Source organism: Lathyrus oleraceus, chromosome 3 (genome assembly GCF_024323335.1).
Source record: "Lathyrus oleraceus cultivar Zhongwan6 chromosome 3, CAAS_Psat_ZW6_1.0, whole genome shotgun sequence".
Lineage (NCBI taxonomy): Eukaryota > Viridiplantae > Streptophyta > Magnoliopsida > Fabales > Fabaceae > Lathyrus > Lathyrus oleraceus.
The window spans coordinates 438,026,550-438,170,728 of NC_066581.1; the positions used below are offsets into that span (position 1 = coordinate 438,026,550).

At 39.1% G+C, this 144,179-nt stretch overlaps 1 protein-coding gene and 3 long non-coding RNA genes across 11 annotated transcripts; 2 read left to right on the top strand and 2 right to left on the bottom strand.

Moving 5' to 3' along the window:
- Positions 1–29,786: 29,786 nt before the first annotated feature.
- LOC127128084 (uncharacterized) lies at positions 29,787–33,393 on the bottom strand. 5 transcript variants are annotated; one of them, XR_007805667.1, is made up of 7 exons: positions 33,181–33,393; positions 32,927–33,024; positions 32,329–32,821; positions 32,053–32,142; positions 31,771–31,939; positions 30,785–31,605; positions 29,787–30,681 (listed from the first exon to the last, which is right to left on the bottom strand). It is a non-coding gene; the product is annotated as an uncharacterized LOC127128084 (long non-coding RNA). The 5 variants fall into 5 exon arrangements; XR_007805664.1 differs by having other exon boundaries at positions 29,787–30,215; positions 30,320–30,681; positions 31,771–32,142; XR_007805666.1 differs by having other exon boundaries at positions 31,793–32,142.
- A 39,888-nt stretch (positions 33,394–73,281) lies between these two features.
- On the bottom strand, positions 73,282–75,387 carry LOC127128086 (uncharacterized). Its single transcript, XR_007805670.1, has 2 exons — positions 75,054–75,387; positions 73,282–74,951 (listed from the first exon to the last, which is right to left on the bottom strand). It is a non-coding gene; the product is annotated as an uncharacterized LOC127128086 (long non-coding RNA).
- Positions 74,899–76,800, top strand: LOC127128085 (uncharacterized). Its single transcript, XR_007805669.1, has 3 exons — positions 74,899–75,107; positions 75,779–76,143; positions 76,249–76,800. It is a non-coding gene; the product is annotated as an uncharacterized LOC127128085 (long non-coding RNA).
- A 38,129-nt stretch (positions 76,801–114,929) lies between these two features.
- On the top strand, positions 114,930–120,374 carry LOC127128087 (ABC transporter C family member 10). Of its 4 annotated transcripts, XM_051057337.1 has the most exons (13): positions 114,930–115,239; positions 115,673–115,726; positions 115,958–116,280; positions 116,360–116,409; positions 116,522–116,597; positions 116,671–116,859; positions 117,265–117,335; positions 117,513–117,852; positions 118,425–118,745; positions 118,879–118,965; positions 119,137–119,730; positions 119,834–119,998; positions 120,100–120,374. In XM_051057337.1, exons 3-13 carry the CDS (start codon positions 116,086–116,088, stop codon positions 120,259–120,261), a joined length of 2,250 nt encoding a protein of 749 aa, XP_050913294.1. In that variant the 5' UTR covers positions 114,930–115,239; positions 115,673–115,726; positions 115,958–116,085; the 3' UTR covers positions 120,262–120,374. The 4 variants fall into 4 exon arrangements, with proteins under 4 accessions (XP_050913294.1, XP_050913292.1, XP_050913293.1 ...); XM_051057335.1 differs by having other exon boundaries at positions 117,265–117,852; XM_051057336.1 differs by having other exon boundaries at positions 116,218–116,280; positions 117,265–117,852.
- Positions 120,375–144,179: the final 23,805 nt, after the last annotated feature.

Genomic DNA, 144,179 nt, shown 5'->3' on the forward strand with positions numbered 1-144,179 from the left:
GACGAAAGGGCTCTAGCTTATAAAGTTGTATATCAACAAGTGGACACCGTGGCCCCCGTTCAACCTATTCAACAATAACCATTTACTATTATTGTTCAACCTCAACATCAACAACAACAATGCTACCAACAATAACAATGTTATCGAAAACAACAATAACAACGTCAGCAACCCCAGTATCAGCAACAACAGAGAGCAAGAAGACCTGAAAGAAGGTTTGACACGGTTCATATGTCGTAAAACCATATTTTACCATACTTACTAAGAGGATCACTTGTACAACTAAGGGAGTTAGGACCCCCACCAATGGTTCTTCCTCCCGGTTATGATGCAAATGCCCATTGCAAATTCCATTCTGATTCTCCCGGACATTCTATTGAAAATTACAAAGCTTTGAAGTACAAAGTCCAAGATCTAATTGATTCAAAGGCAATTACATTCGCACCCAATGAGCCGAATGTAAACAATAATCATATGCCTCCGCACAATAAAGCAAATGTGAATATGGTAAAATTGGATGATGGAAGGAAGGTGATAAGCTCTGTTAGTGAATTGAAGACTCCGCTCATTGAAATCAAGCACATACTCATGAAAAGTGATGTATTCTCAGTTTGCACCGATACTTGTGAACATTGTTTAAAGGATCCACAACAGTGTGTGGTATTGAAGGCCTCTATTCAAACTCTGGTGAATCAAGGAATTATTTTAATTGATCGACCCTGTACACTCAAAGACATGTCCACTCTCGAAATACCATAAGATGAAGTCCCCCCTCTTCAAATTCCGTATAACTTGTCTCAGTTAACTCTCTCAGCAAATCTTGTTTCTCCAATGATAATAATTACAATGACACCAAGGCAGTCCCATGGGTGTATGACACCTCAGTATACATTCATGGTCAATAAATTCAAGAAGAACCATTGAAGTCTAAAGATCCAATAATCAACTTCACCGACACTAGCGGAGTCACAAGAAGTGGAAGGATCTTTGCACCCGCATCTCCTTCGGTTGGTCCTAGCAATCTTTCAACCTTGGAAAAGGGCAAGCAAATTGATGATACTCAGCAAAGGAAATACCCTACACATTCCAATGAAGTATAAGAGTTCTTACGCATTATCAAGAAGAGCGATTATCGAGTGGTTGAGCAACTCAACCAAACACCATCAAAAATCTCGATGTTGTCTCTGTTGATGTGCTCTAAAGCGCATAGGGATGCCTTGGTGAAGTTCTTGAGGATAACTCATGTACCACAAGAAATTTCAGTGTTCTAGTTTGAAGGAGTAGTTAACAACATCACTACTAGTTTAAGTGACGAGGAGCTTCCCGCCGAGGGAAGAAATCACAACAAGGTTCTCCATATTTCTATTGAGTGCATAAACACAGTTCTATCAAGAGTTTTGGTAGACACTGGATCTTCCCTCAATGTGATGCCAAAGGGCTCCCTTGCTAAGTTAACCATTGAAGGACTCATAATGAAACCGAGTGAGCTTGTGGTAAGAGCATTTGATGGGTCAAGGAGGACCGTGATTGGTGAAGTAGATCTGCCTATGAAGATTGGTCCCCACATCTTCTCTATCACTTTCTTTGTCATGGACATCCATCCAGCTTACAACTGTGTACTTGGAAGGCCTTGGATTCACACAAATGGAGTTGTTACTTCGACACTCCACCAAAGGTTGAAATTTTTGGTAGAAAATAAATTGGTTGTCGTAGAAGGGGAAGAGGATATTATGGTGAGTCATCTCGCAACTTTCTGTTACGATGAAGGAGAATGAGAAATGAAGGAAATCATGTTTCAGTCATTTGAAGTTATCAACGTCGAAATGGTTTGCCCAACGAGGGATGGATCAAAGAATGCTGAATTTCCAATGGCCTATCTCCAAGACGCTTTGACCAATATAAAGAACAGACACCCCCAAGGATGGGGAAGAATGCTTGAGATACCCAACAATAAGGATCGCTTGGGATTAGGATACAACTCCAAGAATTTGAAGAAGTTACCGCCAATAGCTAAGGAATGACAAATGCTCCCATTATCGGAATATTTCTCGAGCGCCAATCACCTTGTTGACGACCATGTCTATGCTTTGGAAGAAGATGAGGAAGAAGATCCCAAATTGATCTTCTTGCAGACTAAAGAAAGCGGTGCCACCAAGTGGACCATGATGGAAGTTCATGAAGTGACCATGATTAAGATGTAACTTTCCCTGTTGTTTTCCCTTTTAATCAAAAGAGCCCATGTCAAGCCCAAGGCATGAGGGAATCATTTGTAAGGCCTCAATTAATTTCCTTTTAATCATTAATGAAAAATCCACATTTCACATTCAATTTTGTGATCCTTGTCTTTCATTTTTTTGTTTCACTTTTCAAAAATGACAATTCTCTTTTTCTTTAAAATTCCTTTAAAATCATTTTCTTTCTTTCATATCAATAAAAGCATGAACCCTAAAAATTGTGCAAATCACCCTCGTCATCTACCAATGAAAATTCTTCTATAGTCTTATATGACTTTGATAACCCGATTAATCAAGCCAACAAGGATTATAATGAGGATGTCGAGCTCCCCGAAGAATCGGCAAGACTGCTCAAGCAAGAGCAAAAAGTCATTCAACCGCATGAAGAATCAATGAAGGTGGTTAACCTTGGAACAAGAGAGGAAGCAAAAGAGGTCTGAGTAGGCTTAACTCTACAAGACGAGGTGAAGACAAACTTGATCAAGCTCTTAAAGAAGTACATGGATGTGTTCGCATGGTCATACCAAGACATGCCCGACCTCGATACTGACATCGTGGTCCACCGTCTTCCTCTTAGAGAAGAATGTCAACATTGTTCCCCGTGAAGCAAAAGCTACCAAGGACTCGTCCTGCCATGGCCATGAAGATCAAGGAGGAGGTACAAAAATAGCTCAACGCCGGTTTCCTAACGGTCTCCAATTATCCCCAATGGATTGCCAACATTGTTCCCGTGCCCAAGAAGAATGGAAAAGTAAGAATGTGTGTAGATTATAGAGATCTGAATAGAGCGAGTCCCAAAGAAGACTTCCCACTATCTCACATTGACGTGCTAGTGGACAATACCGCTCAATTCTCTATTTTCTGCTTTATGAATGGTTTCTCCAACTACAACTAGATTTTAATGACTCAAGAAGATATGGAGAAAACCACTTTCATAACCCCATGGGGCGCCTTCTGCTACAAGGTCATGCCTTTTGGATTAAAGAATGTTGGTGCTACATACTAACGAGCCATGGTCACTCTCTTTCACGACATGATTCATAGAGAGATCGAGCTCTATGTTGACGATATGATAGCCAAATCTCAAACCAAAGAGGAACACCTTGTCAATCTAGAAAATATGTTTGTGAGGCTAAGGAAGTTCAAATTGAGGCTCAATCCCCCAATAAGTGCACATTTGGGGTAAGATCCGACAAATTGCTAGGTTTTATGGTCAACCAACGTGGCATTGAGGTAGATCCCGAGAAAGTAAAGGCCATACAAGCTATGCCTCCACCCAATACTGAAAAGGAAGTTCGAGGATTCCTAGGTCGATTAAACTACATTTCTAGGTTCATATCTCACCTTACGACTACTTGTGAGCCAAATTTCAAACTTCTCCAAAAGGATCAAGCCGCCATTTGGAACGACGATTGCCAAGAAGCTTTTGAGAAGATCAAGGAATACTTTCAAGAACCTCTTGTTTTGATACCTCCTGTACCGGGAAGACCATTGATCATATACCCCGCCATCCTCGAAGGATCCATGGGATGCGTCCTTGGCCAACATGAAGAGATTGGTAGAAAAGAACACATGATATAATACTTAAGCAAGAAGTTCACTGATTGCGAGAGTAGATATTCGATGCTTGAAAAGACTTGTTGTGCACTAGCATGGGTTAAACGCTTAAGACAGTACATGCTCACTCATACAACGCTATTAATCTCTAAGATGGACCATGTCAAATACATCTTTGAGAAGCCTTCTCTAAACGATAGAGTAGCCAGGTGGAAAATGACTTTAACCGGGTATGACGTCCAATATGTCACTCAAAAGGCCATCAAAGGGAGTGTACTTCCTGACTATCTTGCACATCATCCATTGGAAGACTACCAATCTATGCGTTTTGAATTCCCCGATGAGGATATTATGTTGATTAGGGATTGCAACATCCCTAGCTTCGAGAAAGAGCCAGATCCTGGATACCGATGGAGCTTCTAACGCTCATGTCAATGGCATTGGGGGCAGTTATCACCTCCCCTTCACCGCGAGGTTGTGTTTTGAATGTACAAATAATATGGCAGAGTACGAGGTCTGTATCTTTGGTATTGAAGCCACAATTGATATTAGGATCAAGATCCTTGAATTCTACAGAGATTCAGCCTTGGTTGTTAGCCAAGTCAAAGGAGATTGGGAAACAAGAGATCACAAGCTCATCCCTTACAAGGAGCATGTCCTGAAACTGATCCCTTACTTTGACGAAGTCATATTCCATCACATCCCTCGAGAGGATAATTAGCTAGTCGACGCCTTGGCAACTTTGCATCCATGTTTAAGGTCAAGTGTAAGAATGAAGCACCACCCTTTCACCTCAACTACTTGGACGAGCCTGCTTACTGTTTGGTGGTCGAAGACGAAGCCGACGGTTATCCTTGGTTCTATGAAATCATGAGATTCCTAGAGTGCCAAGAATATCCAAAGGACGCATCCATTATTGATAAGAAGTACCTTCGGAAACTGTCTTCCAAGTTCTTACTAAGTGGATGGGTATTGTACATGAGAAATCATGATTCAGTTTTGCTAAGATGTGTGAACAAGCAAGAAGCAAACCAAATCATAATGAAAATCCATGAGGGATCTTTTGGAACGTACGCCAGTGGACACACCATGGTGAAAAATATCTTGAGGGTCAGCTATTATTGGATGACTATGGAGGTTGATTGTCACCACCATATTCAAACATGCAACAAGTGCCAGATATATGCCGAAAAAATCCATGTATCGCCAATGCCATTCAATGTCTTGACATCTCCTTGGCCTTTTTCCATGTGGGGCATTGATGTAATCAAACACATAGAGCCAACTGCCTCGAATGGACATCACTTTATCCTTGTAGCCATTGACTATTTCATAAAATGGGTAGAAGCAGTTTCATACGCCAACTTTTCCAGACAAGTGGTGCCTCAGTTCATAAGAAAAGAAATCATTTGTCATTATGGGGTCCCCAACAATACCATTACTAATAATGGATCTAACCTCAATAACAAGATGATGAAAGAGCTCTACCAAAGCTTCAAAATTGACCACCATAACTCATCGCCTTATAAGCCTAAGATGAATGGTGTTGTCGAGGCAAATAACAAAAACATTAAGAAGATCGTGCAAAATATGGTGGAAACCTACAAAGATTGACATGAAATGTTCCTGTTTGCATTACATGGCTATCGCACCTCAATAAGTACTTCCACTGGGGAAACTCCCTTCTCTCTTGTGTACGACATGGATATAATCCTAGCTATTAAAGTAGAGATTCCTTCCTTGAGGATTTTGACCGACGTCAAGCTTGATGAAGCCGAGTGGGTTCAAGCCCGATTTGACCAGCTGAACCTCATTGATGAGAAGCGCTTGGCAACCATCTGCCACGACCAGCTTTACCAAAAGCGCATCAAGAGGGCACATGACAAGAAGGTCTTCCCCCCGCAGCCTCGAGGTTTGAGACCTTGTATTGAAGAAGAATCTGCCCACTCACACCGATCCAAGGGGCAAATGGATGCTAAATTATGAAGGCTCATACGTTGTAAGCAAGGTCTTCTCTGAAGGAGCCTTGATCCTTGCAACTATGGATGGTGAAGATCTTCCATCCCCTATGAATTCGGATGCGGTCAAAAAATATTACGCTTGAAAAAAATAAAGAAAAAGAAAGAGAGCCAGATAAGTTGAAAACCCGAAAGGGCAACTTATGCAAAAATGGGTATCCTGGTAGATTGAAAACCCGAAAGGGCGGTCTTGGCAAGAATTAGAGATTTAATAAAATCGAGAGGTTGCATCCCACAAAGAATCGTTCTTCAATGCTCAGCGAGTCAATCCAATGGCTTCCCCAGCAAGTCAATCCAGTCACTCTCCTTCTGAAAGCGAGATCAAAGGATGCCCAAAGGCATAAAAACTATAACAGAATTGGAGTTTGGTGGAAATCCGAGATATTTTTATTGCCATTACAATTTTCAATTTCTTTTCGTAATCACCTCTTTTAGGAATTCCTTCTTTGTACAAAATCACCCATTTTTCGGGTAGTTTATTAATAAAAATCAGTTCCCTCATTTGTGCTCAATATTTTTACTTTTCCAGCTTTGTCTGCGAAATATGATTTTTTCTCAAAAAAAGATATCACATTGAAAATTTCTTGATAAAAAAAACCTTTTTTCAAAACAAACATTTAAAGGGAAACAACTTCAAATTACTTATATTTCATAAATATCTAAAGGTAACTGAAAACATGTTTGGTATCCCCGCCTGAAAGCGCCACACAGTCCCATGGACTTGGCCAGTCAGTTTCTTCCCCGACAGAAATCCTTAGCTATTACGCCCAACGCTTTCTTGGATGTCAGAAATTCTAATTATCCGATATCAGAAAGTCAACATACTTTCCCAAAACTTTCAAGCCCAATCTCACTTGGCACAACTTGCAAACCTAGCATTTGCATAATCCCCCTGCAATAGCCTAAACATACATCGACATTTTGCATACATAACATTGCACCACAAGTATCTTCTGAACTTACACTTAATTGATTCTTCAAAATTCAGAATTTCACAACCGTTGTTAGGAATTTTCCCTAATATAGTCAATTTTCAATGTTTCCCCAAACAAAATCACGTATTTCTAGCCGTTACTAGGAATCGTCACTGAACTGTCATTTTCTCTCTCTACTAATTTTCCCCATAAGATTCAGGTATTCTTAGCCCTTGCTAAAAAAATTGTCATTGTACTTCTTCTATCCCCAAAGAGTCGTCACAATGTTTTCATCCCTGCAAAGTTAGATTTTCTTAACCGTTGTTAATATTCATCACTAAACTCTCCCCTTTTTATTAAACACGAGGTGTTTTGGGCTCATTCCCCAAGCCAAGTCAAATATTTGTAGCCATGGCTAACAATCACCCTTGAACTTTCTTCCCCGGTATGAGTCATGTATTCCAATTTTCATAAGGAATCATCACTGATATGCTCTTTTCCCCCAACATATGTCAGGTATTCTAACCGTTGCTAGGAATCATCACTGGATTTCTGTATTTTCCTTAACAAAGTCAGGTATTCTAGCCGTTGCTAAGAATCTTCATTGTACCTTCTTGAAAAGTTTATCCCCAGTCGAGACAGGTATTCCAGACGTCGCTGAGAATCGTCGTTGAACGACTTCTTTCCCATAATATCGGGTATTCTAGTTGTCGCTATGAATCATCACCATACCTTGTTTATCTCCAGCTAAATCAAGTATTTCAGCCGATGCTAGGAATTGCCATTGAACCTTGTTATTTATTCCCCATTGAGTCAGGTATTCTAGTCGTCGCTAAGAATCATCACTTGATTCATTTGGTTGATCCCCAGTAGACATCAAGTGTTCCAGCCGTTGCTAGTAATCGTCACTAAATATATATTTCCCTACCAGAGTTAGGTATTCCAGTCGTAGCTGGGAATTACCTTCGTTTTCTCCCCAGCCGTTGCTAGAAATTCTAGTAACCGTGCATGATCCCCAACAAATCAATTCATATCACCATTACCACCAGCAAAGCAAATTTTTGGTAACTCCTAATAGTATTTAATCCCCTCCTACCATAAATGTATTGGAAGTCATTGTTATCCATACCTTCAGGTCCGAGAAGATTAAATAGGGGCAACTGTCATATCCTCAAATTTGCCCTACCCATATCATTATCCTTAAGCCTTAAAACCTAAACATATATCCCATACATATCATCTCATATACATATGTACTTAATGACCACAATAATCCACAAGCCCAAGGCATGGGATTCATCTACGAAGCCCGAAGATCCTCCGATGATATTGAGGTGTGCCCATGTTGGTGTAAGCCCTAGAGGCCAATACTTTTGGTACTTGTATCAAATTATTTATTAATAATAAAAGGCTTTTTCTTTATTATGTTTGTTTAATAAAGTCCCTGGAATAGATAGTCCGTTTAATGTATCAAGTGTGACTTAATCATGAGAGCACATTAAACATAAGGACACTATTCTTAAAGTATCCGTAGTCAAGCTTTATTGTGAAGTGGGATAATATTAGAGCATGAAGACTATTATGTTTATAGACTGATGATCACATCTCATGGATCATGGATAAGGAGTTATCACGTCTTAAACATAGGTATGAATATTAAGAGTAATATTTATACTGGATTGGCCCGCTATGAGAATACTATATAGAATGTTATGCAAAGTGTCATAAGTTATTCTCATGGTGATAATGGTGTATACCACTCTTCGACCTGAAACCACTATGGACCCTAGATGTAGAGTCGAGTGCTTTATTGTTGATCCAACGTTGTCCGTAACTGGATAACCATAAAGACAATTGATGGGTACTCCACGAAACATGCTAAGGGACATGAGTGACCTAGATGGAATTTGCCCATCCTGCATAATAGGATAAATGTCTATGGGCCCAATATTGAACTAGACAAGGATGACAAGGTCTATACCTTATGTTCAATATAGACATAAGGGCAAAAGGGTAATTATACACATAATTATTATCACAAAAGGACTTGTCAGATCACATGACATTTTCGTGTCTTGGGTAGCAGTGATGTGTTGCTAGATACCGCTCACTGTTTATTATGTTAAATACATGATTTAATATAATTGCCAACGCCGCGAAAACCTATAGGGTCACACACAAAGGACAGATTGATGAGAGATAGAGTAATTAAGGAATACTGTAATGTACGGTTTCCTTAAGTGAATTATAGAACATCGTAAGGTACGGTGTACTTAAGTAGAATACGAAATATGGTAAGGTACCACACACTTAAGTGATTTTGGCATATTATAAGATATGGGCCATATACACTTGAGTGGGCTTTTTAGCTTGCAGCCCATACAAGTGGTTCTATAAATAGAACCCTTGTGTAGAAGCATTGTAACAGACTTGCAATTTCGTTTCTCTCTCTCTCTCTCTCTCTCTCACTCAAAGCCTTCATTCGTAGCTGCTAGCACTGAGATTGAAGGAATCCGTTCGTGTGGACTGAGTAGAGGCGTTGTCATCGTTCAACGTTCGTGATTGCCACAAGAGGTAACGACTCTGTCACTGATCATGCCCATTCGTAAGGATCACTAAATGGAGAAATTTTTAAATTCCGCTGCGCCTTGGACCGCAATTCTCCTTCAGTGGTATCAGAGTGACTTACGAAACCATGAATCTGATAACTGTTTATTTTCTGTATTAATACGATTAAATACATAATGAATCAAAGAATAAACGAGTAATTAAATCGAGATCGATCAAGTTATATATATGATATAAGTAATCCTGATGCAAAATACATTATATATGATATAGTGTTCTTGTTTCGTTCATTCAAACACTCAATGGTTGTTTTCCTTTGAGCGATCAATGGTCGTTTGCTTCTTGATCCGACATTATTATGGTGAAGCAATGACATATTGATCAATCATACTGAATCAACAATTGAGATGTGTTTGACGGTCTGAAATTGGTGCATCAGGGTTAGTGACGGCACAAGGGTTGTGTTGTCAAAGAGTTACGTGATTGGGTTTATGACTGCACAAGAGTTATGCTTTCTAACTGTTTTTCAAACAGTGTTAACCGGTTAACGCATTTAGTTAACCGGTTAACGCAAAACGAAATACTGCTTTCTAATTGTTTTTCAAACAGTGTTAACCGGTTAACGCATTTGGTTAACCGGTTAACGCAAGACGGGAAACAACTTTCTAACAAATTTTCAACAGTGTTAACCGGTTAACGTATTTGGTTAACCGGTTAACGCAAGGCAGAAAACAATTTTTGAACAGATTTTCAAACAGTGTTAACCGGTTAACGCATTTGGTTAACCGGTTAACGCAAGTCAGAATACACCCGTTCCCGCTGATCGGGCAGCGGACCCCGGCTAACTCTGCGTAATGTGATCGGTCGTCGAAATTTAATTTGGTTTTAATTAAAAGAATTGATAATAATAATAATTTTTTTATTATTGTCTTGTGGTGATCGGTTATGGCCTTAGTTTTCCTTTATTTTGTTTTGGGTTTTAAAATACGACCTGCGTGTCGTGCCTCTCTTTTAATCTCTCAATGTAACTTCTTTTCTCATCTCACTCCCTCGTATGTAAAACGAGTTTCTTTTATGTAATGTAATGTTATGAAGAAAGCAAAGAAGTCAATGCCAAAGAAGGACAACCTTGAAGATCTGGCTTGGGGAAGCTTAGATCGTTATTAGGTTAGCTTAGGTTCTCTCATTGGCTTAGGAGAACAACTGCGCTAGGGGCCATAACTGTTTCATTATGTATGTATGTATGTTGATGCATGTGAATGTATGTTGATGCATGTGAGAGACGATTTATATGATAAATAAGCCGGTGAGATCAGAAAATTGCAATTCCCTCAAATTAAATATTAAGTTTATGCTTTCCAAGTTTTAACACTCATCAAGACTAGTATCGGATAATGTAGGTTTCGCCTACACGAGGTGCATGTTCTATATTAGTAAGGTGCGATGGGATAATTGTAATATCCAACTGTTAAAACAATGGGTCAAACTTAAATATACAAATTATAATAATATTATATATGTTTGCTTTCCAAGTTTTAGCACTCATCAAGACTAGTATCGGATAATGTAGGTTTCGCCTACGCGAGGTGCATGTTCTGTATTAGTAAGGTGCGATGGGATAATTGTAATATCCAATTGCTAAAACGATGGGTCAAACTTAATTATAATAATATTATATATGTCTAGAAGCAAGAGTTGGGAATGATCCATATGATGGATTGGAATAAGGAGTTATTCACCCAACTGAAATTTTCGAGAGTTGTATGAGATACAATTGGAAGGAGTTCCTACCTAAATAACCTAGTTTTGTGTAATCCGCCTACGCGGACTTAGAATGAAGTGAAATATGGATCTCGACCCACTAGAAAATCTTCCAACGGGATTTTCCGAATCAAATGATAAGGGTCATTTGTTTTGAGTAAAATAGTGGGAGCATATTTAATTAAAGGCCTAATTAAATATGTCAATGATACTTATATTTTCATTAATCCTTATGTAGATTATCATGACAACAAATACCTCTAACAACATCTTGTGATCAATCCTTGACAAAGAAAAATTGTCTGGGACAAATTTTCTGGATTGGCACCAAAACCTGAGGATTATCCTCAAACAGGATAAAAAGTTGTATGTCTTGGAGAAACTTGTTCCTGAAGAGGAACCTCCTAGTTCTGCACCTAAGGAAGAAAGAGATGCTTATAAGAAGCATGTTGATGATGCCAATGAAACTGCTTGTCTCATGCTAGCTACCATGAACTCAGAATTGCAAAAGCAACATGAGAACATGGCAGCGTTCGATATGATCGAACACCTTAAAATGCTCTATCAAGAGCAAGCAAGGCATGAAAGGTTTGAAGTTTCAAAAGCCCTTTTTCAAGGAAAGTTAGCTGAGGGAGCCCCTGTAGGTCCCCATGTGCTCAAGATGATTGGGTATGTGGAAAACCTTGAGAGATTAGGTTTTCCCCTCGGAAAGGAACTTGCGACTGATTTAATCTTGCAATCGTTGCCAGATGGATTCAGTCAATTTGTCCTAAATTTCAATATGAATGATATGGACAAATCTCTTCCTGAACTGCTAGCCATGTTAAGAACTGCTAAGCAGAATCTGAAGTCGAAAGGGAAGTCCATTCTTATGATCGGAAATGGAAAGAGACAGAACAAAAGGCCCACTAAGCAGGGTGATAAAGGGAAAGGCAAGGAAGTTGCCAAACCCAAACCCACTGTTGCTGCTTTGAAGCCTAGTGGAGGCATAGCAAAAGAAGGCACCTGCTTCCATTGCGGTAAGATCGGACACTGGAAGAGAAACTGCCCAAAGTACCTGGAAGATAAGACGAATGGAGTAGAGACTTCAACTTCAGGTATTTTTGTTATTGAAATTAATTTATCTACTTCTGCATCATGGGTATTAGATACTGGATGCGGTTCTCACATTTGTATAAATGTGCAGGGACTAAAAGGGAGTAGAAATTTGGCAAAAGGTGAAGTCGACCTACGAGTTGGCAATGGAGCAAAGGTTGCTGCTTTAGTCGTAGGAACTTATGTATTGACTTTACCTAGTGGTTTAATAATTCAGTTAGAGAACTGTTATTATGTACCTGCAATTAGCAGGAATATTATTTTCGTTTCTTGTTTGGACAAGTTTGGTTTTTCATTTATAATAAAGAACAATTGTTGCTCAATTTATTTGAATGATATATTCTATGCTACTGCACAAATGAACAATGAACTATATGTCCTTGATCTTGAAATGCCTATTTACAACATTAATACTAAAAGGATGAAACCTAATGAGTTAAATCCAACTTACCTTTGGTATTGTCGATTAGGCCACATAAATGAGGAACGCATTCCCAAACTCCATAAAGATGGACTATTGGACTCTTTTGATTATGAATCATATGAGACATGAAGATCTTGTTTAATTTGAAAGATGACAAAGTCTCCACTCACAGGAAAAGATGAAAGAGATAATGATCTTTTGGCCCTCATACATACTGATGTATGTGGACCACTAAACATACCAGCCAGAGGAGGTTTTCAATACTTCATCACATTTACTGATGATTTCAGTAGATATGGTTATGTGTATTTAATGAAACACAAATCAGAGTCCTTTGAAAAGTTCAAGGAATCCAAGAATGAAGTACAAAACCAACTAGGTAAGAATATTAAAACTTTTTGATCAGATCGAGGTGGTGAATATTTAAAGCCTAGAGTTTGATGACCATCTGAAAGAGTGTGGGATCCTATCCTAACTTACTCCTCCTGAAAGACCCGAATGGAATGGTGTATCTGAGAGAAGAAATCGAACCCTGTTAGACATGGTCCGATCCATGATGAGTCACGCCGATCTTCCAAACTCCTTTTAGGGACATGCACTATCGACAGCAGCTTACACACTTAACCGTGTTCCATCCAAAAAGGTTGAGAAGACACCATATGAGATATGGAGTGGTAAGATACCACATATGTCTTACATGAAGATTTGGGGTTGCGAAGTTTATGTGAAACGATAAATTTCAACTAAGCTTGAGCCCAAATCTGACAAATGCTTATTTGTGGGGTATCCTAAAGAAACAAGAGGGTATTACTTCTACAATCCTTCTGAGGGCAAAGTGTTTGTCGCTCGAACTGGAGTTTTCCTGGAAAAGGATTTTATTTGCAAAGGAATCAATGGGAGGAAAGTAGAGCTTGAAGAAATTCAAGAATCATAAAGCATTGATACACCTATGGAGGAATTAGAGCAGGAAACACAAATAGTTATGTAAGAGCAACCTGCTAAAGTAGAACAAGACCAGCGTAGGTCAGGCAGGATACGTCACCTACCTGAGAGATATTGATATCTCATAACTGATCAAGGTGATGTATTACTCATGAATCAAGTACGAACATGAGCCCTGTGTCTACAAGAAGGTTAGTGGGAGCATGATCGTTTTCCTGGTATTATATGTAGATGACATATTACTCATTGGAAACGATATCTCTACCCTGTAACAAGTAAAGTCTTGGTTGGGGAAATGCTTTTCTATGAAGGACCTAGGTGAAGCAGCCTATATATTAGGAATCATAATCTATAGAGATAGATCACAAAATTGCTTGGCCTAAGTCAAAGTACATAGACAAAGTGCTGAGACGCTTTAATATGAGTGATTCCAATGGTTATGTGTTTTGCTTAAATGGTGGCGCTGTGAGCTAGAAAAGTTCAAAGGAAGATACAGTTGCTGATTCTACAACCGAGGCCGAGTATATTGCTACCTCAAGTGCAGCAAAGGAAGTTGTTTGGATCAAAAGTTCCTTAGTGAACTTGGCATAGTTCCTGGCATTGTGGATCCCATTGGTCTCTATTATGATAACAATGGTGCTATCGCACAAGCTAAGGAGCCTAGATCTCACCAACGATCCAAACAGATACTTGGGCATTATCACCTCATACGAGAGATAAAAGATAGAGGAGATGTGAAAATATATAGAGTACCAACACTTGACAATATTGTTGACCCACTGACAAAGCCTCTTGCGCACCAGAAGCATGATGGCCATACTAGATCAATGGGCATTAGAGGTATGCCTGATTGGCTCTAGTGCTAGTGGGAGATTGTTGGTGTAAGCCCTAGAGGTCAATACTTTTGGTACTTGTATCGAATTATTTATTAATAATAAAAGGCTTTTTCTTTATTATGTTTGTTTAATAAAGTCCCTGGAATAGATAGTCCGTTTAATATATCAAGTGTGACTTAATCATGAGAGCACAGTAAACATAAGGACACTATTCTTAAAGTATCCGTAGTCAAGCTTTATTGTGAAGTGGGATAACATTAGAGCATGAAGACTATTATGTTTATAGACTGATGATCACATCTCATGGATCATGGATAAGGAGTTATCAAGTCTTAAACATAGGTATGAATATTAAGAGTAATATTTATACTGGATTGACCCGCTATGAGAATACTATATAGAATGTTATGCAAAGTGTCATAAGTTATTCTCATGGTGATAATGGTGTATACCACTCTTCGACCTGAAACCACTATGGACCCTAGATGTAGAGTCGAGTGCTTTATTGCTGATCCAACGTTGTCCGTAACTGGATAACCATAAAGACAGTTGATGGGTACTCCACGAAACATGCTGAGGGACATGAGTGACCTAGATGGAATTTGCCCATCCTGCATAATAGGATAAATGTCTATGGGCCCAATATTGAACTAGACAAGGATGACACGGTTTATACCTTATGTTCAATATAGACATAAGGGCAAAAGGGTAATTATACACATAATTATTATCACAAAAGGACTTGTCAGATCACATGACATTTTCGTGTCTTGGGTAGCAGTGATGTGTTGCTAGATACCGCTCACTGTTTATTATGTTAAATACGTGATTTAATATAATTGCCAATGCCGCGAAAACCTATAGGGTCACACACAAAGGACAGATTGATGAGAGATAGAGTAATTAAGGAATACTGTAATGTACGGTTTCCTTAAGTGAATTATAGAACATCGTAAGGTACGATTTACTTAAGTAGAATGCGAAATATGGTAAGGTACCACACACTTAAGTGATTTTGGCATATTATAAGATATGGGCCATATACACTTGAGTGGGCTTTTTAGCTTGCAGCCCATACAAGTGGTTCTATAAATAGAACCCTTGTGTAGAAGCATTGTAACAGACTTGCAATTTCGTTTCTCTCTCTCTCTCTCTCTCTCTCTCACTCAAAGCCTTCATTTGTAGCAGCTAGCACTGAGATTGAAGGAATCTGTTCATGTGGATTGAGTAGAGGCGTTGTCATCGTTCAACGTTCGTGATCGCCACAAGAGGTAATGATTCTATCACTGATCATGCCCATTCGTAAGGATCACTAAATGGAGAAATTTTTAAATTCCGCTGCAACTTGGATCGCAATTCTCCTTCAGCCCAAGCTACCTTAACCCTAATCTCATCCTCAAGCATCCCAAAAATCTTGGAGGATCACCCAAGACATCTCACTCACTCCCAAAGTCCAATTTGGATGGTGAGTTCCCTTTGAAGAAGTTTCAAGATTCATCTGGTCACCCAAGGACCAAACCCTAACTCTTGACCCTTCTTTTGGCTTGTGCAAGTCATGATTCACCATGGATATTGACCATGACATTAAGGACCCTTCAAATCCAACGTTTGTTCATACCCTGTTTCCTTTAAACATCTCAATTTGATCCCTGCATCTCAAACCCTAATTCATCTGACTATGGTTCTTGATGAAACTTATGGCTCAAGAAACCATAACTTAGGGATCCCTTAATAATTTACCTATACTATTCATTTCCACTTCAATCAGAATCAACCATTTAAACATCCATTCAATCCATGCTACAAGTGTTTGGTTCATACATGATTTTTCAACTTTCTATGACTTGATCCACCCACCAATTTGACAAAAACCATTCCACAAAGTTCCAAAATTCATTTCCCATTATGATATGATTATATGAGTTCAAAAAATCCATCATTGTTCCTTGGAAGGCAAGGAATCACACAATCACCAAATTATGCCATGTTGGTTGGTCACATTTTGGCAACAATGGCCTATGAGAAGTCCCAAAGACCATAAGTTTCTCATTTTCAAGATTGTTAAATTACACTTCAATCCAAATGTCCTAAATAACTTAATCTCCAACTTTGTTTTAAGGTCTAATACCTAATTCATTGAGTAACGGGTTCAATTTTGCTATTGGCCAAGCTGGTCCACCATGCTCACCATGCCCTAAAATCATGTCATTACCACTACTTTGACACATTACCATTTACAAACCACAAACCCTTTTGACCTGGTCCTTTTTGAATTCAAATAAATTCATAGCAAGGAACAAATGGCCCAAGTTGAAACAAAATGCACGAGCCAATTTTATTTGGCCTTGGTTCAAAGTTGTTGACTTGCCATGATGCACAAGCCAGATGCACATTAGTTAAATTTTGCAATTCAACACACCAAGTCCTCTAACTCATTGCTTCTGATCCCAATGTTCCATAAACACTTTTCAAATGGTATTTTGCTAGGTTTTGAAGTCAACTTGCACTTGGAAACCTCCTCAAGCAGAAAACTCGATGCCATGTGCAAAAATCAACTTTTGCCCAAAATGGCAAAAAGGAGATTTTGCAGCGGACCTTCTCATTGCTCTTGGTTGCTCCAGATCCATGCTAGGGATCAAAACAAACTTTCCTTCAGTGCAAACAACCATATAAGGTATCCATTTCAGTGTTCCCCAAGTCAACAACACCAAACATGTTTCAACTCACATGCCAATCTGAAGTAAAACACTTCAAACTCCCTCCAAAACCATCCACACACCTACCCTATAAATAGGTGAAGGTGTTCCACTGCACTACCATGCTGAAAAGGGCCATAGACATATTTTGAACATTTGAGATTAACCTCCATTAACAGAGAATCAAGTTTTCAGTTCTAGAGCTAACCCCAAACAACCACCTAGAAACATTCACCACACATCACTCAAGCTTCCCAAACACTTAACCACCCTTCCCCAAGCCTCATCTGACCGGAGCCATACCGCTGGAAAAATCCCTTGAGCAACTTCTGATCAAGTAGTTTCACTCACCCCCATCACTAAAACAAGTTACCACTTGACTCGAAATTCATTTTTAATCATTAACCCTAACCTTATAGCTTAGATTACTCCATTTCCATCATTTAAAATTTAAATTAGGGTAAGGTTGTTCATCTGGTTCGTGCATAAGAACTCCACATTCAGAGCCAATCAATGTCTCATGAGTGTGGAGGTTAGCTTGTTTTTGATTGGGGAAGATGATTCCATGGAAAAATCTGCGTTTTTAAGGTTTGATTTTTGGATGGTTCGAGGTTGAAGACGACACTGAGGTTGTTAGCTAATGCGTTTTTTTGAATTCAAATCAAGTCCGTGTCTGGATGTGATTGGTTGTTGGGCGTGTGAACTATTTTTAAGTTTTATTTGTTTATTTTATTGTTTCGGTGTTATTTCATATCACAACCGAGCTTGTGGCCCGGGGGTGAGGGGGTCGATCCCCCCATGACCCCAAGGTCAGGATTTCAACCCATAGCGTGTGCACCCTGACCATTTTATTTTCTTTTACTTATGTTATTTTATTTATTTATTTTCCATTTTATTATCTTTTTAATTTTTTTAACCCTTTCATTTTTATTATTTTATAAATATGTTTAACACAAACCCCTTTTATTTTTGCCTCTAGAATTTAATGGTGACTTGTTTTGTTTCATTTGAATTGTTTTTTATGGACTTCTGAGGTCTTGAACTAAAGGACTAATGAAATCTACTTAAGTCATGATATGTTTGGATTAGGGTTGATTAAAACCTTCCATACTTCAAACCTACCATTGGATGATCATGTGTTCATCCATGGTACTTTGAAGCATGGATAGGTTGCCCCTATTTCAAATAACTTGGTCATTTGAATTGTGGATGAAGTCTTACCTTGTTAACTTATGATTTAGTTTGATACATTGTTGTTCCATTTGGTTTACACTAACCTACTAACCCCTCTATATTCATTTGCTTAAAATATAGACTTATTGACCTAACCCTACTAACCTTATGTTATTGTTTCTATCTTTGTTATTATTCATTGTTGTTTACTTTATGTCATTTACATTTAAGTACTCATCATCATCATTATCATTGTAGAAAACTCTGTCATGTATGTTCATTATATTGTCCTTACTTCATTGTTATCATACAGATAAAATCAACAAAAACATGATAAAATTATAAGACCAAAAACAAGTCAAGACACTTAGTCAACTTGGACTTAGAGGATCCCATTTAGGACATTTTCCTGGAACCTTTTCCATTACTTTCTTGTGGCACTTTGTTTCAAACAATTGGGTTTCATCTGTACTTACATTCCGGTTGTAAGAATAACATCATGACACCACCCTAGGGGGACATGTTTGTAAGATCACTATTCTTTGTTTAGCATAGGTGACTTTTGCACACACAAGGCTTTCTCTTGGGGTACCTTACAATTAAACCTTTTATTTTCTTGTTGGTTATCTTGCATTCATGTTGCATAAGCCAAATTTCTTAATCAAATAAACAAACCCTTGATTCAACGTCAAGTGGTTTTTTTTCTTAATCAAATTCAAAACACTTAATAACTATGATTAGTATTGTGTGCCACGAGCCTTGATTGGTGAAGAATGAGTGAGAATGGAGCATTGATACGCTCACTCTGATTATTTTGGACGCAAGACGCTTGGCTTGTTATGAAGAATATTCACCCACACCCATAGAATTTAGTGCAATCTAATCACAAACTGTTTTTGTAAACCCTTGTTTAAGGTAAAATCATCACAACCCATCAAAACTAATTTTTGTGCCTTATGGCACTCATCTCGAAAACCCTTTTCTCAAAGGCAAAATCAATCAAACACACAAACATTTTCTACTCTGAACAATGGAGCTTTGATTCCTCATCCCCTAATGAGTGATATGTAGGCACAATGGCCACAATCTTAGCGAGAACTATAATAAAAAACCAAAAACTCCTCTCTTTCACACACATTCTTTTGAAAATAAAACAATAACAGATAAATCCCCATGTACGTAAACAACCCAAATGGTTCCCATGGAATACCATGGACGTGAGGGGTATTAATACCTTCCCCTTGCATAACCGACTCCCAAACCCTAGTCTCGGTTGAGAGACTGATTCTTTATCCTTTTCCTAGCGCTTCCCGTGCGCTTATCTCTTGAGGGCTTTATCGACTATTTCCCATCGCCTCTCCGATAGAGGCACCTAAATAAAATTCGGTGGCGACTCTTCTGATCTTTTTGGTTAGTCCGTCCAGTCTCCTCATTATCAGAAACCCCGGTGGAAACACCAAGCATCAAGATACATCTCCAAGTTAGGGTTTTATTGATTGAGCCACCTCAAGTTGCTGAGAAACCCTAGTTTCCACTAGGTGTAAGCACAAAGCCATGAATCCCAGTCACCTGTCTTCTTGTGTTGAACCATGCTTATGCAGATGAAATGAATTCTTATGGAGGTATGCAAATGATTAGGGTTTATGGACCTATATGACCATTGTGAAGGGTAGTGTGAATTTTGGGGTAGGACAATTTCCCCTATTTAATCTTCTTGGACCTGAATGTATGGATAGCCATGGTTTTCAAACATTCAAGGTAGGAGGGGATTAAATACCAAAATATCGAAAAAAATCCCACTAGGAACAAATGTAATGTAATGTGAAGATGGGATCACAAATAATTTCTTCACTGGGATACCAGATGATCACACTGGATTTTATGCAGGGCAGCTGCTGGGCGTTGAGATGTTATATGTGGGGAAATGGGTAATCATGAAAGGAAGGTTATATATGCATGACGTATGCAATATGCTAATGTAGTATGACTGATCTTTCGTCTTCATCTTTATCTTTTTCTTTTCTTGTTTTTCTTTCTTGCCTCCATTTACAAAATTTGGCATGTAACCAGTGTATTCTCGCAGGATTCCGAAAAGTAAACATATGTACTTGCAAAAGACAAGTAACAAAGGATATAGAACTGGCACTGAAATATTCTGTAAAAGACAAAGACATTTTTGCAATAGGTGAGTAACTCGACTGAAACATGGTTAAACTTCCTGTTATAAAAGGTAGAGGATACTTGCAATAGGCAAGCAACTTGTCTGAGAAATGGGTAAACTTCCTGCTACAAAAGGTAGAGGACACTGGCAAAAGGTAAGCAAAGGGTATAACATTTTCTCACGCACGAGTCATATGAAAACCTCAGAAAAAGCCTAAGACAACATAGGAAAGTGACTGTAACCTCTCATGCGAAAGGAAATGAGAAACTTCTCAATGAAAGGTTAAAAAGAAAATGAGGGTGGAGGATGACCTCGCTGGGGATATCGTTCTTTCTCATATAAAAGGTAGCAACTACTCCTTAGTAATAGAGAAATGGGGATTTCCTAACAAAAGGTTAGGAGAGAGATGGATGGATCTCTCACACCAAAGGTGATGAGAAAACTCCTTAACAAAAAGTTAAGAAACAGAGAATGAAGTTCTCGTACAAAAGGTAACGAGATTTTAGACACAAGGTCTGCTGGGGATTCTCATACAAAAGGTAGTGAGAAACTTCTAAACAAAAGGTTAAGAATAAAACTAGAAGGTATTTATCATACGAAAGGTAATGAGAAACTTCTCAACAAAAGGTTAAGAAGGCGCATGTAGGTGGAAATGATTCCTCGTGCAAAAGGCAGCGAGAAACTTCTCAACAAAAGGTTAAGAAGGAAGAGATATTTCTCATACAAAATGTAATGAGAAACTTCTCAACAAAAGGTTAAGAAGGACGTATGAAGGTAGAAATGTTTCCTCGTGCAAAAGGCAATGAGAAACTCGTCAACAAAAGGTTAAGAAGAATGGTGGTTAGGAAAGTTATCTCATGCCAGAGGTAGCAATGACTCTTCAACAAGAGAACATTTTCCCTTGCAAAAGGTAGGGAACTTACAAAAGGTAAGTAAGAAATAAGAGGTGTTTCTTTTGCAAAATGCATAAGATAATTACAAAAGGTAAGTTGAAAGACAAAATTTTCCGTGCAAAAGATAGGGTACCTACCCAAGGTAAGCAGGGTTCCTACAAAAGGTAAGCTGGTTGAAGAAAATTCTCGTGCAAAAGGCAAGGTGTATACTTCAGTCAACTTGTCGGGAATACCACTCAAGAGTTTCAGAATAATGTTCTTTACTGGGGAGATGGAATTTCCTCAACAGAGGATTATTTTGTGCTTTTGAGAAACACTTCCATGCAGTCGTGCATGTTTATGTTGTATGGCGTATTGTTCCACCTTGATGGAATATGCTGCGCGTTTCATGATGCAATGATATGCAATGAATGATTGTTTGTGCAAGATGTTGATGCAATGGTTTGGACCCTTTTTTATAATTACCAAGTATAATTGGGCTTTTGGTTAGGTTTTTGGGGTAGGGATCTGACTTCCCGAAATCATGGTCTCCTTGGACATCATGAGAATTTCCTAACAAGACATAAATCCTCTATAGCGGTCAAGCTAGTTTGGAGCCAATGAGCTCACTGCCACCCTTCCTGAAGAACCTCCAAGTTAAGGTGAGTCCAAGGATTAATAGAATTTCCTCGTGTACTAAAACACATTGTTTGGACACCATGGTTATCCTTCAGACACTTTTGAGAAAAAGGAACTTCATGTTCACTTTGAATACTTTATTGTTATTCCCCACAGATTTTGAAATATTGTTTATTAACAAATAGACTCATCTTTGCAAACAAGCATAAAAGCTAAAAATGTTGAGCATATCTGAATGTCAACATTTTTTATTGATGAAGAACCCGTAAATGGGTAATTTACAACTAGAGGCAATTCCATAAAGAGGTAATTGCGAAAGAAAAAATGGAAAATACAACGGCAATGACTTGAGTATCCATTGAGTTCCCACCCTGCTATAATCCATATATCCTTGGAGATTCTCTTTCTTTTCCTCAGAAAAAGGTGATTGGATCGATTCCTCCCCTTCAAGGTTTCCATGTTTGTAGTGTCGAATGGGCGAATCCTTCGTAGACCGCAGCTTCTTGCCTTTAAAATCTCTAAATTTTGCCTAGACTGCCCTTTCAGGTTTTCAATCTATCGGGATACCCTTTTATTTTTTTTTGCCTAAGTTGCCCCTTAGAGTGATCAACTTAGCGGGTACTTTTATTTCTTTGGGTTTTACCCCTAATTTTTGTCTGGACCTTTCTTTTTGTGGTCAACCGAGATACCCATTTTTGCCAAAGTAGCCCCTTGAGGTGATCAACTTAGCGGGCTTATTAGGCGAAGTACTTTTTTGCTGTGTATGCATTTACCAGGAATGGGAGATCATCACCATCCATAATTGATAAGATTAAGGATCCTTCGGAGAAGACCTTTCTCACAACATATGATCCTTCGTAACTAGGTGTCCATTTTCCTCGTGGATCCGAATGAATCGGTAGAATCTTTCTTATTACCAAGTCTCCAACCTCGAGATTTCGAGGATGAACCTTCCTGTCGAAAGCCCTTTTCAACCGCCTCTGATATAGCTGACCATGGCATACGACTGCCAAGCGTTTCTCATCGATGAGATTAAGTTGATCCAATCTTTCTTGTATCCATTCGGCTTCATCCAATTTGACATCTGTTAATATCCTTAAAGAAGGAATCTCTACTTCGATGGGAAGTACTGCATCCATGCCATACACTAGAGAGAATGGAGTTGCCCCAATAGAGGTGTGCACTGAAGTATGATATCCATGAAAAGAAAATAGGAGCATTTCATGTCAGTCCTTGTACATTTATACCATCTTCTAAAAGATTTTTTTGATGTTCTTATTGGCTGCCTCAACATCACTATTCATCTTTGGAAGGTATGATGATGAATTGTGGTGTTCGACCTTGAAGTCTCTACACAATTCCTTTCATCATTTTGTTATTGAGGTTAGACCCATTATCAATAATAATTTTATTTGGGACCCCATTACGACATATAATTTCCTTCTTCAAGAAGTGAGCCACCATTTGCTTTATAACATTTGCATACGAGACTGCATCCACCCATTTAGTGAAGTAGTCAATGGCGACAAGGATAAAATGATGTCCATTCGAGGAATTCGGCTCAATGCGCCTGATTAGATCGATACCCCACATGGAAAAAGGCCAAGGTGATGTTAAGACATTGAGCGGAACCAGTGGCATACGAATCTTGTCTGCATAAATCTGGCATTTATGGCATGTTTGGACGTGGCGGTAGTAGTCAACCTCCATAGTCATCCAATAGTAACCAACCCTCAAGATCTTTTTAACCACGGTGTTCCTACTAACATGCGTCCCAAAAGATCCTTCATGAATCTCCATTATGATTCGGTCTGCTTCGTGTCTATCCACGCATATGAGCAAGACCGAGTCATAATTTCTTTTATACAATACATCTCCACCTAAGAAGAACTTAGTTGAGACCTTCAGATGTATTTCTTATCCATAATGGATGCATTCTCTGGATATTCTTGCTTTTCTAGATACCTTTTGATGTCATGAAACCATGGATGTCCATCAAATTCTTTCTCAGTCATCAGATAGTACGTTGGTTCATCTAAGTAATCAATACGGATAGATGGCGCTTCATTCTTCCACTTGACCTTAAACATGGATGCCATGGTAGCTAAGGTGTATGCCAGTTGAGTTTCCCCTCGAGGGATATGGTGAAATGTAGTCTCATGAAAAAATGGGATTAACTTCAAGACATGCTCTTTATACGGGATCGACTTGTGATCATAAACTTCCCAATCTCCCTTAAACTGGCTTATTACTAAGGTAAAATCTCCATAAACTTCTAGGATCTTGATCCTTAGGTCAATAGATGCTTCTAATCCAAAGATGCATGCTTCATATTCCTCCATATTGTTGGTGTAATCCAAGCATAACCTTACAGTGAAAGGTAAATGGAAATCAATTGGAGAGGTAATGATTTCCCCAATTCCATTTCCTTGGGCACTAGAAGCACTATCCAACACAATCGTCCATCGCGATCCTAGTTCTAGTCCTTCCTCTAGGTCTAGAATATTCCAATCTCTAATGAACATAATATCTTCATCAGGGAAGTCAAAATGCGTAGGTTGATAGTCTTCCACAGGCTGATGAGCCAAATAATCAGACAATACACTACCTTTGATGGCTTTCTATATGATGTGCTGGATGTCATATTCTGTTAATGCCATTGCCACCGATCAAATCTTCCTGTGAGAGCACGCTTCTAAAAAATGTACTTAATCGAATCCATTTTGGAGATCAAGAGAGTTGTATGTGTCAACACATACTGTCTTAAGCTTTTAGCAGCCCAAGCCAGTGCACAACAAGTTTTCTCGAGCAATGAATATCTACTTTTATAGTCGGTGAACTTTTTACTCAGGTAGTAGATTATGTGTTCTTTTCTACCTGTTTCATCATGTTGTCTGAGAACATATCCCATGGATTCCTCAAGAACTATGAGGTACATGATAAGAGGTTTGTTTGGTACGGAAGGCATCAAGATCGATGGCTCTTGCAAATATTCTTTCATCGTTTCAAACGCATTCTAGCAGTTATCATGCCACTTGATCGACTGATCCTTGCAGAGTAATTTGAATATAGACTCGCATGTGGCTATAAGGTGAGATATAAATATAACAATGTAGTTTAATCTCCTTAAGAATCCATGCACATCCTTCTCAGTTTTTGGCACTGACATATCTTGGATAACTTTGACTTTATCATGGTCGACTTCAATCCCATGTTGGCTGATGATAAAACCTAGCAACTTGCCAGATCTTACCCCAAAAGTACATTTGTTGGGATTTAGTCTCAATCTGAACTTCCTCAGTCGTGCAAAAAACTTCTGTGGATGAACTAGGTGTTCTTTCTCAGTTTGGGATTTTGCAATCATATCATCAACATATACCTCAATCTCTCTATGAATCATGTCATAGAAGAGAGTGACCATCACACGTTGATATGTCGCACCAACGTTCTTTAGTCCAAAAGGCATAAACTTATAGAAAAATGTCCTCTAAGGGGTAATAAACGTGGTTTTCTCCATGTCTTCCGCGCCATCTTGATTTGATTATACACGGAGAAGCCGTCCATAAAGAAGAATACCGAGAATTAGGTTGTATTGTCTACCAACACATCAATGTGAGGCAGAGGAAAATCATCCCTCGGGATTACCCTATTCAGGTCTCGGTAGTCAATACACATGCATACCTTACCATCCTTCTTGGGAACAGGTACTATGTTCGCCACCCACTGAGGGTAATTTGCCACTACAAGAAAGTCGGCATCCTATTGCTTTTAGACATCTTCTTTAATCTTGATGGCCATATCAGGACGAGTCCTTCTCAACTTTTGCTTTATAGGAGGACACTCTTCTTTGAGGGGTAGTCTATGCACTACAATGTCTGTGTCCAGCCCATGCATGTCTTGATAGGACCAGACAAACACATCCATATACTCATGCAGGAGTTCAACCAACTTCTTATTTACCTCGCCATCTAAGGTTGCGCCTATCTTGACCTCTTTCTTTTCCTCATCCGACCCGAGGTTGATAATCTCTATTGCTTCTTGATGCGATTGAATGACCTTTGATTCTTGCCGTAACAACCCGACCAACTCTTCAGGGAGTTCATAATCTTCTTCGCCATCTTCGTTGGCTTGGTAAATCGGATTGTCAAAGTCATATTGGACTATAGCAGTTTGGTTATCAATGGAACTTGAAGTGAATCTGCATGATTTGTTCTTGATTTTAGAATGGTATGAGGACAAGGTGAAGCAAAAAAAATTGCCATTTTTTTATTAAAAAAAAGGAAAATAATGAATGACAAGGAGCACAATTGAATGTTGATATTTGTTTTATTCATTAATAAACTTTGTTCAAAAATATGGGGCCCTACAAGTTTTCCCTATGCCTTGGGCAGAGCATAGAGTTTTCAAAGCAAAATGAAGAAAATTACTCTTCGACAAAAGTGACATTGGGTATATCCACATCGATCTAATTATTGAGTGTTTGTTCTTCAGTTTTCTGGTACACGAAGCACACTTCATTAGTCACTGTCATACCCCGATTTTGGTCCTGAAAATTTTTCATTTTTTTGGCACTTGGCCTAAAGTTCATTTGCATACATTCATGACCAAAAGCAACCATCCATTCCCAAATCCATTTTTTTTTATATAAACATTGGTTAACATTGCCAAAGTCCCAACAAACTGGGGCAAGATGAGCCACAGAGGGGCAAAACCTCTTTCTTCATGCCTTCAAATTGTTCAAACAAATTCTGCCATACGTCAACAACTATTGAGTTTAAGGCGAGTGCCCGAAAATTATGCTAGCACGATTCATTAATCCTCCAAAAGGATCCGTTGGCTAAGTTGTGGCCATCAAACTGGATAGAATCCTCCTTCGACAACATCTATCATAAAATATTTGGTTGAGTTCTCGGTGTTGAGGAATCATGAGCTTCCATAAAAAGCCTTTACAAACTCCCAGTCCACTCAAGTGTCAGCATTCTCATAGCATGATCATTCATATATCATGCATAAAAGGAAATTCAAATCATGCATAGCCGAAATGTACTTCGTGCTCCTTTTGCATTGACCCAGGTCTTGTTGTCGATCCTAGATCTTTTGACCTTTGATTCCAGTTTGTATTTGGTGCCCTTAAACCAACGTCCGGTTTTCGCAGTCATTTTCAAGTCCAATTGTTGTTGGCAAAATCCGTTAAAGGGTGGTTGTAGTCCATTGCTTACGGTCGGAGTCCAATTGTTGTTATTCCAGTATCAGGTCATACATGAACCTGCTCTGAAGATTTGTTTTCCCTGTTGTTCAATACTATTCAGGTCATATATGAACCTGTTGTTGAGCTTTTATTCCGGGGTCAGGTCATACTTGAACCTGCTCTGAAGATTTTTTACTTTTGTTCAATACTATCCAGGTCATATATGAACCTGTTGTTGAGCTTTTATTCCGGGGTCAGGTCATACTTGAACCTGCTCTGAAGAGTTTTTCCTTTTGTTCAATACCATTCAGGTCATATATGAACCTGTTGTTGAGCTTTTATTCCGGGGTCAGGTCATACTTGAACCTGCTCTGAAGAGTTTTTACTTTTGTTCAATACTATTCAGGTCATATATGAACCTGTTGTTGAGCTTTTATTCCGGGGTCAGGTCATACTTGAACCTGCTCTGAAGAGTTTTTCCTTTTGTTGAATACCATTCAGGTCATGTACGAACCTGTTGTTAAGCTTTTATTCCGGGGTCAGGTCATACTTGAACTTGCTCTGAAGAGTTTTTCCTTTTGTTCAATACCATTCAGGTCATATATGAACCTGTTGTTGAGCTTTTATTCCGGGGTCAGGTCATATTTGAACCTGCTCTGAAGAGTTTTTTTTCCAATTTTTGTTCAATACTATTCAGGTCATGCATGAACCTGTTGTTGAGCTTTTATTCCGGGGTCAGGTCATACTTGAACCTGCTCTGAAGAGTTTTTCCAATTTTTGTTCAATACTATTCAGGTCATGTATGAACCTGTTGTTGAGCTTTTATTCCGGGGTCAGGTCATACTTGAACTTGCTCTGAAGAGTTTTTTTCCTTTTGTTCAATACTATTCAGGTCATGTATGAACCTGTTGTTGAGCTTCATTCCGGTGTCAGGTCATACTTGAACCTGCTCTGAGATTCTTTCTCTGTTTGTTCAATACTATTCAGGTCATGTATGAACCTGTTGTTGAGCTTTTATTCCGGTGTCAGGTCATACTTGAACCTGTTCTGAAGAGTTTTTCTCCATGATTATTCCCCAGCATTGTCAGGTCATACATGAACCTGTTGTGGAAATTATCGTATTCGGGCTTAGTAAGTCAAATTGTGAACTTACTCTCTTGTACTCTAAATACTGCTTATCACACTCCACTCAGATTACTCCCCAGAGTGTGTTTGACTCTCCAGCAGGACTGTTTTCCCCAGCAAGTTGTTTTACCCCATTTGTCTGTCTCCCTGTGGGTCATCAGTATTCCCCACAGTTTGGTCTGTCTAGTGACATCTCCTGTTAAGGGTCCACCATATCCCTAGCAGATAAAAATTAAAAAAAAGAATCACGCATCCATGCATATCATATCATATCATATCATATCATATCATATCATATCATATCATATCATATCATATCATATCATATCATATCATATCATATCATATCATATCACATCATGTCATAGGGATTCAGGATCAAAATCCGGGTCTTCTTAGTATTTAACCATCTCCCACTATGATCATATGAAGAGTGTCCTACTTCATATTCTCTAGTTGAAGATACTTAAATAGGGGCAACTGTCATACCCCGATTTTGGTCCTGAAAATTTTTTCATTTTTTTGGCACTTGGCCTAAAGTTCATTTGCATACATTCATGACCAAAAGCAACCATCCATTCGCAAATCCATTTTTTTTTTATATAAACATTGGTTATTCCTATACATTTTATGTTACATACATCAAACTTCATGGCATACATCATGAGCAATTCAAATGAAAAAGTTTATCTCAGTCCCGCAACAAAACAGCAACACTCAATTCATGAATTTAGTATTCACTCAGGACCTCCAACTGTCCGTCGTCTTTTTCCGACTCCGGCGCCGGTGTTAATCTCCAATACAATCTGTCTCAAACCAGGAGGAAGAAGCAAAATGGGTTTAGAAGGCCTGTTATCATAAAAAAAACAAGAAGGGTTTGACTTTAAAAGAACTTCTTCAGCACACATCTCATCATAATGCAAAAGTTCGAAGAGATGCATTGATGGGTATTAAGGACTTATTCAGTAAACATCCAGAAGAACTGACGTCGCACAAGTACCGTGTTGTAGAAAAACTCCGAGAGCGTATTAGTGATGATGATAAAGTGGTTCGGAAATTATTATATTTTTTAAACTAGTGATTTTTACCTAGTTGTAAAGAGGATAATCAAGAGCCTATCACTTCTCTAATGATGGCTTACATATTTAATGCAATGACTCATTTGGCAGTTGACATTCGGTTCATGGCATTTGATTTCTTAGACCTTACTCTTGAGTATTATCCTCCTTCCTTTTCTTCTTATACAGAAAAGATTTTTCAGAATTATGAGGATATCCTAAGGAAGAACCAATATCATTTACAAGACAAAGAAAAACTAAAGGATACTTTTGCCGGGTTGGTTCGCTGCCTTTCACTTTTGCCATGGAATAAAGAAGAAACTGATTTGCAAAATAAGGATGAGATTGCACAAAGGGTTAATCAAGATGTGAAAATTGCGGATGTGCCAGATGTAGTTAACACTAGTCAATCAACTCCAGAGCATCTTTTGGAAGCAATGGTGGCCAACATTTGTCATAGTAGTAATAATGATATTAATAGTGAATCATCATTTTATAGATCAAAACAATCTACAATAAGTTCTGGAAAAAAACCTGAAGTTTCTATTCAAAATGTGTACACTGTTAATCCAAAAAGCTAACACAAATAATCCTAAATCTAGCAACTTTGCCGCCTACCAAATTCAGAGTTTCTAAACCAAGCACTGAAGCCAGCACTAGTAGATGCCCCTAAGCTCATGGTAGCCAGTAGCTGGCACCTTTGTCAAACTAGCTGATGCGAAGGATTGCATGCTAATTGTGATGCCATTGGTTAAAAGGATGGTACCAGATCATCATTCTCATGTCGTTGGAACTTATTTGGATGCTGTGAGGATTGCATTCTATGCCGAGATTGTTGAATCTGCCGATGCGTACTTGTTGGCTGGTCCCATTTTAATGACTATGATTCTGTTCCTCTCAAGAAAGAAAATGCGATTATTGCACGGCCGGATCAAGTTATGATGACTAATGGACCTGCGTTGCATGAACATCCATAACATGACAACAGACCGATAATATCACCTCACAATTCACTAGTGAACCATGTCAAACCAATAGTTAGCATAACAGTAGCGTACTTGTAAGAAGAGAACTGTATCGGGAAGAAGATAACCAAGTGCATCGTTGCCGATGATTCAAAAGTCATCGACGGTGTTTCTCACTCCGAATTTGAAGTTTCCGTCATCGGCAAAACCATTGTCGCAGCTCGCCGGAAGGGCAAGAACATGTGGCTTCAGCTCGATTCTCCGCCGTTTCCTTCCTTCCAATTCGGTATGGCTGGTGCGATATACATCAAGGGAGTTGCAATAATAAAGTACAAAAGGTCTGCTGTAAATGATGAGGATGAATGGCCTTCCAAATATTCAAAGTTTTTTATTCAACAAGATGATGGTTTGGAGATATCTTTCACTGACAAAAGAAGCAAGCACCATTTGTTCACCTGCAACAAACAATAATTAACATAACAGCAGTACAACAGCCAGCATAAAGTAATAAACCGGCAATGCAAAAAAAAAACAACAATGGAAATGAAACACCTGCACCTCATATGCCCAGACCTGTCGACAATAATTTTCACATGTCAAATGGAATGCCAACTGCTTTAAATTCCCAGCCTCAGCCAGATTCATTTCGGGCATCTGGGGTGAAGCGACCCGCCTCTTTTGCTTTTGCTTCCATATCTTCTAGTGAACCAAGCACATCTCCATTGCCTCCTCCTACCGGGAACCTGCATACTGTTTTCAACCATGGACAAACCAGTGCTAGAACAAAGTCGTATCAAACCAGTACAGGTTCAGCATCCGCTGTAAAGGATGCCAACTATTATAAAAACCTCATTTGGCAACATGGTGCAGATGGACAAGATAAGCCGATCTCAATAACTCTGTGTTGAAGCTTCTGGATTTGACTGTGGAAATTTTTGACAATGTTGATGAATTTGTCAAACCAACTGTTATCTTGTGCCAGCCTTGTGAAAAAACTAAATCACCTATCAAGCTGTACAGTGATGCGAAAGCACCGGAAGAGTTGGCTCTTCCGAATAATCGCTCGCCTGTCACGTTATTTGGAAGGGCAAGGCTTGGTCTCCAAGATGTCGGCCTTTCACGGGTACCATGCAATATTTTACCAGTTAATGTCCCTTTGCAAACAGATTCAAGTGATGCAAGACAAGAATGTTTAGATGCTGCTGCTGAAGTGAAACGGGAGTGATCACAGAAACAAATGCCGAAAGAGCTCTTGAGGAACTACGTGTTTATCAAGCTGGTGTGGCAACTGTCTTGCGAAGTGGTGAGAGCAACTCGGTCGAAAAAGAGCGTAAAACTACAACAGCGGCAAAGAGAAGAAACCGGGTGAGAGCAATATCCTGCCAAAACAACAACAAACAATGTCAAATTGTTACAAAATTAAGGACACCTCAGTGGAAGAAAGCAATTTCAATATTTTCAAAGAGAGCAATTTTGAGGCAAAAATGTGATCCTTGGAGACAGAGTCCCATTTATTTATGTTTACTGCTATAATAATCATAAACCTCAGAAGTTGCTGTGTCGTACACCGAATGGCACCAGTTTGGTCCTCATGCTCAAACCGTTTTGTTGTCGCAGCAACCAAACTACAATCTCACATTTGTTTCACTACCGCCATTGCCATTCATCTTTATCACTGTAGCACATCTCCTCACCAAATTACCTAACCATGACCTGCAAGAAACACACCAAACCATAACAGTCAATTTAGAACCTTCTGGTTACAACTTGACGGCATTGATATTTTCAATAAAAGAAAAGCTTGAAGATTGTTTCCTTCATCTCACAGTTGTGATGTTTCCCATGTGATCCGTACCAGCTATCAGTTGATCGATACATCTGAAGTTGATTTTGAAGACAAAATCCAACTTATGCTGCTGACAAGATGGAGACCAAGAAAATATTAGCCTATTCTGTGGAGGCAGAGATAAACAAATTTCAGAAAGAACAAAGGGAAGAAAAGAAAAATAACTGAATGCAACAGCATAATGCACGACACACATCATTGGTGAATTCCCCAAACCAAAGTCTAGAATCCATAAACTGTTAGCCTCTCCTATTACCTGCCCTCAAGATTGGACAACCAGCCTTTGCAGATGCTCAAAGAAAACTTGAACGCTGACATCATCAGTAAAGATTACATCTGAACCAGCAGCCATCTCGTGAGCATTATTATATGTTGCTGACGGATTCAGCTTCGCCAATAAAAACCTAGCCTGGGAACCATATTGGTCGCACACTACCAATCTAGGAACAAAGAACCGATCTCTAATTACTGCATTGGCATCATCTTGTGGAGCTTGTAATAGTGGTGCAAGGGCCTGGTGTTCTGGTTGGTTCAGGTATCCCAAGTTGCGCCATTGAGCTATCGTCATCCCATGAAAATAACCACACTAAAGTATGAATCTAGCAACAGGATCCGGTCTTGGTCCAGCAGCTTCTGTCGAAAGTGAGGTTCTTAGTCCAACCATGCTGGATGCACAAGCAACCCATAACCGAGTAAAACCTGAGCTGTGATCAAAATCGAAACTGCTTTTGGAATCTTCAATGTTTTTACTGCAGTAACAAAACCCAAAGCAATTGGCAAGCGTTAGAATTCCAGAAAATATCCCAATTTGGAGTTAAGACAAAATTCAAGAAGAAAGCTTGCGTTAAGAGTACCTTTTCGAATCTAGCATCAACAGGGTAATCCGAGTCTGAACATCAAAAAAGGTATTTTGCAGGATGCTCCTTTGAACATCAAATGCACCTTTGAAACCCTAAATCAGGAGATATAAATAGAGAGAGTGAATCAGTAAAAAGGAGAAAAAAAATCGGAGGCGGAAAGGAAAAACTTGAAAGCAAATCAAAACCCTAATCCTAAAGTAAAAGAAATCCAGCACTTGAAGAGGCGAAGAGAAAGGTTCGATTATTACCTGAGCTATCATCATCATCGAAGGTCCGAAGGTGAGCTCCCTCTTTTGTCTCAACCATGGGTTTGCTCTCTCTGGTTAACGAGGGTAAGCGATGAGGGCGAGAGAGAGACATTGTGAGCGATGGAGAGACGAGAGAGAGACGTTGAGAGACGTGGAGAGCGAGTCTGAAGCGAGGAAGAGCGATTTTTTTGTGTGAATGTAGAGTGAGAGACAACGAAGATGATGAATGTCTGTTACTTTTCTTTTTTCTTTTTTTTCTCTAATTTATTTTAGATAGAATAAGTCATTTTTTAAAAACAATTAAAATTCATTTAATTTTCCTAGGTATTAGTTAATAAATGTTTTTTTATATTTTCAATTTATACCCCATTGAAAAACCCAACAGCCAGGCGGCTGGGTTTAATTAGGTTAGTCCAACAGTTTTCTCTTTTATTAGTTTTTTTATTTTAATTCTGATTTTTAATCCATTTTAGTTTATTTATCCAATCTAGCATCAAAATAACAACTAGTTATAAATGGCCTAGTGGAGAGAGGGTAGTTTCATGATCTTAAGTGGAGAGGGTTCAATACTCATATGTAGCATTTTTTTTTCCTTTGGCATTTTATTTTCTTTTAGCATTTTATTTCTTTTAGCATTTTTTATGTTTATGTTTTATTATACTCATGGTTGATCTGCTTTCTTTTAATTTCATCATTCATTCAAAACCATTTTAAAACTATAAAAATCATATTTTTCTCGATTCAATGTCGAGCCCATTTTCATACCCTTGTAAGTCGATTGCTTTTAAGCATCGCCATCAACCTCACATAGCTTACTCTTGGGCTTTCTTACAATGAGCGGGTTCTCTTGCACTGACACTCATGCTTTATTTGTTGTTTGGGCCCGATTTAATTATTTCATGATTTTTTGAATCCCCATTCGACAAAATGTACCCCACTCCCCCAATGTGTATATAATTTTGTATTGTTTTATTTCTCTATTTGTTTTAGATACTAACACAAGAATAAAATCAACAATTTCAAAAAAATACAAAAATATGACTCGATCCAACGTCGAGTATTTTCTCAATAAACAAATCAACTCATTTCTCCCTCCTATTCCATTCCATTTCTTCCAAACTTTCATCAAACGCTTGATTCAACGTCAAGCCATTTTTTCTGATAAAAACTCAAAAAATATTAATCTACAGTTAAGACCCTTTCAATAAAGGTGGAAATGGAACATGGTGTATACCATGCACTCCTGAGACTAGGATTCGAGATGTATATCTCGCCAATCCTAGCTCTCGCCATCATCTAAATTTATCCACTTTGTTTTCTCAAACACTCAGTTAAATCTTTCTCAAACGTCCATCAATACTTGATCTAGGTCAAGTCATTTTCACAAAAAAACTCAAAAATACCTAATTCTTATTTAACACTTTTTCAATAAAGGTGGAAATGGAACATGGTGTATACCATGCACTCCTGAGGTTAAGATTCGAGACGTATGCCTCGCCAATCTTAACTCTCGCCATCGTCTAAAATTGTCAATGCGGTTTCTTCAAACCCTTTCTCAATCAAATTCCAAAATACTTAATTCATATCTTAAACTCTTTCAATAAAGTTGGAAATGGAACATGGTGTATACCGTGCACTCCTGAGGCTAGGATTCGAGATGTATATCTCTCTCATCCAAGTTCTCGCCATCACTCAAAATACATCCAACCAATCAAACTCTTTCTCGCCGCCGTGCGATTAATCAAAAACCTTTTTCATAAACGAAAGGTATCTTGTCTTAAGTGATACAAAACAATGTTTCGGCCACGATTGTTGAGTAGAGATAAATGACGCTTTTTCGAATGTAGATTTATAAATCCGTTCGATGTGTGGTATGCGTCCACTCCTCAGCTGTTTTGGGTAAAACGATGTTTTCGTCGATTAATACAATATAGCTTTCGCTAAAAATCGACCAACAAACAAACATTTTCTACCCAGAACTACGTAAGCCTTGATTTCTCTTTTGAGATACGTAGGAGCGGGATTTTTAAATCTTGGCAGGCCCACTAATAAAAAACTTAGGTTTAGTCTTTCGTTAAAAATCCAAAAACATTTCTTCTATCTTCTATTCTTTCTTTCCCACTTAATAATTTGAAAAGCCTAACATTTCAACTAACACTAACGCACACAACTGACCTAATGGTTCCCGTTGAGTACAACGGACGTGAGGGGTGCTAATACCTTCCCCTTGCGTAAACGACTCCCGAACCCTGATATTGGTTGCGATGACCATATCTTATCCTTTCATTTGTCTTGGGTTTTATCGATATTTCCCCTTTCCTTTTTAGGAATAAATAAAGTTCGGTGGCGACTCTGTTCAGTCCATCATTGCGAGCGTGCGATCGCGCTTTGCTTTGAAGTCGTATCCCCATTTTTAATCGAGGTGCGACAGATGGCGACTCTGCTGGGGAAAGTTTATCCCTAAGTGAGTCAAGCCTAGTTAGGACGTCTGTGTGCCTTTGTTTGTTTTATTGTGTGGCTTTTCTTTATTGTTTTTACTATCTTTATTGTTATATCTGTTGAATATTGGTTCTATTGTGATTGTTGGTACTTGGATCTTGATTGCAAACCATGTGGGAAAGACTCTACACCCGAGTCTAGAGTGAAAAAAAACATAAGATAGGACGATGGTTGAGTAGTACGGACTCCCGAGGTGAATACTTCGTAAGAGTCGGTACGAGAACCTCACTTAGAGTAGATTCTTTTGCAAATATTGTCGCCCGAGGTGTATACCTCGTAAGCGTCGATGTTTCAAAGGGGTCCATGACTCTAAGGACTTTTTTAGAACATTAAACCTTTGGCCAACTAGAAATGATGGTTGCGTAGTATGGATTCCCGAGGTGGATACTTCGTAAGGATCGATACGAGAACCTCGCTCAGAATAGATTCCCTAGATGGAGTTGATGACCGGAAAGTATTTTCCGTAAGCGTCAAACAATCTTTTGAATCCATGACTCTGAGTACCCTGTCTAGAACCGAGTCGATGGTTGCGTAGTACGGACTCCCGAGGTGAATACTTCGTAAGGGTCGGTACGAGAACCTCACTCAGAATAGATTCCCTTGATGGAGTTGACGACCGGAAAGTATTTCCCGTAAGCGTCAAACATTCTTGTGAATCAATGACTCTGGGGATCCTTTGTAACAAAGCCTTAGATCTTACCCGGTGAGAACCTATTCTTGGAAAACAATCAGATTCATCAGTACCTCAGACTTTTGAACCCGTGTATTGAAGAAAAAACACAAATATGCATGGCTTGCATTGCATTCATTCATTGCATCTGCATCTCATCATAACGCATGTCATTTTCCAGACAAAATAAAAAAACTCATCCATCCTTTGTCCGTGAAGCAAAGTGATTCTCAACACGCGTTTAGAACAAAGAACCATGTCTCAGGAGATGATGGACGAGCTAAGGAAAAGCCAAGAAGCACTGAAGGGGGAACTTAATCTTTTGAAGAGCCAAATGAGATGAGTCTTGGAAACCCTGCAAGTCTTGTTGAGAAAAGAGGGTCACCCAATATACACTGCTGCAACAAAGAGAGCTACTACCCCGCATCCATCCGGTGTTACCTCAAGTCAAGAGAAGTTCTATGTGGCAACTCCTCATTTACCAGTATATGGACCTCCCTCAAGACGTCATCATCAATATCCTCTGGCTATTGCTCCTCAAAGTCACCAAAGCCAGGTTCAGAACAAAAATCAGAATCAGAACAAGGGGAACAAGGATCACAATGACTCGATTCCGGTGCCATATAGCAAGCTCTACCCGCATTTGATCCAAAATGCTTTGGTGACCCTTCGAGCTCTCGCACCTGTGTCACCATACCTGCCATGGTACAATCCAAATGCAACATGTGAATTCCATAAAGGAGCATTGGGACATGACCTGGATTCTTGCTTAGCGTTGAAAGCCTTGGTGCGAGGGTTGATTAACAAAAAGAGCTTAATCATTAAAGAAGATCATCCGAAGGTCAGGTGCGAATACCATACTGGGACAATGGGGCACTCCATCGAGGAATGCAAGAGTTTTAAGCTCAAACTGCGAGGATTGATTGACATAGGGTCACTAACATTCAAGGAGGAAGGCTCAGGTACATATACCTTGATTTCTGAGCCAGGTAATGAGAAAGGGAAAGGACCCTTGAGACCTCTCAAGGTTTTGTACCACAAGGAAGATGTCAGGGATGTGGCTAATGAGCTATCATTGTTTCCTGGTAAGAGCATTGAGATACCGTCTTGGATTTCCAATGTCACGACCCATACCAATGAAAGAAAAGGAGAAGTGAGTAGTGGATCCAAGAGGGTTGCGTTCAACGATGAGAATGAAGGAAAGGAATTTGGAAATCATCATGCCAATGTCAAAAAGCTTGTTGATCCCAATCTTCAAGTTTGAAGAAGTCAATTCCCCAAAGCTGGCAATCATTTGGCTGTTTCAACACTTCTTTTGTAGTTTCTTTGCATGTTGACTGTTAATTGCTTTTAAGCATTGTTGTTTTCTTTGAATTGGTAAGATTAATGAAATGTTTATGCATCTTTTGAATTGATCCATTCGTATTCACTCGTTTCTCATTTATGTTAAAAACAAAAAATACTCCTCTCATTCACTTTTGTTTATCAAACCGTTGTGTTAACAAAGATTGGAGGGAGGATGATGAAAACAAAACACCTGAAATTGTTGTGGTATGCTTTTGAGTAAAACCTTGTCGATGATGTAAGGCATTGTTTCAAATCCCCAAACACTGAAGTTATAAGGAGTTAATCCCTAGACAACCACTTTGAGCCTAGAAGTTGGTGTTTATTTCGGATCTAAAACCCTTAATCTTAACCTGGGGCAGGGTAGTTGTGTTCAGATAGTTTGGTCATGCAGTCGATCTTTCAAAAATCGTCCATATATACTTCCTCCAATTAGGTTCAACCACATGTTATCCTTCGCGCACATGTTGAAGTGTCGAAGAAGTTGAGAAAAGCTAAAATTAGTGTTGGTTGATCCTCATCCACCAATAATGTGGCAGTCAACACCTTTAAAAAAATAGAAAAAAGCCCACTAGGTCAAATACCACAAGATGACTTAGGCAAAAGTTAGGGCATCCCGATGGACCAAAAGCTTCAAAGAAGCGGTCCAGGCAAAATTAGGGATAAAATAAATCAATCAAAAGAGGTCATTAAATCCTCGAAAAAAACAAAATAAGGTGACTGCCATTTCAAGAAAACTCGTCTTGAACCCTCATCACACCTTCGAACCATCTTGGAAGTCGGATGCGTGTATTGAATTAACTGAACGTAGGAACTGGAGATCATCAAGAAGAAGGGGTGGGTAAAAACAAATTTTGAGCCTTATATCCTTTTGTTTCAAGAAACCGTGAACCAGACCACGTTACAACCCTTAAAGGACCTAATTGAGACAGGGTTTATTTTGAAAGCATACTATAACAAGGTTGTCTTAACTTGACTCCAAACGATTTTTGTTAATCATTTGATAGCACCAACTTGCATACTGTGAATGACTTGATCACCATTGTGTTCTTATCAATGACTCGTTCACTGTTTCACCCGTTCATATCAATAAATTTTGATTTCAAATTTTTGCATAAGCATTGAATTAAAATTACCATTTTTGAATGAACAATCTTATTTGCGAGTCAACACTTAGCATCAAAGAAATTCGATACACAGTTGAGGAACTTGATGGAGTGAAAGAAGTCTAGTTAGGGGCAAATCAATTTGAGCATCCGTTAATTCGAGCTAATCACCCTAAGGGTCATCTAGCCAAGAGTAATCTGCTTCAAGAATCAGACCGGGGCAAGCCACCTCAGAGCTCAGTAAGTCCAATCACTCCAAGGTTCAGTTAGCCAAGAGAAATTTGCTTCAAGACTTAGACTGGGGGCAAGCCACCTCAGAGCTCAATGAGTCCAACTATCCAAAGGACAGTTAACCAAGAGTCTGCCATTCCAACATTTGGTTAGTCAAGTTCAGACCACTGCAAGTTTCAAACACTTGGGGCAAGCCATCTCGAGGTAGTCTCATGGCAAGTTGTTTCCAAACCCACTTTCAAGGTTAACATTGCCAAAGTCCCAACAAACTGGGGCAAGATGAGCCACAGAGGGGCAAAACCTCTTTCTTCATGCCTTCAAATTGTTCAAACAAATTCTGCCATACGTCAACAACTATTGAGTTTAAGGCGAGTGCCCGAAAATTATGCTAGCACGATTCATTAATCCTCCAAAAGGATCCATTGGCTAAGTTGTGGCCATCAAACTGGATAGAATCCTCCTTCGACAACATCTATCATAAAATATTTGGTTGAGTTCTCGGTGTTGAGGAATCATGAGCTTCCATAAAAAGCCTTTACAAACTCCCAGTCCACTCAAGTGTCAGCATGATCATTCATATATCATGCATAAAAGGAAATTCAAATCATGCATAGCCGAAATGTACTTCGTGCTCATTTTGCATTGACCCAGGTCTTGTTGTCGATCCTAGATCTTTTGACCTTTGATTCCAGTTTGTATTTGGTGCCCTTAAACCAACGTCCGGTTTTCGCAGTCATTTTCAAGTCCAATTGTTGTTGGCAAAATCCGTTAAAGGGTGGTTGTAGTCCATTGCTTACGGTCAGAGTCCAATTGTTGTTATTCCGGTATCAGGTCATACATGAACCTGCTCTGAAGATTTGTTTTCCCTGTTGTTCAATACTATTCAGGTCATATATGAACCTGTTGTTGAGCTTTTATTCCGGGGTCAGGTCATACTTGAACCTGCTCTGAAGATTTTTTACTTTTGTTCAATACTATTCAGGTCATATATGAACCTGTTGTTGAGCTTTTATTCCGGGGTCAGGTCATACTTGAACCTGCTCTGAAGAGTTTTTCCTTTTGTTCAATACCATTCAGGTCATATATGAACCTGTTGTTGAGCTTTTATTCCGGGGTCAGGTCATACTTGAACCTGCTCTGAAGAGTTTTTACTTTTGTTCAATACTATTCAAATCATATATGAACCTGTTGTTGAGCTTTTATTCCGGGGTCAGGTCATACTTGAACCTGCTCTGAAGAGTTTTTCCTTTTGTTCAATACCATTCAGGTCATGTATGAACCTGTTGTTAAGCTTTTATTCCGGGGTCAGGTCATACTTGAACCTGCTCTGAAGAGTTTTTCCTTTTGTTCAATACCATTCAGGTCATATATGAACCTGTTGTTGAGCTTTTATTCCGGGGTCAGGTCATACTTAAACCTGCTCTGAAGAGTTTTTTTTCCAATTTTTGTTCAATACTATTCAGGTCATGCATGAACCTGTTGTTGAGCTTTTATTCCGGGGTCAGGTCATACTTGAACCTACTCTGAAGAGTTTTTCCAATTTTTGTTCAATACTATTCAGGTCATGTATGAACCTGTTGTTGAGCTTTTATTCCGGGGTCAGGTCATACTTGAACTTGCTCTGAAGAGTTTTTTTCCCTTTTGTTCAATACTATTCAGGTCATGTATGAACCTGTTGTTGAGCTTCATTCCGGTGTCAGGTCATACTTGAACCTGCTCTGAGATTCTTTCTCTGTTTGTTCAATACTATTCAGGTCATGTATGAACCTGTTGTTGAGCTTTTATTCCGGTGTCAGGTCATACTTGAACCTGTTCTGAAGAGTTTTTCTCCATGATTATTCCCCAGCATTGTCAGGTCATACATGAACCTGTTGTGGAAATTCTCGTATTCGGGCTTAGTAAGTCAAATTGTGAACTTACTCTCTTGTACTCTAAATACTGCTTATCACACTCCACTTAGATTACTCCCCAGAGTGTGTTTGACTCTCCAGCAGGACTGTTTTCCCCAGCAAGTTGTTTTACCCCATTTGTTTGTCTCCCTGTGGGTCATCAGTATTCCCCACAGTTTGGTCTGTCTAGTGACATCTCCTGTTAAGGGTCCACCATATCCCTAGCAGATAAAAATTAAAAAAAAGAATCACGCATCCATGCATATCATATCATATCATATCATATCATATCATATCATATCATATCATATCATATCACATCATGTCATAGGGATTCAGGATCAAAATCCGGGTCTTCTTAGTATTTAACCATCTCCCACTATGATCATATGAAGAGTGTCCTACTTCATATTCTCTAGTTGAAGATACTTAAATAGGGGCAACTGTCATACCCCGATTTTGGTCCTGAAAATTTTTCATTTTTTTGGCACTTGGCCTAAAGTTCATTTGCATACATTCATGACCAAAAGCAACCATCCATTCCCAAATCAATTTTTTTTTATATAAACATTGGTTATTCCTATACATTTTATGTTACATACATCAAACTTCATGGCATACATCATGAGCAATTCAAATGAAAAAGTTTATCTCAGTCCCACAACAAAACAACAACACTCAATTCATGAATTTAGTATTCACTCAGGACCTCCAACTGTCCGTCGTCTTTTTCCGACTCCGGCGCCGGTGTTAATCTCCAATACAATCTGTCTCAAACCAGGAGGAAGAAGCAAAATGGGTTTAGAAGGCCTGTTATCATAAAAAAAACAAGAAGGGTTTGACTTTAAAAGAACTTCTTCAGCACACATCTCATCATAATGCAAAAGTTCGAAGAGATGCATTGATGGGTATTAAGGACTTATTCAGTAAACATCCAGAAGAACTGACGTCGCACAAGTACCGTGTTGTAGAAAAACTCCGAGAGCGTATTAGTGATGATGATAAAGTGGTTCGGAAATTATTATATTTTTTAAACTAGTGATTTTTACCTAGTTGTAAAGAGGATAATCAAGAGCCTATCACTTCTCTAATGATGGCTTACATATTTAATGCAATGACTCATTTGGCAGTTGACATTCGGTTCATGGCATTTGATTTCTTAGACCTTACTCTTGAGTATTATCCTCCTTCCTTTTCTTCTTATACAGAAAATATTTTTCAGAATTATGAGGATATCCTAAGGAAGAACCAATACCATTTACAAGACAAAGAAAAACTAAAGGATACTTTTGCCGGGTTGGTTCGCTGCCTTTCACTTTTGCCATGGAATAAAGAAGAAACTGATTTGCAAAATAAGGATGAGATTGCACAAAGGGTTAATCAAGATGTGAAAATTGCGGATGTGCCAGATGTAGTTAACACTAGTCAATCAACTCCAAAGCATCTTTTGGAAGCAATGGTGGCCAACATTTGTCATAGTAGTAATAATGATATTAATAGTGAATCATCATTTTATAGATCAAAACAATCTGCAATAAGTTCTGGCAAAAAACCTGAAGTTTCTATTCAAAATGTGTACACTGTTAATCCAAAAAGCTAACACAAATAATCCTAAATCTAGCAACTTTGCCGCCTACCAAATTCAGAGTTTCTAAACCAAGCACTGAAGCCAGCACTAGTAGATGCCCCTAAGCTCATGGTAGCCAGTAGCTGGCACCTTTGTCAAACTAGCTGATGCGAAGGATTGCATGCTAACTGTGATGGCATTGGTTAAAAGGATGGTACCAGATCATCATTCTCATGTTGTTGGAACTTATTTGGATGCTGTGAGGATTGCATTCTATGCCGAGATTGTTGAATCTGCCGATGCGTACTTGTTGGCTGGTCCCATTTTAATGACTATGATTCTGTTCCTCTCAAGAAAGAAAATGCGATTATTGCACGGCCGGATCAAGTTATGATGACTAATGGACCTGCGTTGCATGAACATCCATAACATGACAACAGACCGACAATATCACCTCACAATTCACTAGTGAACCATGTCAAACCAATAGTTAGCATAACAGTAGCGTACTTGTAAGAAGAGAACTGTATCGGGAAGAAGATAACCAAGTGCATCGTTGCCGATGATTCAAAAGTCATCGACGGTGTTTCTCACTCTGAATTTGAAGCTTCCGTCATCGGCAAAACCATTGTCGCAGCTCGCCGGAAGGGCAAGAACATGTGGCTTCAGCTCGATTCTCCGCCGTTTCCTTCCTTCCAATTCGGTATGGCTGGTGCGATATACATCAAGGGAGTTGCAGTAATAAAGTACAAAAGGTCTGCTATAAATGATGAGGGTGAATGGCCTTCCAAATATTCAAAGTTTTTTATTCAGCAAGATGATGGTTTGGAGATATCTTTCACTGACAAAAGAAGCAAGCACCATTTGTTCACCTACAACAAACAATAATTAACATAACATCAGTACAACAGCCAGCATAAAGTAATAAATCAGAAGTGCAAAAAAAAAAAACAATGGAAATGAAACACCTGCACCTCATATGCCCAGACCTGTCAACAATAATTTTCACATGTCAAATGGAATGCCAACTGCTTTAAATTCCCAGCCTCAGCCAGATTCATTTCGGGCATCTGGGGTGAAGCGACCCGCCTCTTTTGCTTTTGCTTCCATATCTTCTAGTGAACCAAGCACATCTCCATTGCCTCCTCCTACCGGGAACCTGCATACTGTTTTCAACCATGGACAAACCAGTGCTAGAACAAAGCCGTATCAAACCAGTACAGGTTCAGCATCCGCTGTAAAGGATGCCAACTATTATAAAAACCTCATTTGGCAACATGGTGCAGATGGACAAGATAAGCCGATCTCAATAACTCTGTGTTGAAGCTTCTGGATTTGACTGTGGAAATTTTTGACAATGTTGATGAATTTGTCAAACCAACTGTTATCTTGTGCCAGCCTTGTGAAAAAACTAAATCACCTATCAAGCTGTACAGTGATGCGAAAGCACCGGAAGAGTTGGCTCTTCCGAATAATCGCTCGCCTGTCACGTTATTTGGAAGGGCAAGGCTTGGTCTCCAAGATGTCGGCCTTTCACGAGTACCATGCAATATTTTACCAGTTAATGTCCCTTTGCAAACAGATTCAAGTGATGCAAGACAAGAATGTTTAGATGCTACTGCTGAAGTGAAACGGGAGTGATCACAGAAACAAATGCCGAAAGAGCTCTTGAGGAACTACGTGTTTATCAAGCTGGTGTGGCAACTGTCTTGCGAAGTGGTGAGAGCAACTCGGTCGAAAAAGAGCGTAAAACTACAACAGCGGTAAAGAGAAGAAACCGGGTGAGAGCAATATCCTGCCAAAACAACAACAAACAATGTCAAATTGTTACAAAATTAAGGACACCTCAGTGGAAGAAAGCAATTTCAATATTTTCAAAGAGAGCAATTTTGAGGCAAAAATGTGATCCTTGGAGACAGAGTCCCATTTATTTATGTTTACTGCTATAATAATCATAAACCTCAGAAGTTGCTGTGTCGTACACCGAATGGCACCAGTTTGGTCCTCATGCTCAAACCGTTTTGTTGTCGCAGCAACCAAACTACAATCTCACATTTGTTTCACTGCCGCCATTGCCATTCATCTTTATCACTGTAGCACATCTCCTCACCAAATTACCTAACCATGACCTGCAAGAAACACACCAAACCATAACAGTCAATTTAGAACCTTCTGGTTACAACTTGACGGCATTGATATTTTCAATAAAAGAAAAGCTTGAAGATTGTTTCCTTCATCTCACAGTTGTGATGTTTCCCATGTGATCCGTACCAGCTATCAGTTGATCGATACATCTGAAGTTGATTTTGAAGACAAAATCCAACTTATGCTGCTGACAAGATGGAGACCAAGAAAATATTAGCCTATTCTGTGGAGGCAGAGATAAACAAATTTCAGAAAGAACAAAGGGAAGAAAAGAAAAATAACTGAATGCAACAGCATAATGCACGACACACATCATTGGTGAATTCCCCAAACCAAAGTCTAGAATCCATAAACTGTTAGCCTCTCCTATTACCTGCCCTCAAGATTGGACAACCAGCCTTTGCAGATGCTCAAAGAAAACTTGAACGCTGACATCATTAGTAAAGATTACATCTGAACCAGCAGCCATCTCGTGAGCATTATTATATGTTGCTGACGGATTCAGCTTCGCCAATAAAAACCTAGCCTGGGAACCATATTGGTCGCACACTACCAATCTAGGAACAGAGAACCGATCTCTAATTACTGCATTGGCATCATCTTGTGGAGCTTGTAATAGTTGTGCAAGGGCCTGGTGTTCTGGTTGGTTCAGGTATCCCAAGTTGCGCCATTGAGCTATCGTCATCCCATGAAAATAACCACACTAAAGTATGAATCTAGCAACAGGATCCGGTCTTGGTCCAGCAGCTTCTGTCGAAAGTGAGGTTCTTAGTCCAACCATGCTGGATGCACAAGCAACCCATAACCGAGTAAAACCTGAGCTGTGATCAAAATCGAAACTGCTTTTGGAATCTTCAATGTTTTTACTGCAGTAACAAAACCCAAAGCAATTGGCAAGCGTTAGAATTCCAGAAAATATCCCAATTTGGAGTTAAGACAAAATTCAAGAAGAAAGCTTGCGTTAAGAGTACCTTTTCGAATCTAGCATCAACAGGGTAATCCGAGTCTGAACATCAAAAAAGGTATTTTGCAGGATGCTCCTTTGAACATCAAATGCACCTTTGAAACCCTAAATCAGGAGATATAAATAGAGAGAGTGAATCAGTAAAAAGGAGAAAAAAAATCGGAGGCGAAAAGGAAAAACTTGAAAGCAAATCAAAACCCTAATCCTAAAGTAAAAGAAATCCAGTACTTGAAGAGGCGAAGAAAAAGGTTCGATTGTTACCTGAGCTATCATCGTCATCGAAGGTCCGAAGGTGAGCTCCCTCTTTTGTCTCAACCATGGGTTTGCTCTCTCTGGTTAACGAGGGTAAGCGATGAGGGCGAGAGAGAGACATTGAGAGCGATGGAGAGACGATAGAGAGACGTTGAGAGACGTGAAGAGCGAGTCTGAAGCGAGGAAGAGCGATTTTTTTTTGTGAATGTAGAGTGAGAGACAACGAAGATGATGAATGTCTGTTACTTTTCTTTTTTCTTTTTTTTCTCTAATTTATTTTAGATAGAATAAGTCATTTTTTAAAAACTATTAAAATTCATTTAATTTTCCTAGGTATTAGTTAATAAATGTTTTTTTATATTTTCAATTTATACCCCATTGAAAAACCCAACAGCCAGGCGGCTGGGGTTAATTAGGTTAGTCCAACAGTTTTCTCTTTTATTAGTTTTTTTATTTTAATTCTTATTTTTAATCCATTTTAGTTTATTTATCCAATCTAGCATCAAAATAACAACTAGTCATAAATGGCCTAGTGGAGAGAGGGTAGTTTCATGATCTTAAGTGGAGAGGGTTCAATACTCATATGTAGCATTTTATTTTTCTTTGGCATTTTATTTTCTTTTAGCATTTTATTTCTTTTAGCATTTTTTATGTTTATGTTTTATTATACTCATGGTTGATCTGCTTTCTTTTAATTTCATCATTCATTCAAAACCATTTTAAAACTATAAAAATCATATTTTTCTCGATTCAATGTCGAGTCCATTTTCATACCCTTGTAAGTCGATTGCTTTTAAGCATCGCCATCAACCTCACATAGCTTACTCTTGGGCTTTCTTACAATGAGCCGGTTCTCTTGCACTGACACTCATGCTTTATTTGTTGTTTGGGCCCGATTTAATTATTTCATGATTTTTTGAATCCCCATTCGACAAAATGTACCCCCACTCCCCCAATGTGTATATAATTTTGTATTGTTTTATTTCTCTATTTGTTTTAGATACTAACACAAGAATAAAATCAACAATTTCAAAAAAATAAACAAAAATATGACTCGATCCAACGTCGAGTATTTTCTCAATAAACAAATCAACTCATTTCTCCCTCCTATTCCATTCCATTTCTTCCAAACTTTCATCAAACGCTTGATTCAACGTCAAGCCATTTTTTCTGATAAAAACTCAAAAAATATTAATCTACAGTTAAGACCCTTTCAATAAAGGTGGAAATGGAACATGGTGTAAACCATGCACTCCTGAGACTAGGATTCGAGATGTATATCTCGCCAATCCTAGCTCTCGCCATCATCTAAATTTATCCACTTTGTTTTCTCAAACACTCAGTTAAATCTTTCTCAAACGTCCATCAATACTTGATCTAGGTCAAGTCATTTTCACAAAAAAACTCAAAAATACCTAATTCTTATTTAACACTTTTTCAATAAAGGTGGAAATGGAACATGGTGTATACCATGCACTCCTGAGGTTAAGATTCGAGACGTATGCCTCGCCAATCTTAACTCTCGCCATCGTCTAAAATTGTCAATGCGGTTTCTTCAAACCCTTTCTCAATCAAATTCCAAAATACTTAATTCATATCTTAAACTCTTTCAATAAAGATGGAAATGGAACATGGTGTATACCGTGCACTCCTGAGGCTAGGATTCGAGATGTATATCTCGCTCATCCAAGTTCTCGCCATCACTCAAAATACATCCAACCAATCAAACTCTTTCTCGCCGCAGTGCGATTAATCAAAAACCTTTTTCATAAACGAAAGGTATCTTGTCTTAAGTGATACAAAACAATGTTTCGGCCACGATTGTTGAGTAGAGATAAATGACGCTTTTCCGAATGTAGATTTATAAATCCGTTCGATGTGTGGTATGCGTCCACTCCTCAGCTGTTTTGGGTAAAACGATGTTTTCGTCGATTAATACAATATAGCTTTCGCTAAAAATCGACCAACAAACAAACATTTTCTACCCAGAACTACGTAAGCCTTGATTTCTCTTTTGAGATACGTAGGAGCGGGATTTTTAAATCTTGTCAGGCCCACTAATAAAAAACTTAGGTTTAGTCTTTCGCTAAAAATCCAAAAACATTTCTTCTATCTTCTATTCTTTCTTTCCCACTTAATAATTTGAAAAGCCTAACATTTCAACTAACACTAACGCACACAACTGACCTAATGGTTCCCGTTGAGTACAACGGACGTGAGGGGTGCTAATACCTTCCCCTTGCGTAAACGACTCCCGAACCCTGATATTGGTTGCGATGACCATATCTTATCCTTTCATTTGTCTTGGGTTTTATCGATATTTCCCCTTTCCTTTTTAGGAATAAATAAAGTTCGGTGGAGACTCTGTTCAGTCCATCATTGCGAGCGTGCGATCGCGCTTCGCTTTGAAGTCGTATCCCCATTTTTAATCGAGGTGCGACAGTCACATTTCCTTATTCTTCCACGACATAGACCGAATTATCTTTGAGATGCCCTGCACTAGTAAAAGTATCAGGTATCATGAGAATTTTCCCCTTGATCGCACCTGTGGCTACCTTCTTTTGAGTCAGCTGATGGGAACAAAATCCTAGCCCAAATATATCTTTGTTCACCGGTAATTCGATTACTTTTCCCCAGCCTTCGGGGTGTCCAACCTGTATTATTGTCTCCGTATCTTTCCATGAAGCCATAGAAAGTTATGTTCTTTGAGATTCCTTTGCCCATGGATCCATTTCGATATTCACTACTTTGAATGCTTGAAAAGGAGTTTCGTGGATCTCTCCCCCAACCTAGACATATCTAAATGATGCCAAATGACTCACTATAATGTCCTTTTCTCCTTCCGCCATTACCAGTTTACTGCCAATCATGAGCTTCAGTCTTTGGTGAAGAGTTGAAGTTACCGCACCATCGAGTGTATCCATGGACGTCCTAGGAGACATCTGTAGGCGAGGTATATGTCCATCACATAAAATGTTATGAAGAAAATGTGAGGCCCAATCTTCATAGAGAGGTCAACCTATCTTACCACTGATCGTCTTGAGCCATCAAAGGCTCTCACTATGAGCAAACTCATTTTCATCCCCAATATTTCGATCGTCAACTTAGACAACAAGTTCTTAGGTAGAGCGTTGATCGATGAGCCAGTATCTACCAACGCTCTGGATAAAATTGTATCCACACACTCAATTGAAATTTGCAACACTTTGTTGTGGTTTCTACTCTCATGTGTTAATTCATCATCATTGAAACCCAAACAGCTGCTTGCAGAAATGTTGGCCACGACGACTTCAAACTGGTTCACCGATATTTCTTGAGGGACGTGCGTTTCCCTTGAGAACTTCATCAATGCTTCCATGTGCACCTCAAAACTCATTAACGATGCCAATATAGATATCTTTGAGGGTTTTTAGTTGAGTTCATCAACCACTTTGTAATCACTCTTTTTGATGAGGCAGAGAAATTCTTCAACTTCATCATTAAAAGTTGCTTTCTGAGCTACGTTCTACCTCTGATTATCATTCACCACTTGTCTACCCTGGTTCTTGCTTGAAGATCTCTGGTTGTTATTGTCTGAGGGAGGTGTTGGTACAAATACTCTACCACTTCGGGTTTTGCCCCCGACTCTAGTAATATTCACATTATCTTTCTTAGGCTCCATCTATTCTTCCTCTACTTTCTGCCCGTAGATATAAACCTTTGAGTCGTAATTCCATGGCACAACCTTCGTACTGTCAAAAGCGAATGGTGAAGGTACAATATTCACAAGTGGTGTCACAGGATATGCTTTTGCAGGGATCGAGATCGGATCATAGAGAATCTCAATAGGCACACGTGTCAGATCATAAGGGATCTCAAGAGTAGCCACTTCCTATATGGTATATATTTGTCCTACTAACATAACCTTTTGATCTATCAATTCCTGAATACTAATTTTCAACTTTCCACAGGCTTGAGGATTCATCAAGCAATCTTCACAGTCCACATCACATCCAAGGTACATCTTGTTCATCAATAATTGCTCCTTGACAGCAACCAACTGAGTTTTTATCTCATTCATACTGAACATCGTCTTTTTATCTTCCCATTCCTCTATCGCACATACGGAGGCGCCGACATGATGTGGCATAAGATTATTGTTTGTGTTGGGACCATTTGGCATGAATGTAATGGCCTTAGCATCAATCAAGTCATATACATTGTATTTGAGAGCCTTGCAATTCTCAATCGTATGGTCGGGTGCTCCCAAGTGGAATTCACAATGGGCATTGGCATCATATCTAGGAGGAATAATAGTTGGAGGCTTCAACTTCCTTAACTTTACCAAAGACCCCTTGAGCAGATATGGCGATAAACGAGCATAAGTTGTCAGGATGGGATCAAACTTCCTCTCTAGCTTCCTTTGCCTCTGTTGACCGGGTTGATAGTATTTTTGTTGTTGACAAGCATATGGTTGTTGGTACGGAGCTGGATGTTGACCAACATTCTGCTCTGTCGGGATGGTATAAGGTTGTTGTTGATACAGACCAAGTGCCACAACAACTACTTATTGATAAGGCGCCTGATATGCTCTACCATTTCCCCTAGCCACTGACGCATTATTGGTTTCTTCTTTCTTCTTGGCGAAACCGGCGTAAGGTTTCTTTGTCCCATTCGAAGGACCAACAACACTTTGAACCTTTCCACTTTTTAGACAATTCTCGATCCTTCCCCCGATGACCACCAGATCCGAGACTCCCGTAGAAGTACTTCCTATCAACTTTTCCAGATATGGCCCTTGAGGGGTTCCCATGAACATGTCAACCAAGTCTTTCTCAAGGAGCGGAGGTTGAACCCTAGCTGCCAACTCTCTCCAACGCTGGGCGTACTCCTTGAATGATTCATCAGTTTTCTGTCTCAAACTTTGGATTTGATCCGATTTGGAGCCATATTTGTATTATACTGATAATGTTTAAGAAATTCCTCGTCCAATTCCTTCCATGTTCGGATAGACGTACTCTCCAATTGCATATACCACTCCAATGAGGCCCCACTAAAGCTATCTTGGAAGAAGTGCATGAGTAACTTCTCATCACTAGAGTATGCAACCATCTTCATGCAGTATGCTCGTACATGGGTTCTGGGATAGCTAACCCCCTTATATTTCTCAAAGATAGGAACTTTGAATTTGGCAGGTATTTGGACGTCTGGCACCAGGCACATCTCAGCAGCATCTAACCCAAAAGCGTTGTACCCTTCTATAGCTTTCATCTTCTCTTATATGGCACGAAACTTCCTTTCTATCTCAGCATTGGTCGGTCCAAAAGCATCATAGACTGATTCATCTCTTGGATTAAGGAAAGCATCATTTTGATCGTCCACCTCAAAGACAGGGGGATTGACAGTGTGAACAACATTTTGGTTTACTAGACCTTCTCCCACAGATGAAGGTATGCCCGCAGGTGGGCCCACAAGAATTTACACAGCAGGATTGACAGGTGTAGGTGTATGAGGGTTGGTAGCAGCAACAACCCTCTAATTGGCTTGATGGAGTTCCTCCTGCAATAGCTTCTTAGACTTTGGCCACAACTTGGATTGTGTCCATCAGTTGCCCCATCTGGGTACGCATTGTGAACATGTCCTCTCTCAAAGTATCATGGTTCTGTTTGAGCTAATCCATGAGTGATTTTTGCTTACTTCGAGTGTTATATTGATGTTGAGAGGTCATTTTTCTGTTTCTAGATGGAAAAAAGGTCAAGTGGTAAGTCTCTTGTTTTGCTTTATGTCATGCAGAATGATGTATGCTTTGGTTTTATTATTATTTTTTATTGGTGAAGGTCTTAGTTGTCGTGTTATTCATTTCAAGAAATAGTTAGACATTTGGCATTGTAATCAAAAAATAAAACCATACACAAGGTGGAATCATAAAACCTCATCCATTCATCTTTTTTTTGGAACATAACAAGTACAAGTAAGCTAAAGAGACAACCCTCTTTGCACTGAAAACAAATACAAGTTATAAGTTGACTTGGAGAATGATCCCTTGAGATTTGCGAAGAGCTTCAACATCGGTAATTAGCTCAGCTAGATTCTTCTTATAGAACTTCACAAAGTTGTAGACTTGGTGAGGAGTATTTTCTAGGCACATGATTAGATCAACCTCTTTCATCTTGTTGGGGATATCTTGAAGAGCATAGTTGGTCATAATAGCCATATTTGTGTACTTGTTCTTCCATTCTATATAAAGACCTTGCACATTCCTAATGATGGCTTCTCTTTCAGCTATGGCACCTTCAGTTCTTTGATAGGTATCTTCCCAATATTGGCAAATATTCCTCAACTCTTGGTAGACTTCATCAATAATTCATGCCTTCATGTTCTGGATTTGCTCACAGGCTCTTCCCAATTGGAACTTCTCATGAAGGTAGGCTCGGTGTATCTTCTCTTTATCCAAATTTTCACGGGATGTGTGATCCTGATACTCCTTGATGGTTTTCATTAACTTGCTAGTTTGACCTTCATAGTCCTCTCTTGCACTCTTTTGGGGCAAGTTGAACAACTCTAGAGTCTTCTCCAAGCCTCGGACGATGCGCCAGGATCGATCCAATTCATTATTGTGACCACTGAGTTCTAAATTTTCTCCTAGGAGAGCACCACTGACCCACTCTTTCTTCCCTTTTTATTCCCTGGATCTCTTCTTGCTGCTTTCATACAGGGTTTTCACTTCCTTGCTCTTATCTTCCAAAACCTCGTTCTTTTACTTTTCTTTAATGACCTGGAATCATAGCAGAGTGTTTTCTAATTCGAGCTCACTAATATTATTAGTAAGTTTCTCAACATCCTCTTGTAAGATTGGCTCAAGCTTTCGTACTCGAGGGAAAGATGAAGACTTAAAGTAGAAAGGGATTTTACCAATTTGGGCTCTTTCCTTTACCCACTAAACATATGGCTCCTTGGCAATGACATTATTCTTCCCTAGTCCTGGACCACTTCTGATAATATTTGTCCAATCTTTTCTCACTTTCCTTACAACATGGTTAAGTTGATCAATACTATTGATGACAAACTGTACCAGGTCTTTATCCTCGGGAGGGCCATTCATTGCTGTAGCACCTCAAATTTGCACCCATCATTGTACATACATTTTCATATTAGGTCATAGCATATCATGGTCCACTGCATGGCATTGCATTGTCCCATTTGCCTCAAGTACAAGCCAATCAAGAAATTAGGTCAAACTGATCAGGAGATCAGTCAGTCAAGCAAGCAAGGGTGTTTCTCAAGGAGCCAAGGCCCTAGGGTTGGTCCATCAAGTTCACATGACTTGGGGGTCCATTTGAAGTGTTTTGGTCAAGGATTGGATGTTCAGAAGTCATCAGTTCATGCACAGTCAGGCAAAGAACCCTAGACAGTCAACAGTCAGTCAAAGCAGTGGATGGTGGCCATTCTTGTGGAATTTGGACACCATGCTCATTAATCAAGAGTTCATATGTCTTGGGACATCATTTGAAGTCAAGTTCTCAAGGAATTAGGGTTTGGAATTCATCAGAAGAGTTTCAGTCATCCAAAACCCTAGAAAAGTCAACTGTTGGTCAACTGTCCATTTAATCAGTGATTTGTTGATGGAAAATGGTTTGAGAGATCTTATTCATGTCCAAATAGTCCTCATATATCATGTCAAACACCATCATGGAAGAATTTGAAGCCAAATCAGAAATTTCCCAAAATGGAAACTGGACCTGTAACTGAAACTTACCAAAAATGGAAAGTCTTGATCCTCAAACTTACATCATGATACAAGCTTCAAATGAATTTTTGCCCAACATGAAAGTTGAATATCTTGTTCTCCCATTTCCAAAAAGTCCAAGAACTCTCAATTCCCATGTGTGGTTGGCAAGTTATGATCGAATCGATTTCAGAAATTCTTGAACTTCAAAAGGCCATATCTCTCAAACCATTTGGCCAATTTTGGTGGGGTTTTTTCCTACAAGTCACATTTGATCCCCTCTTTCCAAAAATATAAATTTCATGAGCCAAAACCTTGCCAATCAAAATGGCATTTTTGAACCTAGCATATGTGAAATTCAAGTTTGACCAATGGTTGACTTTTTGAATTATGCATTTTTAACACTTGGGGCCAATTGGAACTTGCTTGGAATGTTATTTGCAGCATGTACAAAGGCAAATTCGTGCAAGTACCTACACCCATCACATAGCCATACTTAGTTGCTTGAAAATGGGAAGAAAAGTACAATTTGCAACCACCATATCCCACATATCCATGAGCCATGCCTTGTACTATGAAAACAGAAAATCTTAACATATTTTTTCTGTCAAGAACAAACCACTACTAGCAGCCTCAAAACACAGAACTTCACTCATTCTCAAGAACTCTTTTTTGGCATTTTTCCAAAATCTGTCAAAAACTCTCAAAGAACTGAACATTACCTTGCCTAAAACAACATCCATACAACATTGTGGACATGTTTCAACCATCATTTTGCAGCTGTAAAGCCATGTTCATGGACTGTTTTGGAAGAGCTTCATTAATGGCAGAAGCTATTTAGAGCCATTTCAAGCTATCTCAAGCCAAGCTTCCTTCACCATTCACCTTGTGGAAGTTTGTTGAGCATCTGTTTTGAGCAAATATAGCCAAACAACAACTGCATCACAACTTTGCTTCAGATTTGGTAAGAAATCAAACTTAACCATTTGCTAAATCATGCTATGCTTTGTATAGGTCTTGCCATGCTGATTCTATTAAGCTTTAAATCACTGAAAATGGTTGAGTAATTAGGAAAAAATGTTGATTTGAAATTTGATGTTCATTTATGTTTTTATGTGATTTGTCCATGATAGCATGATTCCATGAAAATGGTTGTTAGATTGTGAATGTGTGATGAAAGATACACGTATTGATATATTTGTTTTTGAATTTGGAGAAAAAAAAAATTTTGAGTTAGGTTTGAATTGATGAACACATTAATACTGGAACTGTTTTTTTTCTTTCTGCTATTCAAACAATGAGTTTTGTTTTTTTTCAGCAAAGCAGTACTGTTATTCTTTTAAAATTCCAAAATCATTTATTTCCAGAAATTGCTACAGTATACGTACCGCATGTGATGGCCTAGGATTGAGTTTGATTTGCCTGTTTTTACTGCCATAAATTGCCTTGCCTTGTTTCCAAATAAAATGCCAAAAGGCCTGGGGCGAGGGGGATTCGAACCCCAGACCTTTGCCTCAAAGCTTCAAATACCAAGTGTTTTACCACTGGGGCGCAATGCCAATTCATTTATTTAACGCCTTCTATGAAATATATATTAAAAGGAGCGCTGACCTCCCCATTTAAATGAAACGCTGAGTTTCAACACTCAGCAAGGGGCGTTTTGGTCTTTTGGCATTTCATTACATATTTATTCCAATTAAAATCAATTCATCTCAATGTTTATTTCACTTTGTGACACCAACTTACAAAAATCATTGCGCCTCCAATTTTAGTCCAAAAATCATGGGAATTTTTGCATTGTCTTCCTCATGACCTCTAGTATTTTATCATATTTTTTCCAGATTTTTTTGATCAATGGTTTTTAAATGGTGCTAGGGTTTGTGACATGTGACCAAATATTATACACTTTGCCAAAACATTTGTGAAATGATGAGAATGTATCCAATGGCTCCCAAATTTTTTGTGCTTAAACTAGACACACTCATGGTGATTTTGGTGTAGAGTTTGTGAATTTATCATTGCTGGTTTGTGAGTTATGAATTTTTGAATTAGGGTGTGACAATTTGTGTCACACCATTGATGCCCAACTTCATGATTTTCATTACCATGTTTCTTGACCTCCAATTGATCTGATTTTTTGCATGAACCTACTCTTGTATGTATAGTTTACATGTGATTTTTTGTGGATTTATTTGTGGCATTTCCTAATTGTTTGAGATTTTCTCCCCTGGTTAGTCATATGTTGACCTTGTGTGACACTTGTTCCCATTTCATTTGTGAAATTCTCATACTTTATTGGATGGACATGAAATTTTACATGAGATAACTAGACGTCCTCATTTTTGCCATGGTTTTGATCCCATTCATTTATCATATGCCATCTCTGATTTATGAATTTTCTAAGTTGATACATGTTTGTTTGACTTCTTTGAGCATGTTCAAAATTGCTTTGACTTTCTGATTTTCATTGACTGCCTTCCACTTGTCCAAATGAGATGAAATTTGACATGCTTACCATGCTGTGGATTGTGATTGACCATGATTTATTTGGTGATTTTTGGAAATGTTTGAGTTGACTTTTGAGTTAAATCTTGCTGTTGACTCCTATGAGCTTCTGTTTGCTATACTTTGACCTAAATTGTTCATGAAATGATGATAGTGATTGATATGCATGTGAACCCAATTGGTTGTGTTTCTTGAATGTTTAAACTTGACTTTGATTGGATATCCCTTGCTGTTTTGTCTTTCTCATTCATTTTTGACCCTAGGCTTGCCCTAGTGGTCCTGTTACTCACTTTTGAGCTTGTGTTTTCAGGTTGGCCAACAAATGACCAATGAGACCAATTCTTTTTGTTTGAGCTTGCCTAAATACCATGACTAACTTGTGTGTTTTGTAGGTGGCTTGGCTCACATGCCTTAAGCCTTGTGCCTTGCACATCCATGTGCCTCTAATTGACTGTTGGTGTCTGTTTCTGTTTGTTTTGTTTGAAGTTGCATACTAACATCTGCTTGACTGTTTCAGGTGCTTTAGTTGCTTAGTTCCTTGTGAACTTTTTGCTTTGCTTTGCTTGTATAAGCAATTTGCATTGAGGTACGTCTCTTTTACTTCATGTAGTCTGGAAGACCTGGCCTGTTACTTGGCCAGGCAACTGTCTGAAGTCCTCCTTAAGAGGCAATGTTTGTGGATGTTTAATTTTGTCCTTGCATAGAGTCAAAGACCTCCTAAGTGAAGAGGCAATTGGTGGAAGGTAGGGATATGCAATCTATCCCCCACTATTCAGTGTGTCATCTGCTTTGCTCACACCACTGTGTTGATGCATTGCAGATACAAACCCAAGATCTTGTGCAATTGCACAGTTGAGTCAGTTTTAAATGTGTAGAAGGGTTCCCACTTTCTGAACCCACACATTCTTGTCTTGAGCTCTCCCAGGCCAGGGATAGGAGCTGTGAAGTCTTATCTTCACTCACCTTTCATCTGCTTCACCTTAGCCCCTCAATGGCAAGGTTAAGAGCACATTCACCCAGTTCCAGAGGTTTGTTTGTCGAGGTTGATATGACCCCTTGACTAAAACCTAACCCTTGTTTGAGCCACTTGCTTGTGTATAGTGTGTGCTATCTGTGCTTGTAGGATTGTTTGACTTGCTTCCTGTGCAAGTTAGGTTTGTTTGACTTGCTTCCTGTGCAAGTTAGGATTGTTTGACTTGCTTCCTGTGCAAGTTAGGATTGTTTAGACTTGCTTCCTGTGCAAGTAGGTTTTGCTTGGCTTGCTTCCTGTGCAAGTTAAGTGTGTGTGTGGCTTGCTCCCTGTGCAAGTCATGATTAGGATAGGCTTGCTTCCTGTGCAAGTTAGCTAGAAACCTTAACTTAGGGATGAATTTGTATGATAACATCTAGGCTCGAGTCGTAGTCTCCCTAGTTGTGTCTCCCTCTGTTATCTGGTTAGGCTAGTCCTTTATCCCTCCGTAGGGGAACTACATCGCCCTGATCTTCATACCAGATGAAGTATGTAGGCAGGAGATTGAGCTGATCTCTCCGGGCGCCTTTTCTTTTCTTTTGTGTGTGTGCTTGACAGTTATAGGCTCGAGTCCCCGACTCCCTATTAACTTGTTGTGTTGTTGTGTGCTTGGAAGCTGATGTAAGACCATCGAGTGGCATTCGGGTTCCAGTGTGTGTTTGTTGGTTCGGATGCTGATGTAAGTCCAGTGATTGGCATTCGGGCTCCATGTTTGCCTGTGTTCGCTTTGCTTGTGTGTGTGTCAGCCGAGCTACGAATGCTCTGATTCTTCTCTCGTCCGAGGAGATACGTATGCATAGGATGTGATATCCTAACGAGCATGTGTCGTTTCCCCAGTCCGAACTACTTCGACTCTGATGTCTATGCCTGATAGACTAAGTAGGCCCAGGATGCGATATCCTGCCGAGTTAGTGTCAGTTTCAGTCAGTTTCTTTTGTCTCTCTCAGCCAGTGTGTGTGAGTTTGAGCAGTGTTTAGCAACCAATATTCCTTCCTTTTGTGCGTGGATCCCGTAGAGTACTACGGATGCGTAGGGGTGCTAATACCTTCCCTTCGCATAACCGACTCCCGAACCCATCCTCTTTGGTCGCGAGACCATGTTCTTTCCAGGTTTACTCTGAGCGTTTCCTTTCCCTCTTTTGGGATAAATAACGCACGGTGGCGGCTCTGTTGTTCTTGTTTTCCCGCCGGTTTTTCGCGCGATGCGACAGCTGGCGACTCTGCTGGGGATATAGAGAAGTTGACCTGTGCTGGTCCATCTTCCCTAAGTGAGTCTCTCCTAGCGCTCTCTAGGTTAGGGCTTTGGTTGCTTTGTGCTGTTCTGTTTTATTGCATTCTTTGTATATATTTGCATTTACTGTTTGCATTTATTATTTGCATTAATGTTTGCATTTATTCATATTCATCTGTTGTGCTGTCTGTGTTTCTCTGTTTGGGGGTGGGAGTTACTCGAGGTAAAAGGCCCAATACCCAGGCTATGAGTGAAATCTAGGAAACCTAGGAATAGAGTGATTCATGGGAAGCGGGTGGTATGGCGCCACTTAGCGGAACATTGATATCACGAGCAGTTCAGACCCTGGTGGGATATTATCGGTGCATACATCGGGTGTGCACAGGATGATATTCTGCGAAAGGTTATTTATGCTGCGTTTCTCTCGACCTTACCCTGGCCTAGATGACACCCGTGAGCGGGGCGGGATTGATCATTTTAACAGGTACAGTTGGTGACTCCTGGTACTAATGGTGACTACGAGTTATATTTCTGGACGCCGGAGGTTCGACCCTGGTATTGATCAGAGGGTTCCGTTTATTTCGGATCCCTGGGCTGAATTTGAGGGTACTCGCTCAGATGGTGACTCAGTTCTCCAGACTTGGATTCAGATGCCAGCTCCTCAGATGACTTTGGGGTTTCAGATGGTTCCTCAGATGCCAGTTCCTGCCAGTCTTGGCTCCATCATTTGCATCATAGCATATTTATTTTCAAAAAAATAGTAATGCATGAAAAAAGTTAACTCGCATACGCATATCCTTTTCAGGATCATTCATGATAAGATAGCATCCGCATCCGCATCATGCATATCAGACACATCCTTGCATTGCAGACATGTTTGGAAAGACTCCTCGCTTTGGTTCCCGACTGAGACAGGATTGTTGATCACCGTCCGCACCGCGACCAGACTCAACCATCAGAGAAGTATGGATCAGGTTCAGACTGAGTTGGCTGAGATGAGGGCAAACATGGCCCAGTTCATGACAAAGATGCAAGGAGTTGTTCAGGGGCAAGAGGAGCTGCGTGCCTTAGCCCAGAGACTGGAAGCCGTGATTCCACCGGTCCACCGTGCTCCACCAGTGGATGTACCCGTTCATGAGAATGTTGCTGTCACTATTCTCGTCGATGATTATGCCGTGGGTGATGAATTGAAGGGGATCAGAATCAGTGAACAGCCTCTTGCTGCAGAGACTGTTAATGTCAGAGCAACCCTCGCTCCGGTTCGCCATCCTGGCTCTTCAAGTTCTTCCGGTTCTAAGAAGCCATCCTCTGGGGCACCCAAAAGGGGAGAAAGTGAAACAAATGTTGTGCACCGTCGGAGGAAGTGCAAACAAAGGACAGAACCGTCATGCTGCTGCTGTGGCTATTCCAGCAACTCAACCTCAACAGCAACAAAGAAGACCAACTCAGCAATATCAGCATCAGCAACATCGTCCTCAGCAGCAGGCTTCCCAACAAGCCAGTACGAGTAATGAGAGGAAGAAGGTCATTTTTGATCCAATCCCCATGTCCTACGCCGAATTGTATCCCTCTCTGTTAGAGCGGAACTCGATTACTCCCAGAGACCCGCCGGCTAAACCCGTCAACCCTCGGTGGTGGTATAGGCCTGAACAGCATTGTGTGTATCATTCGGGTGCTCCTGGTCATGATGTGGATAGTTGCTTTCAGTTGAAGATAAAGGTTCAAGACCTTGTCAGATCAGGAATTCTGAGCTTTGAGGACTTGGGTCCCCGTGATAATCAAGCTTGAAGATAGCGAGTCCTGGGCTGGCGCCGACTTTTTCTTCAGAAGGGTTGTTCAGAAAACAGAAGCTGCTGATGCAAAGGATACTGACAGTTGTCATCCTCGGTGGGATCTATCACAATTGGGTCACTGTGGGCTTTCCTACAGTTGTTCATAAGTCAGAGTAACAATCACTTTGTTTAAAAACCCTTCTCCCATGCCAAAAGGAGAAGTGATGACATTGTTGGCAACATTTTGTGCAATGATATTTTCATTCAAATAATTCATGTTAAACATTTATTTTTCCATTTGTTTTCCCTTTTCGCTTTTTGCATGAAATTGGTGATCACAAAAAACCCTAAAAAACAAGAATAAAAGCAATCTTTTCATCTGCATAACGATTGTATTGATTTTCAAAGTGCTTTTTATACTCAAAATCATTATGCAGGTTGTTTCTCAAACCCATTGAACGTAATGATCAGACGTCATCTCCCAATTTTGAATTCCCTGTATTCGAAGCGGAAGAAGATGATGTTGAAGGAATTCCTGACAGTATTTCCCGACTTCTTGAGCAAAAAAAAGATCACTCAGCTGCATCTCGAGAATCAGCAGAACAGCCAACTGGGGCATCAAAAAAAAAAAAAGAAGAAAAAATCAATCAAAAAAAAAAACAAAGAAAGAGAGGGTGCAAAATCAAAAGAAATCAAAAGCAAAATCAAAAGAAAACAAAAGAAAATAGCACCCTCAAAGTCCCAAGTTGGCTGATGCTGAATTAGATCAACCGCCATGTGTCATGGTCAAGTTATATCAGCAGAGAGTGAAGAAGGCATTCGACAAGAAGATCAAGCCTCGTGTGTTCCGAGGAACCTTGTGCTCAAGAAAGTCTTGTCTTTTGTACCCGATTCCAGGGGCAAGTGAACCCCCAAGCTATGAATGTCCATATGTTGTCAAAAGAGCCTCTTCAGGCAGTGTTCTGACACTTACTACAATGGATGAAGAAGTTCACTCGTCCTGTGAATCCTGGTGCAGTCAAGAAATACTTCGCCAAAACAAAAAAAAAAGTAAAAGCTCGCTAAGTCGAACACCCCAAAGGGCGACTTAGGCAAAAAGGAGCGTCTCGGTGGATTGAAAACCCGAAAGGGCGATCCAGGCAAAAGTTAGAGACATTGAAAAAAAAAGGAATTTGCATCCCGCTAGATTGATCACCTCACACTGGGGCAATCTAGGCAAAAATTAGGGATTTGGCAAGTACTTGCATCTTGACAAGACTGTGCTCTGTATCTGTCATCCGTCAGGGATTCTCGATTCGTCGTCGACTGAAGCTTTGAATACATCGAAAATTCAGAATGGTAGAGGAAAGGTCATTATGTTCAATGTAGCCCTCTCCAATATACATCACCGATTTCAAACTTGTACAGATCTATGGAGTCTTGCCCTTTGCAGACTACCATCCCATCACATTAATTTGAGCTTTTATCCAATTATTTGCACTCTTATTTGTTTCGACTCAACAAATGTTTTGCATATTTTAATTGATAAAGTATCATTGTTTTCAAAATAAACAAATTTTTCAAAAAAATTGTTCTTAAACAAAGTGAACGTTCACAATGATGGAAGGATACTTAGGAGATCCACAGTGCTCTCCCGGGGGTGGTATGATTACCAACAGGTAAGACAATTGTTCGTATCTCGAGCATGACTGTATCTTTGTCCTGCAGAACCTCGTATGGTCTCTCCTCAGTGAATTTGCACGACGCAGTGTCGTTTGAAGTTGTAATTCTTCATGTTCCCGGCAGTACATATTCTTCCTCCAAATCCCTGTTAGCCCTATCGTGGGGCATCCCCAGCAAGTTTGCTGTTTCGGACATTATTGTGGGGCAGCCCCCCTAGCAGAGTGTTTACTGAAGACTTCAACTTTCGCCTCTCCAGCAGAGCAGTCTTCCTCTCTCCCCCAACATGGGTGTTTTTCTTTGAAGATTCAGTATCTGGTGGATCGACATCCCCGTAATCCGACATTCCCTCAGATAGATCCCCGAGTGGAGCGGGTCTCATGAAATACATCTCCAGCAGTGATTCTCCTACATATGGATTGGTTGGGTCGTCCCTAGTGGAGTAGAATTTATCTCTCCAGCAGAGTTCATCCTACCAGTGGATTGGACGGGTTTTTGTAGTAGACTGAAATCTGCATCCTCAGTTGAGTTGAGTCTACCTACGGATCGCGTGGGTTATCCCCAACGGAGTAACAGACATTCTCCAAAGCAGGGTTTATCCTATCTGAAGATTGGTTGAGTCTTCCTCCCAGTGAAGTCGCTTTACTATTCCCCAAGCAGAGTTCCCCGCAGAATATTTCCCCAAGAGGAGTCTCCCCACAGAGTCAGAGTATCTGATCATTTCGGCTCCCTAGCCAGGGTTCATTTGCATTTTGCATGTAGTAATCATTGCATCCTCAAAAAATCGCGTAGCATTCCTATTCATAAATGGAGCATTACGCCATAGAAAAATCAAACATATGCATTCATATGTTCGAAACCTCACCAGACCGTATCCCCGGCAGAGGCAGACCATTTCATTCAACATAGCAAGCATATCCATTAGCCCTAGGCCGTGGTGACCAGCCGAGTTTGGGTTGTTGGAAAGAATTTTGCATCGTGCCATTGGATCGACTTCAGGATTGGGTTCATCAGCATGGTTGAGAGGTTGGTGTTTTCCCAACAAGTGATTCCTCAGTCGAGTGGGTATCCCCAGCAGTGTTACTCCCCAATTGTTAGCGTCTTGCCAGCTTGGGTCTTTTTCCTTAAGCAGATATGGGTGTGTCTGATCTCTCCATGTAGAGTCTACCCCTTAAGCAGAAAGTGTCAATCTTTTCCTGCCATTTCCCCACTGAGATACATCCTCGTGGATGACGGTTGCTTCCGTTCCCTCCCTAATGGGATGGGTTTTCCCTATTGAGTTCTTTCCTCATTAGGATGAGTCTTGATTCAGTCTGCCTTTTTGGATCGATCCTAAATTGGCTTCTTGTTGACTATCTCTTGTGCTGCCCTGGGGCATAAATGAATAGTCGCTCACTAACCGGCACTCATTCATTTCATCCTCAGCGGAATTTGTTGGCCTCTACCTACGAACCGGTAGCTGTAAGTCCTATCTTTGTGGTTTTCTACCCACTAGCTGGTAGTTGTAAAATCCCACGTTCTCCCCTTGTTGGAGTTAACCCTTTGTGCTCATCCTATCGATGACTGGTTACTTTTCCGTGGTTTTCTGCCTACTAACCGGTAGATGTAACCCCCTCTTTGCTGTTGTCAGTATCCGGTTTGTGATATTGACATTCTTTCCCCTCTGGATACTTGCCTTGATCAAGCAGTATTGTCCCCAGTGGGTCTTCCCCTTCTTTTTGGATACTTGCTCCGAATAAGCAGCTTTATCCCCTTTTGATTGGTCATCTTTTGCATACCTAGTCTGGTACCCAGATGCCTGTCTTTTCGGTCGATTATTCATTTAACAACCTACAACCCGGCTATGGATAATCTTCCATGCGAGTGTATTATCTACGTTTTGACGGCTATAGATAATATGTCTTATGTTTTTCCGGTATTCAGACCGAAGGAGTTTCCGACGATCAGGTCGATATACTCATGGCACTCAGGCCAATTTTCCGGTATTCAGACCGAAGGAGTTTCCGACGATCAGGTCGATATACTCATGGCACTCAGGCCAATTTTCCGGTATTCAGACCGAAGGAGTTTCCGACGATCAGGTCGATGTACTCATGGCACAAGGCCAATTTTCCGGTATTCAGACCGAAGGAGTTTCCGACAATCAGGTCGATGTACTCATGGCACAAGGCCAATTTTCCGGTATTCAGACCGAAGGAGTTTCCGACGATCAGGTCGATGTACTCATGGCACAAGGCCAATTTTCCGGTATTCAGACCGAAGGAGTTTCCGACGATCAGGTCGATGTACTCATGGCACAAGGCCAATTTTCCGGTATTCAGACCGAAGGAGTTTCCGACGATCAGGTCGATGTACTCATGGCACAAGGCCAATTTTCCGGTATTCAGACCGAAGGAGTTTCCGACGATCAGGTCGATGTACTCATGGCACAAGGCCAATTTTCCGGTATTCAGACCGAAGTAGAGTTTCCTCCTCTCCGTTGGTGTCGATAAACATCGAGTTTTTCCCGATCATCCGTTGATGATTTGGTTGTGTTCACTCTCCCCAGTAGAGTTTCCTCCTCTCCGTTGGTGTCGATAAACGTCGAGTTTTTCCCGATCATCCGTTGATGATTTGGTTGTGTTCACTCTCCCCAGTAGAGTTTCCTCCTCTCCGTTGGTGTCGATAAACGTCGAGTTTTTCCCGATCATCCGTTGATGATTTGGTTGTGTTCACTCTCCCCAGTAGAGTTTTCTCCTCTCCGTTGGTGTCGATAAACGTCGAGTTTTTCCCGATCATCCGTTGATGATTTGGTGGTGTCCTCCTTCCCAAGTGAAGTATCCTCCTCTCCGTTGGTGTCGATAAACGTCGAGTTTTTCCCGATCATCCGTTGATGATTTGGTTGTGTTCACTCTCCCCAGTAGAGTTTCCTCCTCTCCGTTGGTGTCGATAAACGTCGAGTTTTTCCTATTCGTCCTATGACGCCTAGTTGTACCTGTCCCCACGTGGATTTACCTCTCCGTTGGTCTTGGTAAACGTCGAGTTTTTCCTATTCGTCCTATGACGTCTAGTTGTATCTGTCCCCACGTGGATTTACCTCTCTGTTGGTCTTGGTAAACGTTGAGTTTTTCCCATTTCGTCCGTTGACGTATGGTTGTATCCCTTCCATTCATTCATTAATGTTTGGTTACCTCTCCGTTGGTCTTGGTAAACGTTGAGTTTTTTCCCATTTCGTCCGTTGACGTATGGTTGTATCCCTCCCAGTCATTCATTAATGTCTGGTTACCTCTCCGTTGGTCTTGGTAAACGTCGAGTTTTTCCTAGTTGTCCGTTGGCATCTAGTTGTGATTTCTATTCCCATTCGTCATCGTTGTGATGTCTGGATGTGGCCATACCCTTTGAAAACAAAAAAACCAAAAAATACCCAGTAATAAATATCAAACCCCAGTGGACGTTCCCATTGGTGGATCCTTGTATTGTGCAAATTCTACGGTTCTTGGTATTCAATCCCTGTTTACCCTGAAAGTCTGACAGCCGTTGCTCTCATCCATTCGGGTTCCCAGCTGATTGAATAGGGGCAGCTGTAGCACCTCAAATTTGCACCCATCATTGTACATACATTTTCATATTAGGTCATAGCATATCATGGTCCACTGCATGGCATTGCATTGTCCCATTTGCCTCAAGTACAAGCCAATCAAGAAATTAGGTCAAACTGATCAGGAGATCAGTCAGTCAAGCAAGCAAGGGTGTTTCTCAAGGAGCCAAGGCCCTAGGGTTGGTCCATCAAGTTCACATGACTTGGGGGTCCATTTGAAGTGTTTTGGTCAAGGATTGGATGTTCAGAAGTCATCAGTTCATGCACAGTCAGGCAAAGAACCCTAGACAGTCAACAGTCAGTCAAAGCAGTGGATGGTGGCCATTCTTGTGGAATTTGGACACCATGCTCATTAATCAAGAGTTCATATGTCTTGGGACATCATTTGAAGTCAAGTTCTCAAGGAATTAGGGTTTGGAATTCATCAGAAGAGTTTCAGTCATCCAAAACCCTAGAAAAGTCAACTGTTGGTCAACTGTCCATTTAATCAGTGATTTGTTGATGGAAAATGGTTTGAGAGATCTTATTCATGTCCAAATAGTCCTCATATATCATGTCAAACACCATCATGGAAGAATTTGAAGCCAAATCAGAAATTTCCCAAAATGGAAACTGGACCTGTAACTGAAACTTACCAAAAATGGAAAGTCTTGATCCTCAAACTTACATCATGATACAAGCTTCAAATGAATTTTTGCCCAACATGAAAGTTGAATATCTTGTTCTCCCATTTCCAAAAAGTCCAAGAACTCTCAATTCCCATGTGTGGTTGGCAAGTTATGATCGAATCGATTTCAGAAATTCTTGAACTTCAAAAGGCCATATCTCTCAAACCATTTGGCCAATTTTGGTGGGGTTTTTTCCTACAAGTCACATTTGATCCCCTCTTTCCAAAAATATAAATTTCATGAGCCAAAACCTTGCCAATCAAAATGGCATTTTTGAACCTAGCATATGTGAAATTCAAGTTTGACCAATGGTTGACTTTTTGAATTATGCATTTTTAACACTTGGGGCCAATTGGAACTTGCTTGGAATGTTATTTGCAGCATGTACAAAGGCAAATTCGTGCAAGTACCTACACCCATCACATAGCCATACTTAGTTGCTTGAAAATGGGAAGAAAAGTACAATTTGCAACCACCATATCCCACATATCCATGAGCCATGCCTTGTACTATGAAAACAGAAAATCTTAACATATTTTTTCTGTCAAGAACAAACCACTACTAGCAGCCTCAAAACACAGAACTTCACTCATTCTCAAGAACTCTTTTTTGGCATTTTTCCAAAATCTGTCAAAAACTCTCAAAGAACTGAACATTACCTTGCCTAAAACAACATCCATACAACATTGTGGACATGTTTCAACCATCATTTTGCAGCTGTAAAGCCATGTTCATGGACTGTTTTGGAAGAGCTTCATTAATGGCAGAAGCTATTTAGAGCCATTTCAAGCTATCTCAAGCCAAGCTTCCTTCACCATTCACCTTGTGGAAGTTTGTTGAGCATCTGTTTTGAGCAAATATAGCCAAACAACAACTGCATCACAACTTTGCTTCAGATTTGGTAAGAAATCAAACTTAACCATTTGCTAAATCATGCTATGCTTTGTATAGGTCTTGCCATGCTGATTCTATTAAGCTTTAAATCACTGAAAATGGTTGAGTAATTAGGAAAAAATGTTGATTTGAAATTTGATGTTCATTTATGTTTTTATGTGATTTGTCCATGATAGCATGATTCCATGAAAATGGTTGTTAGATTGTGAATGTGTGATGAAAGATACACGTATTGATATATTTGTTTTTGAATTTGGAGAAAAAAAAAATTTTGAGTTAGGTTTGAATTGATGAACACATTAATACTGGAACTGTTTTTTTTCTTTCTGCTATTCAAACAATGAGTTTTGTTTTTTTTCAGCAAAGCAGTACTGTTATTCTTTTAAAATTCCAAAATCATTTATTTCCAGAAATTGCTACAGTATACGTACCGCATGTGATGGCCTAGGATTGAGTTTGATTTGCCTGTTTTTACTGCCATAAATTGCCTTGCCTTGTTTCCAAATAAAATGCCAAAAGGCCTGGGGCGAGGGGGATTCGAACCCCAGACCTTTGCCTCAAAGCTTCAAATACCAAGTGTTTTACCACTGGGGCGCAATGCCAATTCATTTATTTAACGCCTTCTATGAAATATATATTAAAAAGGAGCGCTGACCTCCCCATTTAAATGAAACGCTGAGTTTCAACACTCAGCAAGGGGCGTTTTGGTCTTTTGGCATTTCATTACATATTTATTCCAATTAAAATCAATTCATCTCAATGTTTATTTCACTTTGTGACACCAACTTACAAAAATCATTGCGCCTCCAATTTTAGTCCAAAAATCATGGGAATTTTTGCATTGTCTTCCTCATGACCTCTAGTATTTTATCATATTTTTTCCAGATTTTTTTGATCAATGGTTTTTAAATGGTGCTAGGGTTTGTGACATGTGACCAAATATTATACACTTTGCCAAAACATTTGTGAAATGATGAGAATGTATCCAATGGCTCCCAAATTTTTTGTGCTTAAACTAGACACACTCATGGTGATTTTGGTGTAGAGTTTGTGAATTTATCATTGCTGGTTTGTGAGTTATGAATTTTTGAATTAGGGTGTGACAATTTGTGTCACACCATTGATGCCCAACTTCATGATTTTCATTACCATGTTTCTTGACCTCCAATTGATCTGATTTTTTGCATGAACCTACTCTTGTATGTATAGTTTACATGTGATTTTTTGTGGATTTATTTGTGGCATTTCCTAATTGTTTGAGATTTTCTCCCCTGGTTAGTCATATGTTGACCTTGTGTGACACTTGTTCCCATTTCATTTGTGAAATTCTCATACTTTATTGGATGGACATGAAATTTTACATGAGATAACTAGACGTCCTCATTTTTGCCATGGTTTTGATCCCATTCATTTATCATATGCCATCTCTGATTTATGAATTTTCTAAGTTGATACATGTTTGTTTGACTTCTTTGAGCATGTTCAAAATTGCTTTGACTTTCTGATTTTCATTGACTGCCTTCCACTTGTCCAAATGAGATGAAATTTGACATGCTTACCATGCTGTGGATTGTGATTGACCATGATTTATTTGGTGATTTTTGGAAATGTTTGAGTTGACTTTTGAGTTAAATCTTGCTGTTGACTCCTATGAGCTTCTGTTTGCTATACTTTGACCTAAATTGTTCATGAAATGATGATAGTGATTGATATGCATGTGAACCCAATTGGTTGTGTTTCTTGAATGTTTAAACTTGACTTTGATTGGATATCCCTTGCTGTTTTGTCTTTCTCATTCATTTTTGACCCTAGGCTTGCCCTAGTGGTCCTGTTACTCACTTTTGAGCTTGTGTTTTCAGGTTGGCCAACAAATGACCAATGAGACCAATTCTTTTTGTTTGAGCTTGCCTAAATACCATGACTAACTTGTGTGTTTTGTAGGTGGCTTGGCTCACATGCCTTAAGCCTTGTGCCTTGCACATCCATGTGCCTCTAATTGACTGTTGGTGTCTGTTTCTGTTTGTTTTGTTTGAAGTTGCATACTAACATCTGCTTGACTGTTTCAGGTGCTTTAGTTGCTTAGTTCCTTGTGAACTTTTTGCTTTGCTTTGCTTGTATAAGCAATTTGCATTGAGGTACGTCTCTTTTACTTCATGTAGTCTGGAAGACCTGGCCTGTTACTTGGCCAGGCAACTGTCTGAAGTCCTCCTTAAGAGGCAATGTTTGTGGATGTTTAATTTTGTCCTTGCATAGAGTCAAAGACCTCCTAAGTGAAGAGGCAATTGGTGGAAGGTAGGGATATGCAATCTATCCCCCACTATTCAGTGTGTCATCTGCTTTGCTCACACCACTGTGTTGATGCATTGCAGATACAAACCCAAGATCTTGTGCAATTGCACAGTTGAGTCAGTTTTAAATGTGTAGAAGGGTTCCCACTTTCTGAACCCACACATTCTTGTCTTGAGCTCTCCCAGGCCAGGGATAGGAGCTGTGAAGTCTTATCTTCACTCACCTTTCATCTGCTTCACCTTAGCCCCTCAATGGCAAGGTTAAGAGCACATTCACCCAGTTCCAGAGGTTTGTTTGTCGAGGTTGATATGACCCCTTGACTAAAACCTAACCCTTGTTTGAGCCACTTGCTTGTGTATAGTGTGTGCTATCTGTGCTTGTAGGATTGTTTGACTTGCTTCCTGTGCAAGTTAGGTTTGTTTGACTTGCTTCCTGTGCAAGTTAGGATTGTTTGACTTGCTTCCTGTGCAAGTTAGGATTGTTTAGACTTGCTTCCTGTGCAAGTAGGTTTTGCTTGGCTTGCTTCCTGTGCAAGTTAAGTGTGTGTGTGGCTTGCTCCCTGTGCAAGTCATGATTAGGATAGGCTTGCTTCCTGTGCAAGTTAGCTAGAAACCTTAACTTAGGGATGAATTTGTATGATAACATCTAGGCTCGAGTCGTAGTCTCCCTAGTTGTGTCTCCCTCTGTTATCTGGTTAGGCTAGTCCTTTATCCCTCCGTAGGGGAACTACATCGCCCTGATCTTCATACCAGATGAAGTATGTAGGCAGGAGATTGAGCTGATCTCTCCGGGCGCCTTTTCTTTTCTTTTGTGTGTGTGCTTGACAGTTATAGGCTCGAGTCCCCGACTCCCTATTAACTTGTTGTGTTGTTGTGTGCTTGGAAGCTGATGTAAGACCATCGAGTGGCATTCGGGTTCCAGTGTGTGTTTGTTGGTTCGGATGCTGATGTAAGTCCAGTGATTGGCATTCGGGCTCCATGTTTGCCTGTGTTCGCTTTGCTTGTGTGTGTGTCAGCCGAGCTACGAATGCTCTGATTCTTCTCTCGTCCGAGGAGATACGTATGCATAGGATGTGATATCCTAACGAGCATGTGTCGTTTCCCCAGTCCGAACTACTTCGACTCTGATGTCTATGCCTGATAGACTAAGTAGGCCCAGGATGCGATATCCTGCCGAGTTAGTGTCAGTTTCAGTCAGTTTCTTTTGTCTCTCTCAGCCAGTGTGTGTGAGTTTGAGCAGTGTTTAGCAACCAATATTCCTTCCTTTTGTGCGTGGATCCCGTAGAGTACTACGGATGCGTAGGGGTGCTAATACCTTCCCTTCGCATAACCGACTCCCGAACCCATCCTCTTTGGTCGCGAGACCATGTTCTTTCCAGGTTTACTCTGAGCGTTTCCTTTCCCTCTTTTGGGATAAATAACGCACGGTGGCGGCTCTGTTGTTCTTGTTTTCCCGCCGGTTTTTCGCGCGATGCGACAATTGCATGCCCAAATTACCTCATGCACAACACAAGGTTGTAATTGATGCAACCATGTGTCCCTATCAAGGGTACATTAGGAAATACTCCACATTTGAGAATGATGTTTTGGGTTTCCCATTCCCTTTTGTACCATTGAATAGCACTGGCAGAGAGTGAAGCAAACTTTTGAGGCCATGGGAGATCTTTGGAGATAAAAGGACCCTTTTACGGCATGTGGGTTTTCATCCACATATGCAACAACGGAGCACAACATAGGAAAGTACCACCTTTCTTCTCATGGTGAGTGTGGAAGGTATGGTAGAAGTCTTCCAAGAGGAACGACATTGGATTTCCAGATAAGAAGACCTCTACTGCTGAGCGATCTATGAAATTGTCAATGTTTGGAAATAGAGTGATCCCATAAATCAACAATGCCAAGACTACAACACAAGATTCCAATTTTCCTCTTTAGCAAATTTCCAATCGTGACCTTCCAAAAACTTCCTTATAAGCCCTTTAACAACCCCTTTAGTTGCCAATTGGCTACCAATTCATTCACGTCAATATCCAACACTGATGCTAATTTGTGCATCGTGAAGTCTCCTTCCATCCTAGGGAAAGGATAATGATCTCTAATGGGTCGATTCAGAATCTTCTCATACTCTTCCAAGAAGGGAGCTATCCGGAAGTCTGGGAAAGTGAAACAACACAAAGGGATATCATAATATTGAGCTAAAGTAATGTGAGTTCCATAGTCCATCTTCTCAGTCAACAAGTCCATAATGTTTCCATAAGTTGTGTAGCACTTGTACTTGACAGGTGCCAATCTGGAACTCAAGGCTTTCAAACTGTCCATCCGAGGTTCCTTGTACTGGAAGGTAAATGTGTTTTTCCTGGGAAGAGGATTCATGATTACTTTGGAACATTTGCTTGTAATTTCGTGAATAAATATAAAATACTAAGAGCTTTGTTTTGTATAGTTTATGCTTATGATGTATGAATGTATGGATGCATGGACGGACGGTACACAAGCATGGCTTCACAAGTTTAACACATAAGCAGACATGGTATCACAGGTTAGAGGTACATATGAAGGATAACATTGATTGCTTTCCACATAGGTATCTCATCAGGTATGATCTAGGGTTTTATATAGGAACCTCAGAGTCATGGATTCATCTGACTATCTGTCACTTATGGCAAAAACGAGATGGTCGACAACTCTATCAAATGAATATATTATGGGTGAGGTCTTTGTGCCGACGCATGCGAGAAAAGCTTCTCGGGGACCCATACTACATGACCATCGACACTAGGTTCTAGACAAGGGTCTCAGAGTCATGGATTTCCTTGACTATTTGTCACTTATGTCACTTTACTTGCCAGACGACAAATCCATCAATAAAATCTACTATGAGTGAGATCATCATACTGACCCCTGTGAGAAAAGCTTCTCAGAGACCCGTACTATGCGACCATCGATCTTAGTTGGCCAAATGTTCAAGGTTCTACAAAGGTCCTTAGAGTCATGGATCCTAACGAAAACATTGATCGCTTACGCCAAAAGCTTGACGGTCATCAGTGTTCTCAAATGAATCTACTCCAAGCGAGGTTCTCGTATCGACCCTTATGAGAAAAGCTTCTCGGTGGCCCATACTACTCAACCTCTCCTATTGCAAGTTTTCACTCTAGACTCGAATAAAGAGTCTTTCCCACAAGGTTTCTTGCAATCAAGGTAGTATCCATTCAATACCACATCATAAGAGCCATGTAACAGATATCACCTGAAAATTTAGAGCAAAGGGAAATAGATGAGGCAAGTAATGCAAAAAGATAAACACCCAAACACGTGAGGAAGCAACCCTAGACTACGCTTGACTTGCTTAGGGAAAAAGTCCCCAGGAGAGTCTCCAGCTGTCGCTACGTGAAAAATACAGAGTCGCCATCGTATTTTTATTTATTCCAAAGAAAGGGAAAATATCAAGAAAACCCCAAAAGAATGGTCATCACAAACACGAACAGGTTTGGAAGCCGATTATGCAAAGGGAAGGTATTAACACCCCTCACATCTATCGTACTCGATGGGAACCATCTAGGATGTATACGCTTGAATGGGTGTCGTTATCTTAATGTTTATTTTCTAAAGGTTTACCGAGTGAAAATGGATTTTGTATTAGTGTGCTCGCCAAGGATTTGAACCCTCGTGCCTATGTATCCCCATTTGTGGAATAAGGAATTCATAACCTCGTAGTTCGTGGTATAAAATATTTGTTTGTTTTGTTGATTTTATACCTTGAAAAAGGGTTTTCGGAGCGATGCCCTAAGGCTCAAACAAAAGGTTTGATAGTTGACATTGATTTTAGGTTAAGAAAAGATAGTGTTCTTGACTTCGGATTGCACTAAAGACTATGGATAAAGGTGAATATTTCAAACTACCAAGCCAAGCATCTTGTGTTCAAAATACTCAGGATGAGGGTAGGAAATCTCCATTCTCATCCCTTCTGTACCACTTAAGGCTCGTGGCATACAATCCTAATTGTATTTTATTGTGTTTTAAATTTTATTTGAGAAAATTCCACTTGACGTTGGATCAAGAGTTTGTTTATTGTTTATAAACGGTGATAATCCTAAATCCTAAGGTTGGCTAACAAGCAACAACGAGAGAAATGAAAGTGAGTAAAAAGTAAACCATGAGGAGACAAATACATGAAAAATACAAGGGATTTGTGCGATAAATAAATGGTCTCGTTGTAAGGTAGCCCAAGAGAAAGCTTTGTGTGTGCATTGTGTCATAATCTAACAATTGAACAATGGAATTACAAAGCATGTCTCCCTAAGGTAGTCCATGAATGCTCTCTTGCAATGAAACATTGCAAGTCCATAATGCTCCAAGTTGCATAGGTCAATCAAATTGGTCCAAGGTCCAAGCAAGGGTACAAACAAGTCCTCTAAGTTTTCAAGCTTTGGTCATACACAAGGTCCATGTGATCCATAATACTCCATGTCTAATGCTAAGGTCAAACATCAAGTCCATGGTCCAATAGTCCTAAAATTAAGTCTTTTTAGTCTTTTTCATTTTATTATGTTTTTGTTCATTTTAGATTAGATAACAAAATAAAGCAATAATGGTGAAGATTGGTAATGATGAATGAGAATTATAATACACAAAGTAAAGAAATAAATTGCAAGAATTTAAATGTTAGAAGTTAGCATTGCGTAATGTAAATGTTAGACGTTAGATGTTAGAAGTCAATTTGCAAAAAAAGACCGATTACTTGAGATAATCTATCCACAAATCAAAAAACTCAAAATATGGCGCATTAAGGGACAATCTATCAATGATTCAAAGTATCGAAAATGATCCAATGATCATTTATCAACATGTTTGAATCAAAGAAGATTAAATCAATATAAACTTCTATCTATCAATGATTTGAAGTGTGGAAGATCTATCAATCAAGCCATCAAAATAAAAAGAGATGAAGAGTTAGTGGTTAGATTGTGGGGTTAATATTGCAGCCAACAAAGAAGATTAAAATCAAATTACAATGCAATTAAATCAATTATTAAAATGAAATAAAAATTAAATTACAAAATGAAAAGTGAGTTAAAATGCAATTAACATAATTATTCTATTAATAAAAATGAAAAAAAAAATATTAAAAAAAAACAGAAAATTAAAATTGGATTAAAATGCCATTATCCTAATTATTCTTTTAATAAAAATGAAAAATAATATTTCAAAATGAAAATAGAAAATTAGGAAATAAAAAAATTGATGAAAATGATAAAATCAAGAGTTGAAAATAAAATCAGAAATGTGAAGTAAAGAAAATTGAATCCAAAAAGGAAAATAGAATAAAACAATTAAAACTAAAAAAAAAATGAGAGGAGGGGGTGTATTTGGATTTGGAGGTCCAAATAGCACCAGTCCCAGCCCACTAGGGCACCTAGCCCACACCATGCCAATCTGAGTGGAAAAACAAAGAAAGAACCTCATATGATCAGATCCATTAGATTTTATCCAATGGCCTAAACACGCTGTAGTTGAGACTCATTTCATCCATTAGATTGGGTGACTTGACTAGGTATGCGCTCTGAAGATCTACATGCACCATAGTCAATTGTACCACACCCTGCCCAATCTTCCAAGTCACTTCAAGCATCCAACCAGGGCAAGATAAGTGGATAAGCTAATTTAAATTTAAATGAAAAAATGGAGGGATATCGGGTTCTCTCAGTCCTGATGGAGTCATCTTTCTCCTTGAACCTCAATCCAAATCTGAGCATCTCATGGTTACACGACGACTCATTTTAAACCAAAACAGAAGTTATCCCTAAAAGAGAAATTAAATAACGATTACGCATCCACAGGGAACCAAAGCATATGGGTATTAATCAATGTACAAATCTGTATCATATAGTAACCAGATTCTTACAAATGGAAGGAGTTAGATCCAAACGCAGATTCCGACGAAGCTTCAAATTCTCCGGTAAGCTCACTTTAACTTTAGCTCTTTCACCTCTTAGTCTTAAGGAAATGTATGGATGTTATCTGGATCATAAATAGTAGAGGATAACACATGAGTGAGTGAATTCAGATGCTCTATTTTGAGTTACTTTGAGGGGCAATTTTTGTAGAAATTCGATGGCTTAAGAGCTTCCTCCTAAAGTGTGAGAATGAGGCTCTCTTTATAGAGCGAATGAGGGTGAATGAGAGTGAATTGGTACGTGTCAATTTTGGATCCAAATCCGTGTGAAGCACATGAAGCATGTGACTCATTTTTGAGTGAATTGATGAGCTGGATAATGAACTTTTGCGTGCAAAATTCTTCTTGGATTTTATGGGGACCACTGCATATGATTAGGAAATCATTAGCTCTTCTAGAAACTAATTTGTACACTTGTATTCACACATGTATATTTGTTGTATTTGCCGGTATTTTGTACACTTGCTCAAGCCACGTATTATACTTTTGGCATTTGATTCCTTGGGCCTGCATTGCTAATTGATTTGCTATCATACCCATATTGATTGCTTGTGTAATTTGATGCGTTTTATTTTGATGCCTTGCAAATTGGATTTCTAGTTGCTCATGATTGTGATGATTGCTGAACTGATGTTGTACATGTCCTTTACTTTGAACTGCATTATGCATTGCAGGGCTTATTTGGTTGAATGGTGCAACAGGTGGATCAATGGACTGCATTATGGTTTATGTGTTCCACTGTAGGTTGCATTGTGTTGATGTGGTTTTGGTGCAAGAAGCAGTCACACGGTTATGCAGTAGGCCTTTTAGATTATGCATTGATGCTTCCTTGATGTTTCTGCATGGTCACTTTGCAGCAGGTTTACATGGTTCGTATTGCTCATGTTGCTGACTACTTGCTTCAGGTTGTGATGCTACTTATACAACTTGGATTTAATGGTCTATTTGCAGCATGGATGTATATCCTGTAGGTGTGTATGCTTTGGGTCTGCAGCAGGGTTTATGCCATGAGTTCAGTCTGTGTCTATAGCCATTGCAGGTACTAGACTTGTCCATGTTTGTGTTAAAATTGTATGAATTATTGCACTATAATGTCTACATTGAATTGCTTTTACCTTGTTCATGACATTGGCCCTTGTTGCAGGTTGTCTATCCATGTGATGCAGGACTGATTTGGTTTAAGCAACATGGAATCATTGCCTTGGTTTTTCCTAGCTTCCATTCTGATTTATGATTGCATTGTAGCTAAGTTTGTAAGGTCCAAAGCCTACTTCAATTGGCCTATGTGTGTTATGAATTCTGACCTCACTCATGCTAGGTTTCTTGGCATGGTTATTCACATATGAAGTGGATTATTGCACAAGGCTTGCCAAAATGAAAGACATCCCTTTTGAAATTTGAAGTATCAATGATAAATGGTCAATCATCAAGTAGTAACTTTGGAGATTAGGAATAGAATTTAGGACCTTGGGTTGTAAAATGGTTAAGTTGACTTTGGTCAAAGTTGACCAAAAAGTTAATAGTTGGCCAAAGTTAACATTTGGTCAACATGACCTTTTTTGTTGTTGCAATTTTCCATGTTTTGGACATTTGTAATGATTTGTAATGGAATTTGATATTTTCTATGGTATTGGATTGGTATTTGAATGAATGACTTTGATGTTCATATTATCTTGTATGAACATGGTATTTGAAATGACATGAACATTAAATGTCTTGACTTGAAATGGATGATGATGAACTATGGACATGACTTGAACTGAGCACATGAACATGGCTAATGAACAAAGTTATAACTTGAATGAACCCCCAATCAGGAATAAATGGGCATGATCAACACTTGAAATGAATCACACTAGGCTTTAACAAACTTGGATGGACAAATGATAAGCATGAACCAAAGATACATGCACCAAACACCAAACATTAAAAATGCTATGTTATGGACTTGAGTGAAATTGACCAGATGAAACCAAGCAAAGTATGAGCCATGTACTATGAAATGGCACTATAAAAGAGGATTGACCAGATGAAATAACACAACATGTACTTAGGCATGAGGATTGACCAGATGAAATAACACAACATGTACTTAGGCATAAACCCATGGACACAAGCACCTGATGCACATGTGGGAGCATGAATCCTATGGGATCAAGAGCAAGAGGATCCACATGCATGAACTATGCCAAAGAGGTTGGGTGAAACTTGGCCAAGCAAGAGAACCAAATCATAATGGAATGAAAGATGAAATCAGGGTTATGGGCCCACACAAGAGCATGAGACATGATTAAGGTTTAAGGACACCATGATCAAGTGGGGATCCCCAAACCAGGGTTTTGCTTCCTAAAGAAGCCACAATTGACACACCAAGTATATGCACAATACCCAAGCATCAAGAGCCATTTCCAAGTTAGGGTTTGATTGATTGAGCCATCTCAAATTGCTGAGAAACCCTAGTTTCCACTAGGCGTAAGCACAAAGCCATGAATCCCAATCACATTTCTTCTTGTGTTGAACCATGCTTATCGTAATACCCCAAAATTTACCCTTCATTTTTCCTGGAAGCATGGGATTATGTTTTACACTTCATTAGCATCATATTAGGTCATACTCAATGCATACTGCATTAGTGACATGGAGATCAGGTTTTGATCGATCACTCCTTAACAGAAGGAGCCCATACAAAGCAAGATTGAGAATTGGACTTCATTTTCTAAGTATACAAGTCTCAAGGGTCTCAGGGGGGTCCAAGTATCTTATTATGGTCCTCAGTTCATCAGTGAAGGATTCAAAGCTATCAGAGTGTTCATCTGGATTTAATCAGAAATTAGGGTTTCATGGCTACCTACAACAGGAAATGTTTGGTTGGAAGTAGAGGATCTCATCCATGTCATGATTAGAGAGGCATCTTGGCCTAGGAAGATTCACAATTATCTCAGAAAGATCCATTGGCAATCAGTGTAATCAATTCCTGATCATTTTGCCCTAAAACTAGGGTTTGGTATAAAATCAGTTTATTTCTGATTCTTTGGGTGAAACTCTTTTCCATGGCCCTCCATATGTCCACAAGGGTCTACATACAATAAATCAGCTCTTTATTTGAGCTAGAAGTGCTTCAATCGATCAATGGAATCGGGAATCAGACAGTTTGGGAAAAGTCAACCGTGAGGCCAGAAAAGTCAACTCCTGACATTTTGAGAGTGGAATCTCAAAATCCATGCCTATAGGATCCTACATGTTAAATTTGATCAAGGTTGGATCATGGATTCATCATTTAATCAGGAATTGGAAAAGTTACTTAATTTGGAAATGGTTGACTTTCCATTTAGGGCAAGTTTTCATGATCGTTGCACTCACTTTAATCCCATTTTGCATCAAGATAAAAGCTCAATTTGAAAATTTCTCGAACTTGAAAGTTGTTCCTCTTGTTCCAAGATTTCTAGAGATATAAAGTTTACTCCATTTGGATTAGAATTGAGAAAGTTATGCTTAGTCAAAGTGAGACATTTTTTTAGGACACTTAAAAAAATTTCTAAGTCCAAAATCTTCAAAATTTGTCAAGATTTCTTGGCTAGTTTTCTTTCACTTCAAGACATTATTTGAAAATACTTTCTTCACAAAAATTGTACCTTGCCATGTCCTCTTTCACATCCTTTTGGAATCATCTCATTTGGATCCATGGTTTGAGAGATACATTCATTTAAAGTGGGCACCATGACTTGATTTTCTAGGCAGATTTTGGGCCTGGCTGGCCCAATCAGATTTTCTAAGCATGCTGCACAAATCAGTCACGTTTTTTACCTCTTTTGGCCATGCATTGGACATCCATTCACTTAAGTTTGGCCCAAAATAACAACATTTTACACCTCACTTCACACTTTTATTCTTATGGATAAATCACTTATTAAAAAGCCATGAGAACACCTAATCCACCCTATTTTAGAAGCTGAAACCCTAACCCTAAAGGAGCATTGGAATTTCGTGGCAAGGAGGAAAAGCTTCATTACATATCAGATTCCATTCCACTTCTATTTTCCATTAGGTAATCATCTCTTCCATGGTCATGTTTTGATATATCTACGCTTGCTTACCAAGTTCATCACCATTAATCCTTCCATTTTCATATTTCTTTTTCTTATTTAAAATATTTTCTTCGTCCATAAAATTACTCAAAAATCTTTTTCACTTTTCTTAACATTTTATTTAATTTTATATAATTTTTATTTTCGACTTTTTTTAATATTAATATTTTATTTTAATTATTTATTCTAAATGGTCCATTTTAACACACTTTATTTTATTGATTTTATTTTTATGACTTAAAATTATTGTTAGCATTTGATTTTTGAGATGAAGGTTGACTACTGTCTCATGGTCAACATGACCTTTTCTTGGAATTTTATTTCATATTTTCAATTTATTTTGGATTTAGTTTTGACCTAGTTTGGTAGGTTGACTTTTAATTTGACTTCTGTTTCATTTTAATTAATTCATGTACCAATTTTCATTATTTTAAAAATCTTTTTGGGGGATGATGATGTCCTGACCCCACCTTATTTAGTTTAATTTTTCATAATTTTATTGATTAATTTATTATTTATCTTTGATTTATTTATAACCTAGTCTTATTAATTGACATTTGGTTTAACCTAAGTTTTGTTTTAATTAATTCACGTACCAATTTTCATTATTTTTAAAATATTTTTGGGGGATGATGATGTCCTAACCCCACCTTATTTAGTTCAATTTTTCATTATTTTCTTGACTAATTTGCTATTTATTTGTTATTTTTTAAGTTGACTTGAATTTTCAGTTGACTTCTTTATGATCGATGTTTGACTTAGGGATTGCTTATGGCAATTGAAGAGATATTTTGATCCTCTCTTGTTCATCTCATATGCCATGTATTAGAGGCCTTTTACCTTGATTTTATTTGGTCATTACCTCATTTCCTGATTAAATTATTCAGTGGACCCTTCGTGTGTATATTTTCATCTGTTTGATTCATCTGTTATCTTTTATACTTGTTTCTCTCCTTCATGCTTTCTATTGCTTAATTATTTAACATGTTCACACTCCCATGCATTGTCTAAATGCTCCATTATTTGATTCTTTGGGTTGATTATATATTGTTTATTTATCCGATCTGATTGATAACTGTTGCCTACTTGTATGATGTATGAGACATATATTCTTATTGTTTGTTTGCCATGAACAATCCCCATTCATAACAAATGTACCCCTCTCCCATAACGTGTATAATATTTATTTCTTCATTTCGTTAGTCACCTGTTAATACAAGAATTAAAACGAACATCTGATAACCATTTCAAAATAAGATCAAAAGCTCGATCCAACGTCGAGTAATCATTTTCAAACCTTAACAGAACCAGCACGCATTCATCCATCCTCTTGTAAGTCGATTGCCTCAGGCATCGCCATCTACCTGTAAGTCGATTGCCTCTGGCATCACCATCTACCCTTATCCGTAACTCCTATCCGCGCTCCATCCGTCGACTCTTGTTCCGTTTAGGTAGCACCCATTAGGTAGAACCCTTTGTATGATAACATAGGTAGAATTCCCTTATTCTTTGCATGCTAACATTAGGTAGATGTTCCCCTTTGTAAATCCTAAGACATAGGTCCATATTGCATGACAACTCTAGAGCAGAGCTTCCCCACTTTTAGATCTTCCGTGCGTCTCCGATCTTGTGGCATGTCAGTCCGTTCTATTGCAAAGAGGTAACTGCCTAAGACTCGATTCAGCAAGGTGCGACACCTACTGCTAGGACGTTAAACACACTGCCCACCCTCCTTTGACACAGCTGATGTCCTCTTTTGTAAGTCCATGTTCAGATGGAAATCCTTAACCCCTAGTTAGCCGAACTACGTTTTGCTCTGATTCTCATTCCAGATGAGATACGTAGGCATAAGACGCGACGTCTTACCGAGCACACTTATTTTTAACCCATAGGTAGCCAAACTACGAAGACTCTGATTCTCATACTTAGATGAGATACGTAGGCAGTGGATGCGACATCCTTGCAAGTTATTTTCTTTTAACCTTCCTTTTAATAAATAGTACTTTAGATATACCTACACCCTTTAGACTAGAACAACACTTATGAAAAGGGCTCCCTAGGAGTACCTAGGATGTTTTGGGTGCTTAAAACCTTCCCATTGCATAACCAACCCCCTTACCCAGATCTCTGACATTTTTACTAGGTTTTGATTCGATAAAACTTTTAGGTTTTTGTTCGCTTTCTAACCATTCCTTTGGATAAATAGAAGTGCGTTGGCGACTCGAATTGTATGGTTTACCTTGGATTTAGTCAATATCTCTAATGGTAACGAATACCCCGCTACAGAAAAGTGGCGACTCATCTGGGGACTATCATTTGCCTAGTGGGTTTTGCCTAATTTTCATATTTGTTGTATTGTATGGTATATTGCTTTGTGACATATTTTTGTGCAATTTGGGATTACTGTATTGTATGTAATGATTGAATTGTTTGAATATTAATTCCTTGTATGCTTGGTGATCTTCGTGAGATGAGTTCTATACCCGAACTCGAGTGCACTTAGGATAGGAGAATGGCATAGTCTTGTTGACTTGTGTGGAGTTATTCCTTAGCAAGTTGACTTGCAAGCCCATTCACTTGGTGGAAGTTATGTTGGGATCAATAATGTCACACGAGTAGTCGTGGTTAGGCATTACTCTTTCCAATATATGCCTTAGAAGCCAAGGACCTTAGTTTATCACACCCATCTTGGCCTATTTTTAGGACGTAGTGCGAAGATCGTTCAAGTGTAAGATTTGATACGATTGTTACGCGATACTACACTCATAAGAGTCTCTCTTGAGAATATTTTTGGAATACGAATAGTCGTTTATTCGATAATATCCGAAAGATGGGATGATGACTATGGGAACCTCTTATAGAACATGATTGTCAGGTTTAACCATTGTACACTCCCTTTGGGTGGTTCTTAACCAAGACACTTGTCTTGCGATTCGCAACAAACCCTTGATTCGTGGTTGATCTGTTCTTGTGTATCCTTAATATCAATGGAACTTGGGTGTTGATAAGTTGTAAACCATAATCCACCAAAATGGATGATTGATATTAAGGATGACTTGATCCATCCCATGACCTTTGTGTGGTGTGATTTGCTTGATCCTTGAGTGTGATTGTTGTATCCATGCATTCATGCATTCATACACATCCATATCATCAACAATGAGAAAACTTTCAAGGAACTTAAGAGGTCTATTTGCAAATTTTCAGACATGGATAAGCAAAGAAGGAATACGAAGAAGTACAGTTTCAGACAACCCGACTTGAAAGAGTTAAGGAGTTTGACATCCTATGTACTAGACCCCTTGGAATTCAAGGCTCGTCATGGGAAGCTTCTGTCTATTCTGGCTACTCAAGTGGATGAAGGTCTAATGAGTGTGTTGGTGCAGTTCTATGATCCCTTGTACCGTTGCTTCACTTTTCCGGATTTCTAGCTTTTTCCCACGCTTGAGGAGTATGCCTATCTTGTGGGCATACCTATCCTAGACCAGTTGTCGTTCAGTGGCTTGGAGAGAGTTCCTTCTCCTCAAGAGATTACTGTTCTGTTGCGTATAGATGAATCTATTATTGGTGCTCATATGACTACCAAAGGTGGAATTCAAGGTCTCCCGTCTGATTTCCTCATTGATCAAGCTACTATGTTAGGGAAGGCCATGAGTGAGGACGCCTTTGAGGCCATATTTGTACTTCTCATCTATGGGCTAGTGTTATTCCCCAACATCGACAAGTTTGTGGATGTGAACGCCATTAGGATTTTCTCTACTCTTAATCCCGTTCCTACTCTGTTGGGTGACACTTATTTCTCTTTGTATATGAGGAATGCAAAGGGCGATGGTACCATTGTGTGTTGTTTGCCTCTATTGTACAAGTGGTTTATTTCGCACTTGCCTCAGACGCTCGCCTTCAAGGAGAACAAAGGATGTCTACAGTGGTCCACGAGACTTAAGTCTCTCACTAATGATGATATCTTTTGGTACAACCGTGTATATGATGGTGTGCGGATTATCGACTCTTATGGTGAATTCTCCAATGTACCTCTTCTTGGTACATGCGGTGGAATTAACTATAACCCTATTTTGGCACGTCGTCAGCTTGGGTTCCCCCTAAAGGATAAACCCAATAACATTCTGTTAGAGGGTGTGTTCTTTCAGGAGGGTAAAGATCCCCAAGGCTTGAAGGGCAGGATGGTCCGCGCTTGGCGCAAGATCCATAAGAAAGGGAGGAAGGAGCTAGGACCGAAGAACTGTATCGCTTTGGAACCCTATACCTCTTGGATTAGGAGGAGAGCTTCCGAGTACCTCATGCCTTATGAGTATCCAAGACCCACACCTTTGGTTGTGGCTGGGCCTTCAACCCTCCCTAGCCAACGAGTAGATGAGTTGAGAGACGAAGACCGTTCGCGTGCTTGGATCTGTGAACGAGAGGAGTTGCTTCAGTAGATCAGAGAGAATGATGCTTTGATAGAGTTCCTTGAGCACCAGGTTATTGATGATCCTGATGACGCATTGACTTCTCTACTTCCTCAGTCTTCCAAGTTTGGGAAGAGGAAGTATGATCGACTCGCCAAAGAGAAGGCAGATATGGAGACAGCCTATGAGAGGGAGGTGAAGAGGCTTCGTGCAACTTATCTTCCGGTCTCGAGGGCTTTGGACGATTTCTTATAGGGATCCATAGGATGTTCATTTTCCTTCTCTCTTGTATTGTATTTGGTTACCAAGACTGTACTTCTTTGGCATAAAAACATTTCCAAATATTAATTGACGTGATATTTCCGTATGTGATAAACGTTTAATATTTCCAAGGAGTGGCTCAGGGACAGTAGGAGATTAGATTGTTGGTACAGGGGAATCCCCCTACTACTCAACCGGAGGTTGTGGCTGATCCTCCCGCTGGAGATGCTAATGGACCCAATGGACCGGGGCCTATCCCAATCCCACATGGCAACCTTGGTCAACAACCTATCCATGATGATCAAGAGGATCAATTCCCCCTACTTTAGGAGGACTTTGGCATGGGCCATGGTATGGACCCTATGTTTCGGAGACTGGAAGAGAGGTTGAAAGCTGTGGAAGGGCAGAATGCTCTTGGTGTGGATGTTGCTGACTTGGGGCTGGTCCCAGGCGTAAGAGTTTCGCCAAAATTCAAAGTCCCAGTGTTTTATAAGTACAATGGCAACTCTTTCCCGAAGACTCATGTACAACCTTACTTCCGCAAGATGATCGTGTATTTTGATGATGAGAAGCTGTTCATGTACTTCTTCCAGGACAGCTTAGCTGGGGCATCCTTGGAGTGTTATATGAGGCTGGACAGAGCCCATATTCGCTGCTGGAGAGACTTGGCTGAGGCCTTTGTGAAGCAATATCAGTATAATGCGGATATGGCACCTGACAAGACTCAGCTTCAGAATCCGTCTCTCAAGAGCAACGAGTGCTTCAAAGAGTATGCTCAACGCTGGAGAGAAATGGCTTCCCGTGTTCAGCCTCCGATGTTGGAAAAAGAGATGGCCAACATGTTTATGAACACACTGCCTGGATCTTATTTGGAGCATCTGGTGGGTTGCAACGCCTTGAATTTTGCTGATGTGGTCTCTACCGGTGAGAGGGTGGAGAACTACTTGAAGACATGTAAGATCCAAAACGGGGTTGAATCATCTTCGGGGTCAAAGAAGCCGTTCTTAGGAGGACAGAAGAGGAGAGAAGGGGATCAAATGCCATATCTTCTTATCAGAACAGGGGTAACTGGAGGAATAACTTTCAGAATTACCATCAACAACCTTATGTTGCAGTAGTGACCATTTCCTGTTGCAGCACCAGTGCAACAACAACAACCTCAACGTCAACAAAATCAATACCAACAACAACAGAATAATAGACCTGCTTATCAACAGAGACAAAGGATGATGGATAGGCGTTTCGACACTCTTCCGATTTCGTATGCCCAGTTGCTTCCCAACCTTCAACATTTGCAACTTGTGCAGTTACGCACTTTGGCTCCTCCCGTTGGCAGGATTCCAGTGGGTTATGACGCCAATGCTAGGTGTAATTTCCACTCTGGGGCACTTGGCCACATTATTGAGAACTGTAAAGCTTTTAAGCACGTAGTTCAGAACCTTATTGATTCAAAGGCCATTAACTTTGCGCCGGCTCCTAATGTTGTCAACAATTCTATGCCGCAGCATGGTAGAGCAAATGTTAACATGGTTGAAGGAGAAGTCAAATTAGTCAAGGAGGTGTTGAAGCTGAAGACTCCGCTGTTAGAAATCAAAGAATACTTGCTAAAGGCAAATGTTTATCCCGGCTGTGGGAGCGGTTGTTTGGGTTGTGTTGCACAGAGTGGGGGTTGTGTGAAGCTGCAGCAGGGTATCCATGCCTTGCTTGACGATGGTATCCTCCAAGCTGAAGATTTATCTGCCCAAATGTCTGTTGAAGGGGTTGTTGAAGGGGTTGTTGAGGATGCAGATGTTGATCCTCTCTTTCCTGAAGATGCTGAAGAATTTACAAATGTTGTTCCTGCTGATTTTGTAATTCCCAATGATGTAATTAATTTTTCTGATGTTGTTGCTGGTATTCCAAACATGGTGTTTGATTTTGATGTACTTGCTGAACTTGATTCCGATGTTTCGGATGTTTGTACTTCAATAAATAAGATTTATGAGTATGACTGTGACGTTGCCACTATCACAATTTTCTACCCGACCGCTCAGATCAGTGCGGCAGTAGCGCAACCGGTACCACCAGTGCGATCGCATCAATCCACTATGACCATCACGACCCCTGGTCCTTTACCTTTCACCAGCGAAAGGGCCATTCCTTGGCATTACCGGGGGACTGTGTACACGCATGATCATGGAGTGGAGCAGCCACTGAAAGTAGAAGAGCTGTTCGATCAGAAGTCTGAACCTGGAATTGAGATAAAAGATCCCGCAGTGGACAATGTTGGTGGAATCGGGCGATTCACCAGAAGTGGTAGACTGTTCTCACCACCGGTTACCCAACCTGATAATGCTGACGCCGCGGCGAAGGCCAAAGGCAACCAAGTTGTGAATGAGGGTACCTCTGCACCACAGGCTGGCTCTGAGCATGCTTTTGTGAAGGATGTGGATGAACTTTTGAGAATTATAAAGAAAAGCAATTACAATGTAGTCGATCAGTTGATTCAGACGCCATCCAAGATATCTATTCTCTCACTCCTGCTGTGTTCGGAGGCACACAGGGAGGCACTCCTGAAGGTCCTTAATGTTGCATATGTGCCTTAGGAGATCTCAGTGAACCAACTAGAAGGGATCGTTGCAAATGTTCATACAAGCAACGGGTTGGGTTTTACTGATTTTGACTTGACGCCAGCTGGACGCGATCATAACAAGGCTTTGCACATCTCGATGGAGTGTAAAGACACGGTGTTATCCCATGTTCTGGTGGATACAGGTTCCTCTCTCAATGTGCTACCCAAGAGAGCCCTGTCAAGGTTAGATGTAGAAGGTTTGATCTTGAAGCCTTCCGATCTTGTGGTAAGAGCCTTCGATGGATCTAAGAGGTTGGTGTTCTAAGAGGTAAAATTGCCAATTCAGATTGGATCACAAACCTTTAACATCGTATTCTATGTGATGGATATCGGTCATTCGAATAGCTGCTTGTTGGGTCGTCCTTGGATCCACAATGTTGGGGCAGTCTCCTCGACCTTGCATCAGAAGATCAAGTTCCCGGTCAACGGAAGAATTATCACTGTCTGTGGTGAGGAGGATATTTTGGTCAGTAACCTGTCTACATTCAAATATGTAGAGGTAGAAGGTGAGATTCATGAGACCCTGTGTCAGGCCTTTGATGCAGTTCAAGTCAAGGATGCAACTCTAGTGGAAGAGGTTGAAGCAGGTGCATCTTTGTCGTCCTTCAAGCAGGCACAGGCCTTGGTAAATTCAGGTGTTGCTCCCGGTTGGGGACGTCTGGTGGATTTACCTGTAAAGGAAGACAAGTTTGGGATTGGGTATCAACCGACATTGACTTCTACAACTTCAACGCCTCAGACTCCTCAGGGGCCGATTACTTTCTCCAGTGCTGGCATCATTCAGTACGGCCAGGTCTCTACAATCAACAAAGAAGATGGGGATAGTGATTGCGACATTGACAACTGGGTGCGCCCAAGGGTCCCGGGTGAAGTTCTCCGCAACTGGTCTTCTGAAGAGATTATCCAAGTCACTCTTCTTAAAGAGTAATTTTATTTATTTATTCATGCATATCCAAGTCTTACGTTCCGCCCAGGGTGTGATGACTCATTGTAGGGCTCATCTATGTGGATACCTGCATTTTTTATCATAAATAAAGGACGTCTTTTTTGCATTCAAATATTTTGTTCACTGTCTTTCTATTTTTGCAGTTTTCAAAAATCAAAAATATAAAAAAATATATATACATTTGGAAATGTTTTGTTTAGTTTCCACTTCTTGTTCACACTCATAAGCACATACCATCACTCTTGCAGATGCACGTTGTAACACCCTTCTAAAATACCCCAAATATTTAATTAAAACAACATATATAAATCAGAGTAATTATGCAGTTAAGGGTGTCACACAATCACTTCACACCACTCACCAATATAACTGTCATGCTCTTTTATTAATTCAAAACATAATCATTTGCATAATACGCAGCGGATAGAAATCTCATCAATCATGTAACACATTACATGTAAAATGGTTCACAACCAACAATAAAACATTTAAAACATCCCATCCCGATGTTACATCTATCAGAGCACGACCCACTAAGGAGACTACACTAGACTCCAAGCACTAGCTTCTACTCAATCACTGCTCGTTACCTGAAAAATAGTTGTAAGGGTGAGTTCCTCAATCGATATAATGAGCATTATAAAATATCATGTCATGTTAAGTAATTTAACTCATTAATCACCCTAATCACATCACACATTCGATAACGGCTAGGGATGGCAAAACGGGCCTGGCCCGCGGGCCATGCCCGTTTTACCCGTCATTTTTGGCGGGGCGGGCCAAGGATTTAGGCCCTCACCCTCAAATGTGTCCGCCCCGCCCCGCCCCGTTTTTTTTGCGGGCTTTTACGGGCACGTGTATTTACATAATTTTTTTTATTTTTAGGCTTAAAGAGTGCAGTGCCCACGAGCTTTACCCGCCCCGCCCTCACTTTTTTGCGGGGCGGGTCTAAGTTTTAGGCCCACATCCTCAACTATGACCGCCCCGCCCCGCCCCGTTTTTTTGCGGGCTTTTGCGGGGCGGGCCTAAACGGGGCGGGCATGCCCGTTTGCCACCCCTAATAACGGCACATCAATTCAAATATCATACTCAATACAACACAAACACACGTATAATATTGGAATACATCCATTCATATTATACGCCATACACATACTATGCAATGAGACTCCATGCATGCGGTACCGACTATTCGTGAACATATAGTTCAACTTCATCGACCAAATCCAGGTACGGCTACCAAGCTCACTAGTCTCACTCATTTGAGACCTAGTGACTCACATCACTAATTCCTCACCATGGGAATTAGCTACCACCCCAAGGGCCATGCTATGCACGCTAATTCACCTAGCATGCAAACATCAACAACAGTCCAAAAATGACTAACATCACTAATTCCTCACCATGGGAATTAGCTACCACCATAAAGGCCACAATATGCATGCTAATTCACCTAGCAATGCAACATCATCAACAATAATCCACAATGGACATATGCTCACACTCTAAGCCATAAAATAGTCCATTCACAAACACATGCATAATATATACACTCATAGCATTATGCATACCATCATACATCATCAACACATTCATCAAAGCATCATATCGTGTCAAATAATTAATCACAGTATTAGCACACTCTACTAATACCTATACTGCTCAAAACAGCGGGAATAATCCCTACTATATCACACACCGATATAGGCCAACCATCACATATACACATAACATTTAAAATATCCATTTTTCCACTTTTTGACAGTGTTAACCGGTTAACGCCCTGGGTTAACCGGTTAACGCAACACAGAACACACTTTCTGGCAAAACGCAACAGTGTTAACCGGTTAACGCCCTGGGTTAACCGGTTAACGCAGCACAAACAGCAATATCTCAGCAATCACAACAGTGTTAACCGGTTAACACCCTGGGTTAACCGGTTAACGTAGACAAAACAGAAACTTTTACACAATACAACACAGTGTTAACCGGTTAACACCCTGGGTTAACCGGTTAACGCAAGACAGAAAGCTGTTCCTGCGCTAACACAGGGCAGAATGCAGAATTCTCCGCATTTTCCGCCGTTGGAGGACTTCCGGACCTCCGATTCCAATTCCGTAAAAAGCTATACGTTCGGGAAAACACTACCCATCCAATTACCGATTAAATTTCAGATTTAACACAACTTATTCATCACAATTTCTCAGCATTCCAAATCCCAATTAGGGTCAATTCAACGGTTTATCACTACCCATTACATGCTAACCCATAATACCCATTAAACGACGATAAACCCCCCTTACCTGATTAATCCGGCAATTCTTTGAGCTTCAAGCTTTCTCTTCTCCAACCTTTGCCCTTGCTCTTCCCCTTTGCCCTTTTCCTCTTTTCAGCCGCTTCTCTGTTTTCACGTGAAAACTCTGTTTACCAAATGGGATTCTTTTTCCCTTATTTCACACTTATATATTTTCCAATAATTATTATTCCAAAATAAAATAATCCAATTATTTGATTAAATTAATAATATACTATTAACTTAATTTAAATAATTATTTTATTTTATTGGGGTGTTACAACTCTCCCCCACTAAAAGAGTTTTCGTCCTCGAAAACATACCTCAAGCGAATAATTCAGGATAAGATTCCTTCATCTGACTCTCAAGTTCCCAAGTCACATTGCCACCTGTTGGTCCTCCCCAAGCTACCTTCACCAAGGCAATCTCTTTACCCCGCAACTGCTTCACTCTCGATCCTCGATCCTCATAGGTGATGTTTCAACAGTCAGGTTATCTCTCACCTGTACATCATCTACTTGGACTACATGCGACGGATCATGAATGTACCTCCTCAACTGAGACACATGAAAAACCTCATGCAAATTCGCAAGCGACGGCGGTAAAGCGATACGATAGGCTACCTCCCCTATCCTCTCCAAAATCTGATAAGGACCAATAAATCGAGGTGTCAACTTCTTCGACTTTAAAGCTCGACCAACCCCAGTTATCGGAGTAACACGAAGAAACATATGATCTCCCTCTTGAAACTCAAGTGACTTCCTCCTCTTGTCATGATAACTCTTCTGACGACTCTGAGCAATTCTCATCTTCTCCTGAATCATCTTAATCTTTTTCGTAGTTTGTTGAACAATCTCCGGTCCAACCACAACACTCTCACCGGACTCATACCAACATAAAGGTGTCCGACATCTCCTACCATACAAAGCTTCAAACGGTGCCATACCAATGCTCGAATGAAAACTATTGTTGTAGGTAAACTCAATCAAAGGCAAATAACAATCCCAAGCACCTCCCTTTTCCAAAACACAAGCCCTCAAAAGATCCTCTAGTGACTGAATCGTCCTCTCAGTCTGACCATCAGTCTGCGGATGATATGCAGAACTCAATCTCAGCTTAGTTCCCAAAGCCTTCTGCAAACCTTCCCAAAACTTTCATGTAAATCTAGGATCTCTGTCCGAAACAATACTCGATGGAATACCATGCAAACTTACAATCTTCTCAATATACAACTCAGCTAATCTCTCTAACGGATAATCCATTCTGATCGGAATGAAATGAGCCGATTTCGTCAATCTGTCGACAATTACCCAAATAGCTTCAAAATTCTTAATCGTCCTCGGTAAACCAGAAACAAAATCCATACTGATACTATCCCACTTCCACTCTGGAATAGCCAACGGTTGCATTAGCCCAGACGGCTTCTGATGCTCAATCTTTGACTTCTGACAAGTCAAGCAGGAATAAACAAAACTCGCAATTTCTCTTTTCATTCCCGGCCACCAAAATAACTTTTTCAAATCATGATACATCTTCGTAGCCCCAGGATGAATACTCAGGCCACTACGATGTCCTTCTTCCAGAATACTCTTCTTAAGCTCGGTAACATCCGGAATACACACCCGATTACCAAATTTCAAAACGCCATTCTCATCAACTCTGAATTCACCACCTTGACCTTGATTCACTAGAGTCAACTTATCAACCAAAAGCACATCGGATTTCTGACCCTCTCTAATCTCATCCAGAATACCACTCGTTAATTTCAACATTCCCAATTTAACACTATTGTGAGTACTCTCACACACCAAACTCAAGTCTCTAAACTGCTCAATTAAATCCAATTCTCTAACCATTAACATAGACATATGCAATGATTTCCGACTCAATGCATCAGCCACTACGTTTGCTTTACCCGGATGGTAATTCAAACCAAAGTCATAATCCTTCAGAAATTCTAACCATCTCCTCTGTCTCATATTCAGCTCTTTCTGATCAAACAAATACTTTAAACTTTTATGGTCACTGAAAACCTCAAATCTTGATCCATACAAGTAATGCCTCCATAACTTCAGAACAAATACCACAGCTGCCAACTCTAAATCGTGTGTCGGATAGTTCCTCTCATGAACCCTCAGTTGTCTCGAAGCATAAGCTATAACCTGCTTATTCTGCATCAACACACCACCCAAACCCAACAATGAAGCATCACAGTAAACCTCAAATGGTTCCGACGGACTCGGTAATATCAGAATAGGAGCAATAGTTAACCTTCTCTTTAACTCTTGGAAACCTTCTTCACATTTTGAGTCCCAAACAAACGCTTGCCCCTTTCTAGTCAACATCGTCAACGGTAACGCCAACTTAGAAAATCCCTCAATAAACTTCCTATAATAACCAGCCAAACCAAGGAAACTTCGAATCTCAGCAACAGACTTAGGAGTTTCCCACTTAGACACCGCTTCTATCTTAGAAGGATCAACAGCAACACCACCTCTCGAAATCACATGACCAAGAAAACTAACCTCTTCTAACCAAAATTCACACTTTGATAGTTTAGCAAATAGCTTCTTTTCTCGTAGAACTCCTAAAACCACTCTCAAATGCTCAGCATGCTCTTCTTCAGATTTCGAATACACCAAAATATCATCAATAAACACTACAACAAACTGATCTAGGTACGGATGGAAAATCCTATTCATATACTCCATAAATACTCCAGGCGCATTAGTCACACCAAAAGGCATTACAGAATACTCATAATGTCCATACCTTGTTCTGAAAGCAGTCTTCTGAATATCCTCAGTTTTCACACGTATCTGATGATAACCCGATCTCAAATCTATTTTGCTGAACACACTCGCACCAACCAACTGGTCCATCAAATCATCAATCCTCGGTAACGGATACCGATTCTTGATCGTCACTTTATTCAGTTGCCTGTAGTCCACACACAACCTCATAGTACCTTCTTTCTTCTTAACCAATAACACTGGTGCACCCCATGGTGACACACTCGGACGAATAAATCTCTTATCCAACAGATCTTCCAACTGACTCTTCAATTCAGTTAACTCAACAGCAGACATACGGTACGGAGCCATCGATATCGGTCTAGTACCAGGTACCAAATCAATCGAGAACTCAACTTCACGCTCCGGCGGTAATTCATTCACTTCTTCAGGAAACACATCAGGAAAATCACACACCACTGCTAGATCACAAATCACCAGTTTATCTTTAGCCTCCAAAGTCGCTAACAGCATAAACAACTCTGCCCCATCTGCTACTGCCTCATTCACCTGCCTCGCTGATAGAAACAAATCCTTTCCTTCCTCAATCTCAGGAAAGATCACAGTCTTATCAAAACAGTTGATATAAACTCGGTTACACACCAACCAGTTCATACCCAGAATAACGTCAATCTGCACTAGTGGAAGACACACTAGGTCCATCCTAAAATCTCTACCAAAAATACTCAAAGGACAATTTAAACAAACTGAAGTAGTAGTCACTGAACCCTTCGCAGGAGTATCAATCACCATACTACCATGCATCTCAGATATCTCTAACTTAAGTTTCACAGCACAATCCAAAGATATAAAGGAATGAGTAGCACCGGTGTCAATAATAGCTACAAGAGGAAAGCCATTAATATAACACGTACCTCGGATCAAACGATCATCTGCAGAAGTCTCAGAACCCGATAAAGCAAAGACCTTTCCTCCCGACTGATTCTCTTTCTTCGGCTTAGGACACTGTGGACTGATATGACCCACCTCTCCACAGTTGAAACAAGTCACAGTCTTCAACCGGCACTCTGCAGCCAAATGACCACCTTTGCCACACTTGAAACACTTCTTCTCAACACTAGCACACTCATGGAAACGATGTCCAGCCTGACCACATCTGTAACACTTAGCAGGGGCACTGGAGTCTCCCCCACTAGGCCTCTTCATCCCACTCTGCCTCTGGAAACCCTTGCCAGCTGCATACGGTTTCCCACGATCATTCTGATTCTTGCCTTTCCTATCAACCCTTTGCTGATAGCTCTCCGCTCTGGCTTTGGTATCCTGTTCAAAAATCCTGCAACAGTCAACCAGATCAGAAAACACTCTAATCCGCTGATACCCAATAGCCTGCTTGATCTCAGGACGTAACCCGTTCTCAAACTTCACACATTTCGAAAATTCCCCAGTAGCCTCATCATAGGGAGTGTAATACTTTGACAGCTCTGTGAACTTAGCAGCATACTCAGTAACAGACTTGTTACCCTGCTTCAATTCTAAGAACTCTATCTCTTTCTTTCCTCTGACATCTTCTGGAAAGTACTTCCTCAGGAATCTCTCTCTGAACCCAGCCCAAGTGATCTCAGTATTCCCAGCAGATTCCAACTCAGTGCGGGTAGCAACCCACCAATCATCAGCTTCCTCTGACAGCATATGCGTACCGAACCTGACCTTCTGGTTATCGGCACACTCAGTCACTCGGAAGATCCTCTCGATCTCCTTCAACCACTTCTGAGCACCATCTGGATCGTATGCTCCCTTGAACATTGGAGGATTGTTTTTCTGGAACTCACTCAGTTGACGAGCATCTCCCATTCCCACAACATTCGGATTCCCTCCAAGTACTCCAGCTAGCATACCCAGAGCCTCAGCAATCGCAGCATCGTCTCTACCTCTTCCAGCCATCTCTATTCTGAAAACCCAACAAGCTAAAACAATAAGTACTGATAGGGTTACACAACACCTATCCCGTACAGGGGAAACAGAATAATTACGACTCGACTCGACCGACTATGCTCTGATACCACTAATGTAACACCCTTCTAAAATACCCCAAATATTTAATTAAAACAACATATATAAATCAGAGTAATTATGCAGTTAAGGGTGTCACACAATCACTTCACACCATTCACCAATATAACTGTCATGCTCTTTTATTAATTCAAAACATAATCATTTGCATAATACGCAGCGGATAGAAATCTCATCAATCATGTAACACATTACATGTAAAATGGTTCACAACCAACAATAAAACATTTAAAACATCCCATCCCGATGTTACATCTATCAGAGCACGACCCACTAAGGAGACTACACTAGACTCCAAGCACTAGCTTCTACTCAATCACTGCTCGTTACCTGAAAAATAGTTGTAAGGGTGAGTTCCTCAATCGATATAATGAGCATTATAAAATATCATGTCATGTTAAGTAATTTAACTCATTAATCACCCTAATCACATCACACATTCGATAACGGCACATCAATTCAAATATCATACTCAATACAACACAAACACACGTATAATATTGGAATACATCCATTCATATTATACGCCATACACATACTATGCAATGAGACTCCATGCATGCGGTACCGACTATTCGTGAACATATAGTTCAACTTCACCGACCAAATCCAGGTACGGCTACCAAGCTCACTAGTCTCACTCATTTGAGACCTAGTGACTCACATCACTAATTCCTCACCATGGGAATTAGCTACCACCCCAAGGGCCATGCTATGCACGCTAATTCACCTAGCATGCAAACATCAACAACAGTCCAAAAATGACTAACATCACTAATTCCTCACCATGGGAATTAGCTACCACCATAAAGGCCACAATATGCATGCTAATTCACCTAGCAATGCAACATCATCAACAATAATCCACAATGGACATATGCTCACACTCTAAGCCATAAAATAGTCCATTCACAAACACATGCATAATATATACACTCATAGCATTATGCATACCATCATACATCATCAACACATTCATCAAAGCATCATATCGTGTCAAATAATTAATCACAGTATTAGCACACTCTACTAATACCTATACTGCTCAAAACAGCGGGAATAATCCCTACTATATCACACACCGATATAGGCCAACCATCACATATACACATAACATTTAAAATATCCATTTTTCCACTTTTTGACAGTGTTAACCGGTTAACGCCCTGGGTTAACCGGTTAACGCAACACAGAACACACTTTCTGGCAAAACGCAACAGTGTTAACCGGTTAACGCCCTGGGTTAACCGGTTAACGCAGCACAAACAGCAATATCTCAGCAATCACAACAGTGTTAACCGGTTAACACCCTGGGTTAACCGGTTAACGCAGACAAAACAGAAACTTTTACACAATACAACACAGTGTTAACCGGTTAACACCCTGGGTTAACCGGTTAACGCAAGACAGAAAGTTGTTCCTGCGCTAACACAGGGCAGAATGCAGAATTCTCCGCATTTTCCGCCGTTGGAGGACTTCCGGACCTCCGATTCCAATTCCGTAAAAAGCTATACGTTCGGGAAAACACTACCCATCCAATTACCGATTAAATTTCAAATTTAACACAACTTATTCATCACAATTTCTCAGCATTCCCAAATCCCAATTAGGGTCAATTCAACGGTTTATCACTACCCATTACATGCTAACCCATAATACCCATTAAACGACGATAAACCCCCCTTACCTGATTAATCCGGCAATTCTTTGAGCTTCAAGCTTTCTCTTCTCCAACCTTTGCCCTTGCTCTTCCCCTTTGCCCTTTTCCTCTTTTCAGCCGCTTCTCTGTTTTCACGTGAAAACTCTGTTTACCAAATGGGATTCTTTTTCCCTTATTTCACACTTATATATTTTCCAATAATTATTATTCCAAAATAAAATAATCCAATTATTTGATTAAATTAATAATATACTATTAACTTAATTTAAATAATTATTTTATTTTATTGGGGTGTTACACACGTCACCGGATCCTATTGATAACAGTTCTTCTATGGCTCGCCTCGACTTTGAAAATTCAATCTTTTAAGTTGAAGAAGAGGGTGATGAAGACTCTGAACTCCCTTAAGAACTTGCCAGGTTGTTAAAACAGGAAGAAAGGGTCATTCAACCGCATCAAGAGTCTACTGAAGTGATTAATCTCGGCACCGAGGACGTCAAGAGAGACATCAAGATAGGGGTTGCTTTGGAAGATAATGTGAAGAAGGGGCTGATTGAATTGCTGCAAGAGTATGTTGACATCTTCGCTTGGTCTTATCAGGACATGCCAGGGCTTGACACAGATATTGTGGTACATTGTTTGCCTCTCAAAGAGGATTGTCCTCCGGTCAAGCAGAAGCACAGAAGAACAAGACCAGAGATGGCTGTCAAGATAAAGAAAGAAGTGCAAAAATAGTTGGATGCAGGGTTTCTAGCGGTTACAAATTATCCGCCATGGGTTGCAAATATCGTTCCAGTACCTAAAAAGGATGGAAAGGTACGGATGTGTGTTGACTACCGGGATCTGAACAGAGCTAGTCATAAAGATGATTTCCCATTAACTCACATCGATGTTTTGGTGGATTCCACGGCTCAGTTCTCGGTATTCTCCTTCATGGATGGCTTTTCTGGCTATAATCAAATTAAGATGGCACCAGAAGACATGGAGAAGACAACTTTCATAACCCCATGGGGCACCTTCTGCTGCAAGGTGATGCCGTTTGGTCTGAAAAATGCTGGGGCAACATATCAGCGAGCTATGGTAACTCTTTTCCATGATATGATTCATCATGAAATTGAGGTTTATGTGGATGATATGATTGCCAAATCTCAGACAGAAGAAGAACATTTGGTGAATTTGCAGAAACTGTTTGAGCGTTTGAGGAAATTCAAGCTGAGGCTTAATCCGAACAAGTGTACTTTCGGGGTCTGGAAAACTGCTGGGTTTTATTGTTAGTGAAAAAGGGATTGAGGTGGATCCGGCCAAAGTGAAAGCGATACAAGAAATGCCTGAGCCAAGAACAGAAAAACAAGTCCGTGGTTTCTTAGGAAGGTTGAACTACATTGCAAGGTTCATCTCTCACCTAACAGCCACGTGTGAGCCAATATTCAAATTGTTGAGAAAAGATCAGGCTATCAGGTGGAATGATGATTGCCAAAGGGCTTTCGAAAAAATAAAAGAGTATTTGCAGAATCCTCCTATCCTTATGCCTCCAGTCCTAGGGAGACCGCTGATTATGTATTTGACAGTACTTGATAATTCCATGGGTTGTGTTCTCGGTCAACACGACGAGACAGGTAGGAAAGAGCATGCCATCTACTACCTGAGTAAAAAATTCACAGATTGCGAGTCGAGATACTCAATGCTTGAAAAGACATGTTGTGCACTTGCATGGGCTGCTAAGCGATTGAGACAATACATGCTGACTCACACGACCTTACTGATCTCCAAAATGGATCTAGTCAAGTATATATTTGAGAAGCCAACTCTCACTGGAAGGGTAGCTCGTTGGAAAATGCTACTGACAGAGTATGACATCCAGTATACATCGCAGAAAGCCATCAAAGGGAGTATTCTGTCAGACTATCTTGCTCAACAGCCGATTGATGATTATGAGCCGATGAAGTTTGATTTTTCGGATGAAGACATCATGTTCCTCAAGATGAAAAACTGTGAAGAGCCAGTTGTTGAGGAGGGACCTGATCCAGATAAAAAGTGGACTTTAATGTTTGATGGGGCCGTCAATGCCAAAGGAAGTGGAATTGGTGCTATCATTACCACTCTGAAAGGTGCCCACATGCCTTTCACTGCTCGTCTGACTTTTGAATGCACCAATAATGAAGCTGAGTATGAGGCCTGTATCTTAGGTATTGAGCAAGCCATTGATTTGAGAATCAAGACTCTGGACATCTTCAGAGATTCAGCTCTAGTGATCAATCAAGTGAATGGTGCTTGGAATACTCTCCAGCCTAATCTGGTCCCCTACAGAGATTACACGAGAAGACTGTTGACTTTCTTCACAACAGTAAAGTTGTATCATATACCTCGTGATGAGAACTAGATGGTAGATGCTCTTGCTACTTTATCCTCCATGATCAAGGTGATTCGGTGGAACTGTGTTCCCAGGATCGATGTTATGCGCCTTGATAGGGACGCGTATGTGTTTGTTGCTGAACTGGTAGTTGATGACAAGCCCTGGTACCACGACATCAAGTGCTTTCTGAAGAATCAAGAGTACCCTTCAGGGGCATCCAACAATGATAGAAAGACTTTGAGAAGATTGGCAAGCAGTTTCTTCTTGAACAAAGACGATGTGCTGTATAAGAGGAACTTCGACATGGTTTTGCTCAGATGCATGGATAGACACGAAGCAGACATGTTAATGCAGGAAGTTCATGAAGGCTCCTTCGGTACTCATGTCGGCGGACATGCAATGGCTAAGAAATTGTTGAGAGCGGGTTATTACTGGATGACCATGGAATCTGATTGTTTTAAATATGCTCGGAAGTGTCATAAATGCCAAATTTATGCTGATAAGGTGCATGTGCCGCCAAATCCTCGGAATGTGATATCTTCGCCGTGGCCGTTTGCTATGTGGGGCATTGATATGATTGGAAAGATTGAGCTGACTGCTTCCAATGGGCATTGCTTCATCCTTGTTGCCATTGACTATTTCACCAAGTGGGTCGAAGCAGTGTCATTTGCGAAGGTCACCAGACATGTGGTTGCCCGATTCATCAAGAAAGAAATCATTTGTCGTTATGGGATTCCCGAAAGAATCATTACTGATAATGGTTCTAATCTCAATAACAAAATAATGAAAGAGTTGTGCAAGAACTTCAACATTCAACATCACAACTCTTCCCCTTATCGTCCTAAGATGAACGGTGTTGTCGAGGCAGCAAATAAGAACATAAAGAAGATTGTGCAGAAGATGGTCGTTACGTACAGAGATTGGCATGAGATGCTACCCTTCACCTTGCATGGGTACCGTACTTCAGTATGTACATCGACCGGGGAAACCCCTTATTCCCTTGTGTATGGTATGGAAGCAGTCCTACCTGTTGAAGTGGAGATTCCTTCTCTAAGAGTCCTGCTGGACGTCAAGTTAGATGAAGCTGAATGGGTTCGGACAAGGTTCGATGAGTTGAGTCTTATCAAAGAGAAGCGAATGCCAGCCATTTGTCATGGGCAGTTGTATCAAAGTCGGATGAAGAGAGCCTTTGATCAGAAAGTGCGTCCTCGATGCTTCCAAGTCGAAGATTTGGTGTTGAAAAGGATCCTTCCTCCTCAGACAGATCACAGGGGCAAGTGGACTCCTAACTATGATGGACCGTATATTGTCACCAAGGTTTTTGATGGTGGAGCCTTAATGCTTGCAACTATGGATGGTGAAAACTTCACTTCCCCTGTGAACTCAGACACAGTTAAAAAATACTTCGCATAAAATAGACCCGCTGGACGATAAAAAGAATAGTCCAGGAAAATAAATGGGCATCCCGGCGAACCAAGAAAATGAAAAAGGTTTGAGAAAAAGTTAGGGATTAAAAAATGAAAAGATTGTACACCCGGTAAGTTGAAAACCTGAAAGGGAAACTTAGGCAAAAATGGGTATCCCGGTGGATTGAAAACCTGAAAGGGCGATCCAGGCAAAATTTAGGGATTAAGCGAATGGCTGCGTTCTGAGTAGTTCTGAATATCATCTCGGGTCGATAACCGGAAACTTCCGAAGGATAGGAAACAATCCAATCACCTTTTTCGGAAAGCTGATCATCTGGAGGATCTTGAAGACGAGCGAATCATAGCAGAATTGGAACCCGATAGAGATCCATTTCACATTGCCATTAGATTAATTTCTGTTTTTATCTGTTGTGCAATTACCTCTTTCCAGGGATTGCTTCCTGATGTAAATGCCTATTCAGAGGCCACTCAATCAATAAAATCATGTTATTCAGTACATCTCTGTGTTCATTTTCATTTTACTGTTTTGTATGCAAAAATGACGTCCGAGTTTTTGATAAACATTGCATCATGAAACATAAGATCTTTACAGGTACGTGCTTAATAAACATTGAAAATTGCTGTAAATTTTAAGTGCTTTGGATCGTCTATTCAGAACAGGTACACTCGGGGCATTTCCTTAAGGTCCCCATCAAATGATCGCGGATGTTTTTCCTCAACAGTTGGAATTTGGTATCTTATCCCTGCAGAGCTGGTCCGAGCGTTGGATTCTTCAATCCCCAACAGGCTCTCACTGCTGTACTTCCCCAAGCATTTGTTTCAGATTATACATTCATCAGTGGAGTTGACAGTGTCAGACTGTATATCCCCATCAGAGTTGACAGTGCCAGACTGTATCTTCCCAGCAGAAGCGGCTGCTCCTCAGAGTTCGATGCCAGATCGATGATCTCGACGCTAGACCCATGGTCTCCTTCCTTGAAGTAGAATCTCGGTATTGTATCGGTGTTTGCTTCCCCTGCTGAGTCGTCTCTCTCGCAGATTATGGTTGCCAGAACCACTGTCGCTTTCCTCAGCAGCAAGTTTTCAGTGCCATTCTCTCCCCAGCCAGAGCCTCGGTATTTTGTTATTTGCCAGAACACCGTGTGGCGGGTCATTTCCCCACAGAGTTCTTTGTGATGTGCATCTCCAACAGCCTTGCCAGGGTCCAGAAGATTGTGATCATTTCCCCAGCAGAATTCCTTGCCTTAGCTTGGCATTCTCTCTAATAGCATTTCGCATCCCTGCATGTAGAATCATATCGCATTGCATCCTCCCAAATTGCGTAGCATTTCCATTTTCATGGAGCATTACGCCATTGAAAAATTCAAACATACGCATGTAAAGCATAAGGCATTCTCGGTATCCCATGTGATAAGCCGGAAGTTGTTTCTAGTACTCAGACTGAAGATTGTTCATGACTTATCTTTATTATTCCCAGCAGGGGTCGTTGGCCCACGCGCCGCCTCAATTATCATTTTCCCTATTTCTGCCGATGCTGACAGGCATGAAAGTTTCCGGTATTCAGACTGAAGTGGCATTCAGGCCAGTTTTCCGATGTTCAGATCGAAGAAGTTTCCGACATTCAGGTCGATGCAACTTGTGGCATTCAGGCCAAGTTTCCGGTATTCAGACCGAAGTGGCATTCAGGCCAGTTTTCCGATGTTCGGATCGAAGAAGTTTCCGACATTCAGGTCGATGCAAGTTGTGGCATTTTGGCCAGTTTTCCGGTATTCACACTGAAGTGGCACTCAGGCCAGTTTCCCGGTGTTCAAACCGATGTTTGATAATCTAATATCTTCTGATGTTCAGATCGAAGAAGTTTCCGACATTCAGGTCGATGCAACTTGTGGCATTCAGGCCAGTTTTCCGGTATTCAGACCGAAGTGGCATTCAGGCCAGTTTTCTGATGTTCAGATCGAAGAAATTTATGACATTCAGGTCGATACAACTTGTGGCATTCAGGCCAGTTTTTCGGTATTCATACCGAAGTGGCATTCAGGCCAATTTCCCGGTGTTCATACCGATGTTTGATAATCTAATATATTCCGATGCTCAGATCAAAGTCATTTCCAGTATTCAGATTGATGAGCGGCATTCAGGCCATGGTTATTTTTGTGTTACCATTTACTTTGGTATTCAGGCTAAAATTCCTTGTTTCGGTGTTCAAACCGACTCTCACCGTACCAGACGGATTCTTTTTCAATACCACCTCTTGGCCGATTCTGACAGGCATTGTTACTTCATTTTTTCACTTCAATGTAAATTTTCGGGCTTTTATCGTATCCAATCACTTGATACCTCGAAAGTGCGAAAGTCGTTGCTATCTTCCTTTTGGGTTTCCAGTTGATTGAATAGGGGCAGCTGTAATACCCCAAAATTTACCCTTCATTTTTCCTGGAAGCATGGGATTATGTTTTACACTTCATTAGCATCATATTAGGTCATACTCATTGCATACTGCATTAGTGACATGGAGATCAGGTTTTGATCGATCACTCCTTAACAAAAGGAGCCCACACAAAGCAAGATTGAGAATTGGACTTCATTTTCTAAGTATACAAGTCTCAAGGGTCTCAGGGGGGTCCAAGTATCTTATTATGGTCCTCAGTTCATCAGTGAAGGATTCAAAGCTATCAGAGTGTTCATCTGGATTTAATCAGAAATTAGGGTTTCATGGCTATCTGCATCAGGAAATGTTTGGTTGGAAGTAGAGGAGCTCATCCATGTCATGATTAGAGAGGCATCTTGGCCTAGGAAGATTCACAATTATCTCAGAAAGATCCATTGGCAATCAGTGCAATCAGTTCCTGATCATTTTGCCCTAAAACTAGGGTTTGGTATAAAATCAGTTTATTTCTGATTCTTTGGGTGAAACTCTTTTCCATGGCCCTCCATATGTCCACAAGGGTCTACATACAAAAAATCAGCTCTTTATTTGAGCTAGAAGTACTTCAATTGATCAATGGAATCAGGAATCAGACAGTTTGGGAAAAGTCAATTGTGGGGCCAGAAAAGTCAACTCTTGACATTTTGAGAGTGGAATCTCCAAATCCATGCCTAGGGGATCCTACATGTGAAATTTGATCCAGGTTGGATCATGGATTCATCATTTAATCAGGAATTGGAAAAGTTACTTAATTTAGAAATGGTTGACTTTCCATTTATGGCAAGTTTTCATGATCGTTGCATTCACTTTAAACCCATTTTACATCAAGATAAAAGCTCCATTTGAACATTTCTCCAACATGAAAGTTGTTCCTCTTGTTCCAAACTTTCTATAGATATAAAGTTTGCTCCATTTGGATTAGAATTGAGAAAGTTATGCTTAGTCAAAGTGAGACATTTTTTTAGGACACTTAGAAAAATTTCTAAGTCCAAAATCTTCAAAATTTGTCAAGACTTCTTGGCCAGTTTTCATGCACTTCAAGGCATTATTTGAAAATACTTTCTTCACAAAAATTGTACCTTTCCATGTTCTATTTCACATCCTTTTGGAATCATCTCATTTGGATACATGGTTTGAGAGATACATTCATTTAAAGTGGGCACCATGACTTGATTTTCTAGGCAGATTTTGGGTCTGGCTGGCCCAATCAGATTTTCTAAGCATGCTGCACAAACCAGTCATGTTTTTTTTTACCTCTTTTGGCCATGCATTGGACATCCATTCACTTAAGTTTGGCCCAAAATAACAACATTTTACACCTCACTTCACACTTGTATTCTTATGGATAAATCACTTATTAAAAAGCCCATGAGAACACCTAATCCACCCTATTTAAGAAGCTGAAACCCTAACCCTAAGGGAGCATTGGAATTTCGTGGCAAGGAGACAAAGCTTCATCACATATCAGATTAAATTCCACTTATATTTTCCATTAGGTAATCATCTCTTCCATGACCATGTTTTGATATATCTACGCTTGCTTACCATGTTCGTCACCATTAATCCTTCTATTTTCATATTTCTTTTTCTTATTTAAAATACTTTCTTCGTCCATAAAATTACCCAAAAATCTTTTTCACTTTTCTTAACGTTTTATTTAATTTTATATAATTTTTATTTTCGTATTTTTTAATATTAATATTTTATTTTAATTATTTATTCTAAAAGGTCAATTTTAACACACTTTTTTTTACTGATTTTATTTTTCTGACTTAAAATTATTTTTAGCATTTGATTTTTGGGATAAAGGTTGACCACTATCTCATGGTCAACCTGAACTTTTCTTGGAATTTTATTTCACGTTTTCAATTTATTTTGGATTTATTTTTGACCTAGTTTGGTTGGTTGACTTTTAATTTGACTTCTATTTTATTTTTATTAATTCACGTACCAATTTTCATTATTTTTTAAATCTTTTTGGGGGGTGATGATGTCCTGACCCTACATTATTTAGTTTAATTTTTCATAATTTTCTTGATTAATTTACTATTTATTCTTGATTTATTTCTAACCTAGTCTTATTAATTGACTTTTGGTTTGACCTATGTTTTGTTTTAATTAATTCACGTGTCAATTTTCATTATTTTTAAAATCTTTTTGGGGGATGATGATGTCCTGACCCCATCTTATTTAGTTTAATTTTTCATAATTTTCTTGATTAATTTGCTATTTATTTGTTATTTTTTAAGTTGACTTGAATTTTCAGTTGACTTCTTTATGATCGATGTTTGACTTAGGGATTGCTTATGTCAATTGAAGAGATCTTTTGATCCTCCCTTGTTCATCTCATATGCCATGTATCAGAGGCCTTTTACCTTGATTTTATTTGGTCCTTACCTCATTTCCTGATTAAATTATTCAGTGGACCCTTCATGAGTATATTTTCATCTGTTTGATTCATCTGTTATCTTTTATACTTGTTTCTCTCATTCATGCTTTCTATTGCTTGATTATTTAACATGTTCATACTACCATGCATTGTCTAAATGCTCTATTATTTGATTGTTTGGTTTGATTATATATTGTTTATTTATCCGATCTGATTGATAACTGTTTCTTACTTATATGATGTATGAGGCATATATTCTTATTGTTTGTTTGCCATGAACAATCCCCATTCATAACAAATGTACCCCTCTCCCATAAAGGTATAATATTTATTTCTTCATTTCTTTAGTCACCTGTTAATACAAGAATTAAAATGAACATCCGATAACCATTTCAAAATAAGATCAAAAGCTCGATCCAACGTCGAGTAATCATTTTCAAAACTTAACAGAACCAGCACGCATTCATCCATCCTCTTGTAAGTCGATTGCCTCAGGCATCGCCATCTACCTGTAAGTCGATTGCCTCCGGCATTGCCATCTACCCTTATCCGTAACTCCTTTCCGCACTCCATCCGTCGACTCTTGTTTCGTTTAGGTAGCACCTATTAGGTAGAACCCTTTGTATGATAACATAGGTAAAATTCCCTTATTCTTTGCATGCTAACATTAGGTAGATGTTCCCCTTTGTAAATCCTAACACATAGGTCCATATTGCATGACAACTCTAGAGCAGAGCTTCCCCGCTTTTAGACCTTCTGTGCGTCTCCGATCTTGTGGCATGTCAGTCTGTTCTATTGCAAAGAGGTAACTGCCTAAGACTCGATTCAGCGAGCTGCGACACCTACTGCTAGGACGTTGAACACACTGCCCACCCTCATTTGACACAGCTGGTGTCCTCTTTTGTAAGTCCACGTTCAGATGGCAATCCTTAATCCCTAGTTAGCCGAACTACGTTTTGCTCTAATTCTCATTCCAGATGAGATACGTAGGCATAAGACGCGACGTCTTACCGAGCACACTTATTTTTAACCCATAGTTAGCCGAGCTACGAAGACTCTGATTCTCATACTCAGATGAGATACGTAGGCAGTGGATGCGACATCCTTGCGAGTCATTTTCTTTTAACCTTCCTTTTAGTAAATAGTACTTTAGGTATACCTACACCCTTTAGACTAGAACAACACTTATGAAAAGGGCTCCCTAGGAGTACCTAGGATGTTTTGGGTGCTTAAAACCTTCCCATTGCATAACCAACCCCCTTACCCAGATCTCTGACATTTTAACTAGTTTTTGATTCGATAAAACTTTTAGGTTTTTGTTCGCTTTCTAACCACTCCTTTGGATAAATAGAAGTGCGATGGCGACTCGACGTGTATGGTTTACCTTGGATTTAGTCAATATCTCTAATGGTAACGAATACCCCGCTACACTTGTACAGATGAAATGAATGCTTATAGGGGTATGTAAATGATTAGGGTTTATGGACCTATATGACCATTGTGAAGGGTAGGGTGAGTTTTGGGGTATGACAACCATCAAGGAGTATCAGGATCACACATCCCGTGAGAAATTGGAAAAGGAAAAGATAAATTGAGCCTTCCTTCATGAGAAGTTTCAGTTAGGAAGATCTTATGAGCAAATCAAAAACATGAAGGTTGAGATTTTTGATGAAACCTACCACGAGTTGACGAACAATTGCAGATATTGGGAAGATGCCTATCGAAGAACAAAAGGTGCCATAGTTGAAAGGGATGCCATTATTAGGAACCTGCAAGGTCTCTTCTATACATAATGGAAGAATAAGTATGCAACACATGGAAATCTTGACCAACTACTCTCTTCAGGATTTCCCCGACAAAATGAAAGAGGTTGATCTAATCATGTATCCATAGAACACTCCTCATCAAGTCTACAACTTTGTCAAGTTTTGCAATAAGACTTTTACCGAACTGGTTACCGATGTTGAAGATCTTCATAAGACTTAAGGGGTCACTTTTAAAATTACCTTGTAATTCGAAGTTTGTTTTCAATTCAAAGAGGATTGTCTCTTCAGATTCCTTGTACTTGTTAGTTGATTCCAAAAGAATGAATGAGGCTTTTATGATTCCACCTTGTGTATGCTTTTTATTTTTAATTGCAATGCCAAATGTTTAAATGGTCCTTGCAATAAATAACACGACGACTAAGAGCTTTGCCCAAACAAAAATAATACCCATGCATCATTCTGCATGACATAAAAGTAAAACAAGAAACTTACCACTTGGCACGTTTCCATTCAGAATCAGCAAACTGACTTCTCAACATCCATACAACACCCGAGGCAATCAAAGATCACTCACAGACCAACTAGAACAAAATCAGGTTGTCTTAAGGGAAGAAATGTCCTACATGTGTGCCCATATGAGGCAACTAATGGAAACAATCCAAGTTGTGGCCAGAGGCCAAGAAGCCATTGCTAGGGGTCAAGAGGAAATTCACCAAGCCAACCAACGAGCTGCTACTGCCAACCTGCATACTCTTACACCTGTTGCTCCTACTATGCAAATCCCTGTAGGGACACCTGTGGGTATTCCTCCACATGTGGGTGGAGGTCTAGTGAAACCAAATGTTATACCCACTATCAATCCTCCCATCCTCGAGGTGGATAATAAAGATGATGCTTTCTTTAGTCCAAGGGATGAAGCTAAAATGTGCCTAGTTGTTCCAAGCATCCCAGTACCCGCTAAGTTCAAAGTCCCCGACTTTGAAAACTATAAGGGGATCAACTATCCTTGAACCCACATCAGGGCATACTGTCGGAAAACGGCATCATATTATAATGATGAAAAGCTACTCATGCACTTCTTCCAAGATTGCCTCAGTAGGGTTTCATTAGAATGGTACATGCAGTTAGATAATACGTTTATCCGAACCTGGAAGGATTTGGCCGTGGCATTCCTCAAACACTATCAGTATAATACAAATATGGCTCCAAATAGGACCTAACTCCAAAGCCTGATGTAGAAACATTGATGAGTCATTCAAAGAGTACACCCAACAATGGAGAGAGATGGCTGCTAGAGTCCAACTGCATCCATGGGCCCTATTTGGAAAAATTGATAAGTAATTTGGTTGGATTTTCAGATTTAGTGGTCGCTCGCGAAAGTATAGAGAATTGTCTGAAAAGTGGAAAAACTCAGAATGCAACGAGTCTGTCTAATGGGGTTAGGAAGCCATTTTCTAGGTTTGCCAAGAAAAGGGATAAAGAAGCCAATAATGCATTAGTCGTTAAGGGGAAGGGAAAAGTGTATCAGGCGCCTTATCAGCAAGTAGCTTTTGTGGCACCTAATCCGTATTAGCAACAACCCTATATCATCCATGCAGAGCAGAACACCGGTCAACATCCAGCTCTATACCAACAGCCCTACACTCGGAAACAACAACAATACTGTCAGCCAGGCCAACCAAGGAAGAAGAGACCTGAGAGGAAGTTTGATCATATCCCTATAACTGATGCTCGTCTACTTCCCTATCTGCTGAAGGGGTCGTTGGTACAATTAAGAGAGTTGGCACCTCCAACTGTTCTTTCTCCCAGGCATGATGCCAATGCCCATTGTGATTTCCACTCAGGGGTGCTGGGCCATAAGATTGAGAATTTCAAAGCACTTAAATACAAGGTGCAAGATTTAATTGATGCTAAGGCCATTATGTTAATGCTGAATGGTCCCAACGTAAACAATAATTTTATGCCATCTCACATTGGTCCTTCAGTGAGTGTGATAGAAGAACATGGAGGAAAAAATGGTGTCTAGTATGGATAATATAAAGACTTTATTGGTTGCTTTCAAGGAGCAGTTGTTGATGAACAAGGTATACCCCGGTTGTGATATATACTATGAACATGCTTGATAAATCTTCAAGTCTATGAGAAGTAGAAAACCGGTGTTCTGAATTTGATAGACCAGGATTATGTTAGTAGAATAATTGTCTACCGTGGATGAAGTGGCTACTCTTGAGATCCCTTATGATTCAACTCATGTACCGTTCGAGAATCCTTACGATCTGATTCTGATTCCTGCACCAACATATCCGGTTACGCCGCTTGTCATTACTGTGTTATCTCGATTCCCTTTTGAAAGCACGATGATAATACCTTGGAATTATGACTCTACGGTCTATATCTATGGACAAAAATTAGAAGAGGAACAAATGAAGTCCAAGGAAATAAGTGTAAACATTACTGGAGCATGGCATAACTCGAAGTGGTAGGGTATTTGCGCCAGTGCCTCCCCTAGACAATAAAAACCATGAATCCTCGAGCAAGGCTTAAGGTAAACATGTGGTGAATGATGACCAAGGCCAGAATATGGCTCAGAACGCAACTCTCAAAGACAAGTGGAGGAATTTCTTCGCCTTATCAAAAAGAGCAATTATAAGGTGGTTGACTAGCTCAACCAAACACCTTCAAAGATTTCCATGTTAGCATTGCTAATGAGTTCTGAAACCCACAGGGAGGCACTTATAAAGTTCTTAAGGGCAACACACGTCCCGCAAGAAATATCTATGAATCAGTTTGAAGTTGTCGTGGTCAACATTTCTGCAAGTAGTTGTTTGGGTTTTAACGATGATGAACTCCTACCCGAGGGTAGGAACCATAACAAGGCACTGCACATCTCAATTAAATGTGTAGATATAATTTTATCCAGAGTGTTAGTGGGTATTGGCTCGTCGTTGAACGTTCTACCTAAGAACTCACTGTCCAAGCTGACTATCAAACGATTAGTGATGAAGCCAAGTTCACTCATAGTAAGAGCCTTTGACGGCTCGAGACGAATGATGGTGGGAAAGGTTGACCTCCCTATAAATATTGGGCCTTACATCTTCTTCATTACATTTTATCTAATTTACATATATCTCGCCTACAGTTATCTCCTGGGACGACCATGGATATACTCAGCTGGCGCGATAAGCTCAACCCTTCACCAAAGGCTGAAGTTCTTGATTGGTAGTAAACTGGTTGTGGTGGAAGGAGAAGAGGACGTTGTGGTTAGCCATCTGGCATTATTTCTTAATGTTGAAGTAGGAGGAGAGTTCCATGAAACTCCTTTTCAAGCATTTGAGGTTGTGAATGTAGAAATGGCTCCCTTGGTGAAGGAATCTCAAAGTGATGAACTTTCCATGTCTTCATGGAAAGACATGAAGATAGTGATAGAGGCAGGATACCTTGAAGGCTTGGGGTAGGGTACTTGAGCTACCAGTTAATAAAGATAGATTCAGACTGTGATTCCATTCCCATTAGCTGACCCAAAAGAAGATGGCTACAAACGAATACAAGAGACAGGTTCCCACTTAACCCACTACTTTCACCAGCGTGGGGCATCTCAAGGATGATTCGGTTTGTGTCACGGGATAAGAAAATCGTACTTTTGAAGAGGTGTGCTTCGTGTACCAAAAGGATGAAGGTCAAATACTCAACAACTTAACTACCGTGGATATTCCGGAAGTCACTTTCATTAAAGAATAATCTTATTTGTTTTGCTTAAAAAAAACTATGCTCTGCCCAAGTCATAATAAAAAAATTGTAGCCCCCCCCCCCCCCCCCCCCCCCCCCCCGCACATTTTAAGCAAGTTTATTAATGAATAAGATGAGCATGTTTGCATTCAGTTATGTTCCTTTTTATTTTTTATCATCTTTTTTTTCCTTCCATCATTCTAAAATCAAGCATGAACCATAAATCATGTAGATCCGCTTCGGATTCCATAGATAATGAAATTGCTATAGTCCAATATGACTTTGATAACCCAATATACCAAGTTGGCGAGGAGGGTGAAGAAGATTGCAAGCTCCCTGAAGAGTTAGCTAGGTTGTTACGGCAAGCGTCAAAGATCATCCAACCACACCAAGAAGCAGTGGAAATTATCAATCTGGGGACAAAAGAGGACATGAAAGAAGTCAAGATAGGCGCGATCCTAGATGATGAGGCGAAGACGAAACTGATCAAGCTCTTACGCGAGTATGTGAATGTCTTTTCTTGGTCCTACCAAGACATGCTTGGGATAGATATAAATATCGTAGTGCACAAACTACCCCTCAGAGAAGAGTGTCCTCTAGTGAAGAAGAAATTGAGAAGGACTCGTCCTGACATGACAATGAAAATCAAGGAAGAGGTCCAGAAGCAGCTGGATTCCGATTTCTTAGCAGTGGCAAATTACCCTCAGTGGGTGGTGAAAATAGTACTTGTACCTAAGAAATATGGTAAGGTACGGATGTGTGTCGACTACAGAGACCTGAACAGGGCAAACATGAAGGACGGTTTTCCTCTACCTCATATTGATGTATTGGTAGACAGTATAACTCGGTTCTTAGTATTCTCTTTCATGGATGGCTTCTTTGGGTATAACCAAATCAAAGTGGCACCAGAGGATGTGGAGAATACCATATTTATTACCCCCATACACTTCCATGAGGTAACTTTATAATTTAGCTCTCTAATACTTCAAACGACACCTCATTTGGACTTACGGAACCAAAGTTACGACCAAAATCGTCATGGAATAAAACATGGTTCAGTTTCAGAATTTTTCAAAAATAACCCAACAACAATCGGTTAATACGGGGTGTCAACGGATTGACATTAAACTCATATGCTCACTTCCTTCTCAAGATTGGCTTAAGAACTCAATGCAATCGATTAATTCACAATGAAAATCGATTGTCATTAATTTTTTCTAAAAATAAACACATGCAATAAATTGACATAGTAAAAAATTTCAAATTTACAAGCAAGCAAGCAATTGACATATGGTGTCAATTGATTGACATCATACAATTTTCCAGAAAATTCAGTTTTTACAGCAACACTCATCTCCCTCATCACCTACCTCTCATACCTCAAACCAGCCTCCATTATAACATTCGAAACACAACAAATTCACATTCTAACATGAGCAATACATCAATTACCCCTAGTTTATCATTAACTCACCACTTTTATCATGAATTGACCAATTGATTCATGAACACACAACAAAACAGCAGCAAACATAATTTATCACATCAATTCATTATGAAAACATAATCATAACATCATATATCATACTCATAATCAAGTAAGAGAGAAAAACAAAATACTATTGGAGGTTAAGGGGGACCTCTCTACCCTTTCATGATTTAGGCACCCTTAATTGAATAATCTCCTTATTTACCTTGTAATTCCAGCAAAACACAAGCAAACACCTCATATGGATTTTTCCTCTCAAGCCCTAGCTCTCCCTTCCAATGTTCTTGCTCTCTAAACTCGTTGTTTTCACGTACTGGCAAAAAGACTCTCAAAACCTAATATCTCTAATTGTCTGAATATATAATATTCTAATTAATCTCTCATAAATATGATTTTTTCCCCACTAACATTTAGCTTCTCTCCAATTATCACATACTTCCCTTAATTCACAAAATTGGCTCAACTCCTCATATTCTACTAGTTTCTAATTATTTTAATAAGTTCCCACCAAACTAATTAATTTAGCACAAAATACAACAAATGCCGACACCGGCCAAATATGTCATAATTCAAACTAAATAATTATTTAAATAATTTAATCAATTAAATCAAATAATTAAATAAATAAATAAGCTATTAATAAAATTTGGGTGTCACAACTCTCCCCCACTTAAAAGAACTTTCAACCTAGAAAATTACTTGGAGGGAAAAGCTCTAGATAAGACTCTTTCATCCTACTATCGATCTCCCACACCACAGTGCCACCAGCGGGACCTCCCCAAACAACCTTCACTAAATTGATTTCCTTGCCTTACAAGTGCTTCACTTCAAGATCCTCAATTCTCAACGAAAAAGTATCAATTGTCAAGTTCTCTCTAACTTGCACATCATCTAACTGGATCATATGAGGTGGATCAGGAATGTAATTCCTCGGTTGAGACACATGAAATACATCATGAATATTTGAAAGATATGGCAGTAAAGCCACTTTGTAGGTCACATCTCTTACCCTCTGAAGAATCTGAAACGGGCACGTGAAATATGGTGTAAGTTTCTTAAACTTCAACTCACAACCAACACCAATTATTGGAGTAAGTCTCAAGAACACATGGTCTCCCTCTTTTCATGATAGCTCTTCTGGTTACTATGTGAAGCTTTCAACTTCTCTTGGATCATCTTGATCTTCTCAGTAGTCTACTGAACTATCTCAGTTTCGAGCATAACACTCTCACCAGAATCATGCCAACATAAAGGTGTCCTACAATGCTTGAATGAAAATTGTTATTGTAAGTGAACTCAACAAGCGGTAAGTAACTATCCCAGTTACCTCCATACTTTAGAACACAAGCTCTTAGTAAATCCTCTAGAGACTGGATAGTCCTCTCTGTATGACCATCTATCTATAGATGATAAGAAGAAATCAACTTCAGCTCAATACCCATCGCTTCTTACAAATTCTTCCATAACCTCAATGTAAACCTCAAATCTCTATCCGAGATAATACTCAACGGAATACCATGCAGGAAAACAATCTTCTCAATATACAACTCGATTAACTTCTGCAAAGGATTACTGATCTTAATCGGTATGAAATGAGCTGATTCAGTTTGTATGTCAACAATAACCCAAATGGAATCACATCCATTCCTCGTCTTCAACAAACTTGTAACAAAATCCATGGAAATGTTGTCCCACTTCTACTCAGGAATACTTAATGATTGCATCAGTCCTGGTAACTTATGATGTTCAATCTTTGACTTCAAGCAAGTCAAACACACATAAACAAACTCAGCTACTTCCTTCTTCATTCTTGGCCACAAAAACAATTTCTTCAAGTCATGATACATTTTAGTTGAACCGGGATGAATACTCAGACCAATATTATGACCTTCCTCAAGAATACGATTCTTAAGCTTTGGCTCATCCGGTACACAAACTTTGTCTCTTAATCTCATCACACCATTTTCATTTATCCTGAAATAACCTCATTTACCTTGATTGATTAACACTAGCCAGTCAACCAATCTTGAATCAACTTTTTGACCTTCTTTGATCTCTTCAAGGATATCACTAGTTAGCTTCAACATACTCAACTTCTCACTATTAGGAGTCTCTTCACATACCAACTCATGTCTCTGAATTGCTCAATAAATTCCAACTCCTGAATAATAAGCATCAACATATGTAACGACTTTCTCCTCAAAGCATCAACTACGGCATTGGCCTTACCAGAATAGTAACTCAAACCAAAATCATAATCATTCAGATATTCAAACCATCTCCTCTACCTCATATTCAACTCTTTCTGATCGAACAAGTACTTCAAACTCTTGTGGTCACTGAACACTTCAAATTTGGAACCAAACAAATAATGCCTCCAAATTTTCAACATGAGCACCACGACTGCAAATTCTTAGTCATGTTTAGGATAATTCCTCTCATGAACTTTCAATTTCCTAAAATCATAAGCCACAACCTAATCATCCTACATCAATACACCAACTAGTTCCATCTTTGAAGCATCACAATACACAACAAAGGATTCACTTGGACTCCCCAAAATCAACATTGGAGAAAACGTCAACTTCTTCTTGAGTTCTTGAAAACTCTCTTCACACTGAACACTCCATACATAAACTTGACCCTTTTGAGTCAACTGAGTCAAAGGCAATGCTAAATTCGAAAAGCCTTCAATAAACCTTCTGTAGTAACCAGACAAACCAAGAAAACTCTTGATCTCAATAACAGACTTCATAGTCTCCCATTACAACACAACATCGATCTTCGATAGATCAACAACAATACCACCACTAGAAATCACGTGACTAACGAAACTTACTTCCTTCAACCAAAACACACACCTAGATAACTTTGAATACATCTTCTTCTCTTTCAAGGTATGCAATCACTACGCCAAAAAGGTTTTTTAACAGCGCATCTTAGACAGCGCTTTTAAAAGAAAGCGCTGTTTAAGGTTAAAATAAAAATAAAACACGGAAAACGTTCTAAAAAAATAATGAAAGCGCTGTCTAAGGGGGGGTCTTAGACAGCGCTTTTAGAAAGCGCTGTCTAAGACCCCCCCTTAGACAGCGCTTTTAGAAAGCGCTTTTAAATATAGACCTTAGTCAGCGCTTTTGAGAAAGCGCTGTTTAAAGTCTTTCAATTAAAAAAAAAATTATGCCATTTAAATCCACTCCACGAGATCTAACATAATCCCACATCAATTTCACCTATTTCAAACTAAAACTCCTAAATCAAGTTGAAATCCCATACGAACCCTAACAACAAAATCAAAAATTAAATCTCAAATTGGAGAAACCAAAGTCCCTAGGGTTAGGGATTTGATTCCTCGGCCTCTCCCTTACATGCTGGTAACCAGAGTGATGATTAAAGATGAAGAGTGATACTTACCTGCCGGAGAGAAGAGTATTTCGAGCTCAGAGCAACTCGCAGAGGTAGCAAGAGATAATTGCAGGTATGATCTTCAATCTGAACTCCTTCTTCCCTTCTTTCTTCTGCTTCACTTCTTCTTCCTCTTACTTCTATGGTGGTATTCATGTGAGAATTGAGAGGATTAATGGTTCAATTAATGTGCAGTGAATGAATGATTGCGAGGATTTATGATTGAGAGAATTTGAGAAATCTGAAATCGATTTTCTGGGAAAATGAAAGAGTGCCCTCAAGTTGAAGAGTGAATGGTGATTTATAGATCATGAGGGAGTTAACAGAGTTAACTCTGTTAACTTGGATTAAAGAAAAGTTAGTTAGATATGCCTCACACTGTTAGTTCTAGGGCAATGTGATTTATGTTGGAATCAGTTGAAGCTGTTAGACTTGATTAGAACCGTTAGTTAGTTGGTTAGGTTTTGCAATGCAAGGTTAGTAATTGTTACCACTGCCAATTGCAGGTTGCCAGATGAATGAAGTTTTCTATGGATCAAAATGATGACTTACTAGTGCAGGTATGCTTTTGAACTGCAGGTTGTTAGTTTGCGGAATTTCCAAATGCAGATTTTGTTAGTTTTGCTAGTGCATGTTTTGTTAGGAGGCAATTGCAATGTAAAACCTGCTGAACTGGTTAGATTTAGTTTCATCATATTCCTATACGAGAATCTGTTAGACATGGTTGTTAGTTAGGTACAATGGCGGTTAGAAAACAACACAATTCAATTAGCTTTCCATTTTTGTTGCAGGCCTGGCTTGGTTCAAACCTGCAGACTATTAACTGCAACTTTTGGAATGCAAAGGCTGTTATGAAATAGCCTATGATGTTAATTTCTATTGTCAATTGGCTGCAATATTATCTTGTGCAAATGATTTCATGTTACCATCTGTTGGCATAATTCTGCCAAGTGAATGTATTGTTGAATGTTCACTTGAAACTTGCAAGGTCTATGCATTGATATATTTTCTGCATTCAACAATAATAATTCATAACGTGATATGGTTTCAGCTCAGTGCAGCTTGGGGTATAGGCTTAGTAATTGGACCAGCATTGGGAGGTTATTTGGCTCAGGTACTTGATGCTTCATAGCTATTTTAATTGAAGACACTTTTATTCGTTTCGCTAATACTGTGTGAAATTTACATTGCAGCCAGCAGTGAAATACCCTCATCTATTTCCAAAAGACTCATTTTGGGATAAGTAAGTGGATTTTACTTGATTTTTAGTATCATAAAGTTCTAACAATTCAGCTTTTCCTTCGATCCTTATTGTTGATGTGATTATTTTAATTGTCAAAACATAAACCATGCAGGTTTCCATATTTCTTGCCTTCCTTGTCAGTATCAGCTTTTGCATTTGTGGTAGCAATTGCATGCATCTGGCTTCCGGTATGAGTAAGCAACTTCATAGTTTGTTAAACATGTATAAGCATTTGATCACAAAATTCCTGCATCACTGTAGGAAACACTTCACAACCACCCTCTAAGCAATGAGTCTATTGATGATGCTGAAGCTTTAGAAACTGGAAACATAAGTAATGACGACGACAAAATAATCCAAAAAGATGAAAACCTCTTCCTGAACTGGCCATTAATGTCATCTATTATTGTGTACAGCATTTTCTCACTTTATAATGTTGCTTATCAAGAGGTACCATTCCTACTTTTGGTGACTTATTTGAACTTTATAATGTTGCTTAACAGATATTAAATCTAATAGGATATATAAGTAAACACCATTCTACTTCATGATAGGTTTTCTCATTATGTGCATAATCTTGTTGACTGAGTTTAGTGTATTATTCTTGTTGAAGTTGTTTTGATTCATAAAAACTGAGTTTAGAAGTTGACAATAGAAAAATGTTGATGTTTGTAAGGAAAACAATATAGTCTTATACATAGGGAAAGATATTCAACTCTGCAACTAGTTTCTGCAATAGCAAATGGTGTCCTTGGGTTGGTGCACTTGTTTTATGGCATTTGGATTTTAGAAGAGAAGTTGACGAAAAACCAAACGGCATTGCCTCTTGATTTGTGGTTGCTGGAATTGTTTCAGGGATTAACATGGTTGTTAGTTGGTTTAACATTAAGTCTTAAGTTTAAACAAATTCCAAGAGCATGGTTAAGGTTTTTTTCTATTCTAATCTTCTTAGTTTCTGCTATAAACTGTGCTTTATCCTTGTTTTATGTAATCGTTAGTATGCACTTGTCCTTCAAAGTAGGAGTGGATGTTCTATCTTTTCCTGGGGCAATTTTATTGCTATTATGCACATATAGGGAATCTAAGTGTAGCGACACTGACAGAGAAATCAATGGAAGCCTTTACGCTCCTTTAAATGGTGAGTCGAATAAAGACGATTCCGTTAGCCGCGTGACACTATTTGCGAAAGCTGGATTCTTCAGTAGGATTTCATTTTGGTGGCTGAATTCTTTGATGAAAAGTGGTAAAGAGAAAACACTTCAGGACGAAGATGTGCCGATGTTGAGGGAGGAAGATAGAGCAGAAAGTTGTTATTCGATGTTTCTAGAGCAATTAAACAAGCAAAATCAGAAGGATCCATCCTCACAACCATCTGTTTTGAAGACAATGGTTTTATGTCATTCGAGAGAAATTTTGATCTCTGGATTCTTTGCATTGCTTAAGGTACTTGCAATGTCTTCTGGACCTATGCTTTTGAATTCCTTTATATTAGTTGCCGAGGGTTATGAGAGTTTCAAATACGAAGGTTTTGTATTGGCTATAGCACTTTTCGTAATAAAAATTATAGAATCCCTGTCACAAAGGCAGTGGTACTTCCGCTCGAGACTCATCGGTCTCAAAGTTAGGTCGCTGCTAACTGCAGCCGTTTATAAAAAGCAACTGAGGTTATCCAATTCTGCTAGATTGACGCACTCTAGCGGTGAGATAATGAATTATGTGACTGTGGATGCTTATAGAATCGGAGAGTTTCCGTTTTGGTTTCACCAAACATGGACTACTAGCTTTCAGCTATGTATCTCATTAGTAATACTTTTCCGTGCCGTTGGGCTAGCTACAATTGCCTCCTTGGTAGTGATAGTTATCACTGTACTTTGCAATACACCAGTTGCAAAGTTACAACACAAGTTTCATCGCATTACCATTATAACTTTGTCATACTTTCAATAATTATAACTTTCTGTCATTCATTTGACAATTAATATTAAGAGGTATTTGTTATCTTTTCTGAATTACAGATTGATGTTTATGGGAAGTTTGCGTATGTGTCTCAAACAACATGGATACAGACAGGTTCAATAAGGGATAACATATTGTTTGGATCACCTATGGATGCTCAAAAATATCAGAAAACACTTCAGAGGTCGTCACTAGAGAAAGACCTTGAGTTGCTTCCCCATGGTGATCTCACTGAAATAGGAGAGAGAGGGGTTAACTTGAGTGGTGGTCAGAAGCAGCGAATTCAACTTGCTCGCGCTCTTTATCAGGATGCTGATATATATCTCTTGGACGATCCATTCAGTGCTGTTGATGCACATACTGCCACAAATTTGTTTAATGTAAGGTCAACATCCTTTCTTCTCATACTGTGTTCAAATATTGTAAATATTTCAAATGCTTCCTTCCTACAAGCATGCACGCACACACTTTTTATAAAATAGTTATATGATTATGACGCTATTAATTTGACAGGAATACATTATGGAAGGACTTGCTGAGAAGACGGTCTTGCTTGTAACTCATCAAGTTGACTTTCTTCCAGCATTTGATTTTGTTTTGGTAATTTTATACATCTTAAATCACTGATTATGTTTATCTCATTGTTATTTGCTTTTCTTTTCTTTTTCTGCGTGTAATCAATAGTTGTAAATTTTGTTATGCGTTCAAATTAGCAGTTGTTATTTAATCTTCGGCTAACTGAAAATTATGCATTCAAATTTTGCGGTACAGTTGATGTCAGATGGAGAAATCCTACAGGCTGCTACTTATCATGATTTGTTAACATCATGCAAAGATTTTCAGGATCTTGTGAATGCTCACAGAGAAACTGCTGGTTCTGAGGGGCTTATGGATGTTACTTCTTCTGAAAGACATTCAAGTTCTGCTAAAGAGATAAGAAAAATACACGTGGAGAAGGAAAAGGAGTTCGAAGCACCAAAAGGCGATCAATTGATTAAGCAAGAAGAGAGAGAGATAGGAGACCATGGCCTTAAGCCATACTTACAGTATTTGAATCAGAACAAAGGATACGCATACTTCTTGATCGCTTCTCTATTTCACCTTATATTTGTGATTGGTCAGATATTGCAAAACTCGTGGATGGCTGCTAATGTTGACAATCCTAAAGTCAGCACTCTGAGATTGATTCTAGTTTACTTGTTGATTGGAGTTACTTCAACAGTGTTCTTATTCATGAGAAGTCTTCTTACAGTTGCTCTGGGTCTTCAGTCTTCGAAGTCTTTGTTTTTACAACTACTAAACTCCCTTTTTCGTGCACCTATGCTGTTTTATGATTCGACGCCTTTGGGACGTATACTCAGTAGGGTAAGCATGCTTAACATTATCTATTTTCTGTTTTTCATTTAAGTTTAATGCAATGAAAGGGAAATACAAATACTTATGTTTTGACTCTTATTTCGTTGTTTAGGTCTCTTCTGATCTTAGCATTGTTGATCTTGATGTTCCATTTGGCCTTCTTTTTGCTGTGGCAGCTACTACGACTTGTTATGCAAGTCTAACTGTTTTAGCAGTAGTTACTTGGCAAGTCTTGTTTGTCTCCATACCGATGATTTATTTTGCACCGCGCTTGCAAGTAATGAACAAATTCTTTGAATTTTAACATTGATATATTATAGTATTTTTTCATAGATTTAAAATGTGCTAGTTGATAAGTCTAACTTTTTTTTCATGCAGAGATACTACTTTGCTACAGCAAAAGAACTGATGCGGATGAATGGCACAACAAAATCCTTTATAGCTAATCATCTTGCAGAATCAGTTGCTGGTGCTGTGACAATAAGGGCTTTTGAAGAAGAAGATCGTTTTTTCGTGATAGAGCTCAATATTTGTTCATAAATTTGTGTAATTAATGTGTACATTTGTAGTATATGTAATGACTTGTAAATGTGTACATAAATTTGTATATATTTTGATACATTTAAGGCAAAATTGGTTTGAATTGGTATATATATATATATTTGTTAGCCAAAAATTGGTAGAAAAAAGGCCAAAATGGCATATATAAAATGTGATAATTGTCTGTCAAAATCTAGTTGAAAACAGGTAGAAATTCTGGTTTATAAACCTGGAAAAAATGTGGTTTAAAACAAAAGCTTCAAAAATTTTCGTATACCTTAGATAGCGCTTTTGTAAAAAGCGCTGTCTAAGGGGGGGATTAGAAAGCGCTGTCTAAGGGGGGCTTAGACAGCGCTTTTTGAAAAGCGCTGTCTAAGGTATACCTAAAAAATTAAAATAGGAGGGTCTTAGAAAGCGCTTTTGGCCAAAGCGCTGTCTAAGGGGGTGGGGCTTAGACAGCGCTTTTCAAAAGCGCTGTCTAAGGTATACCTAAAAAATTTAAAATAAGAGGGTCTTATAAAGCGCTTTTGGCCAAAGCGCTGTCTAAGGGGGGGGCTTAGACAGCGCTTTTAAGATTTAAAAAAGCGCTGTCTAAACCTTTAGCAGCGGAGGTTTAGACAGCGCTTTAAAGCGCTGTCTAAGGCTAAAAAAAGCGCTGTCTAAGATCTTGTTTGTTGTAGTGAATACAACTCTCAGATGCTCCACATGCTCTTCATCAGACTTCGAATATATCAATTTATCATCGATGAACATAACCACAAACAGATCCAAGTACGGATGAAATATTCTATTCATGTACTCCATGAACACCCCAGGTGCATTAAACACACAAAATGACATCATTGAATACTCATAGTGACCATATCTCATTCTGAATGCATTCTTCGGAATATCGTCTGACTTTACATGAATCTGATGATAACCTGAATCTGGATTAATCTTACTAAACATGCATGCACCAACCAATTAATTTATCATATCATCAATTCTCAGAAGTGGATATTTATTCTTGATAGTAACCTTGTTCAGTTATCGATAGTCAACACACAACCTCATGATACCATCTTTCTTCTTGACTAACAACATTAGCACTCGATCAAACAAACTTCTTCTCAAGTAGATCCTCTAACTGTTTCTTTAGCTCACTCATCTCTGAAGCATACATCCTATAAATAGCCATCAACACAAGACTAGTACCATGTACTAAGTCTAGAGCAAACTCTCTCTCACGCTCCGATGGCAAATTACTAGTTTCATCTAGGAACAATTCAGGAAACTCACACACCACAGTTAGATCTGTAATTATTATATCGCTTCCCTTACTTAAGGATGTGAGCACCATGAACACTTGAGCACTCTCTCTCAAGGACATCTATACCTGCCTCACGATCATGAAACTAGACTCCGTACTCTCTCCGGATTAAAAAAAATTCACCGATTTCTCAAAAAAAATAATAAACACATGGTTGAACTCTAATCAATTTATTCCCAGAATAACATCGAGTTGATTTAGAGGAAAAAACAATAAGTCAATCCCAAAATCTCAACATAAAACTGTCAAAGGACATTTTGAACACACCAACAAAGTAGCCATTGAACCGTTAGCTAGGGTATCAATGAACATGCTACCATTCTTAGCAGACATTTACAAATTTAACCTTGACACACACTCGATAGATATAAACGAATGTGTCACACTCGTATTAATAAAGCACATAATTCTAGTCAGGTTATCAGATGCAGTAGTCTCTACTCCACTTAAAGCAAAAACCTTCCCTCTAGAATGAGCCTTCTTATGTTTCTCACATTAAGTAATAATATGACCCCACTCTCCATAATTAAAGCAAGTTAGATTATTACTCCTACAATCAACAACTCGATGACATGGCTTCCTACACTTGAAGCAATTCACAGTTGTGCTCTTGAACTCATGAACACAATGTCCAAACTCACCCTATTCGAAACATGTCATAGAAGTAGGAGCCCCTCCCCCACTTCGCTCTTTCCCACCTATAGCCTTTTGATCATCCTTTTGTTTCCCTTTATCAATTGGAGCACTATACGGTTTTCCACTAGTTTGATCCTTCCCTTATTTCCCACTAAAATTCTTATAGTTTGCAGATCAAACTCTATTGTCATCATTAAAAACACCTGTAGCGGGGTATTCATCACCTTATGGTTTATTGACTAAACCAAAAGTAAGCATACAATTCGAGTCGCCACCGCACTTTTATTTATCCAAAGGAAAGGTTAAAAAGCGAACAAAAACCAAGTAAGTTTTATCAAATCAAAAACTAATAAAAATGTCAGAGATCTAGGTAAGGGGATTGGTTATGAAATGAGAAGGTTTTAAGAACCCAAAACATCCTTAGTACTCTAAGGGAACCTATTTTTGCAAATGTGTGTTGTAGGTTGGTATTTGTGAAAATATGTGCAAAAGATTGGGGGGATGAGAAAAGAATATACATTATATTTACAATTTTGTTGTTTGAATGGATGAACCCATTGCCTATGTACCATCACAAAGGTAGGATCAAAACCTCGTAGTTCGGGGTAAAAATCTCAAAAGATTGGTGAATTGATTTGATCAAAAGCCTTAAGGTCTTTTGTTATCAAAGGGAGAAAACTCAACCTAAACCAGCAATCCACCATGTGAGGAGAGCTTCAAGGTTAACCCTATAATAAGTATGGAAGACTTATAGTCCAATCACTAAGGATAAGGTGAGGTTTACATCAACCACTATGATAAATCAAACCTATGGCTAATGTTTATGAAAAAAGGGTTTAACAAAGGTGGCCATTGGAACCACAAAAATAACTTGAAGTGAGTTGTATTTAAAAGTTAGAAGTATTTACAAAATGAGGTCAAAGTTGAATTAATGTTTATTCACAATGAGTATTAATGAAAAGATTTTTAAAAATCAAAGGCATAAGGCCTAGGTTTCTAATTTTAAACAAAATCAAAGTTTGCACATAAATGAGTTTGGCTTGGGTTAGAGTGGAGAGAAGAAGAGAAGGGCTAGTCCTAAAGCATACAAAGATAAGAGAAGAGATAAAAACCCTTGGAGTTCCTTTTCTTGAGATCATAGAAATGTGTAGAGCCAAATTATTGTCTTTTCCCTCCTCGGGAAGATCAGCATCACAGAAGCTCAAATTGTTGCAAGCGGTTATATTTGCAACAATGCTATCAAACTGTTCAATTGTGACATTGTGGTCCACGTATGCCATGTCCAACACCCTCTGCAAAGCTTCACAGTATGGCTCAGAATTCATCAACAAAGATAACACAGATATCTTTGATGGAGTTTGTAGCATCTGATCAACAAAGTTGTATTCACTCCTTTTGATGAGCCTCCGCATCTCATCACAATCCTCTCTCAAATCGCCAGACTGGCCAACCGGGACAGGAGCTTTTACAGATTTATCAACAACAGGGTCAACACCCTTCACAACAGGATTATTCGAAAAAGAAGTCCCCACGAGACTAGCAGGATTAACAATAGCCTTCTTCACAACGTCTTCATGGGGTTTCGGCTGTGCCGAGAAAACACGACCACTACGGGTCACACCACTGACGTCAGAAATGCTTACTACGGAAGTTGAGGGCAAAGGCATCTCCTTTCCATCTTCTAGCATGTTTGCATTGTATCTGTAGGGAACAACTTTGTCAGATGAATACGGGACAGGACCCGCTGGCTTGATTACAAGAGCTGGAGAAACCTTCTTCTTGCTGCCATCATATTTGATGACAACAGGCTCTAGAATCCTGAATACAGGAGAGATAACATCAACTTCATCCTCGTTACGATTCTGAAGTATTTCAATCATACCCTGATCCAGCATCTCTTGGATGTCCTTTCTAACTTGTCGGCATCCTCTTTCATTGATAGTGCACACCTGGCACCTATCATGGTCATGCTCATAGTGACTGTATCCACACAACAGTTTATGCATCTCGACCAAAGATTGCCTGATATCATTAACATACAGGACTTTGTATTTACCAGGGCAACCCTGGACCATATTCACAGCAGCTTTCCCATGCTCGGGCAATGGGTTCTTCTTCACATTAGGACCTACATCCTCGAAAAACAAAATCCCACTTCTCACAAGGTCTTGCACCTTGGTCTTCAAGGGATGATAATTTCCACGTCATGTCTGGGAGCACCAGAATGATATACACAATGTAATTCAGGCTTGTACCACCACTGAGGGTTGGTTGGTACAGCGGGAGGGTCTCATGGAGTAATTAACTTTCTATCAATCAGAGAAGGATAGAGTTCAGCATAAGTCATTGGAATCGGATCAAAAGTGACCCACTTCTTCTTGTAGTTGGTACTGGTGTTATTGTTGTTTCGAGGCTGGTAGGCTTGTTGTTGTGGATGATGTTATTGTTGATATTGTTGTTGTTATTGTTGATGTTGTTGAACTTCTCTAAAGACAGGTGCTATATGAGCCAGCTGGTGTTGGCTAACGGCAGGACGCACGTTCTTCCTCTTCACAGAGGGTCTTCTCTTGATATGGGAGGACACGACATATGCCTCTCCCTCCTTCTTCTTCGCAAAGCTCCCATGTCTCTTTGCTGAAGAGCCTTCATCCTTGGATAAACGTCCCTCTCGGACCCCTTTTGTGAAGTCCGAGGGAGCACTGACGATCATCCTCTCATATTAGAAAGAACTCAAAGTCTTCAAAAAGATCTTTGTCATTTCTTTCTCTTCAAGGGGTGGCACTATCTGAGCTGCCAATTCGCGTCATCTCTGGGCGTACTCTTTGAAGGTCTCTTTCTCTTTCTGGGACATAGCCCTCAATTGGTCCCTATCAGGAGCCATATCCATGTTGTATTTATATTGCTTTAGGAAGGCCTCGCCAAGATCGTTGAAGGAGCGGATGTTCGCACTCTCCAGCCCCATGTACCACCGGAGTGCGGCACCTGATAAGCTATCCTGGAAGTAATGGATAAGAAGCTGATCATTGTCTGTTTGCATTGACATCTTGCGAGCATACATCACAAGATACCTGAGAGGGCATGTGTTACCCTTATATTTCTCAAAGTCAGGTACTTTGAATTTAATAGGGATCTTCACGTTGGGCACAAGGCACAACTCAACAACACTTTTACCGAAGAGGTCTTTACCCCTCAGAGTCTTCAGTTCCTTGCGCAGCTCAAGGAATTGGTCTTTCATTTCGTCCATCTTCTCATAAACATATGGGCCCTCAGATGGCTTAGAATGATAGATGGTGTCTTCAACTCTTGGTAAGGTGTGCACAACGGGAGGTGGCACAGAAAGGACCGGGCTAGATATCGGCAGAGAAGCGAGAGTTGGACCAAAACCCTCGGGCACAAAGTTGGCGGGCATTCCCCAGGGGAACCCGGCTGGCATGGTTAGAGCAAAATGGGATGTGGCAGCAGGCACAGTAGAAGAGGCTACCTCTGATATGACAGTCCTCTGGGGAGGAGTTGTAGGAGTGGGCGAGGCTTGGCTCTGGGAAGCCAAAACTGACTCCATCATGGAAGTCAGCCTAGCTATCTCGTCTTTCAGTTCCTGGTTCTCTTGTTCTAGATGCTCCATAATCTTTGGAATATTAGCTCTTATGTTATACCGGTGCGTCAGCTTGTCTTCAAAATAAATGAAGAGCAAAGAGTTAGACCACTGAGCTGAACAAAACCTACTTATGCATATGATGCATGCAATGTTTGTGCATATGATTTGTTTTTATCAGAGGAACTTTATAGAGATCTATTTGCAAATATTTGAAAATAGTACTCTTTTAAGACATATATGCAATACTCATAGCAATAATATTTGGAAAAAACTTTACACCAAAGAAGTACTACAGTTTTGGTAACCAAATACAATATAAGAGAGAAGGAAAATGAACATCCTATGGAGCCCTAGAAACAATCGTCCAAAGCTCTTGAGACCGGAAGATAAACTGCACGAAGCCTCTTCACCTCCCTCTCATAAGCTGCTTCCATGTCGGCCTTCTCTTTGGCGAGTTGATCATACTTCCTCTTCCAAAACCTGGATGACTGGGGAAGAAGAGAAGTAACCACATTGTCATGCTCATCAATAACCTGGTGCTCTAGAAACTCTATCACTGCATCCTTATCTCTAAGTTGTTGAAGAAGTTCTTCTCGTTCACGAATCCAAGCACGCGACCGGTCTTCATCTCTCGACTTCTCTACTCCTTGGTTAGGGAGGGTTGAAGGCCCAACCATAACCATAGGGGTAGGTCTCGGATAATTCTATGGCATGCGGTACTCAAGAGCTCTCTTCCTCACCCAAGCGGTGTAGGGTTCCAAAGCAATGTAATTCTTCGGACCAAGCTCCTTCCTTCCCTTCCTATGGACTTTGCGTCAGGCGCGGACCATCCTGCCCTTCAAATTCTGGGGATCTTTACCCTCTTTAAAGAACACACCTTCTAACAAAATTTTATTAGGTTTATCCTTTAAGGGGAACCCAAGCTGGCGGCGAGCCAAGACAGGTTTGTAGTTAATTCCACCACATGTACCAAGAGGAGGTACATTGGAGAACTCACCACAAGAATCAATAATCTGACCGCCATCATACACACGGTTATACCAAAAGATATCATCATTAGTGAGAGACATAAGTCTCGTAGACCACCGTAGACATCCCTTGTTCTCCTTGAAGGCAATCGTCTGAGGCAAGTGCGAAATAAACCATTTGTACAACAGAGGCAAATAGCACACGATGGATCCACCACCCTTTGCATTCCTCATATGCAAAGAGAAATAAGTGTCACCCAAAAGAGTCAGAACGGGATTAAGAGTAGAGAAAATCCTTCACATCCACAAAATTGTAGATGTTGGGAAATAACACTAGCCCATAGATAAGAAGTACAAATATGGTTTCAAAGGCGTCCTCACTTATGGCCTTCCCAAACAAAGTAGCTTGGGCAATGAGGAAATCAGATGGGAGACCTTGAATTCCATCTTTGGTAGTCATATGAGCAACAACATCAAATACATCTATATGAAGCATGTCAGCAATCTCTTGGGAAGTAGGAACCCTCTCCAAACCACTGAACGGCAAATGATCCAAGATAGGTATACCCACAAGATAGGCATACTCCTCAAGGGTAGGCAAAAGCTGGAAATCCGGAAAAGTGAAGCACCGATACAGAGGATTGTAGGACTACACCAACACACTCATCAGACCCTCATCCACCTGAGTAGACAGAATAGACAGAAGCTTCCCATGGCGAGCTTTTAACTCCAAGGGATCTAATACATAAGATGTCAAACTCCTTAACTCTTTCAAGTCGGGTTGTTTGAAACTATACTTCTTCGTATTCCTTCTTTGCTTGTCCATGTCTGAAAATTTGCAAATAGACCTCTTAAGTTCCTTGAAAATTTCTTTGTTGATGATATGGATGAAAATGAATGCATGGATACAACAATCACACTCAAGGATCCAGCAAGTCACACCACACAAAGGTCACGGGATGGCTCAAGTCATCCTCAATATAAATCATCCATTTTGGTGGATTATGGTTTACACCTTATCGACACCCAAGTTCCATTGATATTAGGATATATGAGAACGGATCAACCGCGAATCAAGGGTTTGTTGTGAGTCACGAGCATGGAGTCTCAGTTAAGAACCACCCAAAGGGAGTGTACTATGGTTAAACCTGACAATCATGTTCTAAAAAGGTCCCCATAGTCATCATCTCATCTTTCGGATATTATCAGATAAAACGACTACTCGTATTCCAAAAATATTCTCAAGAGAGACTCTTATGAGTGTAGTATCACATGAAAATCGTATCAAATCTTACACTTGAACGATCTTCGCACTACGTCCTAAAATAGGCCGATATGGGCTAGGTAATCTAAGGTCCTTGGCTTCTAAGGTTTATATTGGAAAGAGTAATGCCTAACCATGACTACTCGTGTGACATTATTGATCCCAATAAGACCTCCACCAAGTGAATGGGCTTGCAAGTCAACTTGCTAAGGAATAACTCCAGACAAGTCAACAAGACTATGCCATTCTTCTATCATAAGTGCACTCGAGTTCGAGTATAGAACTCATCTCACAAGACACCACCAAGCATACAAGCAATTGATATATCAAGCAATTCATACATTACAAACAATACAGTCATCCCAAATTTGCACAAAAAATATGTCACAAATAAATATAAACATACAACACACATAAGAAAAAAGTAGGCTAAACCCACTAAGAAGCAAACTTATAGATCTCCCCAGCAGAGTCGCCACTTTTCTGTAGCGGGGTATTCGTTACCTTATGGTTTATTGACTAAACCAAAAGTAAGCATACAATTCGAGTCGCCACCGCACTTTTATTTATCCAAAGGAAAGGTTAAAAAGCAAACAAAAACCAAGTAAGAGGTTTTATCAAATCAAAAACTAATAAAAATGTCAGAGATCTAGGTAAGGGGGTTGGTTATGAAATGGGAAGGTTTTAAGCACATTAAAATATCCTTAGTACTCTAAGGGAACCTATTTTTGCAAATGTGTGTTGTAGGTTGGTATTTGTGACAATATGTGCAAAAGATTGGGGGATGAGAAAAGAATATACATTATATTTACAATTTTGTTGTTTGAATGGATGAACCCATTGCCTACGTACCATCACAAAGGTAGGTTCGAAACCTCGTAGTTCGGGGTAAAAATCTCAAAAGATTTGTGAAATGATTTGACCAAAAGCCTTAAGGTCTTTTGTTATCAAAGGGAGAAAACTCAACCTAAACCAGCAATCCACCATGTGAGGAGAGCTTCAACATACTAGTGAGGGGTCAACCCTATAATAAATATGGAAGACTTATAGTCCAATCACTAAGGATAAGGTGAGGTTTACATCAACCATTATGATAACTCAAACCTATGGCTAATGTTCATGGAAAAAGGGTTTAACAAAGGTGGCCATTGGAACCACAAAAACAACTTGAAGTGAGTTGTATTTACAAGTTAGAAGTATTTACAAAATGAGGTCAAAGTTGAATTAATGTTTATTCACAATGAGTATTAATGAAAAGATTTTTAAAAATCAAAGGCATAAGGCCTAGGTTTCTAATTTGAAACAAAGTCAAAGTTTGCACATAAATGAGTTTGCTTTGGGTTAGAGTGGAGAGAAGAAGAGAAGGCTAGTCCTAAAGTATACAAAGATAAGAGTAGAGATAAAACCCTTGGAGTTCCTTTTCTTGAGATCATAAAGATGATTCAAGATGCTCCTTTCCTTTAGACTTAACAATCACTCAAGCAATCAAACAAATATTATATTCAAGCTCCTAGGATCTCCATTTGGCTTGTCTCTCTTAACTTGGTTACTCATGCCAGTGGTCCTTCTTACTATCTCAAGATGGAATCCCTATCACACAAGAGCAAACATCAAAAATGTTCACAACACAATAAGAGGAATATACAAAGAATGGGATTAGATTAGGAGATCCTTTGAAGTCAACTTTAAGATTTAGCATTCTAAACGCATGAGGCCTAGTTGCTCTTCAACAAGTTTAGAATTCTAAAGGCATGAGACCAAGTTGCTTTGAACTCCTTTAAGCATAGGTAGGGTCCTAATTCTAAGTCCTTTCTCCTTTTTGCATTTGATTCACACAAACAAAAACAAAACAAACACAAGGCAACAATATATTTATATGCAATAATGAGCTCAAATGAGCAAAGGGAAAATGACAATAAACATAAAGTATGTGCTCAAGTGAGCAAAGGGAAAAGCAATATGAATAAATGAGCAAGAAAGTAAATTGCATTAAAGTAAATTGCAAGAAATTAAATGCTTGAATTAAAGTTAGTAGTTAGTAGTTAATGTTAGTGTGTCATAAGACAATTTAGCGCTATGTTAAGCAATCGTAAGTGGACTAATGTAGTAATCACACCTATCTGAGGCCGGTCAGTAAAACTATAGGCAAATAAACACAAGTTATAGATCATGACTAGTAAGCCAAGCTCCTACAACTTGCCATGCCAAAAGAAAAGAAGGAGGGCCTTGTATGGACTTTAGGTTTTTTGCTTGACCAAGAAGCAACCTATCTTGGACACAAAGCAACTCACTTGATCTTGGATCAAGTTGAGTTTGATTTGGATCAAAGAAGGTTAAGCCTCTCATATGTCAAGACCAACCATAAAACATTAACTCATTGACCAAAATAAAAAGAAAAAGATGAAGATGAAATGAAATGGACAAAGAAATAAAGTGTCAAACACAAATGGTCTAATGTGAATCAAATCATCATCAACCAATGGTAAACAAAAGAGAAATGAAGATTAGAAGTCAACAAGTCAAATATATTATTTTGGTATTTTTGGAATTAAAATAAATGCAAAACTAAAATGGACAAAATATGGTCAAACCTCAAATTCAATTCAAATCAACTTAAACAAGTTCAATTAAATTCTCATAGGTCTAACATGGTCAAACAAGGTTTGATAAATTTTTCCAACTATTTTTGAAATCAGAAACTATTTAAAATCAATTAAAAACAATGAAAAATAACACAAATGAATTAAAATCTCAAATCAATTAAGAAATTGATGAGACTATTTTTCATTGACATATCATGATCCATATGTGTTAAGAAAATATTTTTGGAATTTTCAGATATCAAAAAGTATTTAAAATGAATTAAAAACTATTAAAAACAAAATAATTCACAAAAAGTATTTAATGAAGTCACAAAAATAATTAAAAATCAAATTATAGAACTAGATATTTCAAGAATTTTTTTGTCATTGGTCTCATATTTTTGTAACTTCAAATAAAATAGTTATGAATTTTTGAAAATAAAAGGAATTAAAAGAAATTAAAACAGAAAATAGAAAATAGCAAAAATCAGCGCCCATTGGGTCTGTTTCATTAATTGACGTGGCATCATCACACGGTCTAGAAGCGCTGTCATACCATAGGCCTTGGTCAAGCGCGTTACACAATGAATTAAAAATAGTCAACAAAAGCAAAGGCCATGATTATAACATTTAAATGAGATCCAAAGGCTCATATGCATCCACGTGGGGATGGTGGTGGAAACCACCATCTTCTCCGGCCAGAGAACAAACTCCGGCCACCACGCGTAGGGTTTTCAACCTTAACCAAAATGAAAAGCAATGGTACCAAAATGAAGCTGGGGTGATGTACATCACCCCTGTAACCTTGGATCTTCCTCAGAGTTTCTATCTAATGAAAAATCTGAGCTTGAAGATCATGGTGTTTGATCTGAAATGTCTCAATTCATGAAATTAAGACCACCACTGGCGAAATTCACATTGTATAACAAGATTTAAATAAAAACAGTTTGGTGATATACCTTTGAAGTGCAGCTTTAAATAGCACGATCTCTTCAAGCTTTTGATTCCAATTTGATCTTGAGGTAATGAGGAAGCAAGGCTAAGGAATTAAGACTTAAAGATCAACTAAGGATGTTGAACTTCAAGCTTGAAATTGAGAAATGAAAACTGAAATTCCTTTGAGTGAGGTTGTGTTTCTAATTCAGCAGGGTTTTAGATCACCTTTAGTTTGAAATTTGAATGAGCAAGCACATGTATTTATAGCTGAGCTTGATCCAAGGTAATGAAATGCTCGTGTGCATGAGAATTGGGTCCTCCATGCATGGGCCTGTACAGGCGCATGTGAGGCCCAAAATTGAATGGAGTTGCAAGCTGAGATCATTTTGGAGTGAATTGGATGTGCACAAGGCCTGGCATTTGCTTGCATGTGAAGTTTCAATGTGAATTGCATAATTGATCATAAACATTAAGCCCTTCGAAAATCACACATGGAAAATCCAAACATGGTCATGTGAGTAATGGTTGGAAAGCTCTTAACACAAGGAACAAAAGCTATGTTGGGCAAAAATCCATTTGGAGTTTGGAAAATTATGAAAATTGGCTTTGAAGTTTGAGGTACAAAACATGTCTAGGTTTCGTTTGAATTTTTTTACCAAAAGTGATCAACTTCAAGCCCTTCTGTTTAAATGATGCAAGCCTCAAATGGAAAGACCTCCAACATCAAAGTTGTAGATGTTTTCAATATGATCAATCGGGACTAAAATTTTGCATCATTTGGATTTTTAATGAGAAAGTTATAGGCAATTGAAATTGGACATTTTTCAAATTCAGTGGCTTTGGTCCAAAGTGACCTATAATGTTTTGTATTATCACATGTGTTTCTTTTAGGATTATGAAATTTTGCCAAACGTAACAGTTTAAGTAGACATCTTAAGATTTCTAATTCAATTGGTCTCACCTCAAAATTATAAAAAATAAGGAAGTTAGGTCTTTGGGAAGTTGACCCAAAATTAGGGTTTCAGTCAAAATGACCTATAATGGTTTGAAATGAATGATAACCTTACAAGTTTAAAATGGATTTTTGATGAACATGAAAGTTGTTCATACGGTTCTTAAGAATATTTAAACTCTTGGGGTCATCTTCATTTGACAAACATATCAAAAGTTAGGTCTCAGGGATCCTCAGTTTAGTCAGATGACTTGACTGGTCAACTTCTCAAGGCCAAACCTCAAATCTTGATGAATTAATGATTTAGGATACTCACATAGGCTCATATAGGCATAAAATAATGAATGAAATAACTTCCCTTGATTAAATTTGATCATAGGTTGAGGTTGCTTCATGAGCAAGGCACAATCAATGCAAGTTGAATTAGGGTTTCCTTGGGAAACAATCCTCAAGCCCTTTGGTTTATCTTGATCAAATTGGAAAATTTAAATACTTGGGAGACATATATTATGATTGAGAGCTTTATGGACCATTGTCATGCTTGCTTTCATCTTCATCTAGCCACTTCATTGAGCTTGGGAGCCTCCTAGGAGCAAAGGGAGCACATGATCACTTGAGCTTCAAAACAAAAAAAGTTAGTGACATATTTTTGTGCTTTTGGTTAGTAATAAAAATAATAAAAGCAATAATATACAATACAATCATGCTTGGTGGTCTCAAACCACTCTCACAAGTCCCAACCCTAGGGTTAAGGAGCCACACATGCTATGATCCTTGAGGCAAATGCATTGAGCAAATGATATGATGCCATGAGGGATCTTAGGGTCAAAATTAGGGTTTTACAACACCCTAAACCACAAAACTTATTTAAGAATATTTACATGATAATTTAAGTTGTCACCAACGACAACTCTTCGAAAACACATCAAATCATTTGAAACTACGCAGTGGAAAAACATTTCATAGCAACTTCATAAATAAAGTGATAAACTCTAAAACAATAAAATTAACATCAACATAAAATATAACAAACTCCCGTCCCCGATGTTACATGGTCTAAGCACTAAAAACCATTAATGTATGATAAAGCGACAAATAGAAGCGAAGAATGACTCCAACAAGTCACCTTTCACACACAACAACGATGATCACTCATGAGTATATACAAGATGTTTATGGTGGACAAAAAACCAAAGGAGGTGAGAAACAACATTCAATATAAATAGTGTAAAGAATACTAAGGTAGGGAACATACAACATAACACACATTCATTACACAGTAAACACCACCATATTCACACATCCATTCATAACAACATGCACGCACACACACACACACACACACACACACACACACACACACACACACACACACACATATATATATATATATATATATATATATATATATATATATATTGAATGCGAGTCACAACACAACGTGAAATTTATGCATGTGGTACCATTATGGACAACCCATGTCCATCTCTCTCTTAAATCCTCACCATAGAACCAGAGCACGCCAAATCGATATCATCACCATAAGTAAAGCTTCACTAATTTCCATATGGAATCAACTACTAAAATTGGACTGAAGTTATATATATATATATATATATATATATATATATATATATATATATATATATGAAATGTGACTCATAATGCAACGTGAAATTTATGCATGTGGTACCATTATAGACAACACATGTCCATCTCGCTCCTGAATCCTCGCCATAGGACCAAAGCACGCTAAATCGATATCATCACCATAAGTAAAGCTTCATTGATTCCCATATGGAATCATCAACTCGCTCCTGATTCTCAACCATAGGAGCAAAGCATACTAAAATTGGACTGAAGTTTGTACACCATGATGCATGACTGATAACAACATCCATTATCACTAAAAGAATCACCAAAATTATCACCATGCATTTATCACCATTATACACAACATCATTTTCAATACATATCAATTAATCAATTTTATGACAATTAACAAACCACGCCAAATAGTAGTACCTCATCAAATGCATATTCACACAAGATTCAATCATGTTAAGTCATTATAACATCAACTTGTCATTAAGTAAACACAATGATTCACTAATTGGTCATACATGTAATGTACATTCCTATAGTGAATACACAACTACAACTCAATTATCTCACCAGTCACTACCATGAGATAGCTTGGCATGTTAATTCTCTAACATTTCAAACAACACCTCATTTGGACCTACGAAACCAAAGTTACGGCCAAAATCGTCGAGCAATGCAACGAACATCAAAACAGAAATTTTCAAAATTTGGCCTACGATAATCGATTGTCATGGGATGAAAATTGATTTTCATCAAACGTGTTTATATCCTGTTTCCCCAAAAATTACATTTAGAAGTAGTGCAACTGATTGTCGTGGTACCCATTTTTCAAATTTTAAATGCATGCAATCGATTAACACTGCACCAATACACTCAACAGTCCTTCAACTACATCAGCAGACAAGATGGATAGAAGCTTCGCATGACGTTGTTTGAAGTCCAAGGGATCTAATACGAACGATGCTAGCTTCCTTAACTCTTTCAAGTCGAGACATCTGAAACTGTACTTCTTAGTGTTCCTTCGTCCACAATCCATGGTCTGAAAATATTTGCAAATGATACCTTAGTTCCTTGAAAATTTCGTGTGATGAATGTTATGATACGCATGAATGCATGAATGCAACAATCACAAATAAGGGATCACACACAAGGCAAGCAAATAAAGGTCAAGGGATGAATCAAGTCATTGTTAAGATCAATCATCCATTTTGGTGGATTATGGTTTACACCTTATCAACACCCAAGTTCCATTGATATTGACAAGACTTGATTGGATCAACCAAGAATCAAGGGTTTGTTGCAAGTCACGAGAATGGAGTCTGGGTAAGAACCATCCCAAAGGAGTGAACTAAGGATAAAACCTATAGATCATGTTCTAAAAAGTCCTCAGAGTCTTAATTCCATATATCGGATATTACAGGTTAAGATGACTGACTCATCGCCCCATAATATTCTCAAGAGAAACTCGTCTGAGTGTAGTATCGCGTAACAATTGTTATCAAGTTTACACTTGAACAGTTTCCGTACTACGTCCTAAATAGGCCAAGATGGGTTAAATGTTTTAAGGTCCCCAGCTTCTCAGACCCAATTAGAAATAGTAATGCCTAACCACAAATACTTGTGTGACATTTCCAAATCCAAAGGATTCTCCACTGAGCAGATGGATCTCAAGCCAACCTGTTAAGGATTGCTCCACACAAGTTGAACGTGACTATACCATCCTCATATCTTAATTGCACTCAAGTTTGGGTTAGAACTTATCTCACCACTCAGAGATCACCAAGGACAACAAGCAAACTATATCACACATACATATATACAAACATCACATATATACAAATATATTCACACTAAAAGTAGGCTAAACCCACTAGAGACTACTCCCCAACAGAGTCGCCACTTAATTTCTGTAGCAGGAAATTCATGATCCTTAAGCTATTGACAAGCTAGAGATCAATTAACAAGAGTTGCCACCGCGCTTTTATTGTTTCCAAGGGAAAAGGGAAAACTACGGACAAAACCCAATAAGTAAGAAGTTTTCAACTAAAAACTAATAAAAATCAGAGATCACAGGTAAGGGGGTTGGTTACACAGAGGAAAGGTGTTAGCACCCTAAGTGTCATAGGTACTCCTAGGGAGCCCTTTTTGTGTGCATATGTATTTTTGTATAAAGTGATGTTTACAAACAAATAGAATGGGGGTGATGAGAAAAGAATTCATTAATTATATTTTTTGTGTTTGACAAGACCTTCGGACTTGTGCCTACGTACCAACATAAAAATGAGGGATCAAAACCTCGTAGTTCGTGATACAAATTTCAAAGTGAATGCATTGTTTTTAAAAATAAGTTTGAAAGGCACAAAGGTCCAAAAATGGTTTGAATGAGTTAGTTCTTTTTGGCTTTTTGAATGTTTAAGTCAAGTATAGTTAAGTTTATTTACAAGTTTGATTTAAGAAAAGAAGCTTGAAAATGCAATGGCATAAGGCTAAAGTTTCTATCTTTTTGCAAAAGTGATCAAAGTTTAGAACAAAAATAGTTCACACAAAGAAGATTTTAAAAAAATGGAGGGAGAGATTTTGAAATTAAAGAAATGGGGAGAAGATGAATAGATTATCCTATGTACAAAATTAAAAGTTTAGAGTTAAAAAGATCTAACCAAGTGGGTAGCAATCCAATAGACAAGAATGTCAATAGAAACCCAAAATTCCCTTGGACTTTTAGAATCAAGCAACACACACAAATGCACAATTATATTATCTTGAAGAGCAAGGCATCAAATAAGTATGGCCACATCCAAGCTTATCCATTCCATGATCTTCTCCAAAATAGCCCACGTAACAGGTGAATTCCACAAGTCACAGGTTCAAAATAACAGCTTCACGATGATCATGTTGCAGATGAACTTAGAGAGATCTTGAATGATATATCAGATGAATTTCAAATTGCAAGCACTTGGTTCTTCATAAACTGGCATTGGCCAAGTCCTTTAGCTTATGGAGGTTTCCTAGATTCTAAGTCCATTTGTCCAAGATCAAGCCAACAGTCCACTCAAAAGTTTTTTATGGTTTTTATGATTATTATGTACATTAATGGTCAAAGACCACACAAACAAACAAAGTATATACAAACAAAATATATCACACAATATGGTCCAAATGGACAAAGTGAAAGTTGCATTAACATAAACAATTAGAATGATATGTATAATGGCAAATGAAATAAAGTGCAAAAGGAAAATTACATCAAAGTAAAAGCTTGAAATTAAAAGTCAATAGTTAGTAGGTTAGAGGTTAATTTTGTTTTGCTTTTGCTTTTTCAAGACATTCTTTGGAGAATACTTAACCCAATTATCAAAAGCATGGATCCTTGAAGCAAAACATCTTCCAAAGGAAGGAAAGAAGGCCAAGTTTCCACACAATACCATGAAATAGGGGAGACTTACAATCTCACTAACTAGAATGCTTATGCCTTTTGTGTAAATAATTTAGCGATATGTTAAGCAATCGTAATTGGACTTATGTAGAAGTCACAACTATTTAAGGTCGGGCAATAGAATTTTGGTGTTAATGCATGTTAGAGACATAGTATAATGAACTATGCTCATGAAACATACCACACACAAAAAAGAATATGCAAAAGGTGTGGCCTAATCTCATCCATACTCATGTCAATTTTTCAATCAACTAGCATTAGGACTTTGAGATGTCATAGGCCAAATGGAATGAATGAATTGAGAAGAGGAATGAGATGAAGTGGGAAGGGGATGAATGAGATCACAAATTGGTCAAAGGAGGACTCTTATTAAATTAATATCATTCATTCATTTTGGGAGATGGAATGTACATTTCATCAATCCCCTAAATCCAATGATATTAACTTGACAAAGTCAAATCAACCTTGACCAAGGCCCAACAACAATAAGCAAGCTCATACAAGTCAATACAAATGGTCAACAAAATTTAATTGGCATTTGTTCAATTAAAAATAAAAAATTAATGCATTTAATTCAAATATGTTTTGTCCAATTCCTAAAATCTCATCAAAACACCAAAAAGAAATGGCCATGAGATTTATCATAGGTCAAACAAGGTCAAAGGACCTTGGAGAAAAAAATTCATAATTTTTGGACATTTAAAAATATTTTTAAGCAATTAAAAACAAATTCAAAATCAATTAATTCATGAAAAATATTAATAATGATCCAAAAAATAATTTTAGTTAATAATATGAAAGAGAAAAATATTTGAAATTTTTTGGTGAAAGTCTCATATTTTTTGGATCAATATTGAATTTAATATGAATTATTGAAGAAAATGCAAATAAAACAAAAAAATCAAAAAATCAAAAATACGTGGACCATCAGATCTCCCTCATTAATTAAGGTGGCAGATCTGATGATCCAAAGCGCGCGTTCCACATGTGCCTTAGTCAACTGCGCTGCACAATTGGTATTTAAAAGTGATGATCAATATTAAAACGTAACATATGGATCATGTGGTTCTTAGCCTTGCCAAGTCATCGCCGGAGCCAGAGCTCCGGTCATCTTCTCCGGTGGACCTCACCGGACTGGTCCACCATGAACCATCACCATAATGAAATTCAAGGACATGTTCTTGAAGAAAAAATGGCACTGAGCTCGAATCTGACCTGCATTCACTCCAATTTCAAATATATTAAGAGATATGTGGAATTGAAATTTGAGGTACATGAACTAAGTTTCTTCGATTTGGCCTCAAAGCAACTCAATCTTCTTGCCTACATTGATAGGACTTCAGACAACCAATGAATCAATAGAATTGAGCAAGAATTTGAGAGAACCGAAGAGTTCAAAATTTCTGAAACTTACCTTCAATGTAGGTCTGGATTCGATGGATCTTGATCTTGCTTGTGCTTGGACTCACTCCACTTGCTTGTAGGAGAAGGATTGAATGGTTTAGAAGCAATGGATTTCTGGAGAATTGAATTCGAAAATAATGGAGATTCAAGCTCAAATTCAAACGAATTTATCAGGCTTATCCTTTGAGAATTGAGGGTTTGCAATGGGGGATCAAAGTTGGCGTAATTGTGTGTGAATTTCTGAGCAATTGAAGCTCTATTTATAGCTGAATCATGTGATATTTGCATACTCACTTTCACTTTCCAAATTTGGCAAATGTGATGTAATGCTGCATGAGAGCGCATAGGCCCATGAAATGATGGCTTGAAGTCCATAATTGAAGATCATATGTGTTGAAGTAGGCTTGGATTGCAAGGCACATGGACATTGATGTTTGAAGATTGATCCATGCCAAATGATATCAGCCTATTTAAGCCATGCGCAGCCTATGTATTTCTCATCCAAAATGGATGAATTTGAGCTCTTTGGAAAGGTGAGATCAAGAGGAAGAACTTTTATGTCCAACACTTTTTTATTTGGAGCTTGGAACTTGGAGAAATTTGAGGTGTAAGTTTGGAAATTTTTGACATATCAAATTTTTTCTAAGTGTCAAGCCATATGTCTCAATAATCCACCTTGCTTAACTTTTAATATGAGCTTCAAATGAGAAAAGTGTCTTCATCAAAGTTGTAGATCTCTCAAAGATATTCAAAATGGTCACAAATTTAATGTCATTTGTGTAAGTTGTAAATGCGCCTAAGAGGGGGGGTGAATTAGGTGGTAAAAATTTCTTCGATCTTGTTTCCGGTTCTTGGTTATTTTTCGTTTAAGTGCTGAAAAATAAATTGCGGAAAGTAAAAAGACACAAGAATTTATAGTGGTTCCCTTCACACTCCGAAGGTACTCCATTCCCCTTTCGACTCGAAAGAGATTTCACTATAGTTAGAATTATTGTATAGCCTACTCACACCAATGGTGATGCTTACTATCTAACCTATAGGTAATCAAGTGTGCAAGAACAATCCTCTTGCAACACCAACCCTTGTGTCCAACAATCCTGGATCACAAGTCAAACAAAATAAATCTTCTTTGATGATTTGAATAAAGTGTAGTACTATCAATCTTCTTTTGATTGATCTTCTCCTTGGATAAATAATTCACTCAATGAATAATATATAAGTGTTCAACAAGAAATGGAATGAGATGAAACAAGAATGTTTAAAAAGTTTCTTCTCAAAAATTGGTTATGAACACTTTTATGAGAAATTGAAAAAATGAAAGAGTGATTATCTTGAGTTTTTATGAAAGTTCTTGGAGGTGAATTTTCATTTTAAAAAATTCAGAATTTATATTGATCAAAACACCTTTTCAAAAAGGTATAATTTTCTTCACAAAAATTAGTGAAAAGGTATAAGTATTTGAAAACATTTTTTCATGAAAAGAGGCCAAGAAAAAACTGAAACGAACAGTGTTAACCGGTTAACCAAATGGGTTAACCAGTTAATGCATATAACGTTAACTTGAGAATTTCAAAAACAGGGCCGTTAACCGGTTAACCCATATGGTTAACCGGTTAACACTGTTGAAACACAGAAAAATATCTTAAGAAAAATGTGTTTTTCATTTCAACTTGTTAACAAATGGTTAGTTTAAAAATGGAAATGCAAAACATGATTGTTGAACACTTGTATTCTAATTTAAGAGTGAATTAGATATACCTTAGAAGTGATTCAACATATTTGCAAAAGTGTTGGCTTGAAAATGAAGCTTGAACCAAATGTTGCTATGCATATGTGGCTTGATTAACTTGATGCTTTGAATTCTCTTGAAGCTCTTATCTTTTTGCATTGATACATGTTGTCTTCATCAAAATTCTTTTGGATTGAAGCATGCTTCTACGATTTGGATTTTCAATGATAGAGTTATGCATTTTTTAAGTTTGGAAAAATCATTTGATCAATGGTATATGTCAAAAGTGACCTATAATGTAGCCTCATATCACATGCTCAAAAAAGTTGAATTATCTCCCACTCCAAACATAAAAGTTGAATTAGACACATTTAATTTGATTGTGAAACTTGGAAATCTTTCATCTCATAAAAATTGAGCAAGTTATGGCTTTGGAAAGTTGACTTTCAAGTTAGGGTTTAGACAAAATGACCTATAATGTTTCAACATAGAAAATGATTTTCCAGGCAAAACTAGCTCTAGGTCTCAGCATGAAAGTTGTTTATAATGTCATTTAGAGTATTTTTTTCTCTTGGAATCATTTTCATATGGTGAAAATTGTAGGAGATAGGGTCTAGGGAGACCCAGTTTTGATTAGATGAATTCATCTGGCCAACCACCATCAACCAACTAGCTAATTTCCAAATCTATTGACTTTCTTGGCTCATGGTAGATCATATATGCATAAGATGATGAAATTTGAAGTATCCCTTGAAATATTTGATCAATTGGTGAGATAGCTTGTTGGAGAAGTTACTCAAGATACCCAGTCAAACTAGGGCTTCCAAGGCAAATCAACCTCAAACTCTTGAAGAAAATTTGATCAATATATCATGTAGAGGTCATTGGGACTCATATATGATACTTATAACCATTCTTGAATCAATTATTGGTTGTGCTATTTGTTCATGAGGGTCTCAAACCCTAGATGTGATCTTGATGAATCAATGAGATCATGCCCTACCTACAAAAGAGTTAGACAAATGCAAAGGCATATTTTTGGTATTTTGGTTAGTGAAATGATAAAATACAAGTATGATATAATCACAAAATGCTTGGTGATCTCTCCTAAAACAAACCCAATGAAGGAGGGGTAAGGAGGATGCCAAGGGATGATCCCAATGCTAATGCTTATGATGGAATTGCATGAGGGATCTTAGGGTCAAAATTTGGGTCTTACAGCTGCCCCTATTTAAGGACATTCTAACTGAGGAGGCGAAGGTTAAAATCTTCATGCCGACTCAGTAGAATGGGCTTAAATAACAACATATAGGAATAAATTTTGGTCCCTAAGAGACCTCATGATGCATATGATGTAAATGCAAAAGTTAATGCCCTGTGGGGAAATATTGCCACAAAGGAAAAAGAAATTAGATAGACCAAAAGTTCGCAGAAACATAATGCATTCCCTGAGGAAAACTCGCTGGGGAGACAGAGACTCTGGGGGAAAAAGGAGTTATGCGTAGGCCAAGCTACGACTCAAAACTACTGGGGGACTAGAGGAATTCCACACAATGGAAAGACTTAGCCGGGGAAATAACAACATCTATAGGGGATACGAGTAAGTCAGGATAAAACTGAAGTACTCAACTCGCGCAGGGGAAAATGATTTCACTAAGGAAATGCGCACTCAACTCAACTGGGGAAGCAATAAACTTCAACACAGGAGGAGCAAAAATCTATTATCTACTACCTATTACTGGGTAAGGAGATAATAAAGATCTGACAGAGAGAAACATCTGTCATCGGTTAGGATGAACATATCAAGGATGACTCGCTGAGGACCGCCAGGAGGGAGTATTCATTACCGGTTACTGGGTAAGAATAGCCTTACTGGGGAAAACTGAAGAAAATAGGATTTACAACAACCAGTTACTGGGCAAAAGACCAAGGGTGAGAATATCCGTCATTGGTCAGGATGAACATATCAAGGATAAACTCGACAGGGAAGAAAATCCGTCACCGACTAAAATGAACATATCAAGGATAGACTTGCCTGGGAATGTCAAGGAGGATACTCGTCATCCGTTGTGATGAACATATCAAGGATAAACCAACTGAACAAAAGGGTAGTAATTGCATCTATCAAAATCTGGATAGAAAACTGTCGGAGAGAAAATCCGTCACCGGTTAGGATGAACATATCAAGGATTAACTCTTCGAGGGGACAAAGTAGGATTTACAACTACCGGTTATTGGGTAGAAGACCACTCAAAGAGAAAATCCGTCACCGGTTAAGATGAACATATCAAGGATAGACTCTAAAAAGGGGAGAAAAATAGGGATTACATCTATCAGTTACTGGATAGAATACCAAAGAAGAGAAAATCCGTCACCAGTTAAAGTGAACATATCAAGGATAGACTCCGCTCAGGGGAAAAAAAGTAGGATTTACAACTACCAGTTACTAGGTAGAAGACGACAAGGAGAAGAAAATTCGTCATCGGTTAAGATGAACATATCAAGGATTGACTTTCTGAGGAATAAAATAGGGATTGCAACTACCTTTTTACTGGGTAGAATACGAAAGAAGAGAATATCCGTCACCGGTTAAAGTGAACAAATCAAGGATAGACTCCTGTGGGGGGAAAAGAAAGATATCCTTCACCGGTTCGGATGAACATATCAAGGATATACTTCCAGGGGACTCCAGTGAGGAGAAAAAGGGTACTTTTGCCGGGTATTGGGGAAGAAGTAACAAACTGCAAACTAAGAAGAACATTACCAGTTACTGGGTAATAGACTCTTAGGGGATCAAAATATCTATCTAGGTAAGAGCTAGAAATAAACAATCAATCAAAACTCAAGTCATTGAGGATATAACTCAAGGGGAGTAATTCCATCTAGAAAATCTACTGGAGAGGAAACTGAAATAACAATCATCCACGAGGAAACAAACTCAGTGGAGAAACGGAGAAAGATTAAAGTCTTTCTGCTTAAGGGGCTGACACTCTACAATTTGAGGGAGGACAAACACCAGATTTGGTATGGGGATAAAGTACCGCCATAACAGAGAATGAGAATCTCAAACAAATCAAATATGAAGATGCAGGATATGTAAATTATGAAATTATATGAATGTATATGTATATGTATATATGATGATTATGCTGACAAAAATGATCACAAAGGATACAAAGGTGTCTCAAAGAAATTGAACCACCGGTACAATCCTCGGCCAATCCACAAAATATGGAGACAACTGCCGGAGAACAGAGAGATCAACATCCCCAAAAGGCTCGACCCTAACTTGGGAAAGAGGAGATCTGCTGAGGATAGCACATCCGATCTGTGGGGAATTTTAGGTCAACACCATAAAAATGGGAGACAACCCTATAGAGAAAATAAATCAACAAAAGCTGCTCAAAAACCAGGAGGAAACTCTGACTAGGAGCAAATGCAATCCACTGGGGAAGATCAACCAAATCTCTGAAGATCAACCCTGCTGAGGAGATACGAACTT

Excerpts from the sequence above, each read along its gene's own strand:
- LOC127128087 (XM_051057335.1), top strand. The coding sequence starts at position 116,086 with ATGTTACCATCTGTTGGCATAATTCTGCCAAGTGAATGTATTGTTGAA. Across the intron at positions 117,853-118,424 it reads GATTCTTTGCATTGCTTAAG|ATTGATGTTTATGGGAAGTT; the intron begins GTACTTGCAATG and ends TCTGAATTACAG. Across the intron at positions 118,746-118,878 it reads CTGCCACAAATTTGTTTAAT|GAATACATTATGGAAGGACT; the intron begins GTAAGGTCAACA and ends TTAATTTGACAG.